General features: G+C 47.5%; 1 protein-coding gene across 1 annotated transcript; it reads left to right on the top strand.

Moving 5' to 3' along the window:
* Positions 1–8,603: 8,603 nt before the first annotated feature.
* Positions 8,604–88,763, top strand: COL6A3 (collagen type VI alpha 3 chain). Its single transcript, NM_001103215.1, is given in 45 exon segments — positions 8,604–8,676; positions 20,378–20,498; positions 22,019–22,636; positions 28,013–28,615; positions 33,009–33,593; positions 35,322–35,921; positions 37,120–37,692; positions 40,900–41,374; positions 41,376–41,509; positions 43,388–43,993; positions 45,554–46,168; positions 47,065–47,664; positions 48,320–48,657; positions 49,694–49,772; positions 50,804–50,949; positions 52,355–52,447; positions 52,893–52,946; positions 53,854–53,925; positions 54,641–54,667; positions 54,762–54,806; positions 54,927–54,980; positions 55,436–55,498; positions 56,111–56,176; positions 56,565–56,618; positions 59,140–59,175; positions 59,766–59,828; positions 60,894–60,923; positions 60,925–60,957; positions 62,445–62,507; positions 63,451–63,513; positions 64,972–65,022; positions 65,444–65,479; positions 65,940–66,002; positions 66,730–66,792; positions 68,278–68,310; positions 68,394–68,430; positions 68,643–69,136; positions 70,642–70,738; positions 71,523–72,221; positions 73,464–73,566; positions 75,949–76,345; positions 77,698–77,962; positions 79,057–79,143; positions 87,895–88,059; positions 88,723–88,763. Coding segments are annotated over 44 exon segments (9,510 nt in total). The 5' UTR covers positions 8,604–8,676; positions 20,378–20,407.
* Positions 88,764–125,639: the final 36,876 nt, after the last annotated feature.

Below are 125,639 nucleotides of genomic sequence, written 5' to 3'. Positions count from 1 at the left end.
TCCCGAAACCCCTGCATTCTCCCCATGGGAGTGAGGGTGCCCTCTTGTGGTCCCCAAGCATCTGCTCTGTGCTTCCCCCAGACCTCCCTCCTCCTTTGGCCTGCATCTCACCTGGGGTGTAAGAAGGTCCTAGAGCGAGGTCTCTATGTCTGATGCATCTGGGCATCACCCCCACCTCCTGGCACAGCGTTTTCACACAAGAGCCCCTAAGCACACATGTGGAATAAATGAAGGAACTGAGCAGACATTGACGCTGAAATGAGTAGACATTTGACTTTACGCCCAAGAGAAAATCAATCCAAAGTTTAAGATCGCTAAAACAAAAAAAAAAAAAAAAAAAAAAAAAAAAATTAAAAAAAAAGAAAAGAAAAAGAAAGAACCAGTCCACCCATTCTTTATAAATGGAAATTTATATTTCAACGTTTAAAAAAATGAGTCAAAATTGGAATTTTGGTGTAGTCTGATAATTATAAAACCAAACATCTCCTTGCTAAGAGTTTTGAATTCCAATCAACTGCAAAAGGTTCTTGGCTTGTCTCACATTTGGGTTTGACATCCTTAAAACTAATCGGCTGAGCATGGTTTATAGCTCACAAAATTCTGGGAAGAATGCTATATTTTTCACCGGGCAATTTTACACAAATTTTCCTAGAGCCAGCTCAATGCTGGCATGTTACTTGTGCTCAATGAGATCTTCTCATTCCCCCAGACAGAGGGGGCTAACATGTTCCCCCGAAGTTACTCGGTCAAGATAAATATAAAATTCCTCCTCTAAGGCATTCCTTTTCAAGAATGTATATATTGTTACAAGGTATTTCCCGAGCACTGAAAGTCAAAGACTTGCTTAGGACTCAAAGCCCTCCCTCATGTCTCGCCCAGTGGATGCTTTAGTGAATGCCTAATTTCTATTTTAGACTTCTGGGTCCATGTGCCAATCAGTGACAAAGAATTCGCTTCCTCTCTGTTTGATTAGAAAAATGATTTTAAGAAAAATCATGGAAAATCAGGACGGGGTACATTTTGTCTATAGCAGAAGTAATCACGAATTCCAGCAGTAATTATGCAGGACTGATCCGCTAGCAAAGGACTCACATTAGAAAGTTGCCCTGTGAGGGGCCCCTGGGTGGCTCATTGGTTGAGCGTCTGCCTTCGGCTCGGGGCGCCATCCCGGGGTCCTGGGATCAAGTCCCACATTGGGCTCCCCACAGGGAGCCTGCTTCTCCCTCTGCCTGTGTCTCTGCCCCCCTCTCTCTGTGTCTCTCATGAATAAATAAATGAAATCTTAAAAAAAAAAATAAAGTTGCCCTGTGAGCAGTTTTTATTCGTGCATTGGGCAAGACTCCTTTGGTTCCAAGTGTTGGAAACCTGACTCAAATTAGTGTAAAAAATGAATAATTTTTGGCTCACATAATCAAAGGGAAAGTTGAGATGGATGGGGTGGGACCAAAGTGTGGGGTAGACTTGGTTTCAAACATCTGGAGCCGGGAAGCTGATGGTCCTCGCTCTCCCTTTCTCTCTTCTCTGCTTTGTTCTCAGGGGCTGGCTTCCTCCAAATGGCTGCAAATGTGGAAGCTTCTGGGATCATATCAGAGATGGCCTGAGACTGGCTGGCTCCAGGTCCAAGCTGGAAACCCTGGAGAAGAGCTCGGTTTGGACGACCTGTGTCATATGCCCATCCCTGGGTCAGCCCGCAGAGGTGGTGCCAGAAGGTTCTGCAGGAACATGACAGCCCTCTTGAAGCACCTGGTGAGAGGGGACCAAGCACCTGATGCTGACCACAGTCTCTCCCTTCATAGCCTCATAGCCTGGTGTGCTTCAGTGATTGGAGATGAAATGTCATTTAGCTTCAGATCCTCAAACATTGCTAGACGGCGTTATGGCAGCAGTGGCCCGGGGCAGTGGAAGGCCTGCGTCCATAAGCTTGTAGCAGGTGCCTGGGGAACACGGGAGAGGGTAGCTGGCCCATCGAGTATTTCCCCTCCTTGCCTCCGAGCTTGGGGTTGGGTGGAGCTGAATCCGGAGAGTCAGCTGTTGATAGCTGGGGACGGGGAAAGAAGCCGAGGCTGGAAGTCAGGCACAGGCAAGTACGGTTGATGTGGCCCTGGTCCCGGGGACTCAGTGCTGGGCCTGCCCTGACATTGCTGTGCGCAGCTACCGCTGGGTCTGCGGACGAGGAAACTGAGCCACAGAAGGCGGAGCTGACTTGCATGGGCCCGGCAGTTCTCAGCGGCAGAGAAGGCGCTGGGGCCTCATTCCCACGATGCTGCCAGAGGAGGGTTGAAACAGGCACCAGGGTGGAATGAGGGATGCCAGCTGCCCTCTGGCTGTGGGGTCAGTGGAAACCTCAAATCCTCCTCTTTGGTCAGGCTCACTATCCTTCTTCTCTTGAAATAGTAGAGTTGTGTCTTCGGAGGCTTTTACACGGGGCTGCCTCTGAAATCTCACGTGGCCCCTGTCCAGGGAGGTAGGCTCCAGGCCTCGGGCCAATCTGCGCATGGAACCCAGATGCAGATGCTCGCGATGAGCTCTGAAGGTGGCGAACCCTGCAAGCAAGCAGAAAGCCTTGAGGCTCTCCCCTCCACCCGTGCTCAGTCTCTTCTAGGAATTTGGTTTTTATCTTCAAGGCAGAAATGTCCGTTAACTTTCCATTTCTTCCTTCCTCCCTGCCTTCCAAGCAACGGCAAGCTCGGGATTCAATGCACAGGACCGTCTGTGCCAACTCAGGAGCGCTCACTTCACTGGCCAGGAAACGCGCTTCAACTGCGTGCCCTGACCTTAGAAGCCACCCTTCTCCACCCTCACCCAGGGATGATGCAACTATCTGGCTCTCCAGTTTACGTCTTTGTGGAAGTTAATGTGCAACTGGTGTGTGGCCCTTTTATTTTAGGAATATCGCGATTTTAGGAGTAGGGCCAATTAAGCAGAAGTGGGATTCTTCTCTTCTTATAATGCTGTAGCCTTCATGTCTGCTTGTTATTTGCCAAATCGACTGATGCTTTTTGGGGAAGATCCCTTTGGTCTTGAGCAATGTCCTTGGGACCGAGATGTTGGGGGTCTCGGCTGTGTCCCAGAAAAGGCCTTTTCAAGAGTGGAAGGCAGTGAGGCACGTTTTGACTTGCCAGGGGATCATGAGCTCATCTCTCAACTAGGGATAAAGGTCACATAGACGTGGTTCTGGGTTCCCTCAGCTCCGTTAGTCCTATCAGGTGGTTATTATGGCAAAGGGGATGGAGGATGGTGGTAGGGAACCTATCTGGGATGATTATGTAACATGGAAATAGGTTAGCTCTGGATTTATTGAGCTGGTTGAGATTCATCTGATGCCCATGTGTCTACCCATAACATTTCTTAAGATTCCCAAACTAAATGAGTCTCCATCTCAACTGAGGTGCCATTAACAGCTTCAGGGTTGTGTCAGTTGTGTTATTTACACTTGATTTTCCATCAGCATGGACTTGCTTTGTTGAATGAAAACTGTAGTTGAGGATAAATCATTTCACATTAAAAACAAGTTAAAATTTGAGGGGCGCGTGGGTGGCTTCATGGTTGAGCAACTGCCTTCGGCTCAGGGCATGATCTTGAGGTGCTGGGATCGAGTTCCACATCAGACTCCCCGCAGGAGCCTGCTTCTCCCTCTGCCGGTGTCTCTGCCTCTGTCTCTGTGTGTCTCATGAATAAATAAATAAGATCTTAAAAAGAATTCTATTTAAGGGTAATTTTTTTCATATTGTTTTAGAGCGCAGACGAGATGCTGCAATTCACTGTAATAGTCTATGTCTGTGTGGGTTGATTTTATGTGTTTGCTAGTTTGATGGAGACTGCAAATGGCAGATGGAATTTGCCAGAAGATATGCCAAGGGAGAGGTACAGAAGGAGCAGTAACAGAGACAATCTTTGGAGAAGAGGCTGGAAGCCTGATAGGCACCCAGGTACAGGGGTCCTACGCATAATTGCTCTGGGGCCTAGTTAGATACAAAATGGCATCTGCAATCCCATTGGGGCCCAGCATTATTTCTTTTGGTCTGTCATATGATATATATAAACACAGCTGTTAGACCTGAAAGAAAGTTCAGAACTGATGTAATAGGTCTGTGCTGGTCGGGGGTCTGTAGAGGAAAGAGAAACGGCTCTAACTATTGTGAGAAGAAAGGGATCCATTGTGGGGAATTATGAGGTGGGAGCAGTGGAGCGGACTTGGGGCTGGGCCTGCAGGAACGGCTCCCAGGACTTCCTCGCCTCTCTTCTGGCCCGTTCTGGAAGGTGGGGAGCCAAGAGTCTGCGCCGGAGAGCCTGCACAGCCACCCCCCGGGGTAAGCCGAGGACAGGGGGTGGGGAGGGACATGGACACACTCCCTAGCTACTGCCTGGAACCTGGGGTCAGGCTGCTGCTACCGCCTTCACGACTTCCCCTAAACTCCCAGGCCTGCGATGGGACTCTGCGGGGCCCAGCCCGGCCGTCCCCGCCCCCACTGCTGCTTGGCACCCAGGAAGCTGGGGTTTCCCTTAGAAGTCTGCGTACTGCACATACTCCGACATCTCCAGAAGACACAGCTCCTAGCGGCCAAGGGCAAGCTTCCAACCTGGGTGCAGGTGGAGCCATTAGCAGCTGACACCCACACTGGATGGGGCAGGTGCCCCCCAGCCCCTGAAGGGGTCTAGGAGAGGGTCCCCAGCACCTGCATGCTCTGCTGGCCAGCAGAAGAAACACCAGCAGAGACACCTTGGGAGCGGGTGCCTCCGCTTTAGCTGCCTCACATCAGCGCAACTAAGTAGGGAAACCGAATTCCTAGCCACGGCCCTGAACCCCACTAACTTGTGCGGAAAGATGTGGGAAGAGGCGCCAGACCAAGTGCAAGAAAACATTTAAGGGGAAGCTGAGCTGAGAGACTCTGTGGCTTATGAGGTCCCTCAGGGGGCCCAGACCCAGGATCCTCAGTCTTCAGGTGGGTGCTGACACTGAGGTGGTTTCCTCCTGGGACCGTGTGGCAGACAGGAACTTAGACGTTTCAGTGGGAATCTCAAATCCAAGTGATTAAGTGAGAAAACCATAGGAGCCAAAATGCTCTGATGAGTACAAGGGAGGATGCTGGAAGTTTGCCACCCACAGCCACCAGCTTCTAGAAATTTCTTTAGTCACAAGCAGTGTTGGAAAGGGTCTAGATCCAATGGCAGGTACAGCTCAATATTATAGAGGACGGTTCCTGATTGAACAGGGTTTTTAAATTTTTGTTTTTTTTACTTCTTTAAATCTTGTTCTAAATGATGTGTCACCTTTGCCTTTTAAATGATGGTCATTATGGGGTGAGTCACAGGGATAAAAGATACGGCATAGGGAGTAGGGTCAACGGCTTTGAACGGGGTTGTCTGTGAAGGACGGCAGCTACTCCTGTGGTGAGCACAGCTTAAGGTACACACTTGTCCAATCGCTATGTGGCAAACCGGAAAGTCGTGGAACATTGTGTGTCAACCGTGCTTTGTTAAATGAAATCAATTAAAAAAGCCACTTGGTGTTAGGCTATATGTTGGCAAATTGAACTCCAATAAAAAATAAATAAATAAAGTGACAGATTTCCTCAAAAAAAATAATAAAAATAAAAAATAAATAAAAAAGCCACTTATTCCGAAGACCGAAGAATGCACATTCTTAGCTATTTTGAGAAGAACTAGTTGTATTCTTGATCAGAAAAAGGAACCACCGAAAGGGAGCAACTAGGACACACTTGTCTCACTAACCTTTGGGAGCAGGGATGCCTGGGACGGGAAGTTGTCTCCAGAGCCTGCCTTCCTGGCAGCAGCCAATGTGCCCCAGGTGCACGGCTCTCCCGAGTGATGAGCTTGCAGACGCCAACCAGTGAGGTGCAGCAGGTGTCCCAGCCGCCCGGGACCCAAGTCTGCACCTGCCCGGTGCAGAGGGGACCCCTCGTGGGATGTCGCCTTCCCACGCGCTGCATGGACGGTGTGGTTGCCGCTCAGAGCCTCTTCATCTACAGGTGGTGGGCAGGGAAATGGGACAATCCGGGCCTCTGTCCCTGTCGCCCCAGCCAGACATTCTGCGAGCTGAACCCTAGGGCCCCCGAGAAGGGGTGAGGCCCCGGCGCTGCGGGAGCGGAATGCTGCTGCCTCGGGTGAATAGAGGGGTCGGTTCTCAGGTTCCCCTCGGGCACCTGCGCTGGGATAGAGGCAGCCCGGGGGTGGGGGGCAGCAAGCCCTAAGCCGCTTCTGAAGGACAGTGTGTTCTCAAGGAGGGGACAGGGCAGGCCCAGATGGGCAGCGGTCCTGAGGCTACAAGGGTCTTCTCTTTTTTCTTTTTCCTCTTCTTTCTTTTGGGAGGGCGGAGGGGGGAGGAGGGGGGGGGAGGGAGGGGAGGGGGGGGGGCGGGGCGGAGGGGGGGGGGAGGGGAGGGAGGGGGAGGGGGGGAGAAGGGGGGAGGGAGGAAGGGAGGGGGGAGGGAGTGGAGGGGGGGGGAGGGAAGGGGAAGGGAAGGGAGGAGGGGGGAGGAGGGAGGGGAGGGAGGGGAGAAAGGAAGGGAAGGGGGGGGGCCGGTGAGGGGAGGGGAGGGGATGGGGGGGAGGGGCGGGAGGGGGGGAGGGGGGTAGGGGGGGGGAGTTTGGGATGGGGGAAGGTCAGTGAGTTGGAGTGGAGGGGGTTGGGGGGGTTGTGGGGTTGGGCTTTATTTGCTTTTGTCATTCATGCCTTTCCTTTCCTTTCCTTTCCTTTCCTTTCCTTTCCTTTTGCTCTTCCTTTCCTTTCCTTTCCTTTTCTTAAGAGAGAGAGAGAGATACAGAGAGAGCATGAGCCAGGGCAGGGGGCAGAGGGAGAGGGAGAAGCAGACTTCCCACTCAGCAGAGAGCCCGACGCAGGGCTGGAGCCCAGGACCCCAAGATCATGACCTGAGCCCAAGGCAGACGCCCAGCCAACTGAGCCACCCAGACGCCCCAAGTCTCTTCTTCTTATGTAAGTGGGGCTGTTGGGTCACGGACAGTGTGATCTCTGCTGGGGGCTCCTGCCCGTCATCAGGAGGACTCCTCCCACCTGGTTGGAAGGGCAGGTTTGGACCCTACTAGGTTTATACTGGGTGGTCCTGGCAGCCTTGCTCCATGGGGGGTGAGGGGGGCAAACCCATGCAACTGCACCATAGTGATCCCAGGGGACCTCCTAGGCGGAAGTTGAAGAGGAGAGCTCCTATTGCACACCTGTAGCTCTTTGTCTGTCCAGGTGTTTTTTTTTTTTTTTTTTTTTTTTTTTAAGATTTTATTTATTTATTCACAAGAGACACAGAGAGAGAGGCAGAGACACAGGCAGAGGGAGACGCAGGCTCCGTGCGGGGAACCCGATGCGGGACTGGATCCCGGGTCTCCAGGATCACACCCCGGGCTGAAGGCAGGCGCTCAGCCACTGAGCCACCCAGGGATCCTTGTCCAGGTATTAGACCCACGAAGCCAGGATGTTGTGCCCTCGGGCTTCTACGTGCAGCTCCTGTCCGACCACCTGTCCACCCCGTCCAGGAGCAGGCATGGTCTCCGGGTGCTGTGTCTCTGATTTCCCCAAACTTGAATGGGATAGTCTATGGAAAGGACTTAATGATACCTCTACTGTCCACACTCGGCTCCAGAAAGATCTCAAAGTCCAAAGTATCCATCAGAGGGATCTTGATATTTCCTGTGAATCTCACCAAGGGTCCGTGCCGGAGAGCAGGGGAGGTGCAGGGGTGTCCAAGGCTGGGGTTCTGACCAAGTGCTGCTATGAACCCTGGTTTTTCTCACCTGTAAAATGAGACCATAATCTCATCTAACAAAAAAAAGAGAGAGAGACAAATATATCTATTTAAGGGGCTGCAGTGGTAGATGTTTGGGAGAAATGAGATAATGTGAGTCAAAGTGCCGAGAAACGTGCAAAGCCTGGCAATTTGTTTCTCAAGAATTTTCTTGTAACTCTGAGCAAGGAAACCTCGTCCGTGTCCTAGAACGGGACCACCGGCTTCGCGCGCAGAATCCTTGTGTAGACAACTTTTCAAAAAGAAGTAGCTTCAGATCCTTGTCCTTTCACTACTGGTGCACAGAGCTTTGCTTTGGCGGAAGGCCGAGGCGATGTGAATTGCCGGTTTTTTCTATTTGAAAGGGAGGTTATTAGGAGCAGTCTCGATTATTCAGAAACTTCAAGGAGAAATGGGAGGGCGTGGTAAGGGTGGAGGGGGAGACTGCATTTCCTGTTTTCCCTGCAGATGGTGTTGGAAAACACTGCAGGAAAACCATGGATACCCGCGGGGCGGGGGGGGGGGGGACCTCTAAACTTCATTCCCTTTGCCACCAGGGGCCCAGCCCAAAAGGTGACGACTGAGTGGAAGAGGTGGATTTCTTTTCAAGAGTTGGGGTTTGCAGGAGTCCGGCTAAAGGCTTGTAGGGTGAAGACAGTATTCGGTGGGTGACATCAGCCTGCAGCCGGGGCCAGAAGCAACAGAGCACAGGGAGTCTGGTTTTCATTTACAGTTGGGTCAGGCCCACAGTGGGGAGGGGGAGAGGAGGGGTCGGGAGGAGGGGAGGGGAGAGGAGGAGGAGGAGGAGGAGGAGGAGGAGGAGGAGCTGCCTGGATCCCTGGATCGGGTCCAGTTCGGAGCTCAGTCTTCCCCCAAAGGCCACTCAGTTCTCCTGCGCTCCAGGCTCCGGCGAGGACGCCAGGGTTTCCTCTCCTGCAGACAGGAAAGCAGCCGCCGCGAGTGGGGAAAGCCATGCGAACCTAGGTGACTATAGAGGCCCAGGGACGTAGCCTTCTTCAGATTTGCTCAGGGTAAGTGCGCGCCCGTCTGCTTCCTGGAGCCTGCGGGCAACAAGGAGACGGCCCGGGAGAGCATTTCTGGGGGGCCCTCGCGGTCGCTGTTCCAGACGTGTTCCTGGCCCTCGGGGGATCAGCTGGGTGTTCCTCTCACTCTGTGGCCCCGGGGCTCCCCCGGTTGGCCGAGGGCGGCCGTCGCGGGGCGCCCGGGGCTTGCTGTGCCCATCCTGCGCTTGCCCCTCCGCCGGGATGCCCGGCTGGCCCTCTGACGTCCCCTCGCCCTCGCAGACTCCGGGGGAATATGCTTGGTTAGCAGAAGCGCCTTGGCGAGGGTTCAAGAGCTCCCTGTGGAGCAGCAGCCCTTGGGGAGCCGCTGTCCCCCAGGTGGGTGCGGCAGGTGGGCTTCCCTGCCCCCGGGGCCTCGCGTGCGCTGTCCTCGGGGGCTTGGGGCCACTTTGGTGTCTCAGCTCAGGGCCAGGTCAAGAGTTCCTCGACCGGTACCACCCGGGCTTCCTCTTTTCAGGAACCCGAGCTCACCGTTGGAGTCTCTGCCCTGGGCCGGGAGAGGGGCGGTTGCAGAAAGGAGCTGCCGAGGTCAGAGGAGGAGAAGGTGTTCGGAGTTGGGGTGGCAGGCCCCGTGGATAAGGCAGGGCTCCTGGGGTTGAGAGGCCGCCCCAGGTTGCCCAGATGGGGTGCGGGTGCCAAGCTGGGAGCCCAAGGCCTGTTGCCGATCTGGGACGCCCAGGATGGAAAGTGCTCCCTGACAGCTGCCAGCCTGCCTTGGGTACTGGTTTCAAGCATTAGAGAGTGGACCAGGGTGGGGTCCCTGGGAGGGCCCAGGGGAGTACGGGGGAGTGTGACACAGATCAGCATTTCACACTTAGAGGCTGGTCTGGAGTCCAAGAACAAGCTGCTGTGAGCGCAGGGGTGTGTCCTGCTCCCAGAGGGAGCGCAGGGGTGCTGACCCATGCCAGCCAGCTTCTCACCCCGCACACAGCTCTCTCCACCCAAGAAGTGTAGGATCTGAGAGCTGCAAAGGTGCTCAGAGCCCTTGGGCAGATCCTTCTCAACCTCCCAGGGCACCCATTCTTCCCCTTGCCCTTTATTTATAAAGATTTTATTCATTTATTCGTGAGACACATAGAGAGAGGCAGAGACACAGGCGGAGGGAGAAGCAAGCTCCATGCAGGACTTGATCCCAGGACCTTGGGGTCATGCCCTGAACCAAAGGCAGATGCCCAACCACTGAGCCACCCAGGTGTCCCCCAGGGCACCCATTCTTAAGACTTCAAAAAAATCGAGACAGAAATGGCTTTAAAAATAAAATATTCTTGGGTCCTGACCGAAGTTATATTGCAAAGCAGTTGGCTGCTGGACATTAGCAGAACTTCTGAGTTCTTTGCTGGGCCAAAGACAATGGCAGAGATTCTTGGTTGGAAGCCACTGAGGTGTGGCTCCCTGGTTTGGAAGATGCAGAATCCGAGGCGCGGGCTCTGAGATGCGAAATCACTTGCAGAGGCTGCAGAACCAGTGGGTGGCTGAGATCTTCACCATTTCAGGGAAGCAGATGGCCAAGCAATGGAGGATCCCATTGCTGATTTACATCTGGATTGGAAAGGGCCATGTGTTAGGTTCCCCCCAGAGGACAGCGTTCTTCTGTCCTATTCTACTCTAACTAATGGGGAAATGGGTTTATGCTCCCTCGGGCTCTCCAAGACGTGGAGAAAAGGTGCTAGGAACTTGCTGGCAGGCAGGGGCGTGGGCTACAGGACTGGAGTGCTGGACCGGAGTGGGCTTCCCTCACTCAGGCCACCTCTGGGGCTGGGGGCCACCGGGGTGGTATTTGTACTTTACTTCATTCTTAACCTGGACTTGCTGCCGAGGGTGAAGACACAGGGATGTGGAGGGTGAGGGGCTTTTGTAGGAACTCAACATATAGGAATGGTCTCGTGGTCTTGACCATCTTTGTTGAGTCCAGGGGTTGTCATTACCGTGAGGCTTATTTTTCTCTTTCCCCAACTCCAGCAGTGAGAGAACCAGGAAGACATTGGGTGGAGAACAGGGTCTGGGGGAGAAGGCCACAGCAAGCTGGAGAAGTGTGGCCATCCCGCCTTTTTCCTATGGAGGAATTGGAGGGAGTGGCCACCCCACCTTCCTGGGAGGTGGCCGGGGAAGCCTCTAGAAGGGTTAGCCTTTGGCTTCCAGCTCTTGGAAGGATGTGTGCCCCACCCCACCATGCTTGTGGGTCTCAGCCGATGGAAATATGGCAAATGTCCAAACGAGAGGTTTTCAGGGCATTTTTGATATGAGATCTTTCTGGATAGAAATGCCTTTATTTCTGCACCCCCCTTTATTCTGTCCACAGGAGCCCCTTCGGTCATTTTTGTAGCTTAGAACCTAACACATCACTGATGATCAAGTAGGAAGAAACCCCTCTAATGATTGATTTGTGGCTCAAATGAAGCTCCCTGTCTGATGGTAGTTTTGGGTCAGGGGGCTGCAGGGGGCACTGCTGGAAGCCGGCTTGCCATTCGGGTCCTCCGTCCCGTGTCCCTTTTGAAAGTTGCTAGAGAGTTCCTGCTGGGGAGCTTCCGGCCTGTGAGCTTGCTCAGCATGTTTAGACAAGGAGATAAAGTATGGTCCTTACCAGCAGCCTGTGTCACCACCCACTTGCATGTGAAATTCCACAGTTAGGGTTTATAAGTCACCAGCAAGCCACAAAGTCTGTCCCATGGGACCGCCTCGCAGGCATGCCAATGACCTCAGCCCAAAGTTTTATTTGACAATTCATTTCGGTCACTGTTCTTCTCAGAGGAACCCGAGAGGATTTGTTAGGTCTTGGAGAAGAATCCACGGTGGCCCACAGGCTCTCATGGTGCCTTCGCTGTGGAAAGCAGGCAGGCAGGAAAATCCACTCTGCTGTGGCACCAACAGTCGACAGCTCCAGGAGTGACCTGACATTTAAAAAAAAAAAAAATCCCAATAGTAGCTCTAGCTGAGGAAATGGAGGCCCAACATAATTCCAATTTCAAGGCAGGGAAGCTTTAAAAAATTGCTGCTAATTCAGACCGCTTGCAACTAGACAAGGACGCTTCTCTTCTTCCCCCGCATTTCCAGATATGATGTCTGTCTTTCCAGTGTAAAAATTCTGGAAGGTTCTCCTCCGCTTTAAGGAAAAGATGCTGCTTGCTTCCTCTAATGCATGGGGGATGATCGCCCCCCACTCAGCACGCACAGCGTCCTGGTTTATGGGGGCTCTCCACATTATGTCCATTTTTGGAAGCATAATTTTTTTTTTTGCTTTTTTTGTGTGTGTTATTTTGTTGGAGTTTGATTTGCCAACATATAGCATCACACCCAGTGTTCATCCCATTAAGTGCCCCCCTCAGTGCCCGTTTAACACCTTCTGGTTTCAGAGCTCAATTCTGGGAGGGAGATGAAATTTCGAGCGAGCACCCTCATCCCCGGGGGGAGCCTATCCTGAAAACGCAGCCGGGTTTTCTTTCCTCTAGAGGGCGGTGTATCCTTCCAAGCTCTAGAAAAATCTCCAAGGGGTGGGAGTCCTTCAGGGTGGGGTTCTGGGTTTGCAGGCAGTAGGTCCATAGCCATCTCAGCAGGGCTCACGGGTAACTTCAGACTGTTTAAACACATGTATTTTTAAATGGGACTGTAATATCTGAAGTAGAACTAAATTTAGGATTTTTACATTTTTTTTCTGTGCTCAGACGCTGAGGTGAAATTATGCCTTGAAATGAGGCACTCTGCCCTCTCGAATAATTTCACGACACGGACACTAACCAAATAAGAGCTTATAAGAGAAACATTTTGCCCTCATCTCCTGAGAAAAGTTTAAATGGACAGTAAGTGGTTTCAGAACCCAAGCAAGTTTACACTTTCAGGCCGTGCGGTCTCCAGGTAGGATTCCTGAACTTTAAAACTGGCAGGAATGACGTTAAGATGAGCTGATTCTGTCATTCCCCCCAAATCCCCAGACTTTTCACTGCCATCCCTTTGCTACTTTCTCCCAATAGGCAACGTACTTGATTGAGCCTGTTTTAAAGAATTCTTGCAGACTATCATTATGAACTTCCCATTTTAAATCTTTGTTAATAATAATAATATATTATATATATATATATATATATATTACTGACTCTCAGACATAGGGTTAGCCTAGGCTTTTGGCCTGAGCTAGCCACAGTCAGGCTCCTGAGCAACAGAACTCAAAGAGAAGGTACCTAACCCTCTAGTGGGTCCCCGTGGTCCCATATTTGTTCAAGCTTGATAAGCCCTGCTGTGCTCCCCGGGTGTACATGGGGGCTGTGGGGTTTGAGGAGGGCTGCGGGGGTGGGGGGGGGGGGAGACTGAGATGGAGACTCCACCCTCTGCTTGGCAAATATGTGATTTCCACTTGGCTATTTTCAATATCAAAAAAAATGACTCCTTTGGTGGATGCTTTCCACGCCCTTGACATTTCGGACGCTCAGAGAGGTGATTTACTGGCCTGAGGTCATAGCTCTAGTAGCAGAGCACAGTCAGCATTTCTGGGCGCTCCTGCCCATATTAATGTGAGCCCGTAAGCAGATACCCGGGACCAGGGATAGCAAGGAAGTAAAAGTCGTTAGAGAATATTTTAGGGTCTCCCATGTGAAGAAAGGCACCCCCTCCCATTGACCAGTCTTCTACGGAGTAGTGTATTCTAAGTTGAGTTAGCAGAGAGTCATTGTTTTTTTTTTTTTTTTTTAAATCTTCAAGAGGAGAAAAATAAGACAAACATGAAAAATTTTGCCAAACCCTTTCCCAAAGGTAAATTGTGAGTCTTTTGTGGGGGGGTCCGGCCGCCTCTAGCGTAGTGTGATCCTGCTGCGTTCCCTGAATGCTCAGACTCACGGCCGTGCTTCACGAGTTAGGGGCGGCCAGGGGAAAGCACAGTGGGAAGCAGCTCTGAGAAATTTCCCTGGGGTGCACTATACATTTAGTTTTCACGGATCCAGAGCGTCGAGAATTGGCCACTGGAAGGCAAGAGCTCATGGGTCCATTTAATTTGAAAATTAAAAATTGAACAGCAGCTGGAGATGACTCAGGTCTCAAGGGAAGCCATTCCAGGAAACTGGTTTTTCTCTTCTGCAATCTTCATCAGTTGATTCAGCAGCCTGGGTCCAGCACCCAGAGCTAGAGCCAGCTGGGCCGAGGCTCACAGATTGCCCCATGTGCCCCTGGGGGGTTCTCTGTTTGTCATGGGGTCAGGGGGAGACCCAGCCCCGGTCAGTCCCGGGAAACAGATGGAAAGAAATCGTAGCAGGACCCCATCTGTCCGAGTGTCTATCAGTTAGCCTTATTTTACACATAAATTAAGCGAGCCTGGGGAGATTAGCTGACCATTACTGGTAGAGAGGTAAGGAAGTAGAATTTTTCCAGGCTGTTACCCTAAATCCAGTGTGGATAATATTGAATTAGATGTTTCAACTTAATTTTTTTTATAAAGTCTATTTTAAAATAATTTTCTCTTCCAGACTTGATGGTGATTCAGAGTAGAAAGCAAAAATGTTTAATTTGTCCTTACTAGAGTGAGAACGTTTTAGCCTCTTTGAGTCATTCTGCAGTGGCACAGCAGAGTCCGTGGCCAGGGAAGGCGGGGTTGGGGGGGTGCGGAGGCCAGTGCCAGCCTGGGGCAGCAGCCCCGTGTCTCTTGGAGCGGGACGGACGTTTGTGCAATTTCTTTTGAAGTGTTTTCGAAGGCACTCTCTGCCTTGATGTTAAATCTGATCTAGCCTCTGCTGAATGTTTATCATTAGCAGTATAAATGGAGAAAAAGCCGTGCCTGGCTGCCTTGTCTTCAAGAGGGCAAGATGTTTTCTACATGTGCATGGTGGTGTCAGGCTTTTCCAACTGCAGCAGACGTAGAAACTTCTGCTTCTTGGTTATTACCTTGTACCCTAGGAATCTGTCTTTTAAATCAATTTCCAAATATCTGGCAGCTCATCGAGAGGTTCTTCAGGTTGCCTTTAAGGGGGGAAGGAAGCTCACCCCGATAGTGCTCAGCACACACTCACACGTGACCTCATGCAGGAAAGAGGCCACTTGCAGGGGGGACATCCAAACAGCCTCCCCCTTTCTGTATTGCTCTGTTTAAATGCATGAGCTGCTGAACGGGTATCGTTTTACTTGATTTTACCAGGAGGAGCCAGAGATGAAAGATCTTGGGTTGGCTACTGAGTGTCTAACAAGGACATGGTGGGTGGCAGCAAGGCCAAGCCAACACACATAATCAGAAGAGTTAACATTTCGCTATCACAGGAAACACGTTCAGAGCCTGGGTCAAACCGATAATGGTTTACAGATACATATGTGCGGCTGATACTCTCTTGTGCATTTTCACAGAAGGGAAAGATGAGGTTCAAGTTGTAAAATAAACAGTTAAAAGACCACCTTCCGATTTGGGGGCAGGGCGGTTTCTCCAGATGTTCCAATACATTTGCTTTTGAGGATTCCCCCAAAGTTCTTTCAAGTGGCAGGAATCCATTAAATCCCACCTTCTTCCTTTCCTAACAGAGGACCTGATAAGTCCTCTTTTCAGGGCACTTGAGTGGCTCAGTTGGTTAAGAGTCTGCCTTCAGCTTGCGTCCTGATCCTGGGGTCCTGGGATCGAGCACCACGTCGGGCTCCCTTTTCCCTCTCCCTTTCTCTCTGTGTGCTCTCTCTCTCTAATAAATAAATCTTAAAAAAAAAAAAATTCTCAATTTACTTCCTCCTCCCAGTGAGGGGCAGGTGAGGAGGACTCCTTACCCAGGATTCCTACAAGAAGGGAAAGGGAGTAAGAGAAGGAAGGAGAAGGAGAGTGACTGCCAACTCAAGACCCTTAGGGTTTCCTGAAGTGTGACTTCTTCTCTCACAGCAGATAGGACACATGCCGGCCTGGTCTTCAACGATTTCCGTAGCTCTCACTTTACACAGGACATCAGAGTTAACAGACGTCCCAGAACTTGATAGGAGGACCAACCTGACTTTAAAACAGCCGTGCTCGGAGAAGACCCAATAAATGCCCTCAAAATGAGGCCTCTGGATATATTTAAGCCTTTGTTTCAAAATGATTTCCTTGTGTGCATGTGTGTGTCTCTTTCTTAAAAAAAGATTTCCAGACATGGAAAATGAAAAAGCTTTTGAGTAGACTTTATGAAAACTAATTTCATGGAGTTGCAAAATAGCTTGGGAAAGTCTTTGGAATACGACCCAGTTCGATTGCGAGTCAGAGGTCTCTGTGAGGCAATCTTTGTAAGAAGAGGTATCTTTGCTTCAAATGGAAAGGCACCTCGAATCCTCTTCAGAATGAGGCAGAGCGGGGAAAGGCATTACTAATGCCAAATGGAAAGATAAGAGTGAAAATGAAGTTCTATGATCAAATCTGTTGCCTTCTGGACACAGAATCTGTGACATGAAGAAGCAGGGCCTCACCCCACCCAACCCAAGGGTTGCAAGCGGCCAATTCTGGTTTTTCTTTCATATTTAAAAGAATGGTGGCACACAAATGGATTCTATTGACACAGACTCTGTCCCCAGGGAAGTCTATTTTTTCCCTAGAAGAGATGGGGAGTTTCCTCGGGATTGGGGCCAGACCTGGCATGGTCTCTCAGGGTTTCCTGGGATTCTTCCCATGGGCTTTGCAAATGCAGACTTTGGTGAGGATTCTGGTTCTAACTTGTTTTATCCATGTGACCTTGGGCACAGCGCGTTGCCTCACCTGGTTTCAGTTTCCCGGCTATAAAATGGGCAGGGGGGTGGGCGGGGTGCTGCCCTTGGGGTGTTGGAAGGAGGACATGAAATCCCACAGGCGAGATAGAAGTGCCCTAAATACTACTTGTGCCCTCTTGTCTCTATTTGCTGGGGTGATGGGGAGGTTTGCGAGGGGGGTGATGAGGGAGTGGCTGCATCCTTTCCCTTATTAATATGAGCAAGCCCGGTGATCATGTGGGAAGATGAGGTTTGACATCTTTTAACAACTTCACTTAAAAAACTTGGACTGCATGACATGATAAATAGAATAGATTTAATTGCAAACAGAAACATTAACAAATATTCAGCAGCTGGGCTAGGAATACTTGAACCACATGACTGGCTCCCAAGCATGATGGCAAGAAAAGTGTGTGGGACCGAAGGCAGTTTCCCCACCTGGGAATCAGCTCGGCCAAACCACGTGAGCTCATCGGTCATGAGTGGGGCTTGGGCAACACAAGCATCGTCTCTAGGACAGGAAGAGCTTTTACCCTCTGTCCTCATGCCCCCCCTCTCCCCGCCCCTCCCTTCTCTTCTCCTTAATATCTGGGTAGATTTTAGAAAAGATAATTCTTGCGCCCTGCACACTCACTTCGTTACTTTGTGTTCTCAATGGGTAGCACTTCTTTTATGGGGTTACTCTTCTAAAGATGAATATCTCGGAAATAAAAGAAATTTTACATGTCATTTTCAACCAATTTAAAATTCATTTTCCTAAAATAAATAAATAAGTAAATAAAATTCATTTTCCTTAGAGGAGAGTTGAAGTGAGTAATGCCTCTGGAAGATGTTAGATATTTCATCTCATTAGAGTTTAGATTTTTTTTTTTTGAGCCTTATCGAAGATGAGAAAATTATTTTGGAGTTTCTCAATAGAGACCCTACTCAGGGTTTAATGTATGAGAGGATTCGTGGATTCCTCTGAGAATCTGACTTCTTAGATGTGATGCTGTGGAAGATGGAGGGATGATTAAAAAGCTGTTGGCAAACCGCTGAACACCCAGTGTCCCCTGTTTATGAAGGTTGCCTTCGGGAGACCGGTGATACTCCCATCCCACACCCAGCAGTGGGTGGGCAGATCTTGTCTCCCTTCCTGCTCTTTTCCACATGGAGTGCATGGGTCCAGTGATTACTGATGAGGCCCTATGATTTTTCTCTTGCTCTAATTCTTAATCATGTATCTTGTGCATCAATCAAATATTTAAAACAACTGAGCTGGACACCCTGAAAGATTTGCATTAAAATTTATCATGGAAGCAGTGATGCTATGGTGCTTACACTTTAGTGGGGAGGTAGACTAGATGCTTTCAGAGTCACATGCGACCATGGACCCCACTCTCAGAAAACCCTTTATACACAGATACAATTGTGCACACATTTGTGAGAGGTTGACAGGTCTTTTGAAATTTGTGGATGCCACATTTAAAAAAAAAGGTTTTGACCTATTACAATATTGCAGGTTGTTTTAGAAAGAACTGGCTATATTTTTTGAAAGAATCCAGTAGAATCTAAATGACGTGGACAATCTTTCCATAAAACAGTTTTCCAGTAGGATGCGTTTTGATGATAGAAAAATCCAATGTTTAATTTGAATAGAAAGAATCAAGGATAGAACACTTGCAATGTACTTTTACATTGTTTTAAAGTGTATGTCCTCAGGGCACCTGGGTGGTGTGGTTGGTTAAGCCATGATGTCACATAGGATAGAATCCCCCCCCCCCATTTTTTTAAGGCTGAGTAATACTCCACTGTATGCATGTCTCATATTTATCTATTCATCCATTGATGGGCATCTATATTGCTTCTACCTCTTGGTTATTGTAAGTAATTCTGCAACAAATTTGGGTGTACAGATATTTCTTCACAACCCCGTTTCAGTTATTTTAGGTATATGCTCAGAAGTGGGATTGCTGGGTTACATGGTAATTCTATTTTTAACTTTTTAAGGAAACTCCATCTAGTTTTCTTTTTTTTTAAGATTTTTAAAAAATTTTTATTTATTTATGATAGTCACAGAGAGAGAGAGAGAGAGAGAGGCAGAGACATAGGCAGAGGGAGAAGCAGGCTCCATGCACCGGAGGCCCGACGTGGGATTCGATCCCAGGTCTCCAGGATCGCGCCCTGGGCCAAAGGCAGGCGCTAAACTGCTGCGCCACCCAGGGATCCCTCCATATAGTTTTCTATAGTGGCTGCACCATTTTGCATTCTAGCCAACAGGGCACCAAGTTTCCAATTTTCCTGCCTCCTCATTGATAATTGTTGTTAACTATTTTTTGATAGTAGTCATTCTAATGGGTGTGAGGTGATAGCTCATTGTGGTTTTGGTTTGCATTTTTCTGATGATGAGTCATGAGCATCTTCTCATGTGCTTAATGGTCATTGGTGTATCTTCTTTGGAGAAATGTCTATTCAAGCGCTTTTCCCATTCTTAAGTCAGACAATTATTATTTGTTACTGTTGTTGAGTTGTGGGATTTCTTTATATATTCCAGATTTGAACCCTTTGTCAGATACATGATTTGAGAATATATTCTCCCTTCTGTAGATTGCTTTTCACTCTGTTGATAGTTCCCTTTGCTGCACAGAAGTTTTTGTTTGATCTAGTCCCAATTTGTCTATTCTTGCTTTTGTTGCACACACTTTTGGTGTCGTATCCAGGAAATCATTGCCAAATTCAATGTTATGAAGATCCTTACATTTTCTTCCAGGAATTTTATACTTTCAGTTCTTAATGTTTAGGTCTTTAGTCCATCTTGAGATGGTTTTTGTACATGTTGTAAGGTAAGCATCTAATTTTGTTCTTTTGCGTGTGGATATACAGTTTTCCTGGCACCATTTGTTGAAGAGGCTATTCTTTCCTTATCATGTAGCTTTGGCACCCTGATGAAGGATCATTTGACACATACATGGGATTGAAGTTATTTCTGGGATTTCTATTTTGTTCCATCGGTCCATATGTCTGTCTTTATTCTAGTGCCATTCTGTTTTGATTACTATAGCTTTGTAAGATGTTTTGAAATCAGGAAATGCAACACCTCCAGCTATATTTTTCTTCCCCAAGACAGTGGTGGCTCCTCTGGGTCTTTTGAACTTCCATATGATTTTTGGATTTTTTCCCCTATTTCTACGAAAAAAAAAATGCCATTGGGATTTTGTTAGAGTGGGGGTGTTTTCTGAGCTGGGGTGTGGAGATGATGCAGTTTGCAGGGCAAAGGTCTGGTGACACAGGCTACTGAGCCCATCTGAACATGAGCTTGGCCAATTGGAAGTCACGTGTGTAGCCACCAGCTGAATGGGAGACCAGGTAGGAAGAAGGTCAACCCTCAGGTCTGCCTTCACAGGCTTGCTAATTCAGCGTCCCTGCACTTGTTCCATTCTGAGATTGGTGGTTGGCACACAGCAGGTTTTCTTGGGGAAAAAATTGCCCACCACAGAGTAAGGGCAAGATTTGAAGTGGTCCCAGAAGTCACAGTTGTGTTTTGCATACAGTCTGATTTGGGCAAAGTCCATTTTTTTCTGTAAACAGTAGGGATTCCTACAAACTGGGTCTACAAAATTCAGCTGGGTATCACAGACCTGTCCCTTTCTGTGCCCACACGTTCCTTGACTCTTGACTCTTTCTGCCATTTGTTTGGTGACTTGCTGTCCTCCTTAATCTGAGAGGAAGGAAAATTTAATTGCATTTTTTTAAGCTACGACAAAAGGGATATAATCACTAGACTCAAAGAGTCTCATTTATTGTTTAGTCAAAACCAGTTTTCACAAAAGGGATAAATCCTTGATGCACTAGCTTGTAATCTGAGTATCAAAACTGATCATTGCCCTATTTTCTCGTTCAGGTTCCCACTTGGTGCTTAGACACATTCAAAATGAGGAAACATCGACATTTGCCCTTGGTGGCCATCTTTTGTCTTTTTCTCTCAGGCTTTTCTCTTACCCGTGCCCAACAGCAGCAAGCAGGTAAGATCCGGAAATATTTCTTACTTTTATTCAAAGGAATATGTTCTCTGATTGTAGATCTTAGACCTCATGAGCTTGAGATAGAACTTAGACTTGCTTTGAAGGAATGGTGAAGCCCCTTGTTATGGGATGTTCATTCAGTGTACAGACTTTTCCAGATGCTCTGTATCCAGTGAGAGATGGCTTATTTTTGCTAAAACTTGGGTTTGATATCTTGGAGTTGTTTTGCAGGTGGTTTGTTTTTACATTGGGCATGAGCAGAAACTCTGTATCACAAACATTTTGCCAAATGAAGAGCTCTTCCGCATTTCTGGCACTGCTTTGGTCTCACGCCATATAAAACCAGGACAAGACAATTACTGAGAATGAACATTATTCTTCCTTGAAAACAGAACACATGGATCACCCTTCCTCTCTAATTCTAGATGCAAAAAGACATTTTTTTCATGTAGAATCACATCTTTAAAAAATCAGTTTCTCAAAACTATTTGAAAACATAGATCCGAATTAACCCTCTTAAGAGTTTGCTTGCAGAGTTTTAGAAAACTTAGGAATACTTCGTGCATTATGAGCTCGGAGGCATGGCCTCGGGTCTTCCTCCCCTTTGCCTGGAGGATTGGGCCTCTGGCAGGGATCCTCCTGCCTGAGGTCCATGGTCCTTAGATGGCAGGGAGGTGAGCACTACCTTAAGGAAAGGGGGACATTGCTTGAAGCGTCAGGGCAGCCTGAGGTAAGTAGAGTCCAGGAGCTTGCTGTGTGCAGCCAGCCTGGCCTACAGTGCAGAAGGGCACTCTTTGGCCACCCACAGCCTGGCACTCTGAGCCTCCAGCTTCCACTTTTGAGAGAGGACTGGATTCATCTTTGAAAACCATAAATAGTGTTCCATATCTGCAAAGGCTTTCCTGGCCCTGAAAAATACATGGGAAGTAGTTAGAGCACTAACCTCCTGCTAAAAAGTCTGAGAAAAATGAGACGCTGCCTTTCTCTACAGTTTCACGAGTCTTCATGTAAGGAAGACAGGTTGATTACATTTATTTTTCTTGCAAATTATCCAAAGTGCTGGAGGCTAGCTAATGTAAAGCAGTAGAAGTTCTCACTGTTCCTTCTTCTCGGGGCTCAGAGCCCAAACTGAAGGATGAACTCGTAAAACGCTGGTTGGCTGTCTCTGATGGGAGATAGGCTTCTGGTCTCATCAGGTGGGTCTTGGGGGCTCAAACTGTCACAGAGAATCACGCCTGAGTTGAAAGACACTCCAGGGACTGTCCCCCTCCCCATTCTGGAGCCTGCTACTGGCTCACATATGGGGTCATTGCATATGGGACTGGGGCCAGCGAGTGGCCACCAGCTGGTGTCGCGTCCCCGCGGCCAGGTGCCCGTGGCTCAGGTAAGTCGGCCTCCGGGCGGGGCTCCCGGGGAGCAGTGCAGTACAAGGCCGGGCAGCGTAGGGAGGAAGGCTTTGCGCCGCTAGGAAGTCCTTGCCTGAACAGGAGAAACATCTAAACCACTGTCTTTTTTTAAAGATGTCAAAAATGGTGCTGCTGCCGATATAATATTTCTAGTGGATTCCTCTTGGAGCATTGGAAAGGAACATTTCCAACTTGTTCGAGAGTTTCTGTATGATGTTATAAAATCTTTAGCTGTGGGAGACAGTGATTTCCGTTTTGCTCTGGTCCAGTTCAACGGCAACCCACATACCGAGTTCCTGTTAAATACCTACCGTACTAAGCAAGAAGTCCTCTCCCACATTTCCAACATGTCTTATATTGGGGGAAGCAATGAGACTGGAAAAGGATTAGAATACGTAATGCAGCACCACCTCACTGAGGCTGCCGGAAGCCGGGCCGGGGACGGAGTCCCTCAGGTTATCGTAGTGTTAACCCATGGACACTCCGACGACCGCCTTGCTCTGCCCTCAGCGGAACTTAAGTCTGCTGACGCTAACGTGTTTGCAATTGGAGTTGAGGATGCAGATGAAGGAGCCTTAAAAGAAATAGCAAGCGAACCGCCCAATATGCATGTGTTCAACCTAGAGAATTTTACCTCACTTCATGACATAGTAGGAAACTTAGTGTCCTGTGTGCAATCATCCGTGGCTCCGGAAGGGGCTGGAGGCACGGAGACCCTTAAAGACATCACAGGTAATGGCAACATTGCCAGGCTGCTGCCCGCCTCGCTGTTCTTTGGACGTAAGCTTGGCAACCGCTGGCCTTAGAGCAAGCCCGTGGCTAGGGCGGGCGGGGGGCGGGAGGAGATGGCTCTTCGCGGGGCTAAAAACAAAGGTTTGACCGTGCTCTGGAGTCTCCTGAACTGGAGCTTTCACCTGCCTCCAAGGGGGTGTTCTGTGAAACAGGTAAATCTGGACTCTAAAGAACGCCTGTCTGCTATTAGGATCCCATGGGAGGCACTTGCCGGGTCCTACGAGGCAGGCATCTAACCCAGATCCCTGGCACCTGTTCCGGGAACGGAGGCTTCCTGGCAGCGAAGGCCGGTGCTGGAAGTGCCTGCAGAACTTGCAAAGAGAGACAGTGATGGAGAGGCAAGAGGCCCTTCTCAGGAAGGAACCCCCAGGAGGGGGCGAGTCAGCCCCTGCAACAGCCCACGCGGGGGTCCCGCCCTGGGGAAGATGGGGACAGCGGGGTGGACCTGGGAGGGAGAGAGGGCCCTAGAGGCAGCCTGGTGTGTGAGCCACTGAGCACGGGGGAGACTGGGGGCAAACCGGGGGGTGCGGTAGTTTTGAGGGCTGCTCAGGGGCGGCCCTCGTGTGCAGAGCGTCCAGGGGATGGAGGGCCCCTGGGGAGGGGCAGCTGAGACCAGGGAGGCTGGCGCTTACCAGGGTTACCACACAGACGTTAAAGTCCCTGGAGGTGAACACAGGGTGTGTGGGGTGGGCGCAGGCTGAGCGTGATGTGAAGGAGTCCCTTAGGAAGGACAAAGATCCTTCAGGGCACTTGCTCTGCCCGGGAGGTGGAGGATCCTCCGAACAAGAGGAGTGAGTGGGGAGCAGCCTCAGAAAGCAGGCTCTGCACCCCAGAAATGACCCTATGAGCAAGATCCGCCCGTTCCTCCTAAGCTTTCCAAAGTGGTCACCCCCACCCCCTCCCAGGGGCTCAGAGATAGGAAGTCAAAAGTCGGCCTCTCTTGTTAATTCAACAAGTTGGATGGAGCATGGAGAAGAAAAGAGTTGAGATTTTGAGGCATAACTTGGCCAATCTAAAGGGCCGCGTGGGAGGGGCATGTGGAAAGACACGAGGGCATGTGGAGTCTGGTCTTATTCCAGAAAGGTGTAGCTTTCTGGATTGAGATCAGGGTAATGGGGGAATTGTAGGAACACAGTACGGGTGTCAGGTTCCCGAAACAGATTCAGAAAGCGAGCGCTGGAGAAGTAGTTGATGGATATCGGGAGAAGGAACAGTCGTCTTGGGCAGATGGAGTTGAGAGGAGAGAAGGGTTCCAAGGACTGACCAACCCCAAGTTGTTCATCGAGGGTCTCCCCATTGGTCACCTATACGCTCAGCTGTGACAGGTGTGGGAACTCTAAGGCCCTTGCCAGCAGGTCTACTTCTGACAGGGGAGCAAGCAGCGGCCTGGATTATTTACATTTGACACCAGAACGTGTTCTCTGCTATGAGTGACACGCCTCATGTATGTTTTATGACGGACGTGTCGATCCTGCCAGATTATAAGAGAAGGATCTGGGGAACCACCCCCAAGAGCATCCCAAACCAAATGCTCTGGGCCACAAGGAAACGACATGAGAGTATCTATGATGACCTCTTATTCTCTCCGATAGTCTCAGTGTCAGTAGTTCACCGACCATCACCTTTCTGAATGGAGGGATGAGAACTCATCCATACGGAAACAGTGAAGGGATCAGTAGAGAAACGGGACGTGTTTTCTCTATTGCTGGTTTGGCCGACTCGGGATGAGTTTGCCTTTGTGAGTTTGACCATTCTTTAAACGAACAATGAGCCTGTCAATAGAGTACGTTTCCACACAGGTGATAAAACCTTTGTTTTTATGCCAAGAAAGCATCTCTGTCTTCTAGTATCCAAGCCACTAGCAGCTCCAGGGTGGAACATTAATCTGTTTATGTTGCCTTTTCTGATTAACTTCACTTTGCAATTCCTCCAGTATCACATCCCACTGCATGTTCCACAGCAAAAAGTAAAATAATAATCATTCTCTGCTTATGGTTTTTGGGAGAGGTAGTCAGAGGGCAGTATAGAGATTGCTAGTAAGTTAGCGCTATTTCTTCCCGTTACCTGTCCACCAGGTAACTTCTACCCATAGAGTGTTCTTGATCATAAAATATGGATGTGTATACAATGCTAATGGTCCCCGCTATTCTCTTTTTATTAGACTACAACTTTATTCGGGTAAATGTCATTCTACACAGGCGTACGTGAATGAAATATCATAGGTTTACTTCTGCAAACTCATTAAGTTTGATTCTCAGTATTTGCACAACCAGAAAGTGACTTTTGCCTAATAAATCAGCAAATGTACTGATGTATCATGGCAGCTTGGTGGATAAAATATTAGTTGGAGAGGATTTTTTTTTAATTTTATTTAAATTCAATTTGCCAACAAGTCCCCAGTGTTCTTAAATGAACTCTACTCAAGTACTCAGTCTCTGGAGATTGTGTTTTTAAAAATTTCTTTGCCATTCTTTTGCATATGCATACCACTAAGAAACAAAAGCTTTGCACTGAAGCGAAAGCTAAAAGTGGTCTGTATTCAGTGAGGATTTTGGTGTGAGCCTTCTTTTCTTTGTAAAATACAGATTCAAAGCACTCACGAAATCAATCTACAATTTAATGTTTGCATAGGTAGTATGTATGTGATCTTTTTATTTTTATTTAAAAGAGGAAGCATCTCATGAGCTAAGGAAGGCATTGTACCCACACAAATATGCTCAGGAAAACAGTGTTTCCAACAGCGTTAAAGGAGCCTGATTTTTCCATGGACATCCTGAAAGTTTTCAATAGAAAATGCCACAGAGGGTGTGATACATGAGCCGTTAAAGCAGCAAGCCAGACAACGTCATGTTTTTACTTTTAGTGACACCTGGTTATCCTTAGGGTTAATCTTGGTCATTGGTACGGCTTGCTGTACACAAGAACCCATAGCTCCCGTGTCTGTCTGAGGCTTCGGCTCTCCTGGATAACACAGCATGCCCTTGTGTGTCCATCATTGTGTGCATTAGAGGACAATGTTGTTTTTTCAGTGATGACAAATTATCCAACATTTTTTTATGACCTGCTGCTCTTCAGCTTTTAGGAGAGAAAAGTTCAAGGATTTTCTCATAGGGCTTCTCTTTATGTACCATAAAGAGAATTTCCTGGAAATTGCACCCAAAACAGAATAATAGTGGGATAAATTAATGAAAAAGTAAAACTAACAAGGAATGTGTCAGCCTGGTTTTAGGCATCATTTTTCTCTTACTGACCCTAGCTAGGCTCATAGCTAACCCTTCTTTTAAGGGACTTGGTGTGCTGAGTGAGTGGCAGATCTACCATTGTCTCTCTGGAGCATTGGTTCAGGCCTGGAAAATGCTGAGGAATATAGTGGTGTGATTGGCAGAGCCTCAGGCCTCTGACTCAAATGACACCATGGGCCATTTCTGTGGCACTGCATCCTCCCAAAGATCCCTCAGGAATCGTATGTTTTGGCTAAAGAGTAGCAAATGCTCTGGCCTGCTTAGCAAGGGCTCCCTGTTATTTCATACTTTTGTGTGACATTTATAAAAAATACAAGATCCTAATCACTGTAGCAAATTAACCCTTTCAATAGATCTCATATTTCCAAGCTGATATCTTTCCCTACACAAGGAACTCATCTGCAAAAATGTCAGGAGTTTTGTGTAAGTGGGGGAAGAAAGACCTGTTCTGATTCTAGTAATCCCTGGCTCATCTGACACTATGAGAGTATTTGGGAAAGAACAGACTATCACTATAGCAAAATTCTTGAGTTTTATGATATTAGATTTATATCCTGTTTCCATAGCAAAGATAAAAGCAATTTTGCTGGCATAAGGAAAAATTCATTTTACATGTAAGAACTGACCACTGACCACTAACAAGGTCAGAAGGAAAAGTTTTATGTATCATGTTGTGATTATACCCTAAATACAGCTTCCTAAAATCTCAGAATATAAATATCATATATGCTCACATAGAATCTTTTCCTGACACACATTTCAGTTATTAAAAAGCATTCACCAAACTGATTTGGCTTTTTTTCTAGTTTTAAATCAGTCTGATTAAATGTTCTAGCTGACCTTTTGAAATATTCTACTTAGGTTTATAAATTATTGATTGCCACTCCTTACACAGTGCTGCTGTGTAACCCCCATTCTCTGTAACGGGATGGGAGTCTCTAGCTTGCCATTGTGGGGAGAAGAGAGGCCTAGGTCTCCGATCTCATGTCCATCTGTATAGCCCCAGAGCTAATTCTGATTCAGGGTTTATTAGAGGCTTGTGATCTGTGTAGGCAATCAGTTTAGGATGTCATAAAAATAAGGTTGGATAATTATGTCATGACTGGTTTCATATCACTCTCCTTAACATTGTTCTGCATTATGTGATTGAATACAGAGGCAATAGCAAAAACACATGAGCAAGACATCTAGCCTAATCCCAGACCTGCATGTGAATTCCATGCAACTAAACATCATATGAAAAAAGAAAAGACCTTGATGTAATGAGCACTGGGTGTTATATACAACTGAAGATTTGCTGGACTCTACGTCTGGAACTAATGATACACTGTATGTTAACTAATTGAATTTAAATAAAATCAATTATTAAAAAAAAGAAAAGATCAACCAAACATCTAAGAAAGTATTTTTAAGATGAAAACTTTTACGTTGGCTTGAGTTTTTCCTTTCAAATTCACAGAGTTGCATGGCTGCTGCCATTTTGTTTTTTTAAAGAAAAGAGAAGAAACCGTTGCTCAAAGGAATCAAGTGTCTAACATACTGGGATGATAAGTCACCAAACCGTGAACCTGAGATTCTGTTTCCTAGCTGTGGATTTGGACAAAGAAAATTCCTATAATTACTTGAGGATTATAAGAGAAATGTCCAAAATTTAGAAACCACGTTTGGACCTCTGTTCATAGCACGCACCCCCTTATCTTCTCCTGTGGGTATAGTAATGCACAATTCCATGCAATGACATCTCCCACCAAATTTCATAGAAATTTCTAGAATATGTGCCCATGATTTCTCAGAAAGGTGACTACAATGTTTTGAAGTGTAACTACAGAGGTGGCGCAAATGAAAATCCGATATAAGTGCCCCGTTTTACACCATGGTTCCTAAGAAGTTGCCTCTTATCCATTCAGAATGCAGAACTGAAAGAGAATTTCACATTCCTTAATCAACATGTGTTTTGTTTGTCCATATTTCGTGTTTCTTATTGGTTTCCAAAGAAACATGTCAGAACACTGAACAATGCATGTGGTCACTTGTTCTAACGCTTTCACATTTTTTGCATTTCTTTCTTTTAAAGCACAAGATTCTGCAGACATTATTTTCCTTATTGACGGATCAAACAACACCGGAAGTGCCCATTTCGCAGTCATTCGCGACTTCCTTGTAAATCTCCTTGAGAGACTCTCAGTTGGAGCTCAGCAGATCCGAGTGGGGGTGGTCCAGTATAGTGATGAGCCCAGAACCGTATTCTCCTTGGACACCTACTCCACCAAGGCCCAGGTTCTGGATGCAGTGAAAGCCCTGGCGTTCACTGGTGGGGAGCTGGCCAATGTCGGCCTTGCCCTTGATTTCGTGGTGGAGAACCACTTCACCCGGGCAGGGGGCAGCCGAGTGGAGGAAGGGGTTCCCCAGGTGCTGGTCCTCATAAGTGCTGGGCCTTCTAGTGACGAGATCCGCGACGGGGTGGTAGCGCTGAAGCAGGCTAGCGTGTTCTCATTTGGCCTCGGAGCCCAGGCCGCCTCCAGGGCAGAGCTTCAGCACATAGCTACCAATGACAACTTGGTGTTTACTGTCCCGGAATTCCGTAGCTTTGGGGACCTCCAGGAGCAATTACTGCCGTACATTGTTGGCGTGGCCCAAAGGCACATTGTCTTACAACCGCCAACCATTGTCACAGAAGGTACGTATGCTCTTCTCGCCATCCGTGTGGGAGTGGGGTGTTTTGTGTGTTGGTTTTTGTAGAAGTAAGGCAGGCACCTACAGAATGATCCACCTCAGGAGAACCTGTAAGTACCCACAGTGGAGCCCTTCTGACATGCACCAGCTCTTGGATGTGATGTCCGTGCTTGTCGCAGTGTTGGGAAAGACACAAGATCTGTGAGTGAGTGGGAAGCTCCTGTTAATGCATGCATTGTCAAGAAAGTGTGCTTTTTAAGAGGAATTCAAGAAAGCTGTTACTCTGAGGCTACTGAGCATCATCGTATTGTTTACTTACGATCCAGTCATCTGAAAAATGGATCTCAGGGTCTCATTGCAATTCTGAGAAAGTTAGTCCCTGGACTTTGGCACTGCCTCTAAGCCAGTGTGTTACCAGGTGTGCTTGTAGGTATGTGAGGGCAGACCCTATGCTGGGTACTGACAGCCACACTTCTGAAGGTAAGAAACAACAAAGCACTCACTTGGTGGGATATTTATGAGATGCTGTTTTCCTGTGCTTGTCAGATTACTGAGTAGTTCTTTCAAGTGGTGAAATCATGACGTACATTCAAATGGAGGGCCTTTGGCGAAAGAGACCGATTGGAGTAATTTATAAACATAAAACAAATCACATCACCTAACAAATATGCATTTAACAAATGTGGGAGGTGAGAATGTGTTTTCAAAATGTAAAGAAGAATATAGCTGTGCTTGAGGCTTTGGCAGTTAGGGTTTAGGCAGATCCAACTGTACCAAGTTACCTCAACTGGTGATCTCATCTGTCCGCCAGAGATTACCAACGGTATTCCGCATTATTGCTGGGTAGGGAAAATCAGAATTGATACCAAATTCCATCCTGAGAATCCCCTTGATATTTCTAGACATCCTTCTGATTGGAATACGACCCACGAAGGATTTCTCTGGATTTGTACACTTTTGGAAACAAACAGATGGTTTCCATAGGTTTCTTCAACATTGAGAAAACACCACGGCTGTAGCCGGGGGACCTGGCCTTTGATCCTGGGTCTTATGTGAACCAGCTGTGCCATCCTGGGCAGGCCGCACAACTTCCCTGGGCTCCAATTTCTTGAATTTATGACAAAGTAGCTACACTAGATGAAGACATTTTCTGTCCCAGGAGGAGCTCCACACTCTTCTTCTTCCTGGGCAGCACATGCTCTGAGTTCAGTTTTCCCTAGCGAGAGCGTTAGGTCCTCACTCACAAACATCTTTGACCTTTGTGACTACTTTGAATACTCAACAAAGATTCTTGGCTTTCTGGTGTGGACAGTACGCCAAGCACTGGACACAACAGTACTGGTGGACGAGAGTGACACGGCCACTGGCCTGTTACAGGATAATGGGCAGATGGTGGAAGGGCAAGCCAACGACCAGACACAGTATTGGGAGTGTGAGAAGGTAGATGAGGGTGCCCTGGGGCTGTAAGGGGAGGACTAGGGGGAGAGAGCTTCAGACAGGGTGGCTAGCGAAGGCCTGTTAGAGAAGCTGGAGGATAGAAAGCGGACATCAGATTAAGAGCAGAGGGACAGTGTTCCAAGGGATGGTGGCCCTGCAACACAAAGGAGCCTGGCCTCTTTCCAGGACTGTTGGAAGGTAGTGGGGCTGGAGCTCACTTGATCCACGGAAGGCTGCAGAAGCAACTAGTTTGGGGGTAAACACAAACATCTTTGTCCTCACCATGTCATGTTTGAGGTGAGCATGGGCACTGGGGGCTGACCGTCACAGACAGTCACATGTGGGTTCAGAGGAGAGGTGTGGGAGTGCGGCTGGGAGAGAGACAGGACCTAGGGGGCCAGGCCAGCTGGGTAAGGAAAGGAATGCTCTCGAAAGTGACCTGGGAGGGCGGTCAGTGCAGGGAGATGCCGGAGTGGAATGTTGGAAGCCTGGCAAGGATGGTGTGTCTCGAGGGCGGGAGAGGTGGCTTGTGTCCAGAGCTGCTGAGAAGCTCAGTTGGATGAGACCGAGGGCTCCACTGCATGTGTCCCCATGGAGGTCATTGGTGGCCTTGGCAGATCCTTGTCACTGTAGCGCTGGTGGGGGGTGGGGAGGAGAGGCAGGAGGAGACAGGGAGGGCAGAGGACGAGCTCCGAGGGAGGTAGAGGTGCCTGTGGAGCTGAAGGCATGTCCTCCAGTGGCTTCTGTTTTCTCAGTGACCCATGTGGTGAGATTGGGCTTGGGCCCGGGCCAGGTGTGAGCCAAGAGCAGAGGATGAAGTAGTCATTCTGGAGGCTGGGAGAGGAAAGCTTCCAGAACAGCACTGGCCCTCGTGGGCTGGTGCAGATTACCCGAGCAGCACAGCCCGGAGAAGGACGGGGGCTTTGTCAGGAACCGAGGCAAGGCCCCCGAAGGTGGGCTGCGGAGCTGGGTGGGCAGATCTGGGGCCTGGCATGGTGGAGGCAGGTGGAGGGTGAGTGAGCTGCAGGTGAGGCCAGGCCGAGGGTGGGGGATGGCAGTCTCCGGAGATGGTAAGGACAGGTGGGGCCTGAGAAGCAGTTGCAGGGTAGGGGGTGAGAGGCGGCATGGGAGGACAGGATTTACTGGGGGCCAAGGTCCTGAGTCATTGAGCATGATGGGAGTAGGGCGGTGAGGAGACAGCCCTGGGAAGAAGTGACAGGAGGGGTCTGGACATTTGCAAACAGCAGCACGGCAGAGCAAGGGCAGCCACCCCGGTCCCGGGCTTGTGAGGTCTGGGAGAATGTGATGTCCTCAGGGTGTGCTGGTGGCGGCTACCTCCGGAGGCGAGAGCAAAAGCCCTCAGATCAGCAGGACCTTAGGTTCACCTCCCAACCAGGGTATTTTGAACCCAGGCCCAGCAAAAGACAGCTCCATCTGGGTTGGCATCACATGATAGGAAGGAGGATGTCACGCACTGAAGGGGGACAAGAGGCTGCCCGTCAACCTGCTGAGGGAGTCAGCCCGGTGATCGAGGATGACAGTTCACCTGTCTTTCTGCTCATCCACCATGTATGTTACCCACACGCACACACACAGACACACACGCACAATGCAGGAATCTCTGCTTTTCAGGTCAGAACTACTTGTACATCAATATGGAGGAGGGGAGTGTGTGAGTGCGTGCATCCGGGCAGGCTCACTATCTGTGTGTGCATTAAACGTACACGTGTGGTTAGCTGTCTGTACGTATGTATGTCTTCTATGTACATGTGGAGGGGAGGAGAAGGCAGGCCTGGGTCACACGCAGTGTCTTTTGCACACGCATGTAGTGAGAATTCCACACATCTGCACATCTCTATGGAGAGTAGGACTTGGAACTCATCGTTCCCACACCACAAACTGATGCCAGAGCAATGTCCCTGCATGCCTGTCCCCGGGTGCTTTGTGTCTGTGCGCATCTACATGTTTTCTCTTAAAAGAGGACAATTTGGATGAGTAATAAGATAGTCAAACGTCAAGACACATAATCCACCTGACGGTGTGGAGCGGTAGAGGCCTGCTCACGTCCAGATAATTATTTAATAGATGACAAGCATTCCTGCCTCAGCTTTAACCACTGATGTTCTTATAAGTCCTAAAAGCCCTGGCAGGTGTTTAGATGGGGTGTCGTGTCTGACCCAGTTCCTGGTGGTCATGGCTCAGGCCACCTGCTCACATGGCAGGTGGACACAAGCTCACAGGCATGAGGCAGTGACCTTGCTCAGGTGCTTTTGCTTTGTGGTTTATCACAGTCCTAGCACCTCCCCAACACAGGTCTCTTGAATGGAAATACTTCAATGTCACTTGCTGGGTTTGACATCAGTTTCCTTTGTGTAAGTTTTATGATGTCAAGTAATTGTTTCTCTTTTCTTCGCCTGAAAAACCCAGGCTTGAAGAGTAGAACGGGAGGGAATGGGGATGTTTGTGCCATCAGCTTGGCAGGATATGTTCATGACGTCACAGTTGTGAAATGAAGGGCCCTCTGAGTAGACACTGATGCCTCCTTTAATTATTTAAGCTGCTATGGCTTCATTCTGACTTTCAAATCTAACCTATAGACTTTTGGCAGAAAAGAGCTTCCTGACTTTTTTTTTTCTTTTTCTTTTTCTTTTTTTTTACTGATAATGCGCTAAACAGGCGGTTACTAAAACTCAATTTGTTTTCTTGCAACTATTTTGTGAAATGGACTAAGAGTGGGTGGGGGTGGGAGGGTCAGGAGCCCATCCTGCCACCACATACAGGGAGAATGCAGCTGGCACTAATGTGTGTGTTACGACAGATTCTTCAGGGGGGTCCCACTGACTTCACGCTGGCCCGAGCAAACGGGAATGCCCTTGGAGTGGAGTTGGTTGTATAGAGGGTCTTAGTTGGACGCGATAGGTAAGGCCATTCTACTCACCTTATGATGTTGCTACCTACAGTCATTGAAGTCAACAAGAGAGACATAGTTTTCCTGGTGGATGGCTCATCCGCACTGGGACTGGCCAACTTCAATGCAATCCGCGACTTCATTGCCAAAGTCATCCAGAGGCTGGAGATCGGACAGGATCTAATCCAAGTGGCAGTGGCTCAGTATGCAGACACTGTGAGGCCCGAGTTTTATTTCAATAGCTACCCCAATAAAAGGGAAGTCATTGCCGCCGTGCGGAGAATGAAACCCATGGAAGGCTCGGTCCTGTACACGGGCTCCGCTCTGGACTTTGCTCGGGACAACCTGTTCACTAGTTCGGCTGGCTACCGGGCCGCCGAGGGGGTCCCTAAGCTTCTGGTGCTGATTACAGGCGGTAAGTCCCTAGATGAAATCAGCCAGCCCGCCCAGGAGCTGAAGAGAAACAGCATCATGTCCTTTGCCGTTGGGAGCAAGGCGGCCGACCAGGCTGAGCTGGAAGAGATTGCATTTGATTCCTCCCTGGTGTTCATCCCCACCGAGTTCCGAGCCGCCCCTTTGCAGGGCCTGCTGCCCGGCTTGCTGGCGCCTCTCAGGACCCTCTCCGGAACCTCTGAAGGTATGATGGGGAGGAAGTCAGAGCACGGCAGGGTGGTCTGCAGGCAGAGCCTTTGAGAAAAGCAAAACAGAACAAAACCAAGTCTGATTTGTGCTCAGCTGAGAGATAGGTGTTAAATGATGGAAACAAGAGCCACAAATGAGATTTACTTCAGGCTTCCTTTTACCCTGAGTTGGAGATTGTGTGACCCCAATGCCATATGATACAATGGTATGTCTGCCAGTGTCATAGGATGAGAATTGCATGACTTCACATGTCATCAAACAGAATCCTATGACAGAGACTATAGGGCCAGGGGTCACCTGTCCTTACAGCTTCTGGCCTAGCCTAGGGAGTCACTTGGTAGTTGTTACCTCTTGTCAGATCCCAGGGTTCTGTCCCTACTGGTGACTCCCGTCCAGCCTGCTTCTGCCACCAGCAACATCTGGCCCGGCTCTTGCCCTCCTGAGCCGACAGTGGCCCAGCCCTGACCAGCGCAGAATGTTATTGGCCTTCTCTCCTCTCTCTAAGGGGTTTCCCTTCAGTCCCCGAATGGGCATGGAGATAAAGACCCAAGTGGTTTCTAAAATCTTTCCTTTGATGTGATGATCAGTGAAAAGTTATTTTCAAATTCTGTTGAGCTGGATGAGTACCATGCGCCGTCCTTAATGAAGATGAATATCACGGAAATGAGCTTTTCCACCTCACGGCCTCACCCCCTGGAAGACTGTTGGATGCATGACCCATGTTGCATGCTGCATGCTTTCTCCCGAGGCTCTCTGCTCTTCTGAAAGCCTCCCTCTCTCCTACTTCCTTCAGACTTCCAGTCCACACTCTCCTAGCCAAAGCCATTTAATAGGACATAGGGTAGAATTAGTTGTTAGGCCAAAAGTTGAGTGAGATAACCAGGGAAAAGATGGAAGGTAATTTTTTTTTTTTTTTGGAAAGGCATGTAGTACTATATGTGCTGCTACAAATTCTCTAATTTGAAAATTATACTTTTGAATCTTCACGTGCCTGTCTTCAGTCAAGCATGGTCAACAATCCTTTTGCATTTTCACCCGTTTCCATGCTCCTATTATCTCACTCTGGAGGCATTCCCACGGGCACCCCGCTGGATTACTGCCAGGCGATGCTGTGGCTCCCAAGAGAAGAGTATCAATAGAGAGTGACAAAGGGGTGGTCCTGGGAATACTTCAGGATGAGAATAGAGCCATTTTATTCATTTTTTTTCTAGCCTTGAGGAACTTCTATTATCAGGTGAACTTGGGCTAACACTTCTGTCAGTGGACGTCTCTCTGCAGATGTGTAGGGGTGAAGCCCCGGGGGACCCTGTCTCACCCGTGTGAACCTGGCCGCGACCGCGGTCATAAACATGAGTGAGGCGGTAAGCCGCAGTGCCCTGGTGGCTTCCCTCGCAGGGAATGAACGCACTTCCAGGGAAGGAATGTTCCACCTCCAGGATTCCGGTCATTTTTGTTGGTTGCAAATATTCTAACCTTGGCACTGTATCTCTCCACAAGCCAACTTGGTTTCGTCAACTTGGCTACCAATATGCCTCACAAGCACCAGCCGCCACTAGAGGAAAATATGCAGCCTGCTGCCATATTTTACGAGACCGACATGCTTTGCCTCACTGTGACCGTCTGTGTGTTCTCAATGTTGGCATGCGTGCCCGAGGTGCGGGCACGCATGATGTGGCCCTCGCGGTTGTGTATGTCTCACTTTGTTTTCTGTGCTCCACTGCAGTTCACGCAAACAGAAGGGATATCATCTTTCTTTTGGATGGATCGTTCAACGTTGGAAAGGCCAATTTCCCTTATGTGCGGGACTTTGTAATGAACGTAGTTAACAACCTTGATGTTGGAAGCGACAACATTCGTGTCGGTTTAGTGCAATTTAGTGACACTCCAGTAACAGAGTTCTCCCTAAACACATACCAGACAAAGTCAGATTTGCTTGCTCATCTGAGGCAGCTGCAGCTCAAGGGGGGGTCAGGCCTGAACACTGGCTCGGCCCTGAGCTATGTCCATGCCAACCACTTCACCGAAGCTGGCGGCAGCAGGATCCGCGAACACGTGCCGCAGCTCTTGCTCCTGCTCACAGCCGGGCGGTCTGAGGACGCCTATCTGCCAGCTGCCAATGCCCTAGCGCGCGCGGGCGTCCTCACCTTCTGCGTGGGGGCTAACCAGGCGAATAGGGCAGAGCTTGAGCAGATTGCTTTTAACCCGAGCCTGGTGTATCTCATGGATGATTTCAGCTCCCTGCCAGCTTTGCCTCAGCAGCTGATTCAGCCCCTAACCACTTATGTTAGTGGAGGCGTGGAGGAGGTCCCACTCGCCCAGCCAGGTAAAGCTCCCCACCTGCGCGGGGCTCCCTTCCCCCAGCACGTCCCCCGGGGGCAGGTGGCCCAGTCTGAACCTAGGAGCGTGCTGAACTGTAGAAAGGAGACTGGCCTTCTGCGGTGGAAATGTTTTGGATGGGGGCTTGAGACACGGTACCAGCAAGTTTTGATTCTCTCTCAAGGGGGTTCATTTGTGAAAGAAAGTCTAGAAACTCCAGCTTCTGTTCCTCCCATCTCAACCTGCCTCCTGTGACGGTTTCTGGAGCTTAGATCCAGACGGCAGTGAGAGTGAGAGGGACGGCCTCCCTTTCATATGGGATAATCCACTGAGGTCATCTAAAGATGATTTTTTTAATGTTCAAAATCTGCAGAAGGTAGAAATTAGTATTTTTAATAAACCCCACAAGGGCTGCATCTTTATGTGACGATAAAATGATTTCCAAAGGAAGTCTGGACTGTTGTTGTCACTGCAAATCAGTACAGTGGTGAGATGAGGACACGTTGGCTCTACCACTTGCTGACATCACCCAGATGGGTAGCAAGGGGGAGACAACTGCATCCTAATCCTGTTTGAACTGAAAATGTTCACGGTACATGTGGTAGCCCCCTCTGGGCTGTCATCCCTGTTTTCTGTGGACTAAGTACAGAGGATTGGGACTGTACCACAGAGCAATGGTGGGTATTCTTTGGGGTCCTAGTCCATAACCTCAAAGTTAATGAAAAGACGATCCACTTAGAGCAGATAGGTGTCAACTCAGTTATCCTTGGATGGTTAACCCATGTCAGCCTTTGTTGCAAAGGACTGGTCAATTTTGAAGCAAAAGGATAATTTGGGCCACATTTTAAGTGGTTTAATTTACAATGATTGGAAAACACTGTTCTCCTAGAGTGACGACCTCCTGACCCAAGAACAGGGCACTCTGGAGCTTACACTGTCTTGCTTTGTTGAAGAAGCATGACACTAGTTTGGGTAGACCCATCCGGTTCTTTGCCAAGAGGACACTGCTGTGAAATGGAGCATTTTACTGATGGCTGGTGCTTCAGGTTTTGACAGTGGGTTTTCTCCTTCCTTGCTGGTACAGTGATCATCAAAAATAATTGTGTGACTCCCCATTACCAAATGCTAGTGGTGCTGGGCTGAAGTCACACTGGTGCCTGGAAGGTTCTCGTCCCTCACTGTGTCCCAACCTACTTTTGTTGTAGAGAGCAAGCGAGACATTCTATTCCTCTTTGACGGCTCAGCCAATCTCGTGGGCCAGTTCCCTGCGGTCCGCGACTTTCTCTACAAGGTTATCGATGAGCTGGATGTGAAACCAGAGGGGACCCGGGTTGCAGTGGCTCAGTACAGCGATGATGTCAGGGTGGAGTCTCGCTTCGATGAGCACCAGAATAAGCCCGAAATCCTGAATCTTGTGAAGAGAATGAAGATCAAGACTGGCAAAACCCTCAATCTGGGCTACGCGCTGGACTACGCACGGAGATACATCTTTGTCAAGTCCGCTGGAAGCCGGATCGAAGATGGAGTGCTTCAGTTCCTGGTCCTGCTGGTGGCAGGAAGGTCCTCAGATCGTTTGGACACACCTGCCCTCAACCTGAAACAGAGCGGGGTGGTGACTTTCATCTTGCAGGCCAAGAACGCAGATCCTACTGAGCTGGAGCTCATGGTGCCGTCGCCTGTCTTTATCCTGGCCGCCGAGTCACTTCCCAAGATTGGAGACCTTCAACCACAGATCGTCAATCTCTTAAAATCAGTGCAAAATGGGGCACCGGCACCAGGTATGGCATAGAAATTCTGGTTGCTTCCGCGGCCCAGTTCTGCAATGCGTGGGTATGCGGTAGGCTGCTGGCTCTTTCTTTTCTTTCTTTTCTTTTCTTTCTTTTCTTTTCTTTTCTTTTTTCTTTTCTTTTCTTTTCTTTTCTTTTCTTTTCTTTTCTTTTCTTTTCTTTTCTTTCTTTCTTTCTTTCTTTCTTCCTTATTAATCATTTTTGTTTATTTTTTTTTATTGGAGTTCAATTTGCCAACATATATCATAACACCCAGTGTTTATCCTGTCAAGTGCCCTCTCAGTGCTGTCACCCAGTCATCCCATCCCCCAACCCACCTACCCTTCCACTACCTCTTGTTCGTTTCCAAGTTAGGAGTTTCTCACGTTCTGTGTCTCCCTCTCTGATAATTCCCACTCATTTTCTCTCCTTTCCCCTTTATTCCCTTTCACTATTTTTTATATTCCCCAAATGAATGAGACCATATAATGTTTGTCCTTCTCCGATTGACTTACTTCACTCAGCATCATACCCTCCAGTTCCATCCATACTGAAGCAAATGGTGGGTATTTGTCGTTTCTAATGGCTGAGGAATATTCCATTGTATACATAGACCGCAGCTTGTGTATACATTCATCTGTCGATGGACACCGAGGCTCCTTCCACAGTTTGGCTATTGTGGACATTGCTGCTAGAAACATCGGGGTGCAGGTGTATTTTGGCATTTCTGTATCTTTGGGGTAAATCCCCAGCAGTGCAATTGCTAGATCTTAGGGTAGCTCTATTTTTAACTCCTTGAGGAACCTCCACACAGTTTTCCAGAGTGGCTGCACCAGTTCACATTCCCACCAACAGTGCAAGAGGGTTCCCCTTTCTCCACATCCTCTCCAACATCTGTTGGTTCCTGTCTTGTTAATTTTCCCCATTCTCACTGGTGTGAGGTGGGATCTCATTGTGGTTTTGATTTGTATTTCCCTGATGGCCAGTGATGCGGAGCATCTTCTCATGTGCTTCTTGGCCATGTCTCTTCTTCTGTGAGATTTCTGTTCATGTCTCCTGCACATTTCATGATTGGATTGTTTGTTTCTTGGCTGTTGAGTTTAATAAGTTCTTTATAGATCTTGGAAACTAGCCCTTGATCTGATACATCATTTGCAAATATCTTCTCCCATTCTGTAGGGTGTCTTTTAGTTTTGTTGACTGTATCCTTTGCTGTGTAGAAGCTTTTTATCTTGATGAAGTCCCAATAGTCCATTTTTGCTTCTGTTTCCCTTGCCTTCAGAGATGCATCTTGCAAGAAGTTGCTGTGACCAAGTTCAAAAAGGGTGTTGCCTGTGTTCTCCTCTAGGATTTTGATGGAATCTTGTCTCACATTTAGATCTTTCATCCATTTTGAGTTTATCTTTGTGTATGGTGCAAGAGAGTGGTCTAGTTTCATTCTTCTGCATGTGGATGTCCAATTTTCCCAGCACCATTTATTGAAGAGACAGTCCTTTTTCCAGTGGATAGTCTTTCCTGCTTTGTCAAACATTACTTGACCATAGAGTTGAGGGCCCATTTCTGGGTTCTCTATTCTGTTCCATTGATCTATGTGTCTGTTTTTGTGCCAGTACCGCACTGTCTTGATGACCACAGCTTTGTAGTACAACTTGAAATCTGGTATTGTTTTGCCCCCAGATATGGTTTTCTTTTTCAATATTACTCCACCTATTTGGGGTCTTTTCTGATTCCACACAAATCTTAAGATTATTTGTTCCAACTCTCTGAAGAAAGTCCATGATATTTTGATAGGGATTACATTAAATGTATTAATTGCCCTGGGTGGCATTGACATTTTCACAATATTAATTCTTCCAATCCATGAGCATGGAATATTTTTCCATCACTTTAATTGTCTAACTGCTCTCAAGGCAAAACAGGAGAATCAGGGTAACATTAGAATATTTCATAATTGGATATATATTTCATAATTAAGATTATAAAGATTTAGACACATCAGTAGTTAAAAATCTTTTTGAAAACACTATTTTTTACTAGATGTTTAATAAAAGCCACATACCAGGGGTACATTATAGCTAAAAAGTTCTTCAACTTCATGGTCCCCTAATGTCTTACTTTAAGTGGGTCTCCCTATGCTCTAATTCATCCACAATTCATTCATAGAGAATATAAAGTGTGACAAGAGGTGGGTGAATTCTCACCATAAGCACTTCACTGGAATCTCCAAGTGCTGATCCATTTTACCAAGACTTTGTGTTTAACCACTTTACACTTGTCGATAAGAATGCAGCAAGAAAAGAGCAATTAGTTTCAAATACAGCCCTTTTGATTAAAAACCGAGGGTTTAGAACTTCTACATTGACTCTTGGGCCATACACTGTTGGTTTTGGATTGTAACCCCAACATCTGGTCTCCATTTTTCCCTGTTGATTCGCTGTGACATACGGCAAATCTCAAACCCTCCCATCTCAGTAACGTGCTGATGGTTATGCAGGTTATGCTGTCTCATCTCTCCCTCAGCAAACACTGTTTCCTGAGTACACCTTTGAAAGTTGACCATACTGCTCAAGCATTGAGAAATCCTAAAATAAAGGGTCTATCTATCTATCTATCTATCTATCTATCTATCTATCTATCATCTACCTATCCATCATCTATCCATCTATCAATCATGTATCTATCTTGCTATATTCATTTTTGATTCCTGCTGTAACAAATTACCATAAATTTAGTGACTTAAAACAAAATGGATTCATTGTCTTCTGGTTTTAGAGGTCAGCAATCCAAAACCAGTTTCGCTGGGTTAAAAGCAAGGTGTCAACCACATTGCATTCCTTTTGGAGGTCCTCATGGGTCACACACTCCCTTGCCTCATGTGGACCATAGTCCTTGGCCTGAAGCCCCTCCTGTATCTGCAAAGCAGCAGCAGATCATCTTCTTTCTGGCCTCTGATTCCTCTCTTAGAGCTCTCCCTTGAACTTCCATTGTCTTGTCTCCCTCTTAGAAGGACACATGGTTGATTATCCTGGATCTACCTGGATAACCTAGGACAGTTTCCTCATCCCTGAAACATGTAATGTAATCATCCCTGCAGAGTCTCCTCCACAATTTCTAGGGATTCCTAACTGGATACCTGTGTGGGGCCATTATGCTGCCCACTTTGATCCAAGGCAGACAGTCCTTTGGTCCTGTGTGTCACTGAGGGTGTCTCCCTCCCAGTTTCAGGTGAGAAGGATGTGGTGTTTCTGATTGACGGCTCTGAAGGTGTCAGAAGTGGCTTCCCTCTGCTGAAGGAATTTGTCCAGAGAGTAGTGGAGAGCCTGGATGTGGGCCCAGATCGGGTTCGTGTGGCCGTGGTGCAGTACAGCGACCGGACCAGACCTGAGTTCTACCTGAATTCATACATGGACCAGCAGAGTGTGGTCAGCGCCATCCGCAGGCTGACCATCCTGGGAGGGCCAACCCCCAACACTGGGGCTGCCCTGGACTTTGTCCTGAGGAATATCCTGATCAGCTCAGCTGGAAGCAGGATAGCGGAAGGTGTCCCCCAGCTCTTGATTGTCCTCACGGCTGACAGGTCAGGGGATGATGTGAGGGGCCCCTCAGTGGTCCTGAAGAGGGGAGGGGCAGTGCCCATCGGCATCGGCATCGGGAATGCTGACATCACAGAGATGCAGACCATCTCCTTCATCCCCTGACTTTGCCGTGGCCATTCCTACCTTCCGGCAGCTGGGAACCATCCAGCAGGTGGTCTCCGACAGAGTGATCCAGCTCAGCCGGGAAGAACTGAGCCGGTTGCAGCCAGTTTTGCTTCCCCCAACGAGTCCAGGTAAGGAGGAGATTCCTTGGATGGGGCTACTTGTTTGGACTGTGGGCTCCAAAGTATTCTCTGTTGGTTTTCTCTACCATATGTGGTGAAAACTGGCCTTTCATGAAGAATTAGGAACTATGTGCCTTTGGTCTCAGTGATCAGGAGTGACAGAGGCCTGGGGACATACTATGATTCATGTTTTGGGCCAAATTATAAAAGTTTCAAAGATGTGCATATGCTTGGCTTTAATGTAGACCCCTAAGTCCATGTAGAGGCTTCTGTATAATGTTGGTTGAAAAGGATGGGGCCACCTCACTGGTGGCACCGGCTTGATATCAGTTCTAAGGTTCCACTGGGGGGTTCAGCTGGCAGCCTGCTGTGATGAGGGAGGGAACTTGACAACAGGGTCCCCTATGCTGGGGCTCAGTCTCTGAAATATTGGTATTTCTAGAGCCAAAGCATGATGACTGCCTTTGAATGTGGCTGGTGCTGAGAAGTAAATGTCTTAACCGGCAGGAGCCAACCTTGCTCTTATAACTGTAGTTCATTCTATTTCGTCTTTCCTGTTCCCCTTTTGTAGACCTGGTTACAATAAGCTAGAAAACAGTGGGATCCTGGCTGCTGGGGATGAAGGGGGCTGAGATCTATCCGTGCCCTGCACAATACCCACGAGGGCTCACCCACCCTGGGCACTCAGGTGGAGAGGGTTGCAGTAGTTGAGGAGGCGGCCCCGTCCTTGCTCCCTTGGCTTACATTTTACAGAGTACCATCCGAAGTCTCATGGTGTGGAGGGGGGAAAAAGAAAGGCAGAGGGGAACAAAAGGAAGGGAAGAGTAGAAGCAAGGCTGGCTTTTCCTTGCTAGAGTACACCGTGTCCTGCAGGCTTCTGTGGAATGTTATAAAGGGTTTGTGATCAAATAAATCTGGGGAACAGTGGGATAAAGCCAAAGAGGTCCTCCCACAATTGATGTGTATTGCAATAAGGGAATGCCACAGTTCCAAAATCTATTTGACTCCAGGGTCCTTCTATATGGTGCAGGGTTCTCAAGAATGCACTCTGGAAGTCTTGTCATAGTGCACATGTGAGTTCCTGACTTTAAATACAAGCACATATTTCTGCAACATATTTGCTCCCCCACTTTTCAAAATAACTATTTTCTACCTTTGTCTACCTCCTAGCCTGCTTCTTCTATGCTTTCCTTCTTCCCAGCACTGCTGTCCATAGCTCAGCCCAGGTGAGCCGTCTCTGCCTCCTAGACACCTGCCCACTCTCACCTATTCAAGGACGCCATCCATCATTCTTTCTCCTGATTCATTGATTCTCCACCAAGGATGGGAAGGATGATTCCCTTTACGATACAGACACATCACTTTTTCTTCTTTCTGAGAAACCCTCTTGATGCCTGCTTCCCCTCCGGGAATACCTCAGTCCTCTTTTAAAAGAGTTATTGAAACCTTTGCAATTCCTCTCTGAACCCACCCCTATCTGTCATTCACTTTCACCATTCCACAGAAAGCGCTCTTGACAAGGTTCCCCCATGATCAGTTCCCAGATGCCATCTTGCTTGATCTATGAGGAGCTGATGCATGTCCCAGTTGAGATCATCTCCTTCCTGAAACACCACCCCTACTTGGTCTAGACATGGCTCTTATGTGTCTACTTTCCACCTCCCTCAGGGTTACTCTTTGTCCTTTGCTGGTTTCTTCTCCCTGACTTATAATCACTGCAAAGCCAGAACCCACTCCTGGGACTGGTATTTTATCTGTAATAGTCAGAATGAGGTTATGTCGCCCGTCAGGTGATGATTCCATGACAAACCATGAACCAGGTGGTTCATTAACACTAAGGATTTGGTGCCGGCAAAGGTGAAGCCCATGATTACATGTGATTTTCAGGTGTTGGAAGCAAGAAGGATGTGGTCTTCCTCATCGATGGGTCCCAAAATGCTAGCCCTGAATTTCAGTACATCCGCACCCTCATTGAGAGACTGGTTGACTACCTGGACGTGGGCTTTGACACGACTCGGGTGGCAGTCATCCAGTTCAGCGAGGACCCCAGGGTGGAATTCCTGCTGAATGCCCATTCCAGTAAGGATGAAGTGCAGAATGCGGTGAGGCGGCTGAGGCCCAAAGGTGGGAGGCAGATCAACATTGGGAGTGCCCTGGAGTACGTGTCAAGGAATATCTTCAAGAGGCCCCTGGGAAGCAGGATTGAGGAGGGCGTCCCTCAGTTCCTGGTCCTCATCTCATCTGGAAAGTCTGACGATGAAGTAGATGATTCTGCAGCAGAACTCAAGCAGTTTGGTGTTGCACCATTTACCATCGCAAGGGACGCAGACCAGGAACAGTTGGTTAAGATCTCCCTGAGCCCTGAATATGTGTTCTCAGTGAACACATTCCGGGAGCTGCCCAGCCTGGAGCAGAAACTGCTGACCCCCATCACAACCCTAACTTCAGAGCAGATACAGCAGATCCTGGCCAGCACTCGCTATCCTTCTCCAGGTAAGATGGGGTATTTTTTGTTGTTCTCTGAGGCATTTTTAAAAATATATATAAAAACATAACAGGTTCAGAGATCCATGGTACTCATGATAAGTTAAATTAAAATAAAGGGACACTGCTATTGAACCATTTGTGTCTATTGCTTGTTGCAAGAAGGGTGGATGTACCCGATGGTGAACCATAGAGCATCTTAGGGAGAGGGTGTTAGAAAGGATAGGATTTGAGCTTGTGGTGGACAATTTTGTGGAAGGCTTAAGGAAATGGCAATTTGGCCTGAAAATAATTCTGATTAGTTATCTTTCTACATCTTACGGCTAACACTGTAACTGGTAAAGAAGCAGAAGTCATTCGTATTAGCTAGGGTGGCAGGTGTTTAGTTATTTTTGTCTTCGTTTTTGTCTGTATGTGTATGATTCTGATGCTGATGTTGTGTGAAATCTTTTGTGTTCTACAAGAGAACCCAAGGCCTGGCTGTGTGTGATGGGCCAGTTTCTTGTCTTTCTCAGTATTAATGGCTCAGTTCCATGACTTGCTCAGCTTTTGCTGTGCTGTGTTTCCATTATAAGTAGCCTGGTGATTGATGAGGCAAAAGAGGCTGAATTTGTTGAGTGGCAACATATGAGTAGCTCAACAAAATGGTATCTGGGGGGATCCCTGGGTGGCTCAGTGGTTTAGCGCCTGCCTTTGGCCCAGGGCGCGATCCTGGAGTCCCGGGATCGAGTCCCACATCGGGCTCCCAGCATGGAGCCTGCTTCTCCCTCCTCCTGTGCCTCTGCCTCTCTCTCTCTGTCTATCATAAATAAATAAATGAATCTTTAAAAAAAAACAAACAAAAAAACCCAAAAATGGTATCCAAGAAGTACCTAGAATCCTAACTAAAAGGAAAACATGGTTCATCTTTCTCAAGACTTTTTGATTAATTTTGTAGTTAAAAGTGGACTCATATAAAGAAAACAGGGGAAATAACAGTGAAAATAAAACAAATTGTATAAATGCTAGGGATATGTGGGCAGGAGGAAATTCCATGAGTCAAACACCTGGGCAGCTGTCGAGGTGCACTAGGAGAGAGTTGGCATTCTCTAGGTGTCACTACCTACGTGGCGGCCTCAGACAGAGGACCTCTGACGTCAGTTGTCTCTCTCTTTTTGTATACCAAAGATGTTATTCTGGGTGATCTTGATCCCTTTTGGTAGTAACAGCTCATGATTCTGTAGATTCTGATAATCCAGTTTCTAAATGCTGTTTACATTTTTTAAAAACTAGTTGTAACCCAGACCGCAAAGCCAAAATGAAACTAGAGTAAACTTAGAAAGAGAAAGTTTTGGACAACTTCGAATAGTTCAAAAAGCAGAAATGATTTTGGTGAGAAAAGGCTCAACTTTTAGTGATTATATTTAAAAAGCTCAAGAGATAAACACAGACACATCAGCTTATAATTTTAATGTTAATTGATATTGTGGTGCCGTATAAGGCAAAGTTCAGAAATGAAAGCAGAAATAAAACCAAGTAATGACTCCATTTGTGTCCCAAGTTTTCCTCTTCTTTTCTTTCTATCCACAGGTATTGAGAGTGATGCAGCAGACATTATCTTCCTAATCGATAGCTCTGACAGCGTCAAGCCTGATGACATTGCATATATTCGGGACTTTGTTATCAAGATTGTTCGCAGACTCAACATTGGCCCCAATAAAGTGAGGATTGGGGCTGTACAGTTCAGCAATGAGGTCTTCCCAGTATTTTACCTGAAGACCCATAAATCTCAGGCTTCCGTGATCAATGCTTTGCGTCAGCTGAGGCACAGAGGGGGGTCCCCACTGAACACTGGCAAAGCTCTGGAATTTGTGGCAAGAAATCTCTTTGTCAAGTCTGCTGGGAGCCGGATAGAAGACGGGGTGCCCCAACACCTGGTTCTGTTTCTGGGTGGAAAATCCCAGGATGATACTTCCAGATTTTCGCAGGTGATCAGCTCCTCAGGGATTGTGAGTTTAGGAGTAGGAAACCGAAATATCGACAGAGCAGAGCTGCAGACCATCACCAACAACCCCAGACTGGTCTTCACGGTGCGAGAGTTCAGAGAGCTCCCCAACATAGAAGACAGGGTCATGCACGCCTTTGGGCCCTCTGGGGTCACGCCTGCACCTCCAGGAGTGGACACACCTTCTCCCTCACGGCCAGGTATGACTTGCGTGACCTGTAACTACAGAGCGTGACATCAATTATCCTTTCATTGAAAAAATATAGTTAGTATTTATCTTAATAATTTTCATCTGTTAAGGTTGTTGCTGCACATAATATTAGAAACTAAATACTGGAAAAATGATTCAGTTGAAACTGTAGAAGGAAACATATCCCAGAGAACATGGTCGTTGATTCCTCCAGAGGCTTCTCTGAGACTAGTTAGAACCTCACTGAAAGTTCCTATGAAGGTGCATTGAGGGTTAACTCTAGATTCGTTGGCTCTCAGAAAAGGACAGAATCTGAGACTGGCTAATCCATGCTCCTCTTTTACTCCAGTCTTGATGGATTGATTATAATTAGGAAATTACCCCCAAATGTGATTGACTTTTGGCAGGCTTCCACGAAGCTCTTAGCCTGATGGCAGGCGATCTTCCAAAGGTGTACGGGGTCTGCTTCCCATTTTCCAATCTGTTTCCCCCACCCCTTTTTTGATCTGCCTCTGGCACATTTCCTTCAACTCCTGTCAGACATCATTGTTTATTTTTAACCAGAAGGGAAGTGCTTAGTGGCATTTCCTACAACATCTGAGTTTTTGGATCGTTGAATCTGTGGCATGATACCATTTTGTGTGGGATAATCAGACTGAATTCTCAGTTTCCCCAAGTCCTACTGTCTCTTATCTTTTCATTCAGATGGTTTGTCATTTATCTTCTTGTTCTTAGCAAAATAGTGGCTGTGAATTTGGGAACCATAGAGGCATGGAATAAAGCAAAGGTATTTGCTGTGAATAAGTCACAGCATTTTTAGCATCATTCCAGCTATTTTACACTTTGTATATTTGTTATGGATATGGAAACCAAATTTCTCCTCATTTGCATTTCAATCACTTTCAGAGAAAAAGAAAGCAGATGTTGTGTTCCTATTGGATGGCTCCATCAATTTCAGGAGGGACAGTTTCCAGGAAGTGCTCCGTTTTGTGTCTGAAATTGTGGACACGCTGTATGAGGGGGGTGACTCCATCCAAGTGGGGCTGGTCCAGTACAACTCTGACCCCACTGACGAGTTCTTCCTGAAGGACTTTTCCACCAAGCAGCAGATTATTGATGCCATCAACAAAGTTGTCTACAAAGGGGGGAGACACGCAAATACCAAGGTGGGCATCGAGCACCTGAGGCTGAATCACTTCGTGCCGGAGGCGGGCAGCCGCCTGGATCAGAGGGTCCCTCAGATAGCGTTTGTGATCACGGGTGGAAAGTCGGTGGAGGATGCCCAGGAGGCCAGCCTGGCACTCACCCAGAAGGGTGTCAAAGTGTTTGCCGTGGGTGTGAAGAACATCGACTCAGAGGAGGTTGGGAAAATAGCGTCCAACAGTGCTACAGCGTTCCGAGTGGGGAACGTCCAGGAGCTGTCTGAATTGAGTGAGCAAGTTCTGGAAACTCTGCACGATGCAATGCATGAAACCTTATGTCCGGGTGTGACCGATATTTCCAAAGGTAACCAATCCCCTTATACGTACATTTTCATCCTGTTGTGCCAACATTTAGGACCTGTTTGGTTATTTACGTGCCTGGTGCTGGCCCGTGGGGTCCTTGAGCCTTTGGTTGCTTCAGTCATTTTCCTTATATCCACGTGGGTTGGGTCCTGGCAACCGCCTGGCCCCTGTTAACAATAAGGATATGTTATATTTTGGGGTAAGAGTGGAAGTCTGTATTTTCTTGCTCTTACAAGATTTACTTTTTCCCTCTATTCTTGGATCTCCCAAATAATTCAGAGTAATCGATCCCTGTTTCTGTTGATAGGTTTATTAGATCAACTATTTGAGAAAAGAGTAGTCGAGTTCTCAAGCGCGTTTAATTCCAAGTACAATCTTGGGGTGCATGTGCACACCAACTGTATTGCAGGCCAAAACTGACAAATACCCCAGAAAAGCAAACACATTGAAATGGTCTACACTCTCAGTTCCTAAGAGTCAGCTCTGGCGTGCCTTGAGAGAGAGGCAGACCAAATTGCTTCTCCAAGCCCATACATAGAGGATCTCATTTTGCCCTTGAGCACGATGCCTGGTCCCCATCTGGGGGCTGTGCCTGTGTATTGGACTCATCTCAGCCACCTCAACCTAGAGCTCATTGCCTACTTTCCCTTTTGCAGTCTGTAATCTGGATGTGATTCTGGGGTTTGACGGATCAAGGGATCAGAATGTCTTTGTGACCCAGAAGGGCCTTGAGTCCAAGATGGATGCCATCTTGAATAGAATCAGCCAGATGCAAAGAATCAGCTGCAGCGGCAGCCAGATGCCCACCGTGCGGGTGTCGGTGGTGGCCAACACACCCTCAGGTCCCGTGGAGGCCTTTGACTTTGCCGAGTACCAGCCAGAACTGTTTGAGAAGTTCCGGAACATGCGCAACCAGCACCCCTATGTCCTCACTGCAGACACACTGAAGGTCTATCAGAACAAGTTCAGACAGTCTTCAGCAGACAATGTAAAGGTGAGCATGGGCTCCTCCCTCTTTCAGCTTCCCATGCAGTTTCTGGACTTCTAGTGGTCAGGAGGCACACCTCTATGTCCAGAAGCCCCTTTTCCCAAAGTGTTCTTCTATGAACACGCTTCCCGTTTGATGGGGTTGGCAGTGCCCAAAAAATAAAAAAGTGCCTTACCGTCAGCTGATCATAATAGTCTGAAAGGTAATTATCTTCCTCATTGTAGTAGTTTTACTAATGCTCTAAAAAAAAAATCCTGGAAATCAGTAAGTAAGCTTGACTGAGTTGAAGTTATGATTAATTCATGTTGAATTATAGTCCAACCCCTTAAGTACATCATGGTTTCTGTTTCCCTCTCTTTCTCTCCATGTGTATAGGCTGGGTGGCTGAAACAGTAGAAACAACAGAAATTGATTGTCACAGTTCTGGAGACACTGAAAGTCTGAGACCAGAGTGTCTGCTGGGTTGGCTTCTTCAGAGGCCTCTCTCCTTGGCTTGCAGGCGGCCACCTTCTCCTTCTGTCTGTGTACCATCTTCCCTCTGGGTGTGTCTGTGTCCCAATCTCTTCTCCGTAGACCAGTCACACTGGGTTAGAGCCCACCGCAATGACCTCACTGAATTTAAGGACCCTTTAAAAGCCCTATCGCCACATATAGTTATCTTCTGAGGTATTGAAGGTGAAGGCTTCAACAGCTGATATTTGGAGGGACATACTTCAGCCCATAACACACCCACAGACACACACTCACACAATTTCTAGAAACTACATCACATAAATAGGAAAATGAGATAAACTGTTTTTATTCTTATTCTGAGGTTTTTTTTAAGTAAATCAAGCACTACAATATCCCCCTTTATTTTATCCCTCACTTATTGCACAGTATCAAAGAGCTATAAACTGAGGATGACTGTTTCTTATTGTTGGTCCCCGGTGTCCTCGACTCTAAGATGGAGGATTTGAACGGACTGGTCTCCCTGCTGGGAGTCTGATGTTTCTAATTTTGGTTGGGGTTTGACACATCTGTTTTTTTTTTTTTTTTTCAGGTGGTCATTCATTTTACGGATGGAGTGGATGGAAATCTGGCTGATTTACAAAAGGCATCTGAGGAACTCCGACAAGAAGGTAGGTCATGGGCTTTCTAAATGTGAGAAGTTGGCCTGGGTGAGGCAGGGACACTACCCAGCTAGAGTCCTCTGGGGGATCCTTGGGGCATCCTCCCTGCAGCCTGGCCCTCCTGACACCTGCCTGGTGCTATCGGGGTTCCCCTCGTACCACAGATGGCTTTATCAGCAAGTCCTGACACAGGCATGCTTTTGCAAAAGAATATGTAGTTTTGATCACAGCTCATAAATACCATACTTTTAAGCAAAAATATGCTCTACTACACACCAAATAATGAACATAGATTTTCCAAATTTAGGGCAATTAGATAAACAGGGATGCCTATTATCAGATATAATATCTGGATATTCGTTTCCTTTGGAATTCATAGCACTGGCAGAAAGTGAATGCCAACACAGAGGTTTACAGAAGCAAAATTTATCATAAAAATGTTCTATGACTTAGCTGGCTTTTCCTGAGCGAAGAAGATGAGACTGTGACTCAACTGGTTTGGGAGGTGTGCATCTCAGCTCTTCCCACAGCACCCCCATGTTTCACAAGGCCAGAGTTTGAGAATTTCTGAATGAATGTGTTTCATGATGTCACTTCCTGTATTTCTACTGATGAGTTTAGCTATGTAGCTGGAGCAATTGCTCAGAGGTGTCAAAATTTCCAGGATCTTGACCCTTCAGAGTGGCTAACTAGTTTGATTCAATATGTCTTAGGTAAAGGCCACATTTTACACTGAAGTCTTCTTTTAAAATAAAAAATCAGGGGGGATCCCTGGGTGGCTCAGCAGTTTCGTGCCTGCCTTTGGCCCAGGGCACGATCCTGGGGTCCTGTTATCGAGTCCTGCGTCGGGCTCCCAGCATGGAGCCTGCTTCTCCCTCTGCCTGTGTCTCTGCCTCTCTCTCTCTCTCTATGTCTATCATAAATAAATAAATAAAAATAAATCTTTAAAAAAAATAAAATAAAATAAAAAGTCAGGAGGGCAAAGAGGTGGTGGCTGTGGAGGGCCAGGCAAGCTGCACTGAATGTGCCTCTCCGCGCAGGTGTCCAGGCTCTTATCCTCGTGGGCCTTGAACGTGTAGCCAACTTGGAGCAGCTGATGCAGTTGGAGTTCGGGCGAGGCTTCCTATACAACAGGCCCCTGAGGCTTAACTTGCTGGACCTCGATTATGAACTAGCAGAGCAGCTCGTGAGTTTTTATGTCTCTACGTACAAACTGGTCTAGATACCAAGTTCTTTGTCACCTTAAGATAACGAAGGCACTTTATTTTATTTTTTTGCCAGATGAATGGCAGAGGGGCCCTTTGGGTGGGTCACTCAATCATTCAAGTTGTTTAATTCACCTGGGAGGGACCTCCTTGTTGCCATCCTGTGTGTGAGCCCTCGGACCGGAGCTCTTACCCAAGAGCTGGGAAAGTGGCCAGCGGGACAGTGGTTCTCTGGGTACGCTGGTGGCATCACCCGGCGATTTCCTCAGTTCCCTTTTGCGAGCATTTTGCCCTTCATAAGACTGTCGGGAAGGCAAAACATCAGAGTGACTGTCCGCAAATGGGAATCAGGTTGTCAGCATCAGAAAGCTTGCATGAGAAAACAAGGCAACGCAGGAGAAGAGAGATCATTTCTGGGCAGAGAAGCATCTCCATGGCCTCTCTCCTAGTTTCCTTTGGAGCAGGTGGAGGGGATCCCTGAGGTTTCCTAATGCTTGGGTTCAGCCTCTCTTGGCTGCAGATGCTAGCTCCAGGGTTGGCAGTGGGTGGGCCTTTGGGGGACGTGGGGCTGAGTGGTCAACTCAGGGACTGTTTGCTGGTGGCAATAGCAGGCCGTGGGATGAATTGAATGTCCCTTTTTCGCTCTTGCATTCTTCCCAAGGCTGGAATTAGAATTTTTTTTTTTAATTGGGTGGTAGGAGGTTGTGTTAGTTGACACATCTGGAACGTGGAATAAAGTGAAAACTCTGAGAAGCCCACTGTAAGGAAAGTGTTTGACCACCATGAGTGTAGCAGCTGGAAATGTTTCTTGGGCATGCACTCTCCCCGTAAAGTCAGGGGCTCGGATGGGAAGGGACCATCGAGGGTGTCTGCTGAGTGTGGCCTCCTTGGTGACCCAGGGTGGTGGCAGGGACCACTTGTGTTTGCCCCACATGTGGCTCTTCCCTATTTTCCTCCGTCCTGGCACCCTGGTCTGTGCTCTGACCATGGTTCTGAGGAGATTTGGGGGATCCTTCCATCCGGGCCATATGCGACTTGCTTCTTAGGTCTTGCTCTTTAGAGTTTGAAAATATGTCTCTCATGCTTAATGTGTGAAATTTGAAGATGGACATTGGAAACTTTTAGAAATAAGGCCCAGCCCAAAGTGATGCCATGAATAAGATCTATTTTACTTTGGTGGCTCTTCACGTCCCCGTGTGTGACTTCCCACTGCCATCTGACTGCTGGGCCCGTCTCAGAGGGAGGGCCACGTGGGCAGAGCTTCACCTCTCACTGTGGAATCCACGCACATCAGATTTTTTTTTTCCCTTCATGGCCTATATATGCTTTTTTTTTTTTTTTTTCTTGGCATTTGTTAGGACTTGAACTTTCTTTTCTTCTTGGTAGGACAACATCGCTGAGAAAGCTTGCTGCGGAGTTCCCTGCAAATGCTCCGGGCAAAGAGGAGACCGCGGGCCCATTGGCAGCATCGGGCCAAAGGTAAGGTGGCTGTGCCTCTTACACCTGGGGCCAGCTCTCAGCAGAGTCCCTGCAACAGGAGGCCTGAGGGACACTGGATGCCCGCCTGCCTTCTTTCTTTCCTCAGGAAGAGGGGATCTGTTCTTTAGTGCTTTGGTTCTTCATTTTATGAAATAAGTTCATATCGGTGGGCATCACGTACTGGCAGCCTCTCCGCGGAGGGTCAGCAGGGAATCTTAGCCTTTGCATCTAAGTTAAAGGAAGCGGACAGGATTTTGAGAGCCTTCAAGATCCTGATAGATGAATGGCGCTGGAATGATGAATGGAAGCCCAAGTTCAAGGGAACAGCTAACGCCATGCTAAGTGGTGGCACTGCTCTATCAAAGGAACGGGGTCGGGGAGATGCTTGAAGGTAGAACAAAGAAAACTAGAGGCTTTCACCGAGGAATCACTCTTTCTGTTTTAGGGTATTCCTGGGGAAGATGGCTATCGAGGTTATCCTGGCGACGAGGGTGGACCCGTAAGTACAAGATGATTTGTTCTTTAAGCTTGTCTTCCCTCTTTGTTCCTCACACATTGGGGTTGAATTGTGGGGCTCATGATCTGTTGCATTTCCAGTGATTTTCCTACCAGGAAAACCTTCGTTTCTGACTTCTGTGACAACTCAGATCTCTACGCTGTGGGGCACAGGGCACAGGGGGATGACTGGACGTGACACACGTGGACGTGCTGTGCAGGGCTCTTCCTCGTTCTATTTCAGAGGGAGAGACTCGATGGCCTCTGAGGCCGGGGGACACCAAATAGGCCATGCCTGGGGTCCAGCAAATGCAGATGTCCAGTCCAAGCAGAGACGGGAGTGAGCTGGGGCAGGGCGGAGGGAGCCTAATCAGGCTGTTGTCGGGGTTACGGCCTTTAAGGGAGGTTTGCCGACTTGGGTGACCTAAGGGTGCAGCTGGGGGCTCGGGAAGCAGGTCCTGGGACAGATGAGGTCTGAGAGGCTTGGGGACACTAGAAAGAGGCCCAGCCCTGAGATCGGGGGACAAGGCCGGTGGACAGCAGATGAAGTCATGGGGTCCCAGCAGGCAGTGCCAACCCCGGGACCCTCTGGGGAGCTAGGAACCAGGGACGGTGTGCAGGAGCCATCAGGCCCAGGGTTCTCCTAGCACCTGGTACCCAGAGGCCTGCCCATCCTTGGTCCTCCAGGGAAGTACCTTCTGAGCCGCAGACCTTCCAGGGCCCACTCCCTCAAGGGGTGGGAACCTCCCAGGGCTGGGGGTGCAGGGGTGCCGAAGGCTTGACCAGGATCGAACAGCATCCCTGCCGGGGAAATCTACTTTCTAGAAAACGCCTCTCCTGGTGAAGCGAACTCAGTGGAGGCATGGTGACAAGGAGCTCCAACCTGTAAATGGCTTTGTCTCTCCCGGCAGGGTGAGCGCGGTCCTCCTGGCGTGAACGGCACTCAAGGTTTCCAGGGCTGCCCCGGGCAGAGAGGAATAAAGGTACAGGGTGTGTGTGTGTGTGTGCGTGTGTGTGTGTATGTGTGTGCATGTGTGTGACCACAGCACCAGGGCCCCAGCAGGCAGAGGCGTTCAGTGGCACGTGCAGAAGTGAGACGCTGTCCCCAAATGCTTCCCTGGGGAAGAAGGCCCCGGAGGCCTCAGCAGCCAGGGGCTCCAACTGCAGGCCGGGTCCAAGGTCTGGCGGGTCCAGCAGCCCAGGCTGCCGCGGGCAGGGAGCCTGAGGAAGTCAGGGGGCGGTCACGAGGCCAGGTGGGGGAAGGGCCGGTGGCCTGTGCCTCTAGCCCCGGGCCCCGAGAGGAGCCAGAGAAGTGTTGGGGGGCCAGGGTGCCAGGCACACGCTGGAAGGTTCCTTGTGGGAAGTGCTTGGAGGCGCTGTCTCCTCCGTTTGCTGATGTTTGAAAGCAGGTGCTGAAGGTAAGAGGCCACCGGGCCGTAAAGTCACAAAGGGACCTTGGAGCCTGGTGCCCTCCTGCCCAGGGAGCCTAGAGCAGCAGGTGCTCAGGCCCAGGGAAATTAGCTTCAGGATCCCCCCCACCCCACCCCGCCGGGATGGAGAGAGGGCAGTGTAGACAGATGAGTCCTGAGAGCACTGGATTTCAGATCCAGGTGTCGAGGAGGGATTCCCCCCCTCCCCCCGCCTTTCTCTGTGGCCTCCAGGGAGGACCTAATCTTCCCCCTTTCCCCTGCCTTCCAGGGCTCTCGCGGATTCCCAGGAGAGAAGGTACCTATGCTTTGTTTTAGCTTTTTATAAATTGATCGCATTCTCAGGATCTGTGGGTTTTCCTTTCTCACCGTGTGTCTTGCTTTCCCCGCAGGGCGAATTAGGAGAAATCGGGCTGGACGGTCTCGACGGTGAAGACGTAAGTGACTTCGCGCTCGGAGTCCACACCGTGTCCTCATCCTGAACATCCCGGCTGCTCCTAGCTCGGGCTACGGTGGAAATTGTGCCGGGGGTGACGTTTTCTCATTGTCTTTGACAGGGAGACAAAGGATTGCCCGGGTCTTCCGGAGAGAAAGGGAATCCGGGCAGAAGGGTAAGTATGTTTCCATAGCGTTGTCATGATGGAAAAACTAGAAACATTTTACCTAAGGAATACATACTTGTTTAATTCATGTCTGTGAAGACTGCTTCCTCCAGGCAGCCTTCTCTGATGTCCTCCGGGGTTGGCATCCACTCTGTCCTCTATCAGCTGTGACAATTACATCATATATTTTTGTTTGTTTGAAGGGTATGTCTCATAGGGCACGAGCTGAGTGTGATCTGTTTAAATAAACCCCCGGTGTCTGGTACAGAATAGGTCCCAGTAAATATTTGGGATTACCAGAACAAATCAGAAATATCTGGAAGTGATTTTACCTTTCTGTAAATGCGCAAATGGGAAATGCTATCCTGTTAAAGATTTACGACCTAAAGTACGTGATTTTAAGGGTGACATACAAATTGGAAACCCTACCTAATTTTTGTCTCCGCTTCGGGCTTTTTATTTAGGGTGACAAAGGACCTAAAGGGGTCAAAGGAGAGAGAGGAGACGTTGGCTTTCGAGGTGACCCGGTAAGGGGACGTCCTCACCCGCAGCGTGAGAGCCGTGTCTCGGGGAAGAGGGTTTCGGCGACGTGGGTTGAAGGGAAGAATTTTAAACCAGAATTCTGAAATGGCCTTAACATGTGTTGGTAACACACATGGTTTGTCCTCTTCCTACAATTTTGGAGATGTGTTTGCTCTCTACCAGCAGAGATAAAGTGTTTGCAGGGCCTTTCCTACAAAGACCTCAGAAGTATCCCTAAAAGGTGGCCTCAGGGCGCTTTCATCCAGCTGGACTGAGTGGTCAGGAAAGTATTAGGGGTGACCAACACGTCAGACCCTGAGGGGCCGCCCCTCGGCCATATCCCACCCACGACCCACAGCCTGCCCATGGGGTCATCAACCACTCTTGGCCCTGGACGGTGGGCGGTGGCCCTTCCTCAGTGAGAAGGATGATCCCCCAGGGTCACTCTTGCCTGGTTCTGGCCCGGAGGAGAGGAGGCTGGCCTGGCATGGGGTTTTATAGAGTCACAGAACGAGAGAAGCCACAAGCCTTTCTTTTCCATCTCTTTCCCTAAAGTGAACTGAAAGCATCCTTTGCTTGCACATGCAGCTCATGTCCCTGACCTGTGTTGTTTGCAGGGTGACTCAGGACGGGACAGTCAGCAGAGAGGACCTAAAGGAGAAACTGGAGACATCGGCCCCATGGTACGACACCCTGCAATCCCAGACCCCCTTGGCTGAGTGCTTGGCCCCCTCCCCACATGCCCACCGCCGCCGCAGAGGCCACGGAGGTGGTCTTCAAGGCTGTGGGGCCCACGCGCGGGGTGCAGACCCCTTGGTGAAGGGAGTCTCCAACAGGGAGTGGGAGCAACTGCTACTTACCTGCAGAATTTGTTCCCCTTAGATATCAGTGAAAAGTGCTTGTGAAGCCAGAGGCTTCCGAAGCCGGGCACGGCCCACATCTCAGGGGTCCCCCCAAGCAGCCCACCACCCTGTGTGTGTGCGCCCTTCCCCACGGCCTCTGGTGCAGTGTGCAGAGTTTGATGGTCTTCTTTGCAGCTGAGAATCTTACACCGATTTTTCCTCCCATCAGGGTCTCCCTGGGAGAGACGGGGTGTCTGGAAGTCCTGGAGACCCCGGGAAGGAAGTGAGTGCATCTTGGGGCTTGGGGGCTTCCATGGGGAGATTGAGCAAGTGCCGCCGCCTGAGTGGCCCACCAACGCGCTCTGGGGCAGAGTTACTCAGCAGCTTTATATTTAGGGACTTTAAAGGGATTCTTGAAACTGCTGTCACCCAAATCTTGGTGCTTATGGACGTGTTTCATGCTCACCATTTGTTCTGTGCCCCATCCCTCCTCCCGCCCCGGGGTTCTCCTTGCCTCTTGTCCAAAGCACAGCATCCAACAGAGGCTTTTAAAAGCGATGCCTTCGCTGCTTTCACGTATTTGGCTAGGTTTTAATCCCACTAAATATTTTTAAAATCCAAACTGAAGCAGGAGTACAGAGGGGAATGAGGGCGTTAGGGGGAGGAGGGCCGACGGGTCGTGTACGTGTTGGCGTCATAATGGTTGGTTGGTTGGTCGGTGCTGCTGTAGTTCAAGCAACGGAACCGGATTCTGTTTTCTCGTGAATCGCATCTTGCAGCTGCTTTTTCAAGACATTTCACAAATGTCTGCTGCCAGACGGCACGTTGCATGCAGGTTCTCTGAGGCTTGCGGAAGGCTGAAGCCAAAGCTATGTACACAAGCTCTGGGCCCGGGCGGGGGGGTGGGGTGGGGTACCCAGAGCTCGGCTCTGGAAGCGGGGAGAGAGTCCCTGCTCGGGGAGGAGCGGTCTGGAGGCGGATAAATCTTCAGGGGCCGTCAGGGTGGCTCTGCTCAGCGGGCGGCACAGCACAGCACCCCGGGCTGGGCTGCGTAGCCAACAACAGCACCTCCGCCTGTTCCCTGGTGCCAGCCTCGCATTGGGAGCTGGACCGGTGGTGGCACCATCAGCCGTGTGCTCTGCACTGGGCGCTTTTGGGGAGGAGTGACTCTTACTCATGATGGCATGATATGCCTTGGGCACATTTATTTATTTATTATTTATTATTATTTTTAAAGCCTTTATTTATTTGAGAGAGAGCAAGAGAGAGCACAAGCAAGGGTAGGGGTGGAGGGAGGAGGAGAAGCAGGCTCCCCGAAGAGCAGGGACCCCAACGCGAAGCTCGATCTCAGGACCCCCGAGATCATGATCCGAGCCGAGGGCAGACGCTTCATCCACTGAGCCACCCAGGTGCCCCTAGGCATAATCTTTTAGGTTATGCTTTTATAATTCAGAGGCAAGCAAAATTTGAAGATGCTGTCTTAAATGTTCTGAGGATTATATTTGAATAATGCCGAGGAGCTGTGTGATGACGAAGCGATGAGGAAATACTCTATTGTCTGTCATGATGTGCTGACGGCTCCGGTCGTGAGGGGAGCCAAACCTGGTTTTCATGAAATGATTATTAATAGAGCCATGCAGCCAATTTGTTTGATTTCTACATGCAAGGTAGACACTTGGGTTTGAAGTTGATACGGGGTCAAGGGCTCTCATAGCCTCTTCCCTTGATGGCCGGGGAAGGCCTGGTTGTCAGCTTCCTCCTCCTTCCCTTAGGACCTCACTGTGCCAGGCTCATGCCAGGGTGACCTGTGTCCTTACCTCATGCCTCAGTCTACCACTCAGGCTTCTGCAGGCTGTCTCTGGCCTCAGTTGTACGTCATCCAGCACTGGTGGCCTCTAGTCATACTCTAGGATGTCCCCTCGCCGGGGTTGGGGGAGGCCAGCCAGATTGTTTACTCTGAAGGAGTGGCCTGGCCCGTCCCTTCCCCCTCCACTTGTCCATGTGTCATCCATAGAAGGAGGCCAAGGTCTTCCCTTAAAGAAGCTGCCATCACAGTGAATAATGGCAAAGCCGTCACCCCAGAAAATCTCTGGGCCTGTCCATTGGGAGTGAAGAGTGTGTTTCTTTGGTTGATGCAGCAGATGCGTCAAGCCCGTAACAGAACTATTGTGTTACAGTCTCCAGAATACCAGCCCTTACCTCGCAAAGATACACCCAGGACCTCCGTGAGTTCCGATCCTGAACCTTTGCTCTGGAGAGGAAGCATCACAAAATTGGGATTAAAGGATGACTTAATGCAGCAGGTCCACGTTTATTTGAATTAAGGGTCACTTCTAGAACATCGAGGGAGACGTTGCCAAGTCATGAGCCCAGACTAAGCACAGTTGGGCTTTTAGGTCCACATATGCACAATCCCAATACTTTACTTAACCAACTATGTGTTATATTTGGCCGGGAGCATCTGGAGAGCTTGGGACTCCCTTCCACGAGAATGAACATATTTCATGACTTCGCCCTGCAGTTAGGAACTCGGTCGTAAAGCAGACAGGTTGACATTACCATTTCACATCCTTGTGTGAGACTGGCTGGGATCATCCAGCCAGAACGAGTCATTGTTTTGCTTGGCAGGTCTGGAGTCACTCTGAAAGCTTCCATCTGGGTGGTGAACAGGGCAGCACGGAAGCAAAAGCTCGCGGAGATGAGGGCAGGAGGAAGGGTGGCGCGTGCACGTCTGCTCGGGGCCGGCCAGGTGCACAGCGGCTCCGTCCCCAGGCTCCCTCTCACTTTCTGTGACTTCTCCACAGGGTGGCTTTGGCCGAAGGGGACCAGCAGGAACGAAGGTAGGTCTCTAACTTGGTGCCTCTTTCCCAGCATCACATCATGACTCCCCATGTACCCTGTCCCTTTGCCAGCGAGGCGTGGCGCTCGATCAGCTGCAGCCACCTTCTCTACCAATTCCTTAACGTGAGGCTCTTCTAAACGGCTTGTGAGACCAAGGGGCCATGGGGACAGGGACCAAAAGCGAAGGCGAGAGATGGAGGAGGCGATGTCCGGCATCCCTTATCCCCGATGGGCCCACTTGTCAGGTCATTGACCAGTCTCAGCATCTTCCTGTGTCCATCTGCTCACCCGGGCAAGACAGGTTTGGATGAAAAAAACAAAACAAAAGAAAAAAACAAACCTTGTTTTCCAAAGCCATCTTGAGCAGAGGGTGAAAAGAGTGGAAAACCATCCTAAGAGTGCAGAGAGACACCGCTGTACCTGCCCAACGTCTCGTCCCGGAGCCGCCTCCTCCATGGCCTCCGCACCCCCCCACCCCCACCCCATAGGGCTGTTCTCCTGTCGCCTTGTCCAGGTGTGACTGTAGAGCAGATGGCTGACATTGGTGAAAACCATCCTGACACCCCCTCCATCTTCTTTTGTTTCCAAGGGCAACAAGGGCGGCCCGGGCCAGCCGGGCTCCGCGGGAGAGCAGGGGGCCCGAGGTGCGCAGGTCAGTAACCCCACCCCCACCCCCACCACCCCCGCCCAAGGTGTGGCTGCATGCCTTGTGATGTTTCCCGGATGCTTAGTTGCTTGTCTTTAAATGAGGTGAGAGTCAATTTTACAAAATCGGATGCAAAACTAATCATCGTGAAGCGAACCGTTCCATGGCAGATAGTCCATTGGCAATGCTGTGACCCTGAGCTCTACACGTGTCCACCTTCCCCAGAGGAGCCCCTTACCCGTTACGCAGTCACTCCCATCTCCCCTCCCTCAGCTCCTGGGAACCACTCATTTCCCTTCTGTCTCTGTGGGTTTGTCTCTTCTGGAAATTTCATGTAAACACAGTCACACAATATACGGCCTCTTGTGTCTGGCCTCCTCCACTGAGCATCATGCTTTGGAGTTTCATCCACGTAGTGGTGTGTGTCTGCGCTTCCTTCCTTTCGATGGCTGAGGAATATTCCACGGCGTGGACAGACCACAATCTGTTTACCCAGTCGTCGGCTGGTGGACACTCAGACTCTTTCCACCTTTTGGAAATTGTGAATGGTGCTGCCGGGGACATCTGTGTACAAGCTTTTGTTTCAACCCTTGTTCCTCGTAATTTTTTAAAAGATTTTTATTTCTTTATGTTAGAGAGAGACAAAGAGAAAGAGAGAAAGAAAGAGAGAAAGGGAGAAGGAGTGAGGAGGGGAGGAGCAGAGGGAGAGGAAGACAGAGAGAGACTGAAGCAGACTCCGCACTGAGCACGGAGCCTGACGCGGAGCTCCATGTCATGACTCAGATCGGGACCTGAGCTGAAATCAAGAGTTGGTCGCTGAACTGACTGAGTCACCCAGGCGCCCCTTGTTCCTTGTATTTTTTTTTTTTTTAATTAACTTCCCCATTTGTGTCCTGGGTTGGAGCTGCTGTTAACAGCTGAGACAGGAGCGTGGTCTCCAGCGGGCTTTCTGGCTGCGCCAAAAAGAACGGGGCTCTGGGCTCTGTGCCATGTGCAGGTGTCACCCTGAGTGAGCTTCCTCATGGAGCGCCACCTCCACACAGCACTTACGTTGGCATTTTATCTCTTCAGGGTCCACCTGGTCCCACAGGTCCTCCAGGGACTGATCGGTGAACAAGGCATTTCTGGGCCTCGGGTAAGTCGGTTCGATCGCACCCCTGTCTTTAGCTAAGCAGAGAGCCAGGGCCTGCACAGGCTGAGGTCCCGTGGATGGTGTCACTGTAGATAGACTCCCCCTCGCCTCATCCCTGGCAACACACACCCTGAGTCAGCCTCGGTCCTCACGGCGACTGGCCAGTCTCCCCGAAGAAGTAAGAGACACTGTTGCTTGGTGCTCTGGGGGCTTCTTTTCTTTCTTTCTTTTTTTTTCAAAGATTGTATTTATTTATTCATAAAGAGACAGAAAGAGACAGGTAGAGACACAGGCCGAGGGAGAAGCAGGCTCCTTGCAGGGACCCTGATGTGGGACTCGATCCTGGAACTCCAAGGCAGATGCTCAACTGCTGAGCCACCCGGGTGCTCCTCCGGCGGTTTCTAAATCCTAGTGCTGCTCCTTCCAAACAGGGCCCAGCTGGGTGGTGAGCACAGAGGGGCCGCCCTGCATCTCCAAAGTCTGAGGATTAGACCCACTTAAGATCTAACTCAATCTGCCCACATTCTCCGCTAATGCCAAGTTGTTTCACAGGTGGCCCCTTGACATTGCCTTGGGGTTCGGTGTTTTGTGTGAGGCGTTCCCCATCCTCAGGTCTGACACAGAAGCTGCTCCTTATACTTGCATGGCCACAGGCATGAACATCATCTCTGTGGTTGGTGACGATGAGCAGAAATGTGTCAGAGCTGAGTGGGGACCCAGCACCCAGCGCTGCACCCTCGGGCGTCCCTCCTGTCTGACACAGGAGCTCCCCTGTCGTTTGTTATGGAAAACCGATAGTGACCGAAAACTGGCAAAGAATTGACCTGTTGCTCCTTAAAGGAACAAAAGGTCGGACAGTGAAGCAGAAACTTTGTGAGAACCTCTGTTCACTTAGACATCCTTCCCCGGTCTGCAAACTGAGAAATCCCTATTTTCAAAGCTCCTGTGGTTCTGTTCACATCATTTAAGCTCTGGTTGGTCGAGAGCTTACGGTGGAGTGGGGGTGAGGTGAAGCTCTTCAAACGGTCACCAATGCCAAGTAGCTGCTACCCCCTGTTGTTGGCATCTTTGTTCTGGTCATTTCCGGGCTCTGGGGGCTGCGCTCCATTTGAAGAGCTGTTTCTTCATTATTTATTTGCTCCCTCAGTGGATACAGGGACACAGGATTCCACACCTGTGTACCCAGGGGTCAGTGTGCAGGCGTGGACAGGGAAACAAAGCCACATAATATCCGGGTGCTGGTCCTCTCTGGTCAGGGCCTCGGGGTATGTGACTGGTAACAGCAGCATGTGTTCCTCCGGGGAAACAGGTGCTGAGCGATCAGGTGATACTTTCAGTTTGCATAAGTGGTGTCTGTGCATGCGTGCATTTGGGTCTCCAGCACCGTGCGTGGCCCTGAGTGCAGCGGGGTCGGGGGAGGGCAGGGTTCAGGCCCTTGGGCTTGCAGGGTGAATGTTTCATCGACACGCTCCTCTCTCCTCGTGCTGCAGGGAGGCGGAGGGACCACAGGCGTTCCTGGGGAGCGTGGCAGGATCGGTCCCCTGGGAAGAAAGGTGCGTCTTGACAAAAGTAGGACTCATTTCCTGAGGCCCAAGCCCAGCCAGACCCTCCGTGGCCTCACTCTCTCTCTCTCTCTCTCTCCTGTCCCTGTGCCCTCCTGCTTTGCTTGCACCCAGCTTCCCCTGTCGCCAGCCAGGTTGGCCCGTGGGATCCCTGTCTTGTCCCCACCCCAAGGGAACATGTGGGCTGTACTCAGTGGCTTGGCTATCTCATGGCCATAACCCTCCAGCAGCAGGTGGATGACCTGATTCTATTCATGCGTGGTTTGTGGCTCCTCAGAGCCATCCGAGCAGATTGGGGACGCCTAGCACAGCTTCTGTGCTGCATTGCACACGCATCCTTTCGACACTGGCAGTGCACACACGGAGCTCTGCTGGCCATATTTAGCTTATCCAAGAGGCCCAGATGCCTGACTGTTTTGGATAACGGCAGCTTGTTACATGAAGGCTGTCTGAGAACAGACTTTCCGTAAGCCTTAAGAAAACCACAATTTATCAGAACCAGTCTGGAAGGGCAGCATTTTCTCCACAAAGGAAATGTGTTCATGTGAATCCACATTTGTCTCTGCGTCTCTTGCTGGTGTTGTTGGGTTTCCCTGCTGAATTCAATGCCCACTGACTTTCCTGGCTTCTTTCCCCGTTTCTGTTTCTCTCTTCCCCGTCAGCATGTCCCCATGCCATGCTAATGCAAGGGACAAACACAGACTTTTCCTGGATTCTTTTCCTGGCATGTACACACAAGCACTGCGATTTAAAAAAAAAAAAATCATTTTTATCAAAATCTAAAAGATGAAGGGAGCAGCTTGCAGCAACCCTACCATGAGCATTGCATAGAACATGAATGGCTTAGAATCACATTTTAAGTTGGCCTTGGAACCACCGCTGTCTCAGCTTTTTATTTTTTATTTTTTTATTTTTTAAATTTTCTTTTGTGTAGGGTGAGCCTGGAGAGCCGGGACAGAAGGGAGGCATTGGGAGCCGGGGCCCTCGAGGGGAGACGGTAAGATCAAGACGTGCTGTGGCTCATCCTTCGCTAGAAGGCGGGAGGTGGGGAGACGGGGGCCTTGCTCTGGGCTAGGCTTCATCATTGCCCATTAACTGGGTTCCAAATAAGGGTAACTTGATAGTTGCTTCTTGTGTCCTTGGGATCCGATTGAACACAGCAAAACCTTCTGCTTATAAACAGCAAGTGAATTTCAAATCAGTTTCATTCCATCAGAGAAGACTGAGGAAAGCCATTTTTTTCCTAAGTGAATGTGGGGACACGATGAAGTGGGATATACTTTCATTTTCAGTCTTGCAGGAGCTTTTCCGCAAAGAAATAAATATCCTTTGGTTAAAATGGAATTGGATCTGCTCAGGTCTCGATCCAGATTGAAACCATTTCCTTTGAATGAGACATCCTAGGAATAAAAGTTACTACCTCGATAACTCATTTTTAAAAATGTCATTTAAAACTAATCTATAATAATAATCTATTTGCTCACGAATAATATACATTCTATCTTCGTAATATACATTTCTATCCAGGGAAAAGAAGTCTACAGAATATTGAGAATTTTTAAAGAATGAGGCAGTATAGCTAAAATGGACCAGATTTATTTGATGTATAATCCCAAACTTTAAAATATTTTTTGGGGTGTATGCAACTTCTCTATGGCAAAGATCCATTTCTGGCATTTAAAAGATCCATTTCTGTCACTGTTAGTTTCAGGAGCAGAGGGCGAAAAAAATCAGACTTTAAAATCTCTTCAGACCATTGCAGGGAATCTCTTCTTGATTGTGTCCATAAATTTTTGGACAACAGCTCTTTCACTGTTAAAGTTTGCTCAAAAGCGTAAATTAACTATGTAGTGCGCTCCATGTACATTTTAGAGATATTAATGTATATTTTACATGCATTCTTCTGATCTTTTGAAATCGTTAATGGAATCCAGTTCTGAAGATCTCCCATGGTGGGGGTGATGGGACCAATCCAAGAGCACAGGAAGGGGGAGTTGGGAATGAAAGTAGTCTACGGCATGACTGTTAGGAGGGGAGGGGACAGAGTCTGAGCACAGGAGCACTCGGGAAGGCATGAGAGACTGCATTCTTGCTTTGAAGTAGAATCAAAGACCCAAAGATGCAGAGTCAGGGTGGCCTTAGGGAATCCTTTCCACTTTCAGAGTCTTGGGTTCAGTGGGTCTGTGATTCTATGCCCAAGCGGTGTCTTTCCAGTGGCTGTCAATTGTTTATATTGGTGCCACACCAGCACCATTTCGCCAAAGGAGCCCATTAAGCACATCCTTTTCCAGATGCAGTCTTGTTTGTACCTGGAGGATGGGATGGGAGCAGGAACACGTCCTTGATCTGGGAACACTTCAGGGACCCAAAGACCCTGTGCTCAGGCCTCTAGACAGAGGTGGCTGTGCAGTGCCCCGCATGGCGGCCTGCAGTATTGCTGTCTTTCCACCCCTAGGGCGACGATGGCAGAGACGGGGTTGGCAGTGAAGGACGCAAAGGCAAAAAAGTATGTATCTGCTAGGTTCTTTGAACTTCTGACAACTTATATTTTTAGAGATTTATTTCTCAAAATTTTATTGTAATATCAAGAATTTTTTTCTCCTGATGACTCCAGGGATATATATATATATTTCATAATATATATTTCATATATTTCATAATATATTTATTGTAATATCAAGAATTTTTTTCTCCTGATGACTCCAGGGATATATATATATATTTCATAATATATATTTCATATATTTCATAATATATAAATATATATTTCATTATATATATTATATATATGTGTGTGTATATATGTGATATATATATATATATATATATATATATATATATATATATATATTTCAGCTCAAGAATAATGTATTTTAGATGCACTTAAATTGGGACCAAATGCTGAGTTACTTATTTCTCTCTTACAGGGAGAAAGAGGATTCCCTGGATACCCAGGTCCAAAGGTAAATAAATATTCCCCTAATGGTGAAATGTCACTGTTGTTTGTGCCTGAGTCTGGTGTGTTCATGGGCTGGAAATCAGAACACTGAGGTGCTAGTGTTGGGTCAGCTGCTTACTAACCAGGACCCAGGGAAGGCCTCGGCCTCTCTGAGGTATGCCCTCATCTGTTAGGTGGACGGGACAGTGTGCACTTGCCTCGAGACCCGTGAGGGTTAAATGAAATGACGCAGCAGTAACATACTTTGTAAACTCAAAATGCTGTGATCGGTGTGGTATTGTCACCACGGGTTCAACAAGCTAAGGCTGACTGCAAGGGACACAAATGGACTAGGAAGGCAGTGGAATGTAAATCAGAGTGAGCCACTTGGCTACCCCAGGAAGTATGGTCCGGATGCCCCTGGGACCCTCAGCTAGACCCTCCATTTCAGAGCCTAATGCATTTCTTTCTGGATCTCTTCCCAGGGAGTCCCTGGTGAGCCAGGGACAGGCGGACCACCGGGACCCAAAGGCATCAGAGGCCGAAGGGTGAGTCTGCCCACCTGCAGGCAGGTGGGGAATGAGAACATGTGTAGTAAAAATGATTCTTCTTCACTTGCAACCTAGCTAGTTGTAGTTTAGGGAAGAAGAGAAGGAATCCTAAGCCCCAGAGCAGTGTCCTCAGGACCCTCTGTGGTTGTCTGCTCTGTCCTCCGTCAGCCATGCCGTCCTCGTGAGGAGGCTCTGAGAACGCCTTCCTCTAACACATCTCAGAGATTACGAGACCACACGCTGCCCTCCTCCCCACCATTAGAGTCCTCTTCCCTAAGCTACTTTTAGCTCTGAATTACTCTCTTCAATGGATGTTTACTCACCCTCTTAAGATTACACCGAGTCTTGACTTAGCAAATTGTGGTCTGGATGTGGGAAACTGTTGTTTTTAGCTTAAAATACAGTTAAAACCCTCATCTTATCCTGTCGCTTTGCTCAGTGAAGACAGCCAGACTCCATCATCATACTATTCGAGGTGGGTTTCAATACATTAGATTGGTTGTCTCCACTGAATAGTGATCTGATTAATTGCCATTTTTTGGTTTCTTGTCCATCCAGGGATAGTCTTATTGATGGTTCTTGGGCAAGCATCTGACGGAGAGATTTCTCATGGTGACGGGGGAACGCTGAATTAGATCACCTTCACTGCCCCCTTCCAACCATAGGAGATGGGGATTCCTCATCTCCTGCCATAGCTGAGCAATGTTTGTTCTGTCCTTTCTAGGGAAATTCAGGACCTCCGGGCGCAATTGGGCAGAAGGGAGACCCTGGCTACCCAGGACCATCTGTAAGTACCTTCCCTTCTCCCCACCCCCCGAATTCTGATCTAGCCACCGGACTGGGACTGGATGCTTTACACATGCCTCTTTATAAACTTTCCACTGTCCCTTCTCCTCAAGAGAGGGCTGCTGCATTTGTATTGTTATTGCCTTTTTTTTTTTTTTCAAGTAAACCACTTTTCTTTTGATACCACAATGGAGAAAAGAGGTTTTGAGTTTTAGAGTAACAAGAAGCTGTAAAAAGAAGTTTCTTATGGAACCTTGTGGTCTAGGGTATATTGTAATTTGCCTTTATAACTTCCTGGTATAGGTTTGTTTGAGGTTTGTGTACAGGACAAAAAAAAAGTACAAGTTTTAATACTTCTTGGTTGCATATCGTAGAAGTAGTATAATTTATTTATTTATTTTTATTTATTTTTTTTAAAGATTTTATTTATTTATTCATGATAGTCACAGAGAGAGAGAGGCAGAGACATAGGCAGAGGGAGAAGCAGGCTCCATGCAGGGAGCCCGATGTGGGATTCAATCCCGGGTCTCCAGGATCGCGCCCTGGGCCAAAGGCAGGCGCCAAACCGCTGCGCCACCCAGGGATCCCAGTAGTATAATTTATGACAGATGTCGGTCTGTGGACTACTTCCTTTGGTTTATAAAATGCCCGAGAGAGCTTCTGATTTGTGGTTTAAAACCCACGAGTGCCCTGCCACCGGGGGCCAGGAGGGTGACCTTCTGCAGGCTTTCCAGGACGTCTCTTCACTACGAATGTCTTTGTTTCCTTATTTGAAGCTTTCCCTGTATTGTCTCCCTACATTAAATTCGATGAGGTTCAAAGAATGATGGACAATCATTCTTACAAGGAAAGGTTGAGGGATTCTACTGGTTGAACTTGGGTGAAGGCTGAGTCAGGTGATTGCTGCCTTTAAGAAGTGAAGTGTTTAAAAGTAAACCAGTCTCTAGTCCCGTGGAAAGACACTTGATGGGCCCACAAGATGACTGCTTGACCGTCAGGGAGGCCACAGGTTGGGAGGAGGGATTGAGGGTGGTTGTGGGTCTGTTCTTGGGGCTCCTCCGGGATGGACTCCAGCTGGCGTGCTTCCCCTCTGGAGCCCAGGGTCAGCTAAATGACTCCTCCTCACGGTCCCTTCTGTGAACAGGAGGTACTAAGCTAGCAGGTGCAAAGGAAGTGCTTCTTAGGAGAAGCGATGCGTAGCCTCAAGCCCAAATATGTGATCCCTTTGATTTGTCATGAGCTTCCAGGTTTCTGGGGTGCAGGGCTATTTATCTTGCAAGGGAAACACTCTTGCCTTCAAAGTTATCTCCCTATTGGTCCTTGAGCAGTAAAGTCAAATCTAAGAGGGGACCTGAAAATGACCAAGGTTGGCCAGGGTCTACCTTTGCTTCCTCCATGGGGTTTACTCGGATCCGAAGGTGGTTCCTCAGCCCCAGCATCCGGCCTACCTGTGCTCCTTCTCATCCCCTCTTTCCTTATTCCGCAGGGTCCCAAAGGCAACAGAGGTGACTCCATGGATGTAAGTTGCATGTGTACAGCTCCCGTCCTTGCGCTGTGAGTCCCTGGTCCACCCCCTCATGCTTCTTTCTTTTCCTTTTAAAGCAATGTGCCCTTGTCCAGAGCATCAAAGATAAATGTCGTAAGTACATGATTTTCCACTCTCCGCGACCCCATTTGGTAGGACGTTTGACATTCTCATGTGGTCACCATATTCACTGTTCTCTTCCTTTCTTCCGTAGCTTGCTGCTATGGTAAGTTGATTCCAGCCGTGTGACTACCCTCCTGCTGAAAGAAGACCCTCCCTTTTCCAGTAAGTAAAGCTTGTCTTTGGAAACCCACCACTTCCCACAGGGCCCCTGGAATGCCCCGTCTTCCCGACGGAGCTGGCCTTTGCTTTAGACACCTCAGAGGGGGTCACCCAAGACACCTTCAGCCGGATGAGGGACGTGGTCCTGAAGCTTGTGGGCGACCTGACCATTGCCGAGAGCAACTGCCCGCGGGGGGCGCGTGTGGCCGTGGTCACCTACAACAACGAGGTGACCACGGAGATCCGGTTTGCCGACTCCAAGAAGAAGTCAGTCCTTCTGGACAAGATCAAGAACCTTCAGGTGGCGCTGACATCCAAGCAGCAGAGCCTGGAAACGGCCATGTCCTTTGTGGCCAGAAACACGTTTAAGCGAGTGAGAAACGGATTCCTGATGCGAAAAGTGGCTGTTTTCTTCAGCAATAAGCCCACGAGGGCCTCCCCACAGCTCAGGGAGGCTGTGCTAAAGCTTTCGGATGCAGGGATCACACCCTTGTTCCTCACGAGCCAGGAGGACCGGCAGCTGGTCAACGCGTTGCAGGTCTGTGCCCTGGGGGCATTGTTGACTCTTCCCTCAGTTCTTCTTGGGCTCTGAGAAGCTTCTCGGGCACCTGGTACCTCCTTGATGAATTCATGCCATGGTTTCCAAAAGCTCCTGGAGGAGGCTGTTGTGATTGGCGACTACTCTAGTGAGATTTCCAGGACAGCCGGGTGGCTCTGGCACTAGAGCGACAGCCACAGGCCTTGTGATTTATTGCCACAGGGTCCCCCCTCACATGCTGGAGGAGACCCTCCCAGGGCTGACCCTGAGGCCTACAGTCTTCCAATGAGGTCCCCCAAGTGTCAGTGATCCCAGCACCCCCATCTACACCCCCCTCTCTGAGTCTTTCTCCAGCCAGGATGGCAGCCAAGGGTCAGCCTTTGCTGCGAAGCTGCAGAGTGCTCCCTTGTCATTCGCTTAAATAGCTTGTTTAATTGTTACAATAATAAATATGATTGGCTAATTAATCAATGAATATTTATTCAATGCCCATTCTGGTGGCATTGCTCAAGATGAGTGGGGTGGTGGGCATGATGGGCAAGAGCCCTAGATCCAACCCATCCACTTTATAGCTTCAAGTCACCACAAGTAATATGGTCACGTCACTTTAACTTGTCTGGGTCTTAGATTTCTTGACTGCGAAAGACGAGGTCGGGAAGGGATGGTCTCTAGCATCTGTCATTCTAGACTGGGTATTCTATGGTCTTACCACTGCCTGTGTCAGTGAAAGACAGTCTGGTTTTTGGTGCCATCTCTCAGGCCAAACCATAAGCCAGTTTGAGCACAACGTACTGAGCTTGGGCTTCCAGCTGTCTACCCTCGCAAGGGGTCATTTATGTACATTGGCCCTCCCCTGGGCTGAAGAACCCAGAATCACAGGGTTCTTGACAGCATTGTTTCAGCAAGTTTGAAAAGTCAATTATTCATTCATTAATTAAATGTAATTATTCATTAAATGACTGCTTAGGGATGGTGTCCTAGGTGCCATGATGATAAGCAAGACTTCTTGAATCTTCTAGATGTGATGTTATTACTTGCTTTGTCGGGAAATCCCTTTCTGGGCCTGGGAGAGTGGGAGAGGATGGAGCTAATGATTGTCAGTGGCTGGAATGATTGAGGAAAACAACCATTCTACAGAAGTGCCCATTATTTCCTAGAGGCTAGCCCAGGCCTTTTACATGCATTATCTAATTGGACATGAGGAGTTTAGGAGTCTCCTCATTTCACAGCTGAGGAAATTGGACCCCAGACAAGTTAAATAATCTTCCTGCAGGCCTGGCAGGAAGTGCAAGAGTGGGATCTGAACTGCAGCTCATCTCCACAGAGGAAAATCTGGGTTGTCCGATTAGGCTCAGTACCTCCTCCCCAACCCCCCACCTGCCCAGAGGAGATACTGATCTGTTGGAAAGTTTATTTTACTGATGTGACTCTCTTCCTCAGCTACATTTTCCAGTAGTTACTTACCATGGACACTCCTACCAAGCATTTTCTTTTGTTTAAACCAGATCAATAACACAGCGGTGGGGCACGCGCTCGTCCTACCCGCTAGGAGAGACCTCACGGACTTCTTGAAGAATGTCCTGACCTGCCACGTTTGCCTGGGTAAGGGGCTTCCCTAGCAGGAACATCCGTTACAACGCGTACTGTGCTATCCACGGAGTAGCATTCGAATGAATCCTCGCCATCCATATAAAGGGCTAGAGTTAAAGGAAGATTCATAAAGCCTCACGTTTACCGGTGTAATTCCCATATAAGTAGTTTCCTACTGAAAGTGGAACCCCTTAAACAGAGCTTCTCTTTGACAGGGAATGATTCATTTTATGGGAAATAAAGGAGAAAGTAGGCTCTGCTTCTATTTGACCTTGGCGTCCAAATTTCAATGATCTGTCTTTGTGACTTTCTGGAACGCATTTATTCGAAGAGTGGTGAAGAAATAGTTTTTTTTCCTTTCCTTCTTTTTTCTTTTCTCTTTTCTTTTTCTTTTTCTTTTTCTTTTTCTTTTCTTTTCTTTTCTTTTCTTTTCTTTTCTTTTCTTTTCTTTTTTCTTTTCTTTTCTTTTTTCTCTTTTCTTTTCCTTCTTTCTCCCCACTCCTCCTACCCCTATGTCCTCCCTCCTCCTCCCACTGTTCCTCCTCTTTATTCTCTTCCTTTTCCTCTTCTTTTAATGCCAATACCATAGTATACTAACAAGGACTCTAGCTTACTGATTTGTTTCATTTAGTGTTAGCTGATGAAAACTGAAATATGGCCACAAAGTGGCAGCAAGCTATAAGTAGGTTTCTATATTATGGGATGATTTCAACTACCCCCAACTCCCAGCACATTGATGTACAATATCTTACTGTGAGGGGTCACAGAATAAATGGGGTACCGTGCTTTTTTCTAGACATCTGCAACATTGACCCGGCCTGTGGATTTGGCAACTGGAAGCCTTCCTTCAGGGATAGGAGAGCAGCGGGCAGCGATGTGGACATCGACATGGCTTTCATCTTAGACAGCTCTGAGTCCACCTCTCTGTTCCAGTTCAATGAGATGAAGAAGTACATAGGGTACCTGGTCAGGCAGCTGGACATAAGCCCTGACCCCAAGGCCTCTCAGCACTTTGCCAGAGTGGCAGTTGTGCAGCATGCGCCCTATGAGTCCCTGGGGAATCCCAGCCTACCGCCCGTGAAGGTGGAGTTCTCCCTGACTGACTATGGCTCCAAGGAGAAGCTGGTGGACTTTCTCAGCAGAAGAATGACACAGCTGGAAGGGACCAGGGACCTGGGCAGTGCCATTGAATACACTATAGAGAATGTCTTTGAAAGCGCCCCCAACCCACGGGACTTAAAAATCATAGTTCTGATGCTGACAGGTGAGGTGGAGAAGGAGCAGCTGGAAGAGGCCCATAGAGTCATCTTGCAGGCCAAATGCAAAGGTTATTTCTTCGTGATTCTGGGCATTGGCAGGAAGGTGAACGTCAAGGAGGTGTACAGCTTCGCCAGTGAGCCGAATGACGTCTTCTTCAAACTATTGGATAAGCCGACTGAGCTTAACGAAGAGCCTCTGATGCGCTTTGGGAGGTTGTTACCATCCTTCGTTGGCAGTAAGTCCTACATGGGACAGTGTGTGCCTGGGCCAGGGCTTTCTGCCTGGGGTTACCTGGGACATGGGCCACAGAAAAGACATCTAGTGTGCTGATGTTGACTTGTTCATTCAACACACATATATTGATACCTACCATATCCTAGACATATTTTAGGAGCCAGGGTTGGCAGTGAACACACAGCAGGAGATCCTGTCCCTGTTTACTCACTGATTCAACCAAATCTGACTGAGCACCTCCCAGCCATAGACCGTGTGTCTCTGAGAATGAACAGTGGATCCAGCGCATATGTATTATGCATGACATGATAGATGGGGAAGCTCCTAGAAGGAGGTGTGTTGACCTGGGCTTAGCCAACAACCCCACACTTGGAAACTCTTGGGCCTTTGTTAATGTGAATCTCCTCCCTGGGATGCTCACCTTCACCTTCAAAACATATCCATAGCTGCCCCTGGTCACCATGAAAGCACCCCACTTCCAGGGCTTTCTCATCGTTAATCTGGGCGCTACTTACTGTATCTATTTCATGGCCCGCTGGTTATTCCTTTGGAGTCCGTGGTCCCAGTAGACTGCATGGTCCGTGAAGAGGTGCATTGTTCACCCTGTGCTCAGAGCCTGGCCCAGTGCACAGCCCCAAGTCAGACCAGGCGAGTTATCTAACTAACGAGAGACATCTAGACAATAGGAACAAACATGCGTGTACAGAGAGTTTATTATTCATGGGAAAGGTGAGGACCATGAACACAGTGTTCCCATGTGTGGAAGTCTGTCCCTCAAAAGTGCTAGAGAAAACCCATGAAGCCAAGGTAAGCCAGCCAGTTCACCTGGGAGCCACCATCGCTGCCTTCCAAAGATTAAAAACAAAAGTTCTATTAAACACAACATTGAGAAAACATTAAAAGTAATTTGATTGCAGTTTGAGGTTCATGAGCTTGGAACTTGTTAAACCCCGTGCTTGATCTTCTGTTCCTGTCTCCCCCTTACGCTGAGTCAACATTTCCTTCAACCTAATCACCCAAATTTTGCCAAATGGAGGATTTTGGCTGGAGATGCTTTGTGGCTCAAGTACCATTGTGCTTAATGTTTAAATTGACTAGATTCCGCTTGTCTGGAGGAATGAGTGAATTCAACCAATATTTATGGACCACCTGCTGTGTGAGCCATTTAACTCATCAGCAGATTAATCTTCATTTGCATGGGATTCACATGCACTTAAATTTTTTTTTCTCTGTTTCTCTCCAGGTGAAAATGCTTTTTACTTGTCCCCAGATATCAGGAAACAGTGCGATTGGTTCCAAGGGGACCAACTGACAAAGAATCCTGTGAAGTTTGGTCACAAACAATTGTAAGTATTGTAATGATTGTCTTAGAAAGTATAGTGTAGGGGGAGTGCAGAGGTCCTCCAGACAACGCCCAACATTATAGGTAAAGACATTGAAATCCAGAAATTGTGACTTCCAAAAGGTCACATGGAGCATTTCTTTCCATCTGTTGTATCCATTTGCTTTTATTGCATAGCAAACTATCCAAAATTTAGTGGCTTAAAGCAACGATTTATTTAATCTACAGTTCTGTGTGGTTTTTTTTTTTTTTTTTTTTTTTTTTTTTTGGCTTGGGCTCAGCTGGGCAGTCCTCTGGTCCCTGCTGGGCTCACAGATATGTTTGTGGTCGGAGGCCTGTCCACAGTGGATGGTGGTCGGGAAGGTCTCAGTGGTTGGCTTACCTCTGCTCCACATGGCCTCTCATTCTCCAGGAGGCAGGGTTGGAGGTTTGCTCGCTGGTGAATGGGCAGGGTTCCATGAAAGAAGTCCGAGGGCATGAGGCCTCTTGAGGCTAGGCTGGAACCAGCACGCTGTTACTCCTGTCACATTCCATGCCCAATGCACATCCAATGGCCAGCCAGGCCAATTCAAGAGTTGGGGGCTAGACTCAAGAGGAGGCCCTATCACATTACACTGTGAAGGGCACAGGAATGGAGAGGATGGGAAATTGGGGCCATGTGTCTACTACGCTTGGTATGAAATGATCTCACACAGAAGGGTTGAGTACATTGACTACATTAAGCATTCCAAATCTTAAAATAATTAGTGCTACGATGACACAGGTGATGGTGGTGACACTAGGAGGCACCGGGCATGTTCTACTAGAAAGGCTAACGAGCAGGTGGGGGCTGGGGTAGTTGTACTCACAGGGATGCTGGCCCAGCTCCATCTCTGGTGCCAACTCCAGGAGCGGAGAGGAGGGCTGTGTGGCTGTGTGACAGAGGGCTAGGTGATGATGACATGGTGGCAGAAACTGAGTCCAGGCGCTGTGCCAGACTCCCAAGGGAGTGCCACAGACTGCCATGCTCTTTGGGTAGGAGAGGGTTCTGACGATAGCACCTAGAGGAGATGTGGACTTGAATTATCCTTGACAAACGAGTATGTGGCTTACTCCTGGCTGACCTCCAGCGTGGGGACAGAGAGCCCGCCTCCCTGTCTCACCCCTAAGCCCTTCAGCCCTTGCCCGTGTCCTTGGAGGGCGGGCTCCATGCTCAGCCGGGCAGACCGACAATCACAGCTGAGGGAACTGTGCCCCTTTCTGGGGCTGCGAGGTGTGTCCTGTGTCACCCAGGTCCAGAGGTTCTTTCTTCCTGGCCTTAACTCTTGTTGTCATTCCTCTCAAACATTCCCTGGCCTGTCCTCAACCTTATTCTTAGGGAAACCACATGAATGACGTAACATAATATCTGAAGCTCTATGACACCAAGTTGAAAACTTGCTGCTGGAGTCGTAGAGCGTGACAGACCTAAGAATGAATGAGGGTGCGTCTCGGCAACAAGCGAACGAGGGCTGAGTCTGTGCTGCTGTGTCTCATTATGTTGCTGTTCTTTTCAGGGATTTGTAGCAGATCAAGAAATTGTGAAAAAAAACAAAACCACAAAACACCCTCACCCCCAAATTAATACCAACAAACATACACAATACGCTCCGGGAGGGAATGATTAATGCTATGATGACACAGGTCATGGTGGTGATGCTAGAAGCACACCGATCTACATTTTATTGAGTGGATACTTTCTTACAATGAGAGTAGCTATTAGGTGGCTTTATTTAATTTTGGGTGTATATGTTTCAGTTGGCCATTTTTTATAATTAAGGGTGTCGTTTGAGTATTATTTTATTATTGTTTGTGTTTATAAAAATTAAAACATTTATTATATTTTATAAATTAAAAACAAGATGTCAGGTGTATTTATAGTTATACTAGAGGCTTCATTTTTATTTTATTTTTTTCATTTTTAAATTATTCATTTATTTTTTTTAAAGATTGTATTTATTTATTCATGAGAGACACTCAGAGAGAGGTAGAGACTCAGGCAGAGGGAGAAGCAGTCTCCATGCAGGGAGCCCAATGTGGGACTCGATCCCAGGATCCCGGGATCATGCCCTGAGCTGAAGGCAGACGCTCAACCACTGAGCCACCCAGACGTCCCTAAGCTTCATTTTTAATGATTCTATTACCTATGTGCTTTGCTGCAGCACAGATTCTAAAAGGAAGGAATTTAATATGTGCAATGCTGTATGCAAAATATAAAAACTACTGCATGCATTTTGATCGAGCAGCAATTTCACATAGCTCATGGGGAGCGTGTTTTTGTAAATTTTAGAGCAGGCAAAATGATGGATGGATTGATACGGTATTTAATTTGTTTTAACAGAAATACTCCGAATAATGCTACTTCAAGTCCTACATCCAAACCAGTGACCACAGCCAAGCCAATGACCACCACAGAACCAGTGACCACCACGACGAAACCAGTAACTGTGGTAAACCTGCCGGCCTCAAAGCCGGCCGCAGCCAAGCCAGCCCCGCCCAAACCGGCCGCCGCGAAACCCATGGCCGCGAAACCCGTGGCCACCAAGCCCGAGGCCGCCAAGCCCGAGGCCGCCAAGCCCGAGGCCACAAAGACGGCCACGGTCAAACCTGCAGTGGCGGTGAAGCCAGCGGCAGCGAAGCCGGTGGCAGCGAAGCCAGCAGCTGTGAGACCCCCCGTTGCAGCCAGGCCGGTGGCCGCCAAGCCCGAGGCCCCCAAGCCCCAGGGAGCCAAACCGGCCGCCACCAAGCCAGCCACTTCGAAACCCGTGGGTAAGAAGCACGCATAGCGCTGCCAGCCGGGGACATCCTCGTTTCCTGTGTTCAGGGCCAGTGCCCTGGAGCCTGTTTATTTATTATTTATTTATTAAATATTTTATTTATCTATTCATGAGAGACACACAGAGAGAGGCAGAGACACAGGCAGAGGGAGAAGCAGGCTCCCCCTGGGGAGCCTGATGTGGGACTCGATCCCGGGACCCCAGGGTCACGCCCTGAGCCAAAGGCAGACACTCAACCATGGAGCCACCCAGGTGCCCCAGGAGCCTGTTTATAAAGCAGCTGGAACACAGTCACTAATCTGGGGTTTAGACATCTAGGTGATGTGTTTGAGAAGGTGCTGTCAGGGCATACAATTGTCAAACGTTGCTTTTATTTTATTTTATTATTTTATTTTATTTTATTTTATTTTATTATTTTATTTATTTTATTTTATTATTTTATTTTATTTTATTTTGTTTTGTTTTGTTTTGTTTTGTTTTGTTTTATTTTATTTTATTTTATTTTATTTTATTTTATTTTATTTTATTTATTTTTTTCCTGTTAGAAAGCAGTCTTTCTCTTACCTCTGTGAGGCTGGTGAGCTCCACACAAAGCATCTCCCTCCCCCTGATGCCTCCTTCCCCCCAATGCCGCCCCAAGCCCCAAGTCCCAAACCCTGGGGTTGGGGTTCCCATAGGATGGGGCCCTAGTGGGGTGCTCTGCTGAGCATGCTGGCAGGTCAGAGCCTGGGTGATACCCCCGCCCCCTGAGACCGAGTTCTTGCTAACACTGCCCGTGGCGAAAACACCTTCCGGACCGAATTAGATAGGAGGGCAGCCGGGCTTCGCGAGACCCAGAGTTGGTAATTTAGTTCTTTCCTCCGGACGCTGGAACGTACCAGGGAGTCACAGGGCACGTGGAAAGGTGCAGGCGGCAGGTACATGTTTGTGAAAAGGCGGCAATGGGCTTCCTTCGATGCACAGAGAGGAGGCGGGGATTCCTTTGAAAGAATTTCCCGCCGGGGCCCAGAGTCTCGTGACTTAACACATTTGAAATCGTGGGGCTCGCTCTTCTTTCAATGCCTTCCAAGTTTCTCCTTTACTGGGGGTGATTGTCAACAGAAAAGAAAATAGCTTTGCACCTTGCTGAGCAGTCACGAGACGAGGCACGGCCACGTTGCGTGGATGTTGGTCGCTTCCAATACTGACGTTCCCCGAACGAGAAGTTAGTTGCCCGCGCTCACCTCATTTCCGCTCCCCTGCCTGCCGATTCCTCCTCGGGTGGCTGGGTGTCACCTCTGTGTCGCGGCCCTGTGGGGCTTTGAGCCTTATCTCCGCCCTCTGCATCCACCTGTCTTGCAGCTAAGGCAACCCGAGAGGTCCGGGTGTCCGACATCACCGAGAACAGCGCCAAACTGCACTGGGAGAGGCCCGAGCCCCCCAGTCCTTACTTTTACGACCTCACCGTCACCTCGGCCCACGACCAGTCCCTGGTTCTGCGGCAGAACCTCTCGGCCACGGAGCGCGCCATCGGGGGCCTGCTCGCCGGCCACACGTACCACGTGGCGGTGGTGTGCTACTTGCGGGCGCAGGCCAGGGCCGTCTACCAAGGAAGCTTCAGCACAAGTGAGTACACGGTCAGCCCCCAGCAGTCGGCACTGACTGCCACGTGCGACAGCTGGTGGGACAGAAAGGGCGGGCTTCCTGGCCGTTGAATTGACCTGTGGACAAGGTTAACCTGCAAGGACACGGTTAAGGCCATGTCCCGGGTGTTTCGGTGACACCTGGTTTCACAAGGGAGCGCGGTGGAAGGCGGGATTCCTCGTGAACTGCTGCCCTGCCCTCGGGGTCCCAGGGTCCCCTAGGCAGGAAGCCAAATCCACGTGGCCTGCATGCATCCCCTTCTCCGAGAGAAGGAAGGACGTCCGTGGGCCCTGGCTGGGGTCTCCACTGCCCACCAAGACCGTGTTTCTGAAGTATGTCTCCGCGTTGGGTGAGCAGAAAACACCACCGAGGGTCGCTGGCTTCTCCGAGAGTAACCGAGGAGTCCGTGCGGCCTCACCACCCCATGGCCAGAGGTGTCCACAGCCGCTGCACGCAGGGCATCCGCATTCCCCTCCCGGGTCCACCGTGCTGGGACCCTGCCCTCCGTGGCCCGATGTCCCCCTGGCTCCTCTGCGGCCTTGGAGCCTGGCATCTGTTCCCACGTGCACCTGCGGTCTCCGTTAATTACTCACACCCCCTGATTCTCTCCCCGATTCCCCCACCGTGCGTCCTTCTAGACCCAGGCTGCTCCTGGGATGATGAGGAGGCCTCACATGCCTTCCTCCCCGGGCCCGTGGAATTCAGATCAAGGAGCCCTGCTTGAGGAAAGGGAATGCCCGCCAGTCACCACGTAATCCATGCCGACCCGAGTGCAAAGACCCTTCCGCCCCCAGGGCTCCATTTGCCTGGATGAGCAGCAGGAGAGGTTATGTGGCAAATGAGAGGATTTGTTCAAAGTTCAGAGATTTCCCCCATTCGCTTGTTGAGATGAATGGAACTTGCAGACGATAGAAGTTAGTGGTGTCTGTAGAGACTTTGTGGGACTCCGTGTGTCCGTGGCTCACCCTTACGTGTGAGCTCTTAACCCAGGAAGGCAGCTTGCCTCGGTCCCTCAGAATTCCTAAGCCCTTTAATTTCTGTGTTTCCTACTAGTCCTATGTATTTTTCTTTTATAGAGAAAGCTCAACCTCCACCTTCACAAGCAAGGTTGGCTTCTAGTTCAACTGTCAATCTAATGGTGAGCACAGAGCCGTTGGCTGGCGGTGAGACAGGTGAGTCGTGAAGGTGTTAGGTCGGGCACTAAGAGAGCACCCTTCCAGACGTTTGCAAGCCCTCGAAGCCTGGATTCTGGGTCATCCGCTGAGGTTTCTAATTCTCAGGCAAGCCTGACTTCTACGGGCAAATTCCCAGTTGGCGCTTTGGGGTCCAACGTGGTCTTGTCCTGCCTGAGTCCCAAGTTGTAAAAGGCGATTTTCCTTTCCTGTTACCAGACTCTCAAGGAAAACCGGATGGGTTTTGCTTTGGGGCCGGAACCAGGAATTCATGTGCCTGTTGATCAGATTCCCCTGTGCCTCCTTTTGGGGCTAGAGTCAATTTGTGGCTTGTGATGCTGGAAGCGTCCGGATTCATCCCCTCAGTGGCTTAGTCTAATAATAACTGCTTACAAGAACACAAAGCAACACAGATCAGAGCCCATGACATACGTGGGTTTGGAGGTGACCCTCGGGATGGATGTTCTGGTCTCAATCCCCTAGGCACACACCCTGGATCAGTCTGTCGTACCCCACCCCACCCCCCGTCTGTGTGCCTGAGCTGGGTGTGTGCCCATTTCAATCAGCGACCAGTCACACCTGTTCCTGGCACTCACCGCTGTCGCACGCTTGTGTTCCTGGGCCGTGGGACTCTGCGGCTCTGTGTGACCTCAACCCGCTCACTCGGCAGAGCGTGGGCTTAGATTGTTCGCCCACGAGACATTGACTGTTGATACCGTCGGTGCGCTTTGCTGATGAATGTTCTGCAAAAGGCGTTGGCACTAATTTCCAAAGTCAAAATTCCGTGGGCACCTACGCATCGTATTGCTTTATAGAGCCCAGTGCTGAAGGGTTGCACCTCGGGGGACAAGTCCCAGTCTGTGATGTCTTGGCCTCTGTCCGGAGAAGGAAGGCATGCCTCTTTATGGTGTTTATTTCTGTAACTGGCTCTGATAAAAGGCATTTGCTGAGTTTTGCTGAGGCTCGCCGCTTTGATGCTGGATTTGAAAGCCCTGTGCTTTCTCGGTGCCGTCCACGTTGTCAGAAGCGAAGGCACCCTGCTTCCCCAGCCATTTGTGACGATTCCTCGTTTTGCTCTTTCCTCTGTCAGTTTCAAAAATGATGTCTGTTTCTCCATCTTACCCCCTTTTTTTTAGTGGAGACCGTGTCCTATCTCATCTCTGTTTACACGAAATCGGAGGATTTCTGACTCCACACACCCATCTCTTGGTGGCCACTTGGGAGGAAAGGCCTCTTGATTCTTTTTGTTGTTTCTGAAGAGAACCTTCTCTGTTGCTTGGATGGCTTATTCCATGAGTGGACGTCCCCCCCAGCCGTGTGTGTGTGTACGTTGATGTTTGTTATCTCTGTCTGATGTGTATCTGTACTGTATCTCTCTGTCTGTGTCCATCTGTCCCTGTGTCTGTCTATCATTCCTTAGTTCGGTTGCAACCCATCCTGACATGTGGCATCAGGAGTTACTAGAAGCAAAGCAATTAAGTCAATGCAGGGAACGTGAAACTGCTCAACACGTAGCTGTGCAATTACTGTAAGCAAACGAATCACTTCTCACATCATTCATTCGCTTTTGGAAACAAGTTTGGGAACTGACCTGTGGTAGAGACAGCCATGTGTTTTTCAAACCCTCGCAGCCTTCCCATTGGAAAGATTGACAGAAAAACAGGGGATTCCCCTCTCTTGATATGAATTTATGGGAACCATTCCGGAATTCAAGGTAGATTGGATAATGAAACTTGAATTTGTTAGGAATAGTGTAAAAAGATTTTCTAAAAACCTTTAATGTTCTAATTTCCAACTCAAGCTAACAAAATGGAAGTAGGGTTTGGGATGGAGAAGATACCCAAGCCTCTGTCGCTTCGATCTCTGCACTTAAGCAGTCTTCTGAGTCCAGCATCATGAGCCCGTGGATGAGCCTTTGTCCCCTGTGCTGGGACATGTGCAGCTTCTAACTCATTTTCCCACTCCCCCACCCTGCCCCAACACCCCCTCCCCTACCCCCACCCCCACGTTCCCTACCCCCACTGGCTCTCTTCCCGAATCACCTCCACAAGGACTGGGTTCCTAACTTGGTTCTTGAGCTCAGAGGGAAGCTGCAAAGAACCCACTAGGATTTCCCCAAAGATATGGGTCAGGACAGATGAAATACTAGGCTTTTATTTTTTTTTAATTAAAAAAATTGTTTTTCATTTGTTTTTATTTAAGTTCGATTTGCCAACATATAGTACAACATAGTATAACACCCAGTGCTCATCCCATCACGTGCCCTCCTCAGTGCCCGTCACCCAGTCACCCCATCCTCCCGCCCACCTCCCCTTCTGCAACCCTTTGTGTTTCCCAGAGTTAGAGGTCTCTCATGGTTTGTCTCCCTCTCTGATTTTTCCCACTCAGTTCCCCTCCTTTCCCTTATGGTCCCTTTCACTAAGAAATAGTGAAGTTCTACCTTCAAAGTCACTGAAATCTGTCTATTGTTTCCCCCACTCCATGGAATTTTACCGCTCACAGGGTTGTAAGGAATGTGAAATTCCTGCGAATCCGGTGATTCGTTGAGAGAAAATGGCTAAGAGTAAGTTCCATGGTGAGATTTAGGGATGTTTCTGATTTTCTTATGTGTGGTCTGGACACAAATCTATAAACAGTGTTTCTTTAATATAAACAACATAATCATTAAAGAATGATTGAATTCTTAATCATTCAATTCTTCAGATAAGAATCTGGCTGGGCTGTTATGTTTGTTGTTTAAGGCTGAGTCATAGGTTCACAGTTAGGAAAAGTCCTTTTAGTCCAGACCTCTAACACTGGGTCTCCTCTCACCATGTGGCCGAGAAAAGGGTTTTTGTTGGGGCTTGTGAGTCTTTCATGGCTACATGGAGTCAGATGCAGATGATTCTAACCTTTCTCCCTTATTGTGGTCACTACATAACCTCAAGCCCAGGACTTAGCAGCTCTTTCACCCTCCTCTGTGTGCAGACCTGCAGAGCATCGTAGTGTGTACCCCTGTGTGTGCCCCTGCTCCCACCCCCATGTGTACACATGCATAGCTGTGTATTTCCCAGCTGGTGGTTCAAATGAGTGTCAGGACATAACTTGCTCTTTTTTTTAAAAAAGAAATTTAAATCCAATTAGCCAACATGTAGTAAATCATTAGTTTCAGAGGTAGAGGTCATTCATCATTTGCATAGAGAACACCCAGTGCTCAAGAATAAGACCCTGCAAAATCAATCACCACCCCTTGTCCCACAGTAACAAATCAGGGCTTTACTGGAGAAGGCCCTTCATACACATTTTTCTCAATGAACATATGCAGTGTAAGTGTATGGCGTGTGCACGTGCACGTGTGCACACACACCATTTTTTGAGAGCTCTTTTTGAAGGAAATCAATTAGATATTTACTTTAAAATGTTTAAACCTCATACTGGAATCAGGATTCAGAATCAGGAGAGGAAAGCTTCCCCTCCCTCTCAACCTCGTCCCTCTCCCCCACCTCCCTGCTATAATTAAGTTATTTTAGGAAATGTCCCCCAGGGGGAAGAACATTTCTATAATATTCATATTTTTGCAGGTAGAAAAGAGCGACCACGAATCACTTTATTCAGTAACTTCAAAAAATATACTGCCTTCATATTCAGTAGTTGCTTGTGTATTTTGCATCCAAGTATCAATTACCATACTCTGCAGTATTTCTCCAAATATGTATTTTCTAGACAATGCAGGCAAAATTCACTTTAAAAGTTAGTTTTTCTCTGTAGATTTGAGTGCAGTTTAATTTCTGTTATTTTCTGCAGTACCAGTTAATTAGAAACCTGGTTTATAGTTACAGAGATGTGTCCCTGTCCCAGGATTAAATGTTAGATACTTTTCCTTGCCTTTTTTTTTTTTTTCTTTTTAAACTCCATGAACAAAAGATTTTCTGGAGTTTGATTCTCCCTTAAGGAATTGTATTTTGTTATAGCTTAGCATTTTGGATTTAGAAATCACGGCGACCAGTGTTTGAATCAGTGTTTCATTTGTGAACAAAATCCCATAAAATGAAAAGCTCCCCATCTGTGTCATCTGGTGGAGGGAAAGAAGAAGGAGCCGTTTTAAAACTTTTTGTCGGCATGGATTAATGTTGGACTATTTTGAAATTATGATTAACAGATATTTCTTTATCAGACACTTCTTTGATACAGACACATAATGGGAGGGGGGCTAGCGAGGGGATTATTTGTCCCCCAAGTAAGGCCTGGCCCTGCTCAGCATGGAGCTGTGGTGTAGCAGTAAAGTCTAGACTTTGAGGTGAAGACTGATTATGGTGACAGAGCCACGGCATCATTACTCATCACTCAGGATCCCAGGCTTTGCAATATTACATGATTCCGTTTTAAATGGTTAATACTTGTATTTTCTTCAGCAAAACAAACAAACAAAAAAAAATCCCCACATTCCAAAAAATCCCATCCCACTTTATGCTTTCCTCAGGATCTAAAAGAATCACATCCACTTTTCTATGATGCACTTGCTGCCCCTAAGGGCAGTTAGCAACCATTAAACCAATCTTTTCGGCAATTTTCACAGCCTTTAAAACGCATTGAGTGTGCCAGTCGTGTTGGTATCACACTTTGTGGCGGCTAGCTTTGGGAATGCTACAGAATTGCTCATTTTGGCTTTAGGTTTTTGGCACATCTCTCTCCTCCCCATTTCTCACTAAAGAAGACTTGGATAGATATTTTCAATGCATGTTAGTACTAAAGGCAGGACTCTGAAGTTTCTAAATAACGCAAAATTCTTCTTACTCAGGATATTTACTTTTTCCGATATTACAAAGCGAATCCTAAATTACTGGCTTACCCGTATGAGTTGGAGAAAAGTTTCAATGCAGAAGAGAGCCCAGATGACTAACCAAGTGTGTAACATTCTCTTTTACTTATTCTAGAAATTAATAATCTGTGGAAATGACCACTTTGGGACAGGCATTACTGAGTCAACTGCATAGCTCTGAAGGAAGGAAGTTCTTAAATGTTTTACTTATTTTCTTGATTCTAGGATTCACTATTTTGCCCTTGTAACGCTTCTGAAATTGAAGTGTGACTCAAAATTGATGACACGTCATGGCTTATTGACAGTGTTTTGTCCTATTTAACAGGATATAAAATAATAGTGCACAATAAAATGAAGGTATCTTAGATCTGAGGAAATACAGTATTTGGTTGGCTGTGTCCTACTCTATCCCATTGGCTAGCACAAAATGATATAATAGGGAAAAACAGTTGACTTTATGTCAACGGTCATTTAGAACTAATTTAACCTCACAGATTGAGGTTAATTAAATAGCTAGAAATATGTTCTCTGCTTGGTAAAAGAGAAATAGCTATCCGCAAGGCTGTGTGCTTGTTACCATGTGAGAATGTGTCTATATCCATGGCAGTGTTTGGGTCATGATGAGCCTCACAGGGTGTTTGCCTTTTTTTTTTTTTTTTTTAATTGTGAAAAATAAAAATCTACGAGCCAAGATGTAAAAAAAAAGCAAAGGCTCTCAAACCTAACTGCAACTACATTTAAAATAAAGTTTCCTTGGTACCTTTTGAGTCAGTTGATGCTCAAAATGTAGACTCAGGCATTCATTCATCCAGGCAAATTGTACCTGCTTCTGCGGCCGGAAGCACCTGATTCCATATCAACAATGCTGGGTCTGAAGACCGTTAAACCTTCTTGTGTTTAAAACCCTTAAATCTATGAGAAGCGTATTTACAATTGTAGCATAAACACCTGCCCCCGCCCCATCAAACACACCAGTTTTGCTCAAGGAAGCACTTAAATACTGATCACTTGTTGGCTTGGGAAATGTCCAGACTGATAACTTCTAAAATGCTGCCCTTAGACACTATAGAAACCTGAAACTATAAAAATAGGCAACATTTTCCAATGGAATACGTTTTCTGTTTCAAAGAGTAATATCCTAGATATTCATTGTGGAGGACCCGGAACACACAGGAAAACCTAAGAAAATGTGATTCCCATGGTTGCAGCACTGATGACCACCAGTAATGACCCAATGAATATCCCTCTTGATTCTTCCACGGATCTGACACGTGGGCTTGCACATACACGTGTGCACACACACACGTTGCCATTACAAAAATAGACCGTGTTTCCTAGGGTGCCTTCCACCCCATGGCTGCTGTTCTAGGACTCCTAGGTTGGCTCCTGGGGCTTCTGTGAACAGGTGGGATTACCTGGCAGGGTTTTCCAGATGTCTTGTGTGTGGATGCTCACTGGTGCCCAGTGACCAATCACTATTTGGACAGAAAGTTTCACCCATTGGTGGTTGGAATGAGGCAGCCCCCAAGTCTATATTTTAAGATGAAACGTACTTACATTGTTATTTGGGGCAAAAGTGAATCAGAAAATGTTATTGATAAATTTCACTCTTTATTGTCCTTTTGGCTCCTCTTGGGTTCTCAGTATAAGGAGGAGAAAATTAGTGCATGTGCAGCCAGACCCTCCTCTCACATTGGAGAGGACTCCGGGCTCAAGCCCATTTTGGAGTGAGAACATGAGCTACTGTTGTGTCCAAAGACTTGTCCTGGGGAAGAGCTCCATGATGTCTGTCCAACCACACTTCTTTGGAAACAAAATATTTTGATTTTTATGTCTTTAAAATTAATGGTTGTTTCAGCATAGACACAGCTTTGGTGAGTCCAGTCTACACGATGCGTTTCAGAAATGAAGATGATGGGAGTTTAAAACTACAAGGCTTCTTAAGGACCAAGCCTCCCGTTTTCTTTCTTAAAAATGAAGAATCCTACATTTTGGTCTTTTAACAGTGTGGGGCCCTCGTTAATATGTTTTTCTTGGTCTAACAAATATCTGGGTGTCCACAGTGCCAGCGCCCTTGGGTCATGGTTAGTAGGAGCTACAGGGCCTTAGCAGCGACTGTCATTGGCATATAGGGTTTGGAATGCAAGAGCAATAGTTTGATGCTGGACAGTTAAGGTGCAATTCCTAGGAAGCTGGAAAAGCCACCCATTCAGGGTGCAGAGTGTCCTTCCACAGGGCAGCCTCCAGGTTGTGTGTCCTCAGGTCTGGGAAGTCTTCCCATGTCCATTTCTGGAGAACACGGAGGAGTGGGAATGAAATAGCTAAACACAAGTGGCCAGGACTGAGAGCTTTTGCAACAAAGATAGGACGAACATGAGCCATGTGGGGGATGCTTGGGGGCAGAAAGAGAGGGGATGAGGCAACCATTTGGCTTGAGCTTCACACTAAAATGGGAACCCACCGGCAAACAAAGAGTCAGTTTTGGTGGTTGAATAATTTTGCCTTTCTCAGTCCCTTGTATGACATTTCTTGAGACCCAGGCATGTTCCTTCAGTTATTGGCACATTTGAAGGGAAAAAAGTTATTTTTGTGAATTGCCATCATTTTATTCTGGCTCCACTGGTCCTTCCAAAGGCTCTTGGTAGGGCCTCTAGCTTTCTGGGCTTCTGAGAGTGTCAGCACTGAGGAGATACCAGGGGGAGGAGGCGGCCCAGTCTCTGTGCCTGGGTGATGGCCTCCCCACATGATCATGGAGTGTGTTAGGTCAATTCTGAGCCTCAGTCCTCTGTACGTCTGCGTCTGGTGCCTGACAGTTGACCCAAGCTTTGGTTCTCTAGCGGAAGGCTTTGGTTTCCTTTTACTTCTTGGTGTAACAGATCTGCAGACACTCACCGCTTCTGCAACTGTGAGCCGCCCACGTGAATAGGGGCAAAGGCCCATGGAGATGTCAGCCGTGCGCAGGGAGAGCATGTTGGCCGCTCCCATAAACTTGTAGCGTCGTCCACTCCAGAGAGTTCTGTCGGAGGAAGGTTCCCAGTTTTCAAGCTTTCAGATAATGGTTGACATTAATGCCTCTCTTTCCCAGCATGATCTAGAGTTTGCCAGAAAACTCTGTAAACAGAGCTGTTTTTTTTTTTTTTTTTTATCGTGGAAGGCCTGTAAACTTTTCTTTCCAGGCATCATGGAGAGAGCGTGGCTTTTGCTTTGCAGCTGGGCTGCATCAGAAGTATGCATTGAAAACATAAACTTCCTTAACTGGAAAAAGAATGCTTCTGTGTCTTCAAAATAGCTTTGCTCTGTGACATTTTTGCCGTCGTGGGTTTTTTATCAGTGGCGACACTTCTTTTACTTACTTGTTTAACTTGGCTGCTCTTGAAGGCCCTCAGCTACACACAGACACACACTCGTGCACGCAGATGCACACACTCAAAAAGGATCTCTCTTTTCCACTTTAACTTTTATTTCCCATCTGCTCGGCTCGTGGTGAAATGGGCGGCCTCATTTGTGAGCTATATTCTGAGAGAACACAGCTGCTATTTTGCGGAGGAGTAGAGAGCGCCATAGCTTTGAGTTGCAGTTTCTTCGCTGGGGTGTTCATATTGAAAGTACCGGAAGGCAGATGGCCCTGGGACCGGAAAGGGAAGCTATGTAGCTCATTTTACCTGAAATTATCCAATAACGATGGCTGGCGTTTGGGATCGGAGGGAGGTTGGTGAGCTCCTGCCATGGAGGTGGTTGTATTATTGCTGTGGGTGAGAATCAGGTGCACCCCATGGTGCAAGGGCAGAGATGGGGGCCTCGGGGAGGCCAAGAGGGGTTCCCTCCTCGGAACTCTCCTCCTCCTCGTCCTGACAGCCTTGTGTTGAGACCTCCAGCCCCATGCGCTGGGGGTGAGGTCCCTAGCATGTCCTCATAAACGCTCTTTCCTCCTCCTGTCATTAAAGACATATGCAAGTTGCCCAAAGAAGAAGGCACGTGCAGGAAATTCATGTTAAAATGGTACTACGACGTGGAGACGAAAAGCTGCATGAGATTCTGGTACGGAGGTTGCAGCGGCAACGAAAACAGATTCGATTCACAGAAAGAATGTGAAACGGTTTGCACTCCTGGTAAGTGGCTGATTCTTCTTTGGTGTTTGCTGCTTTTGCGAAATCAGAGAAGCGATCCGGGCCGACTATGCACCTCGGTTAAGATAGTTGAACGACGATGATTACGAGAGAGAGAGAGATGACAGAGGAGGTCGGTGGTGTCTTTAGAGAAGGAAGATACTCAAAAAGAACACAGGAAATTCATTTTCTGAACTAGTATCATTTCCTAAAAACATCCCTGTAATACTTGGATTCTTGCCGACCAAGAAACACAGGGCCCAGCTATCCCTCCCTCTTCATCGTTAAATGATCACGCTTTGAGTGATACTAATGTTGGCACAGGGGCCACCCATGATCTCCGTGACGTTGGGCAGCCTGACTGCTGATGTGGTAAGGGCGGCCTCCCTGAGAGCCCAGGGAAAGCGCAGTGTGTGCAAAGGCCCGGGGGCCAGGCGAGGCAGCAGACAGGCTCAGACTGCCCACAAGGCCCCAGACCCATGGCCAGGGAGAACCAGGGGGGCCACGCAAGGCACTCAGCAGAAAAGCAAGGTTAGGGGGGAAACCCAGAGGCCGCGGGACAGTTGTGGTAAGAAATGCTGCATCCTTTTCCATCAATAATATCACCCTGCACTTCTCTCTCACCCCCCCCCCCCCGCCCCGGCCTGCCCCTCCACCGACGCTCAGCGCTCGTCAACCCCGGGGTCATCGCTGCCATGGGGACCTAAGCGTGGCCGACCGGGACCACATACCTCTTGAAGAAGAAGGAGTCAGCCGTGGCGAGTCGTCTCTGTAGAAGCTCTGGGTATAGACATCCGCGCACTGTTCCATTTCCTGCTTTGATTTGCCCTCGAACTTGGGAGGAACCGATCTGCAGCATGACCTATCGATATGGTGCTAAATGTGTCTGTGGACTCCGTGCTCTCCGTCTCCAGGCAGTTATATCGTATACTTTGAACGTTGTGTAATAGTTACCCACTGCTGGTGTTTATGTGAACATTTCTATAAACTCAGACCCGCCCCCCGGCCCCTGCCTCCCCACCCCGGAGTTTCACACTATGCCACTTTGGGGCGAGCGCAAGGTCTAGAATAGGACTCCCCACTCACCGCGGCTCTGTATGCTTCTGCTTGGTTCATCCCTTCCCTCTCCAGTAGGCACGACGTTAGGTGGAAAGCCTCGCATGGGGAACAAACAAGAGTCCCGCTTTTCAATTCCCGCCGCCACCCCACCCTCCCCAGTTCCCAGATTAGACTTCAAGCCGATTTTTCCTTTTCCAAAGCCTCTGACAAATGACCCAGTTAGAAGGAAGCAAAAATCCCTTCATCTTTGTGCACTGTTGTGAGACCAATGCCTTCATTAAAGAATGAAAAAAAAAAGAAAGTCATAATAGAGAATATTTTTGGCATTCCTCTAATGTTGTGTGTTGTGGTTTATTATTTTTTTTTGTGCGGGGCGGGGGAGGGTGATTAATTTTAATTTTAAAAATTTTAGGAAATTTATACAAAGAAACTTTTTAATAAAGTATATTGAAAGTGTCATGGGTTTGGTGTGACTGGCTGTCTTGTTTCCCTATAATAGCACCTGCTGTCACGATGACCCCCGGCCCAGGGGAGTGGGGCCCAGCCTGGCATCTATCCTTTTGTTCCCAGGGCGGACAGGGGACTCTGCTCCATCAGGGAGTGAGGGGAGACCGGGGCTCAGCCCCCTGGCCCTGCAGGGCTCTGGGACGCGGTGGGTCGCCTTCCCAGCTTAGGACCCTTTCTGGAATCTTTGTGATCTTCAGAACCAGGTGGCTTTTATCCTGTGCTCTACCTTCTGGTTGAACCCACAGCCATGGGCTCTTTACCTGCTTCTTCTTATTTTTTTTAACCCTTTTCCTCTGTTAATAGTTTTATTTTTAGGAGTGATATTGGTATTGTAATTTTGTTTTATTTTTTTTAATAATAAATTTATTTTTTATTGGTGTTCAATTTGCCAACATACAGAATAACTACCTGCTTCTTCTTAGTCATGTTTCCCAGGGTTGGGTTTGCTCCCGCCCCACGGTGGCTGAGAGATGAGAAACCATTGGCCAGGAAACACTAGCCCTTTTCTATAGTCTCAAAGACCAAGTGCAAAATTACTTACTTATTTATTTATTTATTTATTTATTTATTTATTTATTTATTTATTTCCTTAAAGACCTTTTCCTCCCATCTTCAGAAGTAACACAAGAGCGGGCGCTGGGTGGCTCCATTGATGAAGCACCTGCCCACGGCTCAGGTCGTGATCCCCAGGTCCTGACTCCGAGCCCCACGCCGGGCTCCTTGCTCAGCGGGGAGTCTGCTTCTCCCTCTCCCTCCCCCTGCTTGTGGTCTCACGCTCAAATAAACACGTAAAATCCTAAAAAAAAAAAAAAAAAAAAAAAAAAAGAAAAAAGAAATAAAAGAAGTAACACATAAATAAATACATGTTTAGGTGGCATCTGAAGCCTACTTAGGAGAGAGGCTGCGTTAGTGACACACCTGCTCTGACAAATGCTCCCGACAGATGCAGGGACCTTGGGCATGGGCAGCCCCGCCTTATGTAGGATGGGGATGTGTCCGTCAGTCCATCTACGGAGTGGAAAGACAGGAGGTCAGAGAGTGTGCCGAGCCCCCTGTGATCCACTCCCTGTGACTTCCACCCAGATCTTTGGGTGAAATTTCTAAATTCTCAAAATGAACTCAGGGTGGCCCATCTGCCTAGAAAGCGGGGGAAGAACTGAGCTTTGTGGCCATGTCAAGGTAGCGCGGAGACAGAGAAGGGGAAGGACGGGGTGGTTGCAGGAGCTCCCCCAACCCCCCTCCCCCATGGGGAATTGGCAGAAATTTGAGGGATGACTCAGGATTTCATAGGACATCGGGGAAGTGAGTTTACCTGCCTTCTTTGGGACTGAGAGCCTGCTTGGACATCAGGGGAGCTTCTGAGTAACCAAAAAGCTTCGGGAACTCCTCAGATGCTCTCACCATCAGGGTGCCCCCCAGACACGACTGCTGCATCCTGCACAGGAGCCCTGTGGGGTTCCTCTCCCCTTCCCTACTGGGGGTGAGCAACCCTTCCTTCCCAGGGGCTCTCTCTGCCCTTGAGGTCACTCTGACACCCCCTCCTCTTTAAGGGCCCCTTTTGAAGATAAGGCCAGCCCAGGGGACTTACACAGAGCTCGGCGATGGTCACAAATGCCCTTCAAGTGCATGTTCAGCCTGGGGTGGGGTGGGGGGAATGTGCACTCTGCGATGTTCTCAGGGACAGCGCCCCCAAAGTTCCCCGCCCCCGGGGGAACAGCCCCTTTTCCTTGTAAATACGCCTGCACCTCCCCTCAAGCTGTGTGCAAGCCGAGGTCATGCATGGGGGCAAGAAGGTTTGCAGTGGGGACTGGGGAGGGGAGATCCCTGGGCCCGGGTGCGAGGTGGGCCGTCGCCGGGGCTGCTGTAGGCGGTGACCACGGGCTCGGCAGCTACAGCGACAGAGCTGGACTCTCACAGCTTTGGGGGCTGCACGTCCAAAATCAAGGAGTTGGCAGGGCCGTGCTCCCCGGAAATCTGCAGGAAACCCGGTCTTGCTTCTTGGCTTTCTGGCGACCCCGGGGCTTGCAGCTGCCTCCCCCCGATTCTGCCCCCGTGTGCACATGGCTGTCTTCTCACAAGGACATGGGTCGTATGGGATCAGGGCCTGCCCTACACCAGGGTGGCCTCACCCCATCTAGTTAGAGCTGCGTTGACCCTATTTGCAAATAGCCTGACCTACTGGGGGATTAGGACTTCTGATCTATCTCTTTTTTGGGGGGTGAGGAGGGCAAGGGAGCTCACAATTGAGCCCATAAGACAGCGTTAGCATTTCCATACCTGCCCCCACCCGCCCCCCGGCCCGATGCTCCGGGGCCAGCGGCTCCCCCAGCGAGGGCTTTCGGCTGAATCCTATCACTGTCAAGTCACTTGAGGTTATGAAAACCGTCACAGACGGATCTCAAGGCTGGGGCCCATTCATTTTAAAACTTAAATCCCAGGATGCCTGGGGGGCTTAGCGGTCCAGTGTCTGCCTTCAGCTCAGGGCGTGACCCTGGGGTCCCGGGATCGAGTCCCACGTCAGGCTCCCTGCAAGGAGCCTGCTTCTCCCTCTGCCTGTGTCTCTGCCTCTGTCTCTGTGTCCCCCATGACTAAATAGTTAAAATTAAAAAAGTAAGTAAAAAAGAAAAATAAAATCCCAGATACTCTCCACAGCCTTTTACTGTGAGCCACAGCGTAGGCTACACTCATGGGGTCGGAGTGGAGGAGCCCGGGGCTTGCTCTCTCCCCAAGTCCCCTCTGTCCCCAGGCCCGGGGAGATCCGTGCTAGAGCACCCCGTGGGTCCCCGGGCTGGGCAGTGCTGGCATTCGGCTGCTGCCCGGCTGTCGCCCACCCCGCCCTGGGCGCGCTCCGCAGCAGGCTCCCAGGTGGGCTCGTGGCCACACGTGCTGTTCACCGGGGGAAACTGGGGCCCAGCTAGGGTGTTGTGGCTTCTGGCAGCCTTCCTGCCCCTTCCTACCTCTTCTGCCTCTTCCTGCCACTTTTCCTTCCCCTTCCTTCCACCCTTCCTGACTCTTCTCCCATCCTTCCTGCCCCTTTCATTCAACTTTCCTAGCTCTTCCTTCTACCCTTCCTGCCTCTTCCTACCACCATTCTTGCCTCTACCTGCCACTCTTCCTGCTTCTACCTATTACCCTTCCTGTCCCTTACTCCCACCCTTCCTGCCTCTACCTGCCACCCTACCTGCCTCTTCTTCCTCCCTTCCTGCCTCTTCCCACCACCCTTTCTGCCCCTTCCTGCCCCTTCCTGTCACCTTTGGAATTGAGTTCCTTCCCTTCCCCAATGGAGGTGACAAAAGCAATCACTGCTTTGCCCTCTAAAGGCGACCTATCCCATGGTCCTCTTCTGCCTCAGCAGTGACTGTGGAGTCCTCAGGGCAGTGTGTTCTGAGCTGAGCCTTTGGTGATCCACTGTGAGCACGCGGGATCTACCAGGCAGGCAACGCCAGCCTTCCTTAGGCATGCAATGAGCACAGAGCTGTGGGCTCTGGCCCCCTTTTGTGATGGGCTGAACATTGCACTTCCCTCCTCACCCCCAGGGTCCTTACCCCAATAGCATGCGAAGCTGGCCTCACCACACGTTAGTGACAGGTGGACATTTTGCTGAAGACACGTTGAGGGGTCTGGAGAGAAGTTTCTCACATGTTCCATGGTTTGCTTCACACAAATTCCATTGCACAAGCTGCCTTGGCCCCAGATGACCTCACCCCCAGCAGCTGCCTCAAATCTCTCCTTCCTCTTCCCTCACCCAGCTGCTTGTAACCCTCCATACCCTTGGACGTTCCAGCCCACTCCTTGGTGTGGGTACTTTGGAAGGGAAAACAAAAGCCCAAGAAGACGAACGGTGGGTGTCATGCTTCTTGCACTATTCACGGAACATCTATTCACCCCATCACATTTTTTAAAAACTCAACTTTACATGCGATAAAATGTATCCATTTATGTGTATTGTTTGATGAGTTTTGACAAATGAACGTACCTACCTTACCCTCCGCACACTCAAGATGTGCAAAATTTCTATAATCCCAACTGGCGGAGTGTGTGCAAGTTTCCACAACTTTGCCAGCAATCAGGGATGCGCAAAGGTTCTCTTTCAAAAGTATTCCATGCGATTTTATTTGAGATGATAAAAATCAATTCGAGGTGATCAAAATGCCCAACAAGGGAATGCTTAAATTCAGCTTGCATTGCCAACAACAACAAAAATAAGTAGCTGGCAAATATGTCATAATGTTGACAAATGGCCCATGCCATTAATCAATTGTGGTTTATGGTAGAATGTTAAAAAAAAAGGACACAAATCTGTATGTTTAATACAATGATTGCATATATAACATGCACACACACACACACACACACACACACAAACATGTGTTTCTTTCTAACAAAGAGAAAACATATTAAAAGAAAATGAAACGAAATTTTCCTGGCCAGCTACCATGCTGTCCCTTCCTTTCCACCTAGACCCTAATCTCCAAGTTGCCTTTTGCCCCCATATTAATTACAAAATGGAGTTGAGCAGCCATCAGTGAGCTCAGCCACGCCAGATTCTCAATTTTAGTACAAAGATCCCATTTTCATGTAATTCTGTTTTGTTCAACAGAGACAATCAGTTATGTTCATTCATTTGATAGATACTGAGGATATCGTGTGTGTCCCCAAGGGGCTCGTCTTCTCATGGCGGGAGACAGACAAGAGTTGAAAGGTGACATGAAGCCCGTGCCCAACTACTATGGGAGCTGGTTGTGCTGGAGGTGGAGGTGGCCACCGAATTCCAGCAGGGTGACCACGGGGACCTGGCTGGGGAGTCCACTGTGAGAAAAAATTAAAAAACTAAAAACACATGGGGATGGTAAGGGAGGTGGCCAGGTGGCTAACCGAGGAGGGTTCTGGACAGAGGGGACCCTAGAGCCCAGATGCATCTCTAGTGTAGGAAGAGCACCCGGGAAGGCCACTGTTGGGCTGTGACAAGTGAAGGGAAGGCCAGGGAGTGCACTGGTGGCCACGTAAGCTGGCTAGCTTTCGCTCGGTGACATGGGAGCCACTGCTCAGCGGCAAATGCATGCTCTGCCAAGAATTCTAACAGGCCCCCTAGCTCCTGTGCATGACAGGACATCAGAGCAATGAGATGGTGGCACCAGTGACGACACTGTGGCATAAATTCAGGTGACCGTGAGAGGCCAACAGTGGCCAAGGCCAAGAAATAGCAGAGGAGATGAAGTACAGGCTCTGGGTACATTTTGATCCAAAACATACAAAAATTGATATAACCTTTGTGTTCAGTTTTTCACATTTATTCTCACAGAGGGACTAAAGTTCTTGTTTTACATCATCTGTGATGACTTTTCATTCAGCAAAGTGTGGTCTGAGCAGCAGGAAACCTGACCCCTTATAGCTGAGAACTTCTTTTCAAGACTTGTCTTTTGCCAGACCATGCCACAGACCCTGCAGCCCTCCCTGACACCCTGGGTGTGCCCCTGACCCGAATGGCCATGAGCTTCTTTCTGGGGCTGCTTCAAAGAACTTCCAGTCTGGCCGTGTAGATGTGGCTTGCAACTCCTGTTCTGGATTTGGTGAGCAAGACCTAATCTTCTCTCGGGGCGATGCCCTAAGGGTTTGGTCCCTCCTAGCAGCTAGTGTGAAATTGAATTCACTTCTATCCAGCAGTGGCTGTGTGTCAGGCAATGTATTGGGTGCTTCACCCAAGGCTGTGCTGTCTGGTAGCAGGCACTTCCCTAGTTTTACAAATGATGAAACGGGGGGTCAGAGTGGTCCAGTTCATCCAGCTAACAATCTACTGGGGGCTGTATCAGTGACCTGGAAGCCCTCCAGACCTTCCAATGACGTGTTGGTTCTTACGGGACCCTCACCATCATTCTCCAGGAGCTTCGGACTGCTTCCCTGGGTGCTGGATTTCAGCTGTAGCTCTATCTTCTTCCTCCACAAAGCACGCCCTACCCAGGACCCTGCCCAAGACCTAGTGTTACTCTTCTTGGTCAGAGAGTCTCTCTCCATCTGTCCTCCTTCCTTTTATTACAACTATTCTCATCTCGCTCTCATTATCCAGCACTGCTCTTCTCAGGGAAGGACTCAGAGAAGGTGGATATTTGGCTGAAGTTTAGGGCGTGAGTAGTGGGTGGCCTGTTTGAGCCTCTGTGGCCAGATCATGGGGACATCTGTTTGGACCCAAGTATTAGCCCCTTTCAGTCCATTCATCTTCATCTTTGCTGGATTTGTGCACATAAGTGCCTTCTGCTCCCCTCTCGCCAACAACTTCCTACAGAACTAAAAAATAATAAATGAGTGGGGAATACCAGAAAGGGAGACAGAACACGAGAGACTCCTAACTCTGGGAAACGAACAAGGGGTGGTGGAAAGGGAGGTGGGCAGGGGGATGGGGTGACTGGGTGACGGGCACTGAGGGGGGCACTTGATGGGATGAGCACTGGGTGTTACACTATATGTTGGCAAATTGAACTCCAATTAAAAAATATGTAAAAAAAGTGAAAATAAAAATTAAATAAATAAATAAATAAATAAATAAATGAAATGAAATGAAATCATAATAAGCACGAATGGAAACCAGTCTTTTCATAGGAAGCCAATATCATGAACCCAGGAGGGCAATTTTAAATTTCTTCTCCCGTGGTGATTCATTTTCAGGGAATGGATCAGATTTCCCTGCCAAATTCTCCTTGTTGTCAGATTTCCAGCTGGACCTGCTTGTTCCTCGGGATCCACGGTATCTGGGGCCCAGACATCTGGGTGCGGCTTCCAGAGAGGTGGGGGGCTGCTGGTGGTGTGGGAGCCGCTGAGCCACCATCCGGGGCTGCCCAGGGCCTGCTTCTTTCCCGATCTCAGTTTGCTGGTCTGAGCTTTAACGCTGACTGTGCCTCTCACCTTCCTCCGAGCACCATTGGATTCCCAGGGGGTCTTCTGTCCATTTGGAATCATGACTCCAGAGTTGGGACAGTCCTTCAGATGTTCAGAGGCCCTGTGTGGAGCCGGTTCAGGGATGCCTTTCCACCTTGTTCCTGATTTTGTAACCCACATGGTCAACATAAAATTGCCAAGGAGCGAAATACCAGCCAGAGACGGAGTACTTCAAGTCCGGTTGTAGCCCGGAGACATTTGGTGGTGGGTAATGGGAAACAGCCAAGGGAGAAAGGGCCTCTGTGCATAACGAGAGCACCTTCCAAGTAATACTCAACCTGGAAAATAGATATTATTTTCCTGCCTTAAATCAGAGGTGTCTGTGAAAACCCTCAGGCCGCGGTTGCAAAATGTCATCGCGTGGAAGGGGTTTGGGCATCTGCAGAGGGAGCTCGCCAAGCATGTTTGAATTCAAGAAGAATGCTGAGGTTCCAGGACTGGCACTACTTTTCCAGGAGATGTTAGAAACAGATTTGTAGTACAACCTGAAATCTGGCATTGTGATGCCCCCAGATATGGTTTTCTTTTTTAAAATTCCCCTGGCTATTCGGGGTCTTTTCTGACAAAGCTGTGGTCATCAAGACAGTGTGGTACTGGCACAAAAACAGACACATAGATCAGTGGAACAGAATAGAGAATCCAGAAATGGACCCTGAACTTTATGGGCAACTAATATTCGATAAAGGAGGAAAGACTATCCACTGGAAGAAAGACAGTCTCTTCAATAAATGGTGCTGGGAAAATTGGACATCCACATGCAGAAGAATGAAACTAGACCACTCTCTTTCACCATACACAAAGATAAACTCAAAATGGATGAAAGATCTAAATGTGAGACAAGATTCCATCAAAATCCTAGAGAAGAACACAGGCAACACCCTTTTTGAACTCGGCCACAGTAACTTCTTGCAAGATACATCCGCGAAGGCAAAAGAAACAAAAGCAAAAATGAACTATTGGGACTTCATCAAGATAAGAAGCTTTTGCACAGCAAAGGAACAGTCAACAAAACTCAAAGACAACCTACAGAATGGGAGAAGATATTTGCAAATGACATATCAGATAAAGGGCTAGTTTCCAAGATCTATAAAGAACTTATTAAACGCAACACCAAAGAAACAAACAATCCAATCATGAAATGGGCAAAAGACATGAAAGAAATCTCACAGAGGAAGACATAGACATGGCCAACATGCATATGAGAAAATGCTCTGCATCACTTGCCATCAGGGAAATACAAATCAAAACCACAATGAGACACCACCTCACACCAGTGAGAATGGGGAAAATTAACAAGGCAGGAAACCACAAATGTTGGAGAGGATGCGGAGAAAAGGGAACCCTCATACACTGTTGGTGGGAATGTGAACTGGTGCAGCCACTCTGGAAAACTGTGTGGAGGTTCCTCAAACAGTTAAAAATATACCTGCCCTACGACCCAGCAATTGCACTGTTGGGGATTTACCCCAAAGATACAAATGCAATGAAACGCCGGGACACCTGCACCCCGATGTTTATAGCAGCAATGGCCACGATAGCCAAACTGCGGAAGGAGCCTCGGTGTCCAACGAAAGATGAATGGATAAAGAAGATGTGGTTTATGTATACAATGGAATATTACTCAGCTATTAGAAATGACAAATACCCACCATTTGCTTCAACGTGGATGGAACTGGAGGGTATTATGCTGAGTGAAGTAAGTCAGTCGGAGAAGGACAAACATTATATGTTCTCATTCATTTGGGGAATATAAATAATAGTCAAAGGGAATATAAGGGAAGGGAGAAGAAATGTGTGGGAAATATCAGAAAGGGAGACAGAACGTAAAGACTGCTAACTCTGGGAAACGAACTAGGGGTGGTAGAAGGGGAGGAGGGCGGGGGGTGGGAGTGAATGGGTGACGGGCACTGGGGGTTATTCTGTATGTTAGTAAATTGAACACCAATAAAAAATAAATTAAAAAAAAAGAAACAGAAATAGTTAGCACAATACCAAATGATGGTGGAGTCGGTATATTCAAGAAAGAATACTTCTATTTTTAATGGGAGCAGTTGTGTTTGGTAGGAGCATTCTGGTTCAAGGAGCTCCTGGTCATTTGTGAACCAGACCTCTAGGAGCACACCCTGACCCCTGGCTGGCAGGCAGCTGGTTTGGGAAGTATTGTGTGGGAAGCACAGTTGAGGGAACTGAGGAGAAAGACCCAGAGAAGTCAACAGAAAGTGTGTTAACTTTGAACATGTTCCCACTCTAGCTGGGGTGGCTGTGGTCAACTGGAGCGTCATCACCCCAGGGAGCTGCCAGGAGGTGGTGAGGGTATGATGGGGAAGGGCAGGAGGGGTGCTTCTCTCTCGACTCTTATGTCTTTTGGTTGGGGCTACCTTGAGGGGTTGGGCCCGCACGCACTGTTGTAGAGGAAAGTCCTCAGCCTAGAAGCAGAGAGACGTGGGCCCTTGAGGTGGGAAGCTGTCAGCACACCTGAAACCATCCACCTTGGCTGCAGGAGAGCTCACAGGTGGGCCAAGGAGGATGGCATAAACAGCACCGGCTGCCAGCCTGTTTGGACAAGAACCCATAGGAACTGAAGTGGAGACGTAAGATCGAGTTGAGAGAGGGTTGTCAGAGAGAGCTGCAGTAGACACTTGTGGGAGCAGCCATGGGCAGATACTCTGAGCTCTTCCCAGCAGCCCGTGAATGCCCAGCACTCCCCCAGGTGGGGGGCGGCAAACTGTCTCATAGGTAAAGGACCATACAGTGTCTGGGGGTCCAGGGGCTCTAGAAAGAGCCATAGTGCTTGTGGTGTGAATCCTAGCTGTGGCTCTGGTTGCTCAGCGACCTGGTTCCATTTTTGGAAATGAAACTGGTTGTCTGGTCTTCCCATTGTTGCTGTTAGCTACCTAGTATCCTTCTAATAAAGTAGTTTCCTGTGCATGGTGAGGAGAGAAGTTTCTGGCCCTTGCAGCCCAAGGCCTGGACTGATGCACAGGAAATCATCCCATCACTTACTCAACAAACATTTGCTGAGCGTCTGTCATGTGCCAGGTGCTACATGAGGCATCCGGATACAGACAAGCAACAACCCCCTGCCCTCACTGAGTGCAGGTGGCGGGGGAGACGGGCAGCCAACATCAGACCACGCAATAAATAAGATGGCATCAGCCGGGGCCGAGAGGGTCTGTAGAGGTCCCGGGACAGGGATTGGAGGGGTTGGGACAAGCCTTTCTAGGAGCTGGTTTATGAGCTAAAACCCAAAAGGGTGAGAGGGAGCCAGCCATGGGAGGACCTGGAAATGGATTTCAGGTTGAGAGAAGAAGTGGGTCAAAGACTCTTTGGAGTCTGGCATGTGGAGTCTGGCACTTTGGAGAAGTAGCAGGGTGGCTGGTACGGCTGTGGCACGCAGCGGAGGGGTGATTTGAGGCACTGCAGCCCTGGCTAGAGAAGATGGAAGCTTGACCCAAGTGTTGGCCACAGACGTGGAGAAGAGAGGACAGGTTTGGGCTCACTGTGGGGAGTAGAGTCACTAAGACGTCCTCATGACTTAGACACATGGGTAAGAAAAGATGCTGTGCATAAAAGTTGATGATGCCTTTCATGGAGATGAGCTACAACGGGAGGGGAATATCATTTTTGCTGTGCCATTTGCTTATTGTCACAAGTGGGGTGGGCGGAGGTCGTCGAGAACTCTGGCCTGTGCATCTCAGTTTGGGAATCCTATTGCCCTTTCAAGTGGTGGTATCAGGAAGGTCGTTGAAGTTCCAGGCCGGGGCTGGGGCCAGGGGTTTAAATGTGGCAGCTTGGGATTATGACATATTTGGAGCTGTGAGTGCAGATAAATGGCCTGGTCTGCGAGCGTAGGTGAGGAAGGGAAGGGGGTCAGGAGAGGTCTCTCGGCACATGGACAGCTGGGGCCGAGCACAGGGGACGGACCCAGCCCAGGAGGCTGACGAGGAGCATCTGCAGCAATAGGAAGGCACCCAGGAGGGAAAGGGTCATGGGAAGAACGAGAGCAAACTGTTCAAGGACACGGAGGGCTCAACTGTGTTGAATCCTGCTGAGACCAGGCCAGGGAGGTCTAGAGAAGACCCGCATGGACGCTGACGTGTCGTTAGATGTTCTCAGCCGCAGAGAACTGAAGCCCTGTCTTGCATTGGCTTGGACTCTGGGGACATTTTTTACCTCGGCGGCACGGGAAATCTGGAGCCTGGGCTGTGGGACCGGTGGGTCGGTCAAGTGGCCCGAGGATGCCGTTGAGGGTCCGGGTGCTGACGTCGCTGTCCGGGGCTCTGCGCTCAGGCTGGTACCGCGATGCTCTCCTTTGGTCGCGGCACTATTTAAGGGACGGGCAGGACTGGCCTTTCTGTGGCCGTCTCGGGAGTGAGGGAGTGTCTCCCCACAGCCCCCAGCAGACATCCCCGGGCCTTCTCCTTTCCCAACTGGCACGATGGCTGGGGGGCAGAGAAGCCCTTCTCCCTTTGGGCCTGGGATCCTGAAGATCAGCGAGACCCTGGTCAGGAGGATGTGGGCCAACTGGATCCACGGCTGCGTCCATTACCGTGTGGGGGTGTGTGCGCATTCCCCGGCGCGCGGCGGTCCGTGCCATTTAAGAAACTGCGTGTAGTTCATCCAGTGGCATAAGATTTACTCTCCTCAATTAATTCTCTTGATATTTCCTTTTTTAAAAAATATTTTAAATATTTATTCATAAGACACATACAGAGAGAGAGGCAAAGACACAGGCAGAGGGAGAAGCAGGCTCCCTGCAGGGAGCCCGACGTGGGACTCGATCCCAGGACCCCGGGGTCATGCCCTGAGCCAAAGGCAGATGCTCAACCGCTGAGCCACCCAGGCATCCCTTGAGGTTTTGGAAAATAGAACAGTGGTTGATTGTGAGTTTAGTGCAGAAGACTTCAAGCATTTCTCCATCTTTGTTCTTCTGTACTTAGTGGAGCAAGAGAGGAGCAAGAGCCTTATTTGTACACAATAAAGAGTTTGTCGAATTTCCGACCTCACCAAGGGGATTAAGGCTCCTCATGATATGACACGACGTCAGGATATCAAAAAGAAACATTAACTATTTCTAGAAACAGGACCTTAGGCATACGCGCTATTCACAACGAAGGCCCAGGGTTGGACCGCTCCTTATTCTATTCTTTCTATTCTATTCTATCCTATTCTATTCTATTCTATTCTATTCTATTCTATTCTATTCTATTCTATTCTTAGAATATATTTGGAAAACCGTTTCCTTCTGTGGGATGGCCCTGGGAAAGGCGTGAGCTGAGAACCCGGTCTGTTTAGCATCAAGCTCTAACCAACAGACCAAACAGCTTTGGTTTGTAAAGTAAATGTCTGAAGGGGATTTATGTGAGCGGCTCTCAAGCCTCTGCCACAAATGAATCACACAGGGATTGTGTTTCCTCAGACTATCAGAATGCAACACATCTTTCGGCTCAAATCTTCGCCTGAGGTTCAAAGTAAAAATCTATTTTCACTTAAAGGACGCTCGTGCCCAGCTCCGCGTGGGTTCCCTGGTTGTCCCCGTCGGGCTGTCTAGGATGGAAATGTGTCCTCTGCGTGGGGTCCACGCTTCTGTCCCCATAGCCGTCCGGTGGGACTTTCTCAGGCCTTTTAAGGAAGCGCACTCAGCCTCTGGAAGCATTTCAGGCGCCGCATTCCCGATTGCACACATGGAACCCATTGCCTGCCATTTAGCAGGAGAGCATCTGCCAGCGTGGCAGGGGGAGAGCTAAAAATAGCTGGGTGCAGTTCAGTAGGCTCAGCTGCCCGCCCCAGCCCGGCTCGTCCGTGCAAACACAGGGCCTGCGACCCCAATTCCCTCGTTCGGCAGAAGTCACTCCTCCATCCCCACCCCCAAATTAATTTTTGGTTTTCGGAGAGGAGCTGTACCAGCGTGGAGCTCCTTAGGCCACTCTGTCTTGTAACCGCCCTGACGGTGTGGGTACCTACCCCTGGGCAGCTGCGTCTCCTCGGTACCCCGAGGTCCCCACCTTCCTCACTACAGAGTTACAGGGTCAGCACAGAAGAACGGGCTGAAGAAATGCATTTGCAGCCAGCAGCCACGGTGACCATGTCTCAGAGGCCACCTGCAGGCTCAGCCCGGGCTCACTCACTCAGTCTCCTCGCTTTAGGCCTGGTGACACGTGCCACAGCCCTTTGCCGGGCAAGTTCACGGATGCGTAAGGCCGCAGGAGGGTCCACTGGGGCTGGAGGCAGGTGGGGGGAAATGTCTCTCTTAGAGGCATTCATTTTTGATGACTTTAAGACATTTCTGCCAAAAAATGTCCTCTAGGCAAGTCTGGCTCTTGGGCCACCAGTTTGCAATCTCTGGCTCAGGGACGTGGAGTTCAAATTCAATGTTGCTGCATCTGGTCTGTGTATATGGACTGTGCAAAACTTTGCGGCTTTGGCCTGGAAATGGAGTCCCCTTGGACACAGTGTCGCTGCATGTGACCCCAACAGAAGGACAGAACATGGGGTAAGGCCAGGAGGTCGTTGCCCTGTGCCCGACTAGGATGGTTGCCAATGATGTGTATGTGGCCATCCTGTTCAGCAACGCTGTTTTCATAAAGAATAAACAGCACGTCTTGGATGTGCTGGGCATTCAGGGCCACGAGGAAAGAGAAGGCCACCTGCAGTGTGAGCCAAATGCTGAAGACATTTTCATAAATGAAGTTCCCGTAGGGAGAAATTTCTGGAAATGAAGCTACAGACCACGTCCTCCTTCTCAAACTGGCCTTGGGGCTTGGCCTCCTTTGGTCATCATCACATGTGGTAATGATAAAGTCCTGAGCAGATCCAGGCACAGCCATGGCTAGAGTGTGCTGGTGGGGTACATGTGAGTCGTAAGGTCTAGCAACTAATTTGGTGCGTGTTGGCTCTCAGAGCCGTGTGCTGTGTGTGTCACCCTGCAGGCTCGGCATTGACAGCACTGGATCCGATCAAGCCTTCCTCTGTCTGGTCTAGTCAAGGAAGCAGATGTGCACACAGCGTCGGCAGCACTCTGCAGAGGCGTGATAAAGACGTGCCCACGACCCAGAGCCCCTGGGAGCCGGGCTCCCTGCAAGGCAGCTGGGGTAAGAAGATAGAAAATCTTGGCCTTGGGGCACCTGGGTGGCTCAGTGGGTTAAGCATCTGCCTTCAGCTCAGGTCATGATCCCAGGGTCCCGGGATCAAGCCCCACATCAGGCTCCCTGCTCAGTGGGGAGCCTGCTTCTCCCTCCCCCTCTGCCCCTTCCCCCGCTTTTGTGTTTGCTCTCTCTCTCTCTCTGTCAAATAAATAAATAAAAATATTTAAAAAAAAAAGAAAAGGGATCCCTGGGTGGCGCAGCGGTTTGGCGCCTGCCTTTGGCCCAGGGCGCGATCCTGGAGACCAGGGATCGAGTCCCACGTCGGGCTCCCGGTGCATGGAGCCTGCTTCTCCCTCTGCCTGTGTCTCTGCCTCTCTCTCTCTCTCTGTGTCTATCATAAATAAATAAATAAAATCTTTAAAAAAAAAATAAATAAATAAAAATAAAAAAAAAGAAAAGAAAAGCTTGGCCTTGCTCTTAAGTAGCATTCGGTGGCAACTGTACCAACGAACACGAGGAGGTATCTCCTCCAGGGGAGGTGAGAATAAAGAAGAGAGAAGCGCCTCTGAGTCGGCCCAGGGGCACCAGGGCGACAGGACAGCAGGGCCGGTGGCTCAGTGTGGCTGTGAAGCACATGGCGTCTCTGCTCCGTGTGTACCCGGGGTGCCAGCCAATGCTGGGAGGCTCTGGAGGGAGGAAGCTCAGGGCACATGAGCTTTGCTAGCCAAAGAGGGTTAATATAGTGAAGGTGGAGGGACATCGATTAAAGCTGTAAGTGGGCCAATGGCACGATTACATTTCGTTGTAGCAAGACAGTCTCGTCCCCATTTGTGGTCCTCACGAGCTGTCGGGTTTCCGTCAAGGGGAGTGGGGAGGCAGGAAGAGAGGCTATGAACGGCCTGTCTAGAGATGACAAAGACCGTCGCTGGGGCTGTGCGACAGGGAGGGACAGAGGAGACGCAAGGCCAGAACGAGAGGACCAGGTGGTGGCTGGCTGGGGCTGGCGAGGACGAGGGTGAGCCTCTGGAGCCTTCCAGGTCTGGGTTATGGAACGGGGCACAAGGTGGAGCAACTCCTTGAGACGGGGCTCACGCGGTGAGGTATGGAAAGGTCAGGAGAATGACCAGCCCTGGTTTTGAGGTTCTTACGGTGCATAAGCTGATAAGCCAGCGGTTGGCCACACAGGTGAAGCGGAGCGGGGAGGCCGTTGGATGACACATTCAGGAGAATCTGGGCAGGGTTGGGGCCTTGGGTGCAAATGCTCTTGCCCACAGAGACGTGTGGAGAGCGAAGGGAAGCAAGGCGGGCTCTGGGGAGCTCGGCAGGTAAGGATAGAGCTGGAGGTGGGAGCTTGAGGGGGCTTCACAGGGAACAGGAGAGAGGGGAGCTGCTTCTGCAAGCAAAGGGTGAAGGAGGAAAGAGAGTCCAAGGGAAAGAACGTTAATTGTTGCGGGCTAAACAGATCCCACTGGTGTTTCTCCTTAACGGATCATGATTCTGCGGTATTTTTTTCACGCACTCGTCATCTTTCACGCCAAGGCATGACCCATGATTACACCAGCTCATTTTTTAACCACCCACATCGTTCCGTCCTTTCACTATCATAAATAACACGGCGACAAGTAACCTCGTGCATAGATCTTCACACAGTTCTCTTTTTGTTGCTGCAGAATAAATAGTAAGAAATGGAATACGTGGGCAGTACAGCCCTGGTTCTTGTGTCCGGGTGCGCATCACCAAACTGCCCGCCAGAGAAGTGACACCAATTTCCCCTCCTACTGATGCGCTTTTGAAATGCTCTGTCTGTCTGCTAGGGAAAATGTTGATTTTATCAAATCTTCGCTCGTTTCATATATGAGAATTTATGTTGCATTGTTTTGATTTTTAAATTGTCAGAGAAGTTAAAATTTTAAACAAATTAAATTCAACCTAAATAGCTGCAAAAAAAAAAAAAAATGTCTAGCAGTAACAGACACAAGGGCTCTTCCAGGACAGAGACAGGGCTCCGTGTCCAGCACCCATCACGTCACGTGCTCCCAGCAAAGATGCAAGCTCTTCATTTTGGAGACAGGGCGACGGAGGCTCAGGAGGTTTTGTAATTGCCCTGAGTTGCACAGCTGCTAAGTGGACACATATTGGCTTTTGAACTCAGCACAGTCTGAAAGTCTGTCTTGCTAGCTGTGCTATTTTATTGTTCTGTTTTAAAGAGTTCTTCACTTAATTGAGTGGCTTTCACTCATTGCACATTTTTAAAGTATTCACCATTTTCCTTATATTTTTGTGGCTTTACATTTTTATGAACTCACACCTATTGCTTTTTCTCTGGTTCTACCGCCATATGTATTAAATGTCATCTCTATCTCCAGGTTGGGACTCCGTGTCGCAGACACTGTCTGGGCCCCAGGCCCCTGGCTCTTCTCTGGCAACTGCCCCCTTGCGTCAGAAGCCACATCTTACTCAAAAACTGCAGCAAGGGGCAGCAAGGGGCAGCAAGGGGCAGCAGGGTGCGTTTCCATTGCCACGTCAGGCAGGGATGAGTTTTGGAGTGGCTGGCTTGGAGAGCTCAGGCTGTGGCTATCACCTCCTGGGTTCCACAAGCTGAAATGGAGAGGCAGCTCACCAGGGTGCAGTGCCCGGGGAAGCCCCAGGTGCTGTGAACGGTGGCCTCAGGTTTCTTAGCCTCTCAGGTCACCCTTGGGCCCAAGAGCCAATTCTCCACCCAATGCTGGTAGAGACAAAAGCAAGGCCTCTGAAGATTGGGGACGGGCAGCAGCAGCACCCTGGTACAGCACTGCAGGGGTACTCGGCTTTGCCTCACTCCTGGCAGGATGCTCCGACCAAGACACCTGCACCTCTCGGGTGATATCGGGGTTATGTGCCGAAGTCCTGTGGAGGGCAAAGTCACCTCAGCTATGAAGGCTGCTGGCTTCCACATCCTTGCTGGGGTGAGGCAGGAAGCCCAATATTTGATCTGATGCCATCTTGAGAACATGGCCTGGTCTCCCCACCAAGTTGGAGGTCAGAGGGATCGTGTAGACCATTTGGAGGATTCTTTTCATCTTCGTCTAGAGAAACGTCGGAATTAGGATCGCTATCTCCTTGAATTACTGTCTCTCCATTTTTTCAGCTCTCTTCCATAATCATTAAATTGTTTTTATTTTATTCCTCTTGAATCACTTTAAAACTTTATTTTTACAATGTTTTAATCCTTTTTAATGGCATGTCCGTTGTTCGTAACCTCAGGCTGTGCTACTTCATCTTGCCTTTCTAAATTTAAAAGCATTTTCAGTTGTTTGTTTATTTTTTTCATTGCTTTGAAAATTAATTTTGTAAACTTCAGGACTTGTATCTTTTCAATTTATTTTTACTGGTATTAGTTTATTTTCTTTAAAGACTTTTTAGTTTATCAGAAGACAGACACTTGGAACAGCACATGGGGACCAGCTGTGAGGCCTCTATGTGTCTCTTTGATCCAGCACAGACAGCCCTTCTGAAACTCTGTGAGGGGCCAGTGACAAGTCTCGACTGGACACCGTCACAGCAGAGCTCCTATGGATTTTGGAACCTATCCACATCCCCTTGAGCACATAAGGGCTCTTCTTTTGGGGACAGCTTCTATTATGTCAGTGAGCATGAGGTGGCCATGCCACCTAGGTGGCCAGCCACGAGCCAGAGGGTACCCTGCCAACATGCCACAGAGTCAGGTGCACCCAGCATTGCTCTAGCAGTCAGCGGAAGGTCCAGGCTGGTACAGGCAAGGTCGGTAGACACAGGAACTTGGCATGAGCTAGTAGCTGACACTCCTACTTGCCTCACAATGCCACCGTTTCTTCAACCCACACCTGTGATAGGTGTGACCCACATCTGTGACCTGTTACAGAAAAATGGAGCATGATACATATTATATGTATGATATACAACCTCAACCAGCTCAGTTCAATGATCATGAATATCATCTATCTGTCTATCTCTGCAAAATGTGTTGATGCCATGTGACAGCAGACTGATGGTGTGTTAAGCTCTAACTCAGGGTACCCCAAAGGAAAGCAGAGGAAGGAAAACCTTCCAAAGGCAGAACTTTGAGCTATCATTTTGTCCACTTGGTGTGAAGTAATTTTAATCAGGATAATAATAACAACAACAGCACCATGTCGTCACACTGCCAGTGAAGAAACGGTGAGAGATGAGGAGCTGTACTAATGAACAGACCATGACATGAAAGTCAAGGACCCAGAATGAGCAGGACTGGAGGATGAGAGACAAAGGAGATTTGGAGTCAAAGGCTGGTCCTTTATGGGCCACCTGGGTGGCTCAATGGTTGAGCATCTGCTTTCAGCTCGGGTCATGATCTTGGGGTCTTGGGATCGAGTCCTACATCAGGCGCTCCACAGGGAGCCTGCTTCTCCCTCTGCCTGTGTCTCTGCCTGTCTCTGTGTGTCTCTCAAAAATGAATAAATAAATAACTTTTTTTAAAGAAGGCTGGTCTTTTTGAAATGAGCCCAGAAGCTAAGAATATTCATATCATGTGAAAGCCCACCCAAAGATCCCCACTGCAGGGGATGCTCTGAGCCACCAGGCAGATGGGATGACTCACCCTGGGGAGTTTGTTAGCTTCTTTCCTCCAGTGATCAATGGCTAAAAACACCCAAGAGGCCCTGGAATTTATGATCAAGCCTACGTATGGGATCCATGATATGGACTCAATGGCCAGCCTGGCCATTGCCGCTGTTGTGTGGTTTACTTGCTAGCAAATTACACAACCTTTATCTCCTGATGTGGTATCTTGAGGGACCAACCAACAACTCCATGTGGTGGATTGAAAGCATTGGACCCATTCCACCATGAGGGGAACAGTGATCTGTCCAGCTTGGAACAGATACTTACTCTGAATTTGGGTTTGCTCTTCCTGGTTACCATGCTCTACCAGCACCACCATCCACGGACTTACCGAATGCCTTATCCACTGCCACAGCATCGTCTCTAAAGGAAGTTACTTCACAACAAGTGAATGTCACTGGTTTTATCATATATCCCACGGCCCAGAAGCAGCTAGACTTATAGAAGGAATGGTGAATCACATAGGATGGGTTAGGTTAGGGGGAAGTAATAATAATAAAAAAAACTAACACAACAATAAGTTATTTTTCATTCATATTTCAGGTCCAACCCATCTCAAACTCAGGTTGATAGAGGCTTCATCCTCACTAATGTTTCCATATTTACCGAGGTAGGAAAAAAAAAAAGACGAGGCAATGCATACCCTGATGCGAATGATCCCTTCCACTCATGTGTCATTGGTCACATCAAGGTACAAGGATAAAAAAGCTGTGGTCTATGTATACAATGGAATATTCCTCAGCCATTAGAAATGACAAATACCCACCATTTGCTTCAACATGGATGGAACTGGAGGGTATGATGCTGAGTGAAATAAGTCAACCGGAGAAGGAAAAATATTATATGGTCTCATTCATTTGGGGAATATAAAAAATAGTGAAAGGGAATAAAGGGGAAAGGAGAAAAAATTAGTGAAAATATCAGTGAGGGTGACAAAACATGAGAGACACCTAACTGTGGGAAATGAACAAGGGGTAGTGGAAGGGGAGATGGGCGGGAGGATGGGGTGACAGGATGACAAACACTGAGGGGGCACTTGGTGGGATGAGCACTGGGTGTTATGCTATATGTTGGCAAATCTAACTCCAATAATATATATATATATATATAATAAAAGGGTACAATGCAAACTTAAGTTCCAGGGAAGGAGGTAGGACTTTCCTACTAGCTTGCTGAAGGGAGAGGAGAACCAGAATATAGGTGGTCATCCTAATGACTAATTTAAATGGTTTACTGAAAATGCAGATCTGTGCCAACCAGGGTACAATAATACCTTTCCATGTTTTGGTGTTGACAGTCTGTAAGCTGTCCTCTGTACTCTTAGCCAGAGACTGACACATGGTGCTGTTTCTTTCATAATTAATATATATGGTTGTAAGAACAATGAGATGGAAGGGAATGTGTAATTTTCTACAAGTATTCCTGATAAACCAATTGGATTTAAACCAGTGACATTTTTCTTTTGTGTTGCCAAGATGCTGGGATCTTCTGCATTAGAGAGTTTAGTGCCGGAGAAAGGATCCACTCAGTCGGAAATAATGCTGCTACTTGGCCACGCAGGGTTCCTCGTGCTATAGAGCTAACTGGCAGAATAGTGGATTATAGTGTCTATGTGGTCAATTCTGGCCGTCAAGAGTGAAAAAGTTATTTGCTATGAAGTGGGTGGAGGGGAATAGGGATGCAGCCCCCAGGGGTCCCTGTTGTGCCTTCTGGACCACCAAGCACACTGACTAAGGTCAATTGAAAACAGTTGCCATCCCACAGAGGCAGGGCCAACAAGGGCTCAGACTCCTTGCCACAAAGGGCCAGGCTCCTCGCTGGCTAAGAACCTCAACCAGTTCATTTCAGTTGCCACAAATATACCACATGAATGCAAGATGTTCACAGTCAGGAAGCTCTGTGTGTGTCCAAAAGGGAAATAGGGGAGCCCTATTCAGTACTTTCTGCTCAGTATTTCCACAAACTTAAAAGTGCTCTAAAAAAGAAAGTCTACTAATTAAAAAAAAAAATAGGAAAAGACTAGCTGGGGGTGTGTGTTTCAAGAATGCCCATGTTAAAGGCCTGCAAACCTTGGGTAGCTGAAAAGGTTTATGACCTGGATATTTGCAATTTTTTTTTTTTTTTTTTTTTTTTTTTTTTTTTGCTGCCCAGGATTCTCTTCCAAACAGCATGCCTCTCTCTTTGCTGTTGGGATGGCAGATCTGGGCCCATCTCCGTCCACCCAAGCCAAAAGGGCAAGAATGCCTTACTGTCCTGGTTTGGCCAGAGGATGACAATGGTCTGATCATAAGCTGTGGCAGAGCTGGCCTCCTCTATCCCCTGTAGGTTAGGTGGGGCCACGTGACTTGCTTCGACCAATGGTAATGAGAGTGGAGCTGGTACATGACACGTTGGGGTACATGTCAGAAGATGACATGATGGTCCACACTCCCCTTTCCTGCCTCTACAATCCAGGAAGTGAGTAACAGTGCAGGCCTCCATTGGCCCAGATCCTTAGGACAAGGCAAGCAGGGCTCCCTGGACAGACACACAGCACAAGCAGGAAACACAGTGGTGGTTGCAGTAAGCAGTGCTGTGCTGGGAGCATCAGCTACTACTTACCCCACCCAGGAAAATAAGAACGGAAGAACACCTCTGAGTGATAAAGCATTGAAATGTAACCCTGAAGGATCAGACTAAGGGGAGAACCATCCCTCTCCTTTTTTTAAATAATAAATTTATTTTTTATTGGTGTTCAATTTACCAACATACAGAATAACACCCAGTGCTCATCCTGTCAAGTGCCCCCCTCAGTGCCCGTCACCCATTCACCCCCACCCCCCACCCCTCCCCTTCCACCACCCCTAGTTCGTTTCCCAGAGTTAGGAGTCTTTATGTTCTGTCTCCCTTTCTGATATTTCCCACACATTTCTTCTCCCTTCCCTTATATTCCCTTTCACTATTATTTATATTCCCCAAATGAATGAGAACATACAATGTTTGTCCTTCTCCGATTGATTCACTTCACTCAGCATAATAACTTCCAGTTCCATCCACGTTGAAGCAAATGGTGGGTATTTGTCGTTTCTAATGGCTGAGTAATATTCCATCCCTCTCGTCGTACATTAAGATGTGTGCAAATATATACACTTAAAGGCAGGCAGGAAGGACTTACCACAGTAGTACCTCCAGCTAGGGCAGACTAGGTGATTTTTACTCTTCTCTGTACATTTCTGTCACCAGATTCTCTTTTGTTTTGATATTTTCATAGCTTATTCTTCATGAGTTGTGTTGCATTTATTTTGACTTTTTAAACTATTGCATTATTAGTGTATAGAAATGCCACTGATTTCTGGGCATTGATTTTGTATCCTGCCACGCTACCAAATTGCTGTATGAGTTCTAGCAATCTTGGGGTGGAGGCTTTTGGGTTTTCTATGTAGAGTATCATGTCATCGGCGAAGAGGGAGAGTTTGACTTCTTCTTTGCCAATTTGAATGCCTTTAATGTCTTTTTGTTGCCTGATTGCTGAGGCTAGGACTTCCGGTACTATGTTGAATAGCAGTGGTGAGAGTGGACATCCCTGTCTTGTTCCTGATCTTAGGGGAAAGGCTCCCAGTGCTTCCCTATTGAGAATTATATTTGCTGTGGGCTTTTCGTAGATGGCTTTTAAGATGTTGAGGAATGTTCCCTCTATCCCTACACTCTGAAGAGTTTTGATCAAGAATGGATGCTGTATTTTGTCAAATGCTTTCTCTGCATCTAATGAGAGGATCATATGGTTCTTGTTTTTTCTCTTGCTGATAGAGAGGATCATATGGTTCTTTTTTTTTTCTCTTGCTGATATGATGAATCACATTGGCTAGTATCTTGTTGAGAATTTTTGCATCCATGTTCATCAGTGATATTGGTCTGTAATTCTCCTTTTTAGTGGGGTCTTTGTCTGGTTTTGGAATTAAGGTGATGCTGGCCTCATAGAATGAATTTGGAAGTACTCCATCTCTTTCTATCTTTCCAAACAGCTTTAGTAGAATAGGTATGGTTTCTTCTTTAAACATTTGATAGAATTCCCCTGGGAAGCCATCTGGCCCTGGACTTTTGTGTCTTGGGAGGTTTTTGATGACTGCTTCAATACACTAACAATGAGACTGAAGAAAGAGAAATTAAGGAGTCAATCCCGTTTACAATTGCACCCAAAAGCGTAAGATACCTAAGAATAAACCTAACCAAAGAGGTAAAGGATCTATACCCTAAAAACTATAGAACACTTCTGAAAGAAACTGAGGAAGACACAAAGAGATGGAAAAATACTCCATGCTCATGGATTGGCAGAATTAATATTGTGAAAATGTCAGTGTTACCCAGGGCAATTTACACGTTTAATGCAATCCCTATCAAAATACCATGGACTTTCTTCAGAGAGTTAGAACAAATTATTTTAAGATTTGTGTGAAATCAGAAAAGACCCCAAATAGCCAGGGGAATTTTTAAAAAGAAAACTAAATCTGGGGGCATCACAATGCCAGATTTCAGGTTGTACTACAAAGTTGTGGTTATCAAGACAGTGTGGTACTGGCACAAAAACAGACACATAGATCAATGGAACAGAATAGAGAACCCAGAAGTGGACTCTGAACTTTATGGTCAACTAATATTCGATAAAGGAGGAAAGACTATCCATTGGAAGAAAGACAGTCTCTTCAATAAATGGTGCTGGGAAAATTGGACATCCACATGCAGAAGAATGAAACTAGACCACTCTCTTGCACCATACACAAAGATAAACTCAAAATGGATGAAAGATCTAAATGTGAGACAAGAGTCCATCAAAATCCTAGAGGAGAACACAGGCAACACCCTTTTTGAACTCAGCCACAACTTGCAACTTCTTGCAAGATACATCCACGAAGGCAAAAGAAACAAAAGCAAAAATGAACTATTGGGACTTCATCAAGATAAGAAGCTTTTGCACAGCAAAGGATACAGTCAACAAAACTAAAAGACAACCTACAGAATGGGAGAAGATATTTGCAAATGACATATCAGATAAAGGGCTAGTTTCCAAGATCTATAAAGAACTTATTAAACTCAACACCAAAGAAATAAACAACCCAATCATGAAATGGGCAAAAGACATGAACAGAAATCTCACAGAGGAAGACATAGACATGGCCAACATGCACATGAGAAAATGCTCCTCATCACTTGCCATCAGGGAAATACAAATCAAAACCACAATGAGATACCACCTCACACCAGTGAGAATGGGGAAAATTAACAGGGCAGGAAACCACAAATGTTGAAGAGGATGCGGAGAAAGGGGAACCCTCTTGCACTGTTGGTGGGAATGTGAACTGGTGCAGCCACTCTGGAAAACTGTGTGGAGGTTCCTCAAAGAGTTAAAAATAGACCTGCCCTACGACCCAGCAATTGCACTGCTGGGGATTTACCCCAAAGATACAGATGCAATGAAACGCCGGGACACCTGCACCCCTATGTTTCTAGCAGCAATGTCCACAATAGCCAAACTGTGGAGGGAGCCTCGGTGTTCATCGAAAGATGAATGGTATTATGCTGAGTGAAGTAAGTCAATTGGAGAAGGACAAACATTGTATTTTCTCATTCATTTGGGGAATATAAATAATAGTGAAAGGGAATATAAGGGAAGGGAGAAGAAATGTGTGGGAAATATCAGAAAGGGAGACAGAACATAAAGACTCCTAACTCTGGGAAATGAACTAGGGGTGGTGGAAGGGGAGGAGGGTGGGGGGTGGGGGTGAATGGGTGACGGGCACTGAGGGGGGCACTTGACGGGATGAGCACTGGGTGTTATTCTGTATGTTGGTAAATTGAACACCAATAAAAAATAAATTTATTATTAAAAAACTAAAAATAAAACAGAAAAAAATAAACTATTGCATTAAAATATCGCATTATTTGCTTGATTGCTAAGGTTTTCAGTGCTCCCTAAAATTTTGTGACCAAAGTGAGTGACTCACCTGCCTCACTCCGGTCTCAGTCTCCCTCTGCCCATCTCCAGTGTGCTCTCTCAGCCAACGTCTGTCCTTGGTGGTGGAGTTCAGGACTGCTTCATTTGTCATTGAATAAATACCACCTGATGCAGCCCCTGGCCATTGTACGAACTCAGTGAATCTTTATTGATAAATTAACATATAATTCAATAATAATATTAATAATGCACAGAGTTCACAGGGTGGAAATGAAGCAGGTGATGGGGACAGAATGAGCACTGAGCCCCTTCTTTCTTGACCTCACCTAGACCTTCTTCCTTGGGCTAACTCGCTCCCATCTTTCTTGGGCCAGTTCCAACCAGGGCAAAAGATATGTCAGCATCCTTGGTTTGTCACCTGGCAAGGTCCTGAGGGATTTTTCTGTCTGATTTCCAGTTCCTGCTTCCCCAGCATCTAGTGAGCACCAAGTGGTGTGACTGGGCCCCTCTCTGTGCCCTGCCTGATGATGCCATTCACCCTGAGTCCAGAGCTCAGCTGCAATCCAAATCTGAGGTCTGGCTTTCTGCTTGACTTCTGCAGCCTCCAAGATCACTGGATATTGGTTCCTCTGCTCAAGCCCCTGGCTGCAGATTACCTGAGCCAGGTGGACGAGGAACAACAGCTTCCTCTATTTGAGATGCAAGCTGATCCACTTGTGAATCCACCTGATGGTTTTTCTTTAGGTGGCCTCATCTGCTGGGGCATGTCTGAATGTGCCTCTCCTGTTTGGACACAGGGCATGGGTCTTCCTGGCTTCCTCCAGCCACATCTGATTCTTCCATGACTCCACAGCCTGTGTGGCTAATATTCAGTTAATCTCGGTGCAAGTCATGATCTCTAGCATGACTTGCACCTAAGTCATCTGGATAGTAACAAGAAAGCGAAACAATGCGGTGAAGGCTCAGGTAAATTAGTGAAAATAAAATTTTCACTAATAGTGGTGAGGTAGAGGTTGGAAGCAAGTGGCTATATCATGAGGAGCCTGGGGATAGAGGAAAGAGGCATGGGCTTTGGGGTGTAGGGTAGGACAGGACCTCAGCTTGGATATTGAATATATGTGTGGTACTGGAGAAGCCCATTTAGCTTCTCTAAGCTTCAGTTTTTACATCTGCAAAAGGGGTTCACTGCTCTTTGTAAACTGCACAGTTCAATATGGTTTTTTATTATTTATTTGTTTGTTTATTTATTTATTTATTTACTTTTATTGGAGTTCAATTTACCAACGTATAGCATAACGCCCAGTGCTCATCTGGCCAAGAGCCCCCTCAGTGCCCGTCACCCAGTCACCCCATCCCCCCACCGACCTCCCCTTCCACTACCTCTTGTTCATTTCCCAGAGTTAGGAGTCTCTCATGGTTTGTCACCCTCACTGATATTTTCACTAATTTTCTCTCCTTTCTCCTTTATTCCCTTTCACTATTTTTTATATTCCCCAAATGAATGAGACCATATAATGTTTGTCCTTCTCCGATTGACTTATTTCACTCAGCATAATACCCTCCAGTTCCATCCACGTTGAAGCAAATGGTGGGTATTTGTCGTTTCTAATGGCTGAGGAATATTCCATTGTATACATAAACCACATCTTCTTTATCCATTCATCTTTCGATGGACACCGAGGCTCCTTCCACAGTTTGGCTATTGTGGACATTGCTGCTAGAAACATTGGGGTGCAGGTGTCCCGGCATTTCACTGCATCTGTATCTTTGGGGTATATCCCCAGCAGTGCAATTGCTGGGTTTTTTATTTTAAATGTTCAGTGACTCTTTCCTTTTGCTATGATAGAACATGATTTTTCCTCATTAGCAAAAGATGTTATAAATATTACCAGAAAAAGTTGGAAGCTAATTTGCATTTCTGCAATTTCATCTTAGTTCAGCACGCTCTCACAGCTCTCTACTTTTAAATCACTTTTTATCTCAAGTTTGATAATTTTGTTATTGCGAATACAGTCAAGTTAAGGTTATTCTGAAGCACTCACACATTGTATACTTTTTTTTTATATATAACTAAGGAAATCAGTTGGGGATTGTGATATAACGACTGAAAGCTCTGACAAATGTTAAGCTTGAGATCAAAGGCAAAGCTCAGTTGTCTGTGGAGGTTGGTCTTGTATGAATTAGCTATGATTCATATCAAGGAAAACATTTGTTGCTATGTTAGTCATGGAAAAGCCTATGGTCTAGCCTGGCTTTGGAGTTGGCAACTTCATTTACATTATTTCACTTAACCCTCACAACAGAAGGTACAATGGTGGAGAAAGTACTGTGATGGAGAAGGTATCGAGCTGAGGAAGGTGTAATGAACCTATTTTACAGATGAGGAAATTAAGCTCTGAGACTTGGAGTGACCAGGTCAAGATCACACACTTGACAGGAGTGCTGGCTTTTTGCCTGTGATCCTTGTTTCACCATATTTCACATACCTCCGACTAAGTGCTCTGTGTGTTTGGGTGAGAGGTAGAGAAAATAAACCCTTATTCTCTGTGTAGGTCATTTCTTTGGTAATTGAATGGTACCAACTAGAAGGTGTAACTGTATATACGTGAGAGGTATGCTTTCAATGAGATTGGCTCACTCTTTTCTTTGGATAAGCCATCACAAGGGTGCCAGAGTCATTTCATAAATATGAATTAGATTCGTCAAGTGTGAAGATTGTTCTATTAAAACAAAGCATGATTATACTGTTAGTGTTTTCAGCTATACAAATTGTTCTTAACCTCTAAACTCTCTGTACGTAATAGGTGCATTTTTAAGGAAATTATTGCAATTAGAACTTCCCTGAGGTTTGCATCCAGATGTGTGGCATTTCCTAGCTATTGAGATGAGACCATGGAAGCTGTATTTATTTATTTTTTTTGAAGCTGTATTCAGATGAAGTCAAGGCTGCCTCAAGTACATGGAGATGGTGGGCATGTCCATGACTTTCATAGCAGATGCTCATGATCTCAGCTCAATCAATACTCATCTCAACCCAGAGAAACAGAACAGAAATTGCATTCATTTCTTTGACAAAACAGTGAGGACACTTGGGGATATGTCCAAAGTTACAGAAGTCATACATGGTTATATGGCTCTACTTTTTGATTTTACATATTTTAACAATAGTAAAGAAGATAATTATAATTTTTTGTAAGATGGCTAGTATAAGATCTTTCCTATCAGTGCATTTCACTTAGTGGAAGATCTAGGGCATAGAACCTCTCTCATAGCTGCCACTACCCACAGACATCATTTCCTTCTTTCACAGGAGTGTAGCTGGGAAATGTGGTTGACTCTGTGCATCATCTGTTCCTCATCAAGTCATTTGATGAGCCTTTTATGATCTGCTTGTGGACATATTAAAGAAATATGGGGTGGAAGCTGGTATAATGAGGTGAATTACTAAGTGGCTAATGGTGTCCAAAGGAACCGTTGACTCAGTAACCCAAAGGTTTTTGGCCTTTGTGTTGTAGGACTCCATCCCCAGCTCCACACTGTTGAGCACTTTTATCAGTGCCATGGATAGACACACGGAAGTCACCATTTTCATATTTACAGGTGGCACAAACCAGGGAGGTGAGCCCTTGAGTGAAGGGGCTGGATCTATAAAATCCACTTTGATCGGTGTAAATGGAAACACTTTTGTTTGAGTCTCCTTACTCAAACCCCACAGATAAACTACCTTCCAACATAAGATAAAGCAGTAGTATTTAGTAGTAGCATATTGCAAAGATCTTAATGATTCTAGTCAGTGTTAAATCTGAATAGACACTGATATACTCACTGAAGAGCTAGTTTGATCTCAGAGGGTTTATAGAGATATGGTATCTAGGTGGAGGTCTGATTTGGCCACATTCAGGGAATCGCCACACTGGAAGGGGTCCATTGGTAAATTGTAGTATGTGCAGGACTGTGTGCTCAGAGTGTGGAGGTGGCCTGGGAGGGTGATTGAAGGAACCAGAACTCTTCCATGTGGCAAAGAGGAAATGTAGAGGTAAGAGGTCATTGGTCATTTCCTGAATATTTGTGAAAATCTTTCTATAAGAGAAAAATTATTCTTATTCTCTTTAGCTCAAAGGTTTAAAACCAAATGGGCAAATACCTACTAGTGCAATTACTGGATTGTAGGGTAGCTCTATTTTTAACTTTTTGAGGAAACTCCACACTGTTTTCCAGAGCGGCTGTACCAGCTTGCATTGCCACCAACAGTTTATCCAAAGGATACAAACATGGTGATTTGAAGGGGTACATGTACCTCAGCGTTAAAAACAGCAATGTCCACAATAGCCAAAATATGGAAAGAGCCCAAATTTCCATTAACAGGTGAGTGGGCAAAGAAGATATGGTGTATATGCACAATAGAATGTTACTCAGCCATCAAAAAGAATGAAATCTTGCCATTTGCAATGACGTGGATGGAACTAGAGAGTATTATGCTAAGTGAGATAAGTCAGTCAGAGAAAGAAAAATATCACCTGATTTCACTCCTATGTGGAATTTAAGAAACAAAACAGATGAGCATTAGGGAAGGGAAAGAAAAATAAAAGAAGATGAAAACAGAGAAGGAGGCAAATAATAAGAGACTTGTAACTCTAGGGAACATAACTGAAGGTGGCTGGAGGGGAGATAGATGGGGGATGGGGTAGATGGGTGATGGGCATTAAGGAGGGCACTTGTGATGACCACTGGGTGTTATATTTAAGTATGAATCACTAGATTCTACTCCTGAAACTAATACTACACTATATGTTAACTAAATTGAATTTTAAAAAAATTAATTAAAAAACCCCAAATGGGTAGATGGTAGAAAATGAGATGAACTACACAGGATTGGGATTGGCTCTTTATTCCAGACTCTCCAAACCCTCAGAAGGCAAGGCAGCAGATGAGATTTGACCTCATGACCTTGGTGTTCCCTAGGAGAGTTTACTCAGGAAATGCTCCTTGACTGAGATGAAAGTTATCGGGGGGGACAATATAATCATGAAGGTCCTTAGAACTGGAAGAGGGAGGCGGAAGATCAGAGTCAGAGAATGAGGAGTGATCATGTGAGCAAAGCTAGAGAGATGCTTCGTGGCTGGCTTTGCAGGTGGGAGAAGGAGCCATGAGCCAGGGAATGCTGGTGGTTTTTAAAGGAGAGAAGAAGGAAAACAGATTCACCCCCAGAGCCTTCAGGAAGGATTCAGTCCTGCTCACCTTGACTTTTACCCAATGAGGTACATTTTGGAACTTCTGACTTCCAAAATGGAAATAACCAATTTGAGTTGTTTTAAGCTACTGTGTTTGTGGAATTTGTTATAGCAGCAATAAAAAACTAACACATTTGGGTTACTTTGATCTCTTTGAGATAGTTTTACTTAATGTGTAAAATAGAGATATTAATAACTAATAGTATTATCAATCCTAGAATTCTTGCAAGTAAAGTATGCAGTACTCGACATATTATGTGTTCAGTAAAAAGATAGTCATCTTTATTATTATGAAAGACAGTTTTATGTTTGAATTTTTCCTCCAATATCATTTAGTTGTCACAAAAACCCATAACAATAATCAATATATTCCTCCTCCACCTTGAAGGACCTTCTAATACTTTCCTTGCTTCCCCTGTATCAGAAAACATCACCACTAAAATATGAATCCGGAGCCACCTGTCTTCCTCATTCCACTTTTGAAGAAAGATTAATTGGCCCAACTGCCCAGTTTTGGTGAAGTATCTCCTTACCCATACTTAATATGGTTGACTATATGGATAACAGGAAAGGACAGTCTCCAGAAAAGTAATACTAAGCAAATTGTCTAATGTTGTCTGGAGAACAATGCTTTGTTACCTAGAACACATGTGTATACACACACACACACACACACACACACACACAACCACAGAGTTATTGCATCCAGAAGTAATAGCACAGAGCTGCTGCTGCTGCTTGCTAAGTATAGGATCTCTGGTTAAATCCATTTCTTCCCATACACTATATATATATATATATATATAAAATCACTCAGTGCACGGTCTAGAAATGGTACAGATATAAGTCCTCACAACCTGCAACATGACACTAAATGACTAAATGTCTATCACGTCTGATGTGAATGGTGGAGACAAAACAAGAAGGAAATTGCAAAGCACCATCTGCTGGTCAAAAGTTCAGAGCACCTGCTGTTTTCTTCCAGCTAGAAAATTAATGTATGTTTCTTTGATAACATGTTGCCTTGGATGTAGATTGAAGCCCTTGCTAAGTCTGAGCATGAGGGCACATCTTCTTCTGTTGGATGATCTTGTTTTAGTGTCCTTCTGGATAGGCTTAAGAGAGTAAAAGGATAAATTTTCCTGTGGTGTAGATGCATCTGTGGACTACTTGTCAGTTTAATCCATTCCCTAGGTGCATCTTGGAGATTGAAGAGAAAATATGAAGACTCTCTTAGTTCAACTTGGGAGTTTTCTAGTGACTTAACTACCTAAAATATTGCTTGGATTCCTTTCTCTTACTTGTGAGGTATATATATCTGTATACAGACTGTAGCCCTTGACTCCTCAGGTTACATACAAACTTGCAAACCAAATTTGCTTATGTTCATTTTCCCCTTCATTTAATATGATTTATTGAAAGTCTATTATATTTTAGGAATTGTTCTAGGCATTGTGAATATAACTGAGAACAAAACAAAGTTGCTCTTTTAAAGTAGCTTACATTTTAGTGGAAGAACACTAGATCAAAGTTGTAAGCTGTTCAGCAAAATCCAGTCTCTTCTTTGCATGCATGCTTAAACTCTATTTCTCAATATCATTTAAAGTTATGTATGGCCATGCAATGGAATCCTTTCTAATCAAACGAGTAAAAGTGATATGTTCCAATTGGAGGATAATAAAAGCCTCCCATGCACATCTACCTATGTTTTATTATCTTCCATTTTCTGAATTTGGGAGATGATTGATGGAACCACAAAATCGAAGTAGTATGTATCCCTGAGTGACTGTATGGAAGAGGGCTGAACTGCCAACCTGGATTACTTACCCCCCACCCCAGTCCTGTTATGTGAGCAATAAATAAAACTTGTATTATGTTACAGACACTGTATATTTGAGTCCATTTGCTATTATATAAGTTTAGCCTACCCTAAAGAATATACAGAAATACCAAATAAATACATAGCGTGTTTGGTGATGAAAAGTGCTCAGCAGAAAAATATAGCAGAGAAGGAGAATTGAGAATGGTGTGTGTGTATGTGTGTGTGTATGCTTTATAAATGATTCTGGGGGAATGCCTTTCTGTAAAGGATCTATTTGAGCAGACATATGAAGGAAGTGAAGATGTGAGGAAGTCATGAAAATATGTGATGAAAAGAAGGAGTGTGGTAATGAGGGAGTATTCCAGGCAGGAGCAACCACAAATACAAAGTCTCTGAAATAGGCATGTGTTTGATGGGGGCCCAAAGGAGCTAACATCTTGAATTCTTCTGCCTCTTCCCAAATATCTTTATTCCAATTGTGAAGATTTCTCATTTTTCTTACTGATATATCAACTTTAGCTTTTAAAATGGTACAGTTTCACAATGACATGTTTTTCTAAAAGTTAGCATTATTATATTGCCAGAAATAGGGAGAAAGAACTTGCCCTAAGAAATGACAAACTTCTCCTGTTATTTTTCTGCTTTTGGGCAATCACCTTGGACTGGAGCTTGCATTCTCTTTCAGCTCCTTACTAAAGCAGTAAGAGGGAGTCAAAACATCTTGGTACCATGATATTTGTTACCAAGTATTCTAAAGCTCTATCTTCAGTAGGCGATCTGTGCCCAAGGAGACTAACAGGAATTTTCAGCTTTCCTTCTCAGGATGGAGGGATTTTGAAGACTATCAGCTCACCTCTATTCAGCCAATTCTATGTGTCAGGAGCAGTAACCTGAAATCAATTTCTGATTTTTCTTAATATAAATATCTTGGCTATGAAAAGCAGAAACCATTAAGGAATGGGGATTTTTAAAATAATTATTGAGTTGGCTTATGGAATTTGAAGACTTGAATCATAGACAAACATTATCTGGATACTGTCTTTTGTAAAAATGAATTTAAAAATAAATATTTTTCTGCTTTATTCTACATGTACTTGTTTGACCATGATATATGCGTCCACCTGGGACATGGTAAAGGTGGCACCAATTGTATTAAAGAAACCAAACCAATGAAAAAGATATTTGCAAAATGAGAGAGACTGAAGGAAGAGAGAATAAAGCATAGGCAACAACCAAGTTTTGAGCATACATAGGAGAGGAGAAAGGGGAGATATTTATGCCAATAAAATTAAAAATGCATAAAACCTGCATACCACTTTCTTTGCATCTCACAAGATGATTACTAGCAGCATTGTACATGGGATAACCACACAAACTTTGAAGTCCCAATGACTAGTATCTTAATACCAGATTTACCACTTATGATCTGCATATCTTTGGGTAAATTATTTAGTTTCATAGAGTTGTTTTCAGGATTCAAAATATAATGATTATAAAATATGTGCCCAAGTACTTGGAATTTATAAGCTCCAGTAATTAATATATTTAGTTGCAATATATTTTAGAATCAATATCTCCATTCCATTATTGATCATAGGGTATCTGTCCCTATTCCTAAAGACTGTTATCTCTTGGGAGCCTAAGGAGTGAAGAGATAATGAGACCAGGGAATAGCCTTGTTATTTTCTTTATTCTGAGCCTGGGTACGCAGTGGGACTCTCCATCTCCCACATATATCCCATCTGTCTTGCAGGTAGTGGGGTCCAGACAATGAATTGTGGCCAAGGAAAAGGGGTATGTATTCTATCCTGTTGAGATAGTAAAAAAGCCACATTCTTCAATCTCTCCAAGATGAACCTGGCCTCATGTTATCTGAGATGTAGCTACAAAATTGTGGAGGCATCATTAGCTTGGGTCCTTGAGTCACTATGGGGGCCAGAGGCCACTGCTGCATAATGCAGTACAGGTAATGAGAATCAAAACTAACTTTCTGGTGTATGAAGCTCTTGAGATTTTGGTGTTGTTTGGTTACTACACATGAGCAATTATCAGCCCTCCATGACCAGCACCATCCCATTAACATACCACTTAAGAAATCATGGAGAAAGACTGGCTAATTTCTCATGTTCTAAGAACCTACATTTCTACAAATTGCTATAATTGACAAGAACCTCACTACAGATTTTATGTCTGCCACTGCAGTGTCATTCTTTGCAGGGAGAAAAATGACCAACTCCATCTCTTTCCCCCCAGAACCTGGCGCAGAGTTTAGCACCTATTAAACACCATGAATGGTCATCACCTGTTCCTTATGTTGGTCATTGCCCAATAAGACCCAAGAACTAGAATAGGACTCAGTGGCCTTAACCTTAATTCACATTTTTATCTTCTTACTTAATTCCTGTGAAGTCTTTGACATGATCATAGGAAAAAACATCTGATGGATGTGGTCAATTTTAAGGTTAAAATATTTTGACATTAAAATTGACCACATCCATCAGATGTTTTTTCCTATGATCATGTCAAAGACTTGTGTGGGAAATATCAGAAAGGGAGACAGAACATAAAGACTGCTAACTCTGGGAAACGAACTAGGGGTGGTAGAAGGGGAGGAGGGTGGGGGGTGGGAGTGAATGGGTGACGGGCACTGGGTGTTATTCTGTATGTTAGTAAATTGAACACCAATAAAAAAATAAATTAAAAAAAAAAAATAAAATAAAATATTTTGACATCTTCATTTTATTTCTCCTATGACATAAGTCAGTTAAGAGAAAGATCACATATCATGTGCTTCTGTGAAAAATGTAAAAACAGAATTCATTTTTTAACTTTGATTTCACAAAGGGGAATTAAAACGCTCCTTGGAAGCTTACAATAAACTCATAAAATGCAACACTGAAAACTACCAGAAGTTCTAAGGAAAGAGACAGTGTTTGGAGAAATTTAAAAATAGCTATGATATGATGGTTTCACTTACTTTATTTCTCTTGTCCTCAGTTTCTCCATCTGTGAAGCCAAGCAAGGATGATTTTACAGTTGAAGCAACCAGAAAGCAGTTGAATCAGGTGCTAAGAAGCATAGGCTCGGTGCCAGCCTATAGGGTTCCCATCACAAGACATGGTGGCCACTTCCTAGCTGAATGGACACATTACTTATCTTTTCCATGCCTTGGTTTCCTCATCTGTAACATAAAGTTAAAAGTATGTATTTTGTAGGGATGTTGCAAATGAGGTGAGTTAGGATTCCCAGTGCAGCCTGGCACATAGCTGTGAGTATGTGTTCCCTCCCTCTGCTGATGAAAGTTTATTTAAAATATCAATTGCCATATCTCCTTAATATCACATGTATGTACTTCTAGTGTTTTCACTACTTTCATTATTGTAATCTCTTATGTTTTACCAAACTCTAATTTTGATATAATTTGTTAAAAAGCCTTATCAAAGAAAACTTCCCCTTTGTCTCCTTTTCAAAAATAAGAATTGAGAAAATTATCAACTTAGAAGATGCTGGCCAACTTGAAACAACGTGGAAGGGAAGCAGTTCTTCTAAAAAAGGAGATACTCTGAGTAAACAGTCCTCAAAGTGGTCCTGAGTGTGCTCCAGATGAGTAATGATTTATGAACAGGAAATCTGGTCGGCTGGGCTTCAGTTAAACAGTGTGGGTAGATGGAAACCAGATGTTTGACCTTCATCTTAGAGGCCCACAGAGCAAGCGGTGTGAAGAGGCGAGGGAAAGGAGAGGGGGAAGGAGAGAGAGGAACAGACAAGGAGACAACAGGGGAGGACACAGACACAAGGAGGGGAGCAGGAGGATGGAACGGAGAGCAGTCAGCCAGCAGGCACTAGTGGGCAACACACGAAATATTTCATCAGCCAGAAAACCTGGTGCTTGTTTAGAATATACGTTTTGTTTTAACCTATGTTCCCATGGCAACCAGATGAAAAAGTTCAGAAGTGTTTTATTAACTTCAACTACTTGGAATACGGAGACCATATGTGTGTGAGTGTATGTAAATATACACGATGTATTTCAAAATTATTTCAATGAAATACCTCTTTTTTTCCAAGTATAGCTCTGAAGGAGTCCAGTTTCCTAAAAGCTAAGCACAAGACTTTTAGTGTGATTTAGCAAGAGGAAGAAAATTTAAGTGTGCGCTCTTCCTGACTGTCAAACCGTCTAATAGAAAGGAAATCAGAGATCTGTAAAAGGGGTCAGCAAATGAAAGCCTGTGGACCCATTTTTGTCCATAATCTGTTTTTATACAGTTTACAAGAACTTTTTACATCTATAAAGGGTTGTGGGGAGAAAAAAAAAAGAAAAAGAATAAGAAGATGAAACAGGATTGTGTGTAGCCCACCAAGTCCCAAATATTTCCTATCTGGTCCTTTATGGCAAAGTTTGC

The sequence above is a fragment of the Canis lupus genome, chromosome 25 (assembly GCF_011100685.1).
Source record: "Canis lupus familiaris isolate Mischka breed German Shepherd chromosome 25, alternate assembly UU_Cfam_GSD_1.0, whole genome shotgun sequence".
In the NCBI taxonomy this organism is placed as follows: Eukaryota; Metazoa; Chordata; class Mammalia; order Carnivora; family Canidae; genus Canis; species Canis lupus.
This window is presented reverse-complemented; position numbering and strand designations above follow the sequence as displayed.